This window comes from Daucus carota, chromosome 1 (genome assembly GCF_001625215.2).
Source record: "Daucus carota subsp. sativus chromosome 1, DH1 v3.0, whole genome shotgun sequence".
In the NCBI taxonomy this organism is placed as follows: Eukaryota; Viridiplantae; Streptophyta; class Magnoliopsida; order Apiales; family Apiaceae; genus Daucus; species Daucus carota.
The window spans coordinates 26470208-26611723 of record NC_030381.2 but is presented as its reverse complement, the minus strand read 5'-3'; the positions used below and the strand labels follow the sequence as shown (position 1 = coordinate 26611723).

Genomic DNA, 141516 nt, shown 5'->3' with positions numbered 1-141516 from the left:
ATTTAACTCGTGATTTTGTAACACGGGCGCAGAGCGTTCTATATTATTATTTTTATTTATAATTTTTAATTAAACTACACATATAATAATATATTTTTGGAAATTTAGCAAATATACTATTTTAAATAAAAAAAACTTGTCTTTTAAAAATAACTAGCTGAGAAGCCGCGCGTTGCGGCGATCTATAAAATTTATATTAATGATTCAATATTAATATTTTTAGAGTAAAATAATTTTGTGGTTGTATATGAAAAGTATATTAATGTTTCAAAATTAATATTTGTAGGATAAAATAAATTTTATATTATAAAAATCTTGATGTAATACCAATACTAATATATAAAATTCTAAAATTGGACTATAATTCATGGTGAAAAAAAGAAAATAAATTTATACACGTAATTAACATTTTAAAGCACGACGAATCTTAATTTTATTTGTGTTTTTTTTAAAAATAATCATGTTCTTACATTGCCACCTTACTCCAATTTTTTCGGATTGATTGTGCACAAAAACATCTAACTTAAATCCGTGAGATGACGGTCTATAACTACTCTTGCTTGTAACAACATAATACTGTATAAACAGCCTTCACTTAAAAGTTGCTTGAACGGAGCAAACAGATCATGCATGAATAATTTTTTTTCATCTATACAAAGTAAATCATATAAAAATTAAAAACAACAAACATGTCCGAAGAACAAAACAAATATTACAAAATAATAACCAACAAACATATATCACCAACAGTTAATTTATTGATATCATCCATCAATATCATGTCAAGACTATATTCTTTTCATGTGTTTGGATTTGTCGAATCCAACATAGCGGTCTATAATTACCTTTGCTTGCAACAACCTTTATTTTTTTTAACTGTATTAACAGCTTTCACTTATCGTTGCAGAAGAACGGCACCACCGAGTTAGAAATCGAGCAAGAAGACTATCACGAGAGAGGGCTAGGGTTATGGTATTGAGAGAGAGGAGGTTGTGTTTAGATGATCCAAAACCCTACAATCTATATGGGTATTTATAGTGCAGAGAGACTTGTGTGCTACTCTTTCCCATAATTAAATAATCCGAAACAAAACCAGATTAAAACTTTCAAACTACTATATTCCATAAATAATCTGAAACAAAATCAGAATCTGAAACTTGCTTCTAATATACCCGAAACTAAAAAAGGTAGTTCTAATTTTTGACATTTTTCATCCAAAAATTCCAGAAAATTTGAAAAATAAAACGGAGCGATGTGAGAGGCGCCACCTACACGCCCCTCGTTTCTCCTTTATATAAGTATATTGATTGTAAATTTAATGTAAAACATTCTGCAACTTCAATATTATTATACAAAGAATAATATTGAAGTTGCAAAATCCAAACAATCTCAAACCCACAAAATCCCAACCCACAAAATTCTTAATCACAAAATCTCAACCCGCAAAATTCTCGATTTTCAAATACTCAATATCCATATTCGTTTTTAAATCCTTATTTTCCATATGTCCAAAATCCAAATTCTCAAATTCCATTTCAAAATCCGTACTTTATGTACCCTCACAATTCTCAATTTCCTTCTACCAAAATTTTCAAAATATTCCTCTACAAATTGGAACTCAACAAATGCCTACTAGCAATGAAAATTCTCCTCACTCACAAGCTTCTGCTTTAGATTCCACAAATATTATCGATCTTAATGATGATGTTGACGAAGTCGAAGATGTACCTTCTCAGTGGAAATGGAGGAAGATAAACTCTTAATTAGTGCATGGCTGAATGTGTCGACTGATCCTATAATTGGTGCTGATAAAAAATGTGAAGCATTTCTGGATCGAATACATCAATATTATGAAGAAAGTGACCCCGGGCTTATCAAAAGAGCAGTTACAGCTATGAAAAAAAATGGCAACGAATAAACGAAGGGGCTCAACGATATGGGTCATATTATGAACAAGATGAACGAAGAGTGGGAAGTGGTTCAAATCTGGACAACATAATTGAAGCAGCTCATGATCTCCACAAAACTATATATAAAAAGAAGTCGAATTTTGAATTGCATTGGAGCGAGCTTCGAAGACAGCCTAAGTGAGGAACTCCAACGTCAAGTTATGAAAGTGGAATGAGAACCAAATTAAGTGACTCTAGGGAGTATCAACATCGCTGAATGATGAAACACGTGAGAATGTTGTGGAATCTCCTGTTCGTCCTAACTAAGAAGGGAAAGGGAAAGGCAAAAGCAACAAAAAAATTGGAGGATGAGTATGAACAGTTGAAAGCTGATACGAAGAGAAAATTAAATCTAATAGAGAAATTTAATGTTATTCGAAAGAAGGATATTAATACACGTATCTTAATGGCCGACACAACTATAATGAATGATAAGCAATGGGAGATTCACGCTAAAATACTTGATTAAATGAAATCAAGAATGATGTAGGTGTTTGTCTTTTTCTTCTTTTAATGTAGTCGTTGGAAGCTAGCATTTGTTTTTTATATTTGTAATGTGACCGTTGGAGGCTAGTGATTATCTTGTTTTTCTTGTACTAGCCGTCAGAATCTATTCCTTTTATTCTCTATATAACATATCGATTCTAGCATCATTTTATAACTCGTTTTCTTCATTCACAATCACCACTAAAGTATATATATGGATTACGATTGTGTAGAGACTGAAGAAATAATAGAAGAATTGTTACTAGACAATTCAATGGAAGAACGCCGTCTACAACTCTATAATCAATTTTATGAAGAAGGCTCATCAACAACGCAACGAAGAAGGGTGATATGCAGAGACCGTGAAGCAGCCCACGATCGTTTAGTGAAGGATTATTTATCAGAAAATCAGGTATATCCTCTTGAGACATTTCGAAGAAGGTATCGAATATGAGACATATATTTCTTCATATTGTAGATGCTCTTTCAAATTTTGAGCCATATTTTCAGTAAAGAGTTGATGCCCTAGGAAGAAAAGGTCTATCACCTTTACAAAAATGTACAACAGCCATGCGGATGTTGGCATATGAAATATCTGCAGATGTTGTTGATGATTATGTGCGTATTGGTGAGTCAACTACGATTGAATGCTTAAAAAGATTTGTCACTGATGTTGTTGTGATATTTGAGAATGAATACTTGCGAAAGCCAAACTCGAATGATGTACAACGCTTACTAAAGATGGGTGATGATCGTGGAGTTCCTGGTATGATGGGCAGTATTGATTGCATGCATTGGTAATGAAAAAATTGTCCTAAAACATCGAAAGAGAATGTTCATGAGTGGCCATGAAAGGGTTCCGATTAATTTTGCTTGAAGTTGTTGCCTCATCGGACCAATGGATATGGCATACAATTTTCAGAGTTGCTGGATCTAACAATGATATACATGTGTTAGATCGGTCGCCGGTATTGATGAATTGCTAGAAGGTCGTGCTCCAGAAGTTAATGACAACATTAATGGTAATGACTATAATACAGGTTACTACTTAACTGATGGAATATATCCTGAATGGGCAACCTTTGTTAAAATGATTCCACGTCCTCACGGTGATAAGAGGAGACTATTTTCAAAATATCAAAAAGGCCAACAAAAAGATATAAAACGAGTTTTTGGTGTGTTATAGTCACGATTCACAATTATACGTGGTTTAACACGATTTTGGAACAAAATGGATCTAACTAAAATTATGAGGGTGTGTATCATATTACATAATATAATTGTTGAAGATGAGAGAGACACATATGCCACTCCATTTGATCCACTACAAACTTATGATGATGCAACAAATGGTTTATCACAATCAAATTTAGAGGAAGAACCTTTTGTCCCTAATAAACGGTATATTTTCGAATTCGTGACAGACAGAAGTATCACCAACCACAAGCTGACTTGATTGAGCGTATCACACAATTTCATAATAATCGTTAATTAATTTATTTAATATGTAATGTATTATTATTTATTTTTCGTATTCTTGTAATGTTTTTTTTTAATTATGTAGTTCAATTTGATTTTGAGCCTTTTCAATTATATACTATTAATTTTGAAGTAATTGTTTGCTACACCAAATTTTTATTTATAGGAATATAACTAAATGAAATGGGGTTAGCTGGGCTTGATTTCGGTGCCTGCGTTGGAGCTAGGGGAGAGCATGGGCCGATTTGGCTCGGTTTCGGGATAAAACTGGAATCGCAACCATATATCCACGGTTTTTAAAATCGAAAACTGTAACCGCCGGTTCGGATTCAGATTCGGTTTGAAAAGAACCAGTTCGGTTATAATCGGCCCGGTTTCGGTTACAAAACTGACAAATATAAAATTGAAAAATAATATGGCGGCATTAGAGCAATCAAAACCTTATAATGACTTGACAAAAATGCTCAGATTCATCTAAGAAATAATCATTCACTCTGCGATTCAATATATAAACGTGTTTAACATATATTACTCCTGGTAGATAAACATAAAGAAGTTCCTGCTGGTCCTGCCTAACAGTAGTAGTTGAAGTTTCCAAAACAAAACTTTCAATTCACATGTAAAGTGAATTTCCACACTAAAATATTTTCATAACTTATAAATCAATGTAACAACAATTTGGCTCGTTCTTTGCTTACTGAAAGGCAGGCACGTGGGCGGTTCTCACGGCTCAGGCTCTAGCAAGCTGCAGGATAATCAATTTTAAGAAATGAAGGACTAAAAAAGAGTAGACATATCATTGTCCATAATATATTTTATTTAATATTTAATAATTATTTTAATAACCGGTTCGGTTTGATTTTTACCAGTTTGGTTGGGAGACAAAACCTGAACCAAACTATTTAAATCGGATTGGTTTTTAATTTTTTGATTTCGATTTTGGATCGGTTTTATCTGGTTTTTCTTGATTTCGGTTTGAAATCGGTTTTTTCTGACCCCTAGTAGGGGCATCTAGCCAGTTTTTATGTAAAAATCAGCTGGTGCCTGTTTGGCTTCTTGGTGGTTCCCAAAATAGTTAGCCAACAGACTCGTCCGAGCCCGAGGAAGTGGGCTGAGCCCACCTGACACCTCCACATTACTTTTCAGCTTTTATGAACGTTTGTTCATGCATTTGCTTTTATTCATGTTTTTATAATATTTTATTTTATTATTTTTAGTGTTTTTTAATTATATAATATATTTTGATTGTAAATTAAATACAATATTTTTGTTTAAATTATATTTAAATATTTATTTATTTAAATTAAGTATAAATATATAATCATAAGATATTTATAATTTTATTATAAATTCGAATAAATATTAAAGATAAGATTTGATGAGACCTACTTGTAAGTGGAAGTGGGCTTGTGCATTGGAGTGAAGTGATCACATTTTTCTAATGTCCACTTAATGCTTATGTGGCATTAAAAAGGACCCGTGTGTAAGTGGACTTGGGCTCCCCATTGGGGATGCTCACAGCGCGGGGTTATTTTTCATCTTGGGACACGCAAAAGGACTTGTCCAGCACATGGTGGCACTCAACTATGTTGTAGTAAATAGGTTGAATTGGTCCAGTGCCTCTTCCCTGGGCCTGGACACTTTACTTCTATATTATTATTTTGATTCACTTTTTTAAAAGCCGCGCACATGCTTTTCCTCAAATTATAATTAAAATAGCCGTTGATATGTAAACGTTAAGAAATATTAACGTATACTTATAAACGGTAATATTTTTCTTCCCTATAAACACCAATCCCCAAGCCCTTATTATTTACACTCCTTAATTCTAAAAAAATTTATATTAGCAAAAGATGAATCCAAATAATCCCTCATCTTCGAATCAAAATTCAAAATTTTTAAATCTAAACTCTCAATTTCTATATCCATACCCAAATTCCTATTTTCCCGATCCACAAAACTTACCCTTTAATTCTCAAAATTCAAATTCTCAATACCAATTTCCATATCCTCAAAATTCTCAATTTCCATTTTCAGATCCTCAAAATTCTCCATATATTCCATTTCCTCCATTTTCAAACCCACAATTTGAAAACCAACAAACACCTATCAATTTTCAAAATTCTCAGGAAACGCAAGTCCCGGCCTTTGGTCATTTAAACATTATTGATCTAAATAATGATTTGTGAGGAAACCGGAGATATATGAGTAGCTATTGGTCAGTGGACATGGGTTGAAGATAAACTTCTAATAAGTGCATGGTTGAATGTGTCAATCGATCCACTAATCGGTACTAATCAAAAAGCCGACGCAGCTCTCCCTCATTTGCGGTACATTTTTGGAGCAGAGACTTATTAAGACGCATTTTATGCCCGCTTCAAGGCATTTTGGGATCGAATTCGTCAATATTATGAAGAAGATAATCCTGATGTTATTAAGAGAGGAGTTATGGCAATGAAAAAAAGGTGGCAACGAATAAATGAAGGTGCTCAGAAATTTGGATCGTGTCATGACGAGGCTCAACGAATAGTCGGGAGCGGTTCAAACTTGGATGACATGATTGAGAAGCTCATGCACTTCATTTAAAATATTACAAGGAAAAGTCGGACTTTAACAATCATTGTCGTGAGCTTCGTAGACAACCCAAGTGGAGAACTCCTACAACTAGTGAAAGTTCTAAAAGAACTAAATTAAGTAGTTCTGAAGCTTACTCATCGGAGGGAAATAATGATACACCAACATCTTACGAATTCGAACCGATTCATCCTAGAGGTACAAAAGCAGCTAAAAGGAAAGGAACAAGCAAGGCAACAGTTGCCGAAGTTGAAGAATACGAAGCTTTCGAAGCTAATGACTTGATGAAAATGACTATAATGGAAACCGTGAATGAAATTCGTCAAAAAGACATTGAGACTCGACAAAGGGAGCTTGAGGCGAAGCAAGCTGAATTGGATTTACAAGTCATTTTGGCAGATACTGGAAAAATGAATGATGCTCAGAGGAAGGCCCATGCAAAATTGCTTGAGAAAATTATGGCAAGAAACTAGTTGTTGTAAACTAGCCGTTGGAAGCTAGTGCTTGTTTTTATTCCTTTGTAAACTAGCCTTTGGAAGCTAGTGCTTATTTTTATTCCTTTGTAAACTAGCCGTTGGAAGCTAGTACTTGTTTTTATTTATTTGTAAACTAGCCGTTGGAAGCTAGTCCTTGTTTTTATTTATTTGTAAACTAGCCGTTGGAAAAATGAATGATGCTCAGAGGAAGGCCCATGCAAAATTGCTTGAGAAAATTATGGCAAGAAACTAGTTGTTGTAAACTAGCCGTTGGAAGCTAGTGCTTGTTTTTATTCCTTTGTAAACTAGCCTTTGGAAGCTAGTGCTTATTTTTATTCCTTTATAAACTAGCCGTTGGAAGCTAGTACTTGTTTTTATTTATTTGTAAACTAGCCGTTGGAAGCTAGTCCTTGTTTTTATTTATTTGTAAACTAGCCGTTGGAAAAATGAATGATGCTCAGAGGAAGGCCCATGCAAAATTGCTTGAGAAAATTATGGCAAGAAACTAGTTGTTGTAAACTAGCCGTTGGAAGCTAGTGCTTGTTTTTATTCCTTTGTAAACTAGCCTTTGGAAGCTAGTGCTTATTTTTATTCCTTTGTAAACTAGCCGTTGGAAGCTAGTGCTTGTTTTTATTTGTTTGTAAACTAGCCGTTAGAATATATTCATTTTGACCTTCTATGTAAACTTGATGCATCATCTCTTTCAATTCACATCAACATGAATCAAAAATTAATTGAAGAATTTGAAGAAGAGTTTTTCGATGAGACTAAAAGAAATCGTCAACTCGAGCTCTTTCATAAAATACATGGACAGAGCTCAACATCCACACCTCGAAGAAATATATACAAAGATCGTGAAGGAGGTCATCACCATCTAGTGAATGATCATTTTTCACCGAATCCTGTGTATCCAGAAAATATATTTCGATGAAGATTCCGTATGGGAAGACATGTCTTTCTTCGTATTGTGGATGTTGTTTCAAATTGTGATCCATACTTCCAACAGAGGATTGATGCAGTGGAAAGAAAAGGTTTATCACTTTTACAGAAATGTACTGCGGCAATGCGTATGTTGGCATATGATGTATCTGCTTACGCTGTTGATGATAACGTTCGTATTAGAAAGAGTACTGCGGTTGAAGGCTTGAAAAAAATTATCTCAATTGTAGTTACAATATTTGAAGGTGAATACCTACGAAAGCCGAACTCGAATGACATACAACGTCCACTGCAGATGGGTGAGGCTCGTGGCTTTCCTGGTATGATGGGCAGCATTGATTGCATGCATTGGCAATGGAAAAAATGTCCAAAAGCATGGAAGAGATTGTTCATGAGTGGTCATAGAGAAGTTGCAATAATTATACTTGAAGCGGTTGCTTCATCCAATCTTTGGATATGGCATGCATTTTTTGGAGTTTCTGGATCAAATAATGACATAAATGTTTTAGATCGGTAACTAGTATTTGATGATGTCCTACAAGGTCGTGCTCCAGAGATAAATTATACTATCAATGGAAACAATTATAATATGGGATATTACTTAACGAATGTAATATATCCTGAGTTGACAACGTTTGTTAAAACTATACCACGTCCACCAGGTGAGAAGAGAAAATTGTTTTCAAAATATCAAGAAAGCCAAAGAAAAGACGTTGAACGCGCGTTTGGTGTGTTACAGTCCTGTTTTGCAATTATGCATGGTCTAGCACGCTTTTGGGACAAAGAAGATCTTGGGAGAATCATGAGAGCATGCATCATACTTCATAATATGATTGTTGAAGACGAAATGGATACATATGCCACTCAATTTGGTCAATTACCAACTTATGATGATGCAACAAATGGTTTATCAGAACCAAATTTAGGCAGAGAACCTTCAGTCCCGTATGAAACGTATATTCAAAACAGTATGCAGATGCGTGATAGACGGGCACATCGTCAGCTACAAAATGGCTTGATTGAGCATATCTCGCAGTTCCACGAGAATCGTTAATTTTTTTATTGTAACATTTAAAATTTAATGTTTTCTTGTGTACTGTTTTTTATTCCATGGTTTTTAATAATATGATATGATGCATTTTAATTATTGGGACATGTTTTTTTAATTTAATAATATTTTTAATATTTTTAATTACTTTAATTTAATTATTACAATTTTAACATTAATAAAATAAATTTAGAATCAAATTATAAAATCGTATACTAAAAATACATTATAATAATAATATTAGAGACCCTAAAAAATATAAAAAGTGGGCTTTGCATTGGATGGCTCAGGGTCAATTTTTCACGAGGCCACCTCTAGCTGAGGTGTCACGGACTTGTCAGTGGGGAGCAGGGGAAATGACCCCCTGCGTTGTGCATGCTCTATGAGCAGCTGCAATGCAGGCCGCTTGGTGTCTTGGGACACTCAAAATGGTCACTGGCTTCAACTATTCACCTGACACAGCATTGGAGCATTTGAAAAAAAAAGATGGCGTGACCTCTGTACTGGCCACGACCATTTGCTCACTTTTTAATATTTTATTAATATATTTTTGTCAAAACTAAAAAAAGTTGATATGTACATAAAAGTAGTATAACGTTCATAAAAGTAGTCTAACGTTATAAATTGTAACGTTAATATTTTGTAACGTAAATATTAGTAACTGTAATATTTGTACCACTTATAAATATAAATTTTCACACTATTATGATTCATACTCTCTATTTCTCCAAAAAATTAGATTAAAAGATGAATCCAAACAACACTCCTCCTACTAATTCTCAAAATTCAAACCCTCAATTTCCATATCCATATCCAAATTTCCACATCCATATTCAAACACTCCCGGCGTTTCACAATTGTACATGGTCCTGCAAGTTTTTGGAACAAAGCAGATCTTGGAAAAATGATGAGAGCATGCATTATAATGCATAATATGATTGTTGAAGAGGAGAGAGACACTTATGCCACGCAATTTGGTCCTTTACCAATTTATGATGATGCAACAAATGGTTTATCTCTACCAAATTTAGGTGAAGAACCATTTATCCCGTATGAAAAGGTATATTCAAAATAAGTTCCAAATACGTGATAAATGGACATATCGTCAGCTACAAAATGACTTGGTTGAGGACATCTCGCAGTTCCATAATAGTCGTTAATTTCTTATTGTACTATTTTTAATAATTTGTTTCCTCGTGTAATGTTTTTAATTTATTGTTTTTAATTCTGTTAGATGTATTAGCTTTTAATATTAATTTTCTTAAGAATTAATCATTTTAATTTAAATAATTACAATTTAAATATTATTTAATAAATTAAAATAATAATACAAACCACTAGTTAACTTGAACCATAATATAATATGAGAAAGAAGGGTCCCGCAAAATGTGGCAAGTGGGCACATGCGTCGGAGGAGTTTGCCCAAATGTTTTATCTTGCCCTGTCTTTCCGCGTGGACGGAATGATTTGACATAAAAAAAGGAAAGGGGGCATGCAACATTGTAGCTGCTGTAAGAGCAAGTGCAGCGCGAGCCTGACTATCTGATGTGGCGGAGAGAGAAACGCAGTCAGGCCTTGCACATGCGTTGGAGTGAAATTAGAAAGTTGGTCGAGGCCCGCCTACTTGGGCTTGGCCAACTCTTGCCTGTAAATTGCTTTTTTATTTTTTAATTATATTTTATCTTTTCTCTATTATAAACTTGGCTATGCAGAACATACAGAACGTTAATATTAACGCTATAAACCTGAAAAAGTAACAAGCTGTTGTAAATTTCATCAACAGTTATAATTTTTTCACTATAAATATGTAAATTTCATGTACATTTTTTTACACTTCTGGGATAGAGCAGATCTCGCTAAAATAATGAGAGCATGTATTATACTACATAATATGCTTGTTGAAGATGAACGAGACACATATGGCACTCTCTTCGGTCCTTTACCATCTTACGATGATGCAACAAATGGCTTGCCACCTCCAAATTTAGGCTGAGAAAATTTAGCTTCTTATGAAATGTATATTGAGAGAAATATTCAACTTCGCGACAAACAGAAACATCATCAACTACAATCCGACATGGTTGAGCATATCTCAAGAATTTATAATAGTGGCTAACTTATTTAAATGTAATGTTTTAAATTAAATTGATCTTGTAATGTTTTTATTTTAAAATATATTTCGTAATGTTTTAAATTCAATTGTTCTTGTAGTGTTTTTTCTTTTAAAATATGTAATGCAATTTAATTAGTGTTTTAATTTTAATTTTGTTTATATTAAAAATTTTAAGTTCTTAATTATTTAAATCATTTTACTAAAAATAAAGAGACAATTTTTATTATATTACTACTAATTAAATATAATAATAATATGCTTAGTAAATAAAAGGAAATGTAACGTATCATAAAATATAATTAAAATGTGTAAACATGACCTACACAAAACTAAAACTTGGGCTTTGCATAGGAATAATATGACCAACTTTTTTGTTGAGCCCGCTGCTGCTTATGTGGCACACAAAATACAGAATTTGGCAGAGGACTTGGTTTTATGCACTGCACATGCTCTATAGGGTTAAAAATGGGGTGGGGAAAATGGGGAACCCGCCTTAACCCGCCCCAACCCATCCCGAACGAGGCATATCCCCCCGCTAAAATGGGGAATGGGATAGTGACGGGGAATAATTTTCTGCCCCGCCAAAATATGGGGAGAGTATGGTATATGTTGAATCCCCGCGGGGATTAGAAATATATCCCCGCGGGGAATGGGGCGGGGACGGGGCAGTAAAAATATATATGGGGTGGGGCTGGAAAATGAAGTCCCCGTCCCGAACCCGACACATTTTTAACCTTAATGCTAAGAGCAGCTCTAATGCTGGCCAATTGGGTGCATGGAACCACGTGAAAACAAAATTGGTTAGCCTATTTCTACATCTACGCGCTGGACAAAAATTGAAAAAGTGGACACGGCCAGTAAAGTGGCCACGGCCATTCACTCAAGTTTTGTTTTTTTATTATTACTTTCCTGACATGCACTGTATTAATGCTCCATCGACTTTAGCATATGAACGTTTGAAAACAGGTAACGTATATATTTGTAACGGTTACTTTTTTAATCCTATATATAATCATCCTATTATACATATTTTCTACTTCATAAAATTTTTAATTTTTCTCTCTCAAAAAAATGAATCCAAATAACCCTCCTCCAAATTCTCAAAATCCAAACTCTCAATTTCCATATCCATATCCAAATTCTTATTTTCCAAACCCTCAAAATTTTAATTTAATTCTCAAATACCAAATTTTCAAACACCCATTTCCACATTCTCAAGCTTCTCAATTTCCGTTTCCATATCCTCAAAATTCTCCTTATCCATTCTCATTTCCTCACTTTTCAAATTCACAATTTGAAACCCAACAATCACCTGTCAATGGGCCTGTTTGTTTACCGGAATCAGCTCCTGCTTCTGCCTTCTGCTTTTCTTGATCCGTTTGTGTAAAAAAGCAGAAGCACTTTTAAGAAGCTGAGAATCCTAATTTCTCTCTCACAGCTTCTGCTTCTTTTCCAAACACTTTATTCACTTATTTACTTTTCACTTCTGCTCCACTCTTTTAATTTAAGCAAGAAGTCACTTCTTTTAAGCTTGTCCAAACGGCCCCAATATCCAAAATTCTCCAGATTCGCAAGTGTCGGCCTTTGTTAACATAAATTTTGTTGATCTAAATGATGATTATGAGGAAACCAAAGATGTACGTGAAAATACTGGTCAGTGGACGTGCGTTGAAGATAAGCTCTTGATAAGTGCATGGTTGAACGTGTCAATTGATCCACTTATAGGTACTGATCAAAAAGCCGAAGCCTTTTGGGACAAAATTAAGCGATATTATGAAGAAGACAATCCCGGCGTCATCAAAAGAGGAGTTGTGGCTATGAGAAAAAGGTGGTAACGAATAAATGAAAGTGCTCAGAAATTTGGGTCATGTTATGATGAGGCTCAACGAATTATTGGGAGTGGTTCAAACTTGGATAACATAAGTGAGAAAGCTCATGATGAACTCCATTTGGCTCAATACAAGAAAAAGATGAATTTTGATAATCATTGGCGTGAGCTTCGTAGACATCCTAAGTGGAGAACTCCTACATCTAGTGCAAGTTCTAAAAGAACTAAATTAAGTAGCCTAGAGCTTACTCATCAGAGGGAAATAACGATACACCAACATCTGATAAATTTGAACTGGTTCGTCCAAAAGATACAAAGGCTGCTAAAAGAAAGGGAAAGGTAACAACTGCGAAAATTGAAGAATATGAAGCTATTCAAGTTAATGACTTGAGAAAAATGAACATAATGGATACAATAAATGAAATGAAGCAAAAAGAAATTGAGACTCGACAAAGAGAGCTCGAGACGAAGCAAACTGAGCTCGATTTACAAGTCAATCTAGCGGATACTACTAAAATGAATGATGCTCAAAAGAGGATTCATGCAAAAATGCTTGAGAAAATTGAGGCAAGAAATTAACCGTGGGAAACTAGTGCTTGTCTTTTCTTGTTCGTAAACTAGTCGTTGGAAGATAGTGCTTGTCTTTTCTTGTTTGTTTTTATTTATTTGTAAACTAGCCGTTGGAAGCTAGTGCTTGTCTTTTCTTGTTTGTTTTTATTTATTTGTAAACTAGCCGTTGGAAGCTAGTGCTTGTCTTTTCTTGTTTGTTTTTATTTGTTTGTAAACTAGCCGTTGGGAGCTAGTACTTATTTTTATTTTCTTGTAAACTAGTCGTTGGAAGCTAGAATATATTCGTTTTTACCTTCTATATAAACTAGATGTATCAGTTCTTTCAATTCACATCAAAATGAATCAAACACCCACAACAGAAAGCTTCACTGAACAATTCACTCAAGAATTTATTGAAGAATTTTGTGATGACACTAAAAACAATCGTCAACCAGAGCTCTTTTAGAAAATATATGGGCAGAGCTTAACATCCACGTCTCGAAGATGTATTTACAGAGATCGTGAAGCAGGTCATCAACGTCTAGTGAATGATTATTTTTCATCGAATCTAGTATATCCGGAAAATATATTTCGACGAAGATTCCGTATGGGAAGACATGTCTTTCTTCGTATTGTTGATGCTGTCTCAAATTTTGATCCATACTTTCAACAAAGAAATGATGCAGTGGGAAAAAAAGGTTTATCACCTTTACAAAAATGCACGACGGCAATGAGTCTGTTGGCATATGGTATATCTGCTGATGCTATTGATGATTACGTTCGTATTGGAGAAAGTACTGCGGTTGAAACCTTAAAACAATTTGTCTCCAATATAATTACGTTATTTGAAAGTGAATACTTACGAAAGCCGAACTCAAATGACGTGCAACGTCTACTACAAATGGGCGAGGTTCGTGGCAATTCATGGAAGGGACAATTCATGAGTGGTCTCAAAAGAGTTGCAACAATTATACTAGAAGCGGTTGCTTCATCTGATCTATGGATATGGCTTGCATTTTTTGGAGTTGCTGGATCAAACAATGACATAGATGTTTTAGATCGATCACCAATATTTGATGATGTGCTACAGGGTCGTGCTCCAGAGGAAAATTATACTATCAATGGAAATAATTATAATGTGATATATAACTTAACAGATGGAATATATCCTGAATGGGCAACATTTGTTAAAACGATACCACGTCCACAAGGTGAGAAAAGAAAATTATTTTAAAAATATCAAGAAAGTCAGCGAAAAGACGTTGAACGAGCATTCAGTGTGTTACAGTCCTGTTTCGCAATTGTACGTGGTCTGGCACGCTTTTGGGACAAAGCCGATCTTGGGAGAATCATGAGAAAATGCATTATAATACATAATATGATTGTTGAAGACGAGAGAGACATACGCCACTCAATTTGGTCCCCTGCCAAGTTATGATGATGCAACAAATGGCTTATCGCAACCAAATTTAGACGAAGAATTTTTTGTCGCGTATGAAACGTATATTCAAAACACTATACAGATGCGTGATAAACAGACACATCGTCAGCTACAAAATGACTTGGTTGAGCATATTTCGCAATTTCATGTTAATCGTTAATTTTTTTTAATTGTAATGTTTTAAATTCAATGCTTTCTTGTGTCCTTTATTTAATATAATATTTTTCCTTGAAATTGTTTTTTAATAATATGATTAACTATGTGCATATTTTTATACTATAAACAATCATGTTATTATAAATGTAATAAAATAAGAACGTAATAGTACCTGTAAAGTTGGTATATGGGCTATACCATTGGACCAACTTAGCCAAAAAAATTTCACCGCCCAGCTGTGTACATGTGTCCAGCAGTGGGGTCACGGAGGTGTGGCAAATGGCCACAAGCGCTGTGGCTGCTCTAAGAGCAGCTTCAACGCTGCCCATTTGAGTGTCTCGATCCACGAGAAAGCAAAGATGGCATGGCCATATTCAAAAATAAGCGTTGGAACAAAATAAAGAAAGTGGGTGTGCCCACTAAGCTGACCACGACCAGTTACTCTACTTTGATTAATTTATTATTACTTTTTATTTCTTTTCACTGTTGCCTGCGCTATCGGTCATATGAACGTTATTATTCGAACGTTACTTATAAAAAGGTAATGTATATATTTTTAACAGCTATATTTTTACTCCTATATATAATCACCTCATTATTCATATTTTCAACTTCACAAAATTTAAAAATTTTCTCTTTGAAAAAATGCATCCAAATAATCACCCTCCTCCAAATTCTCAAAATCCAAACCGTTAATTTCCATATATATATCCAAATTCTTATTTTTCAAATCCACAAAATTCTAATTTTACTACTCAAAACCAAATTCTCAACCTCCATTTTCACATTCTCAAGCTTCTCAATTTCCATTTATGTATCCTCAAAATTCTCCTTATCCATTCTCATTTCCTCCATTTTCAAATTCACAATTTGAAACTCAACAATCAACTATCAATATCCAAAATTCTCCAGATTCGCAAGTGCCAGCCTTTGGTAACACAAAACTTTGTTGATCTAAATGATGATTATGAGGAAACAGAAGATGTACGTGAAAATACTAGCCACTGGACGTGGATACAAGATAAGCTCTTAATAAGTGCATGGTCGAATGTGTCAATTGATCCACTAATCGGTACTGATCAAAAAGCCGAAGCATTTTGGGACAGAATTAAGCAATATTGTGAAGAGGACAATCCCAGCATCATCAAAAGAGGAGTTGTTGCTATGAGAAAACGGTGGCAACGAATAAATGAAGGTGCACAGAACTGAATGGGCAACATTCGTTAAAATGATACCACGTCCACAAGGTGATAAAAGAACATTATTTTCAAAATATCAAGAAAGCTAGCGAAAAGATGTTAAACGAGCATTCAGTGTGTTACAGTCTCGTTTCGCAATTGTATGTGGTCTGGCACGCTTCTGGTACAAAGACGATCTTGGGAGAATCTTGAGAGCATGCATCATAATACATAATATGATTGTTGAAGACGAGAGAGACACGTATGCCACTCAATTTGGTCCCCTGCCAAGTTATGATGATGCAACAAAATGGTTTATCGCAACCAAACTTAGGCGAAGAACCTTTTTGTCGCGTATGAAACGTATATTCAAAACACTATACAGATGCGTTATAAACGAGCACATCGTCAGCTACAAAATGACTTGGTTGAGCATATCTCGCAATTTCATATTAATCGTTAATTTTTTTATTGTGATGTTTTTATCTCAACGCTTTCTCGTGTCTTTTTTTAATGTAATATTTTTCCTTGTATTTGTCTTTTTAATAATATGATTGATTATGGTGCATATTTTTTATTTTATAAATTACCATTCTATTATTAATATAATATAATAACGAAATAATGAGTCCAGCATAATTGGTAAATGGGCGTAGCGTTGCACAGACATGGCCAATTTCCTTTCAGGGCCTGGTTTAGTGTATGTGGCATATAAGTGGGGTCGGGGAAAATGGGCAGGGGGCGCTGGGGGTGCTCTAAAAGCAACTCTAACGCAGGCCTAACTCCTGCGTTGGACCCCGTGAAATGGGTTCTCAGCACATATTTAGGGGTGGAGCAGGTGTGACAAAGCAGTCCGATCCCGCTTCGCTGGGCCTCGTCCATTTTTGCAACCTTGTCTTTTATATCATATTTTATTCTATTCAAACACTTTAGTTTGATTCAAGCGATTAATTACATAATATTATATAGGATAAAATAACATTGACAATACTTCTGCTACAATTATGCATTGGAGCTGAAGGGTGTATTGGATTGGGATTTTAATGGGGGTGTATTCGATTGGGATTTTAATAGATTGTTTTTAGTCTATGGATTTTAATGGATTGTATGGGATTTTGATTTTGTGTGGATTTTTGATAAAATCTCGCAGAGTTTATAGGATTTAGGTACAATGCTTCAAAATCCCATTGATTTTGGTGGGATTTCAAAAAACTTAAAATATACTGAAGAATGCCACAAAATCCATCATTTTATGAAATGAAAAAAAATCCATCAGCATTTGAATACCATCAGATTTTAATGGATTTTAAACAATCCCAATTGAATACCATCGGATTTTAAAGCATAATTTAAAATCCCAATTGAATATCACCAGATTTTATAGCATAATTTAAAATCCCAATCGAATACCTCAAGATTTTAATGGATTTCAAACAATCCCAATCGAATACCCTCGGATTTCATGAATGCAAAAAAATGTTTTAAAATTTCAATCCAATACACCCCTCTAAAGCATTTTTAACGTATAACCCGCCCAACCCGACCGGCGGGCACCCCTGCACCCCGTAAATCACCCATGTCCCTGTTTTGCTTATGTGGCAATATAATGGGACCCAAATATAAGAGACTTGGGCCCGGGTTAAGACAGTTGAGGGTTGTATCACGTGGACATCCGCACGTGCAGGTTGAATCTCACCATTGCATTTGCCTCGACAGATACATACACATACATACAACTGTCATCATCTCTACTAATCTAAACCTATAAATAAATGCGCACACAGTAGCAGCTCATATCTCACAAACATGTCTGACCACAGATCCGCCAAAGACAAGAACAAAGCCAAGGTTTCCGATTCACGCCGCTGGATTTATCAAGATGATGATGAAGCGGATCATCAAAACGACGCCGATTTCGATGAGTATGATGAGGATTTGCCTCCGCAACACGTGTTGGACTCGGATGAAGATGATAATGTTGATTATAAATTGATTCGAACCGAGCCGAAGATTGATTCCTTCGATGTCGAAGCTCTCGAGATTCCCGGTTTTCAGCGGAATGATTATAAGGTCTGTTGTCTTTGTATATTTCTGTTTTACTCATTCCAGGTATTGCTATTTGTTTAACCGTCAAATTATGTGGAAATTAGCTCCTCATACCAATGTTTTCGTGGTTGTTTGTAGTGCTTGGTGTTTAGTAATTTAACGTGTCTGTGGATTAAATGATACGGAAAATATTTAACAGAATTATCTTATGAAATTAAGCCTAGGTCTGATATCATAAGGTTGTTAAAATCGAATCGGGGTCAGTTTAGGCAGGTTCGAGTCCCACTACCCTCTTGGTATAATATACTACCCATCAATAATAGGGCAGTTACATAAATTTACAAGAACAGGCAGATATACTGGCTATGTCTTCTGTTCAGGGTTGGTAGATGAGCCAGATACTTATAAATTCGTATGTTCTCTTGCTTTAGTACGCTATGTTTACTAATCGACTAACTCCATATCTTGATTAAATTGTAAATAAACTTTAGAATGGCTTATAAATGATTATGAAATCAGCTAAATACTATAAATTATCTACCTATTAAATAAATTTGTAAATTTTTTGATCCATAAATTATTCGGAAAAGTAGTTTTATGAATGCTCCTCACCTTAGTTTTATGTGATATAAATACATCTATCGATCTTATGTTGTCCCACTTGTTTTAGTAGTTTACTGATTGGTCGGATCTGAATATTGCTTGATCCAGGAATGAATTTTAAATTGTAGCCCATAGATGCTTATGGAATTAGTTACATACGAATTCATGTACATGAAGTTGAAACAGTAGTATTTTAGGAAAATGTTAGTTTGAAAGAGACCATACCAAGGTAAAATTTTGCAATTTTTGTTATAGAAAAGTGAGGTACAAAGGCAACCAAGTGCAATGATGCTTAAGTCGCTTTTCTTTATTTGGTAATGGAATTAGGGAATACTGTAAAGATAGGGAAGGTAGATAGATAAGTAGTCAATATGGACTGAAGACCTGCACAGTGTTCATCCAAGAAGAGAAATTTTAAGAGCATCTCCAAAAACATCATAGTGGGTTCCCTATATATAAAAAACATAAAATGAATTTTTAGTGGGTTAGGACATATATTGAATGACGACTCCAACAACTACCCCTCTTTGTGTCTCCTATTATCATTATAGTATTAAATTCAAAATCTATTAGGAAATAAATTATGTTAAAAAGGTGGGAAAGAGTGTGATAAAAGAGGGAAGATAATATTTTGTTTTTTAAAATAAATTGAGAAAAGGTTAGCCATTACCTGAAATTGAGGAATGAAAGGAGGATCCTGACATTTTAGGTAATGGCTAGGACTCTACTGGATTGATGTTTTGCACCATATTCCTCAAAAGTATTATTGAGGACATCCTATAGCTAATCTTTTGGAGATGCTCTAAGAAACAGGAAATTAGTACTAATCTAATTAGTCTCCCACTCAGACAAGCCCCCAGGTTGGATACATGGCAACACCTGGATTCAGTTTCCCAGTATGTTGTTGAAAGCAACCATTAGCTAGGGTTGACTTATTAGTATAACAATCGGAAGCAAAAATCTGGAAATAACGATTGCTACTTTCTATCTAAACATAGATATGTAATGACAGGATGTCACTATGGGGAAAAGTATTATGATGGCTCTTCAGATGCTTGGGGTTGTGTTTGGTGATGTTGGAACAAGTCCGCTATATACCTTCAGTGTGATGTTCAGTAAGGCACCAGTAAACGGAGATGAGGATGTCATTGGGGCGCTGTCGCTTGTTCTGTATACATTAATTTTGATCCCATCATTTAAGTATGTTCTAATTGTGCTCTTGGCCAACGACGATGGTGAAGGTATAAAGCATTCCATTTTTAGTCTTTATTCCTTACAAGCAACTATTAAGATGAGAATCATCCGGAAACAGTGGGAAAAAAAATAGGTTAAAGGAGATAAAGCAACAAAGAACTTAATTAACCTAACCAGAAATACAAAATTAGCTGGTGGAAGAGATGATAAACCCAAGTACATGTAATTTGCAGGTGGCACATTTGCTCTGTACTCGTTAATATGTAGGCATGCTAATGTTAGTCTTCTTCCAAATCAACAACCATCTGATACAAGATTATCAAGCTTCAGGCTGAAGGTGCCATCTCCAGAACTTGAGAGGTCATTAAAGATTAAAGAATGTCTTGAAGCTTCTCTGGCTCTGAAAAAGCTTCTTTTGATTCTGGTTCTTGCTGGTACCTCCATGGTTATTGCTGATGGGGTTGTTACACCAGCAATGTCAGGTCTTTATGTTCTGTTCATTATGCTAATTATAGTACTATTAACTTGAGATTGAAGTAATAGACGAAATTATCTGTAACATTACATCCGTAATACTTTTGAAACCAACATTAATGGTAATGTTGACCATCTCATTTCATTCCTCAAATGCAGTGATGTCTGCAGTTGGCGGTTTAAAACTTGGAGCAACAGGAATCAAGCAAGGTGAAAGATCTACTAATAGCCTTTAGAAAAGGGAATTTATGAGAAAGTAGTACTTGATTATATCTTTTTAACAGCAGGGGGAAAGAGAACAACGGAAAGCTTGTGCAAAATACTTGCAACACTTATTGTTTAAGCTAGTCCTGGTAAAATGATATTAAGTGACTTGAACCTGGCAGACATAAGAAGAGGAAAATGAAATTTTTATGCATTACAATAACTATAAATGACATCCTTTAAAGTAATGAGCATGCAACCAACGGCGCAATGTACAATCTATTAATGCGACTTTTATGTAATAATTTCAAATGATATTGTTTGCCAAAGATTTGTCTCTGCTGTTGATTAAGAGGTTCCGCCTTCTTAGTGATCGAAAACAACTGAAGAAAATGTTAGATTAAATCCACTTTCTGGTAGCTAAGCAGGCAGGTAGCATCCTCCTAGTTACCTAACCCTGTATACTTCCTCTATTGGCATCAAAGTCTTCTGCTACTGTTACATCACATGTCAAAATCATGACAATCTCTCCCCAGGGGACTTCACACAATCAAAATCAGGAGTCAGGACTTGAATTAACTAGCATGTACAGTTTTCCCTTTGTTTTTCTATTTATCTATATATATTTCTCATTCTGGTATTGGTCAATCCCGGAATAATTATTACGCACCTACCACCTCTGTGGTTCAAACCCTCGACGTCTTATTACCAAAGAGACGAATATTACTAGACTGCAATGCTAGGGATGGTTTTCTGGTTGTTGGTTCCCAACAAATTTAGCCCGCGTAACAGGTACGGTTATCCTTAAAAACGTTCTAAAGCCACCTTTACTTTAATCCCCAATCCCATAACATATATCTCAGCCATTTTCATTCTTGTGACAGATCTTCAAGCATCATGGAATTTCCATCATTAGTACACTATGGTTCTCTAATGAGACAGTCCCTGACACTGTTGCAAGTGTGTTTCATCAATTTTAAGCACTGGCACCCTCTTTCGTTGACAGTTTAATTCCCTTTTTCATTGTCTTGCCAACACCCTTTGGCTCAGTCTAACTATATTAGTTAATATCATTTTGAATTTATCTTGATTTTTTAGACCTTGCAATTGTTATTCATCGATGCAGAAAGTAAAAACTGTTACCTAAAGCAACTCATATCCCAGGATAGAACGTTTTTATGCTAGTTATAAAGCAGCCTGTTTAATTTTGTCTGATTTCTTCTTTACAGTATTACTCAATAAAGTTTTTATGAAGGAAGTTTCCATTAGTGAGAATAACGGCTCTTATTTTACACAATTCCTATATGCTAGTCTTGCTCCTCTTCTAACATATACAAAGCTTTTGCATGTGTAGTTGCAGATCTAGATACACTAGGTTTGTGTATTAATTAATTTCCTGTTTTTAATGCAGATCAAGTGGTGATGATATCAGTTGCATTTCTGGTGGTTTTATTTAGTGTACAGAGATATGCCACAAGTAAAGTGGGGATTGTTATCGGTCCTGCTTTACTAATATGGTTTTTCTTACTTGGGACTATTGGAGTCTACAATCTTATAAAATATGATAGCAGTGTCTTAAAGGCATTCAATCCTGTTCATATCTACTATTTTTTCGTGAGGAATTCTACTAAGGCTTGGTACTCCCTTGGAGGCTGTCTTCTATGTGCAACTGGTATTCCATTGAATTTCATCACTATAAATTTCAACTTGCCTTTGTTTATAAATGTGGAGTGTTTTCTACGCGCACCTGGTAAATCTTCAATTTCATACTTACAAAATTAAAACTTACCTATTTAGCAAAATAATGATAAATAAATATAACTTACCTATTAGGATTGTGTTTGTGATTTTTTGATTTTTAGGGATTTTTAAAAAAAAGATAAAATTAAGGTGAAAAATTAAAATAATGGGGACTTACAGGGGTGTTTTAAAAGATGGAATTTTAGATTGTTTAGAGTAAGCTACTGTCTTTTATCAAGGGTCAGATTTTTATTCACTTCATTTGGGGTTGTCGTATGTGGATATATAAAGAATTTGTCATTTCTTTCTCTCACCACAGCTAAAAAAAAAGGGTGTGTCACACCGATCCACTAAGCTAAATTTTCTATTTGTTTAGTTATATAGTTCTCCTTTAAGTGAATACCCCCTTCATCCTCCCGACGCATGCTTACTGCTTAACTTCATTGCAATGTAACAATTACAAATGTCAATTGACAGGTGATTATTAAGTTTAAATGTTTCCATAAAATTTGGCTATAATTAATAGGTTAACAGATTATGACACAGGTCCAGAGTAATGCAATCTCTTATCCAGAACATTGCATTGACCACCGTGTTGTACATTCTTTTGGGACTTCTTTCCTGGGTAAAGCTTGAGAGTACTCTAGCCAACCTTAAGTGGAAGTCGAGAGTTTTCTTCATCTAAGTGTTCCTCTGGGTTTCTTTAGTCTCATGTCAGTCCCATCACAGTGACTCAAGTTCTTCCAATTACGACCTGCATTTGTATGTGAGTGTAGTCAGTTTTGCAATTTCAATGCAGAAGTTGTAATAATTTTTGGGACTGTAGGCGCATAAACTAAATTCAATATGATTTATGAAAATACATAGTTTCAATAAAATTCCATAGCACAAATACTGTGCATAACTGTTCATGCTCATACTTCATAAACTTATCTTCTAAACCAAGCCTAAGTAATGGCTTGAATCATATCTCAGGTTCTGAGGCTATGTTTGCTGATCTTTGCCATTTTTCCGTTCGATCAGTTCAGGTAAATTAAAATGTGATTATGAGCTCTCTTCCTGATATATGTATTAATTTTACTATATGTTTGCTTCTCCTTCCCTTATCAGTTCCTTTCATTTTGTGTACAGTTTACTTTTGCATTTCTTGTACTACCTTGCCTTCTATTGGGGTATCTGGGCCAGGCTGCATACCTCATGAGTAACCACGCTGATACCACTCAGGCTTTCTTTGCTTCTACTCCAAGTAAATCTCGTACCTAGCATCTTTTGTTTTATTGTCTGATCTTTATTTCAAACCCTTCTTAACTATTCTAATGCTATATTATTGGGTTTAGGTTTTTGCTTCATTTATTTATTTGTCTACAGGTTGGGCTTTCTGGCCTGTCTTGCTCATTGCCAATATTGCTGCACTGATAGCTAGTCGAACGATGACAACTGCCACTTTCTCTTGTATTAAACAGTCAACAGCTCTTGGTTGTTTCCCTCGCCTTAAAATCATTCATACATCTCGGAAATACATGGGGAAGATATATATCCCGGTCCTAAATTGGTTTCTACTGGCATGCTGTCTGGTGTTGGTCTGCTCTATATCAAACATTTATGAAATCGGGAATGCTTATGGTAATGATTTTTCACTCTTTTGATTTGGCTAATTGTACCGATATAGGTCATCTACAATCTATGTAATGATATAGATATTATTATTCATAATTGCATCCCTTAGATGAGAACACACATAACTACTCTAGGATACTGATAAATTAATACTTAGTATAGATTTAATATACATGCACATATACAGTTGTATTGTCTGTATTTAGTCTTAGCTGGCAGTGTGGCATCAACCTCAGCAGAATTTGTAAGTGTAGTTCGGATCTGGGTTCTGCCATTTCCAAAGCCCGCAATTATTAAGCATTACTAAATACTATCTATATACTCTTGAGTCTTGGCTGCCTCATAAATTCTCAGCACCATGTTCCAGCTTCAGTTATAGAGAAGACATTATTTGTGAGACGGTAGAATCATTAGAGAAATGTCAGAGTTACTTTATTTTTACCAAGGTTTTTAATGCTTTTTCTTGCAATACATGATGTATGCATTTTTATATTAAAGTTGTTTGATGCTGTTTCTTGCAAAACACATTTGAGAAGAAACAAGAAAATCCTTGATAATCTTAGCGTTTAGAAATACTAATTTGGGAGCAGTTTTATGCATCTTACTTATTGATGTGGCTTTACTAATGATGCAGCTTCATTAAAAACTTAGTTGAAGTTTATGTTATTTTGATCTGTTTACAGGCATTGCTGAGGTTGGAGTGATGATGGTGACAACAATTCTAGTGACTTTAGTTATGCTCCTCATATGGCAGATTAAGGTTGAATTTGTGGTGAGTTTTGCTATAATATTCCTAGGAATGGAACTAACATTCTTCTCATCTGTTTTATGGAGTGTATGGGATGGAAGTTGGATCATATTGGTGTTTGCAGTTATTATGTTTTTAGTAATGTTCATCTGGAACTATGGTAGCAAGCTCAAGTATGAAAGTGAAGTCAAGGAAAAAATTTCAATAGATCTAATGCGGCAATTGGGTAGCAATCTTGGAACAGTGAGAGCTCCTGGCATTGGTTTGCTTTATAATGAGCTTGTGAAGGGAGTACCTGCAATATTCGGACAGTTCTTGACAACTCTTCCTGCTGTCCATTCTATGATTATATTTGTGTGCATAAAGTATATTCCTGTTCCTCTAGTACCCCAAGATGAAAGGTTTTTGTTCAGGCGGGTCTGCCCCAGAAGTTACCACATATTTCGATGCATTGCCAGGTACACTCCTCCCCCCTATATAGTCTTACATTACTATAGTGTTCTGCCAGGTAAGCTACCTGAGGAAAATGTACCTTGCCGTCAACTCTTTAAGCCACATCCTCTTCCAAATGCTTCCAGCTTTCGCTTCTGAGAAGACTGCTATGATAATTTTACATTTTAAATTAGCAAAACTTGTTGAATTACAAAATTATCTTTGCTCATGTTTACATAATTCATTCTTTCAATCTTGTTGATTCATTAAAGGCAACGTATCTCAGTCCAGTTACCACTTCCAACAGATATGGCTACAAGGACGTCCGGAAAGAAAATAATTTAATTTTTGAGAAGCTTTTAATTGAGAGCCTTGAGAAGTTTATTCGCAGAGAGGCTCAGGAACGGTCATTGGCGAGTGATGGAGAGGAGGATTCGGATTATGAAGATGACTATGCTAGCTCACAAGTTCTCGTTGCTCCCAATGGCAGTGCCTACTCACTTGCCATTCCTCTCCTCTCTGCATATATGGACACAAGACAGCCACTTGTGGATGCATACACTCCAAAGGACATAAAGTCGGAAGATCCAAGTACAAGTAGAACTGATCCAAAACAAAGTCTTGAGCAGGAGCTGTCTTTTCTAAAGAAAGCTAAAGAATCTGGGTTGGTCTATCTTCTTGGTCATGGTGACATTAGGGCAAGGAAAGATTCATGGTTTATTAAGAAGTTAGCAATAAATTACTTTTATGCTTTTTTGAGAAAGAACTCCAGGCGAGGGATAGCCAATTTTACCGTGCCTCACCAGCAGCTAATCCAGGTCAGCATGACTTATATGGTCTGATTTCACTTCTGTGTCCTAATGATCCGAAATGATTATAACACTCCTGGGATTGATTCAAAGTGTCAAGTGCTGGTCTGAACCTCAGTTCTTGCTGGTCTGAACCTCAGTTTATTACAGGCATACAGCAATTCATCTACATTTCTTGTGCTGCTGTTTGCCAACAATTTGATTGCTCCAGTTTTGTACTTCCACTTTCGATGTTTACAAGTTCGACCGAATGATGGGCAATTTAGTGTACCTCTCCGTAACAGTAATGTTTCAACTTTCAAGTCAGAGAGGTAGTAGAACTTAAAAGGGTTGATTTGTAATTACTGTTGTAGGTTTGACTCTTTTTTGATAAGTAAAGAGGAAGAAAACAAATACAAAGTACAGTCAGATTAGTTGATTATAAACATGGATTGTCATAAATGTTGCTTCTAATGCTGCATCTCTCTTCTATATGAATGGCATTTTTGTTCTTAACATTACTGGGACCAATTTCATCATTTATTTGCAAGTAAATGTGATATTGGATAAATATAAGCTAAATAGTTATAAGCATGTTATATCTACCTACAATTTGTTTTTCTTATATGGAAATGCCCGTGTCATGAAAGAAAATTAGATCCTTGGCTTCAGCTTTGGTTAGTCAGAAATTGCTCCTTCAGTCTTCACATCTCGAGTTTCAGGTGGTTTTCTTTATTCTACAGATCTCAACTTCCAGCTTATAACCTCTGGGACTCATTTACGATTCCCAGGTTTCAAGCTTCAGCTTGTCGCGTTATATGGGTACTTTGATTTGTCTTCTGGCTCCAGTACTTGAGAATTCGGGAGAGTTTTTGTCATCTTTGGCATTTCTCCACCAAGTTTTCTATGTTTTGACATGAATTTCAATCTCAAGAGCAATGAGTTGGTGGTAACTCCTACTGAACTCAAACCCATAAGAGCTCCTGCAATGGATGGAGTAAGCATGGTCCCACTGACAGGCAGCAGCACGCCTGCTGCAATTGGAATTCCAACCTGAAGACGATAAAAATGAGTTTTTGGATAATTAATGGCTGAGGGCTGAAGTACAACTATCTTACTCCCTCCGTCCCATTTTAACCGCTTTTGACTTTTTTACACATGTTTTAAGGTGTTAAGAAAATCACATCTAAACATAATTATTCTCTATAAAATTTATATCAAATAAAAGCTCAGAATCTAAACTTTTATTTGATATAAGAATTGAATTTTTTCATTGTGTACATATTATTTTTTTACATCTTAATATACGTGTCAAAAAGTCAAACATCAGTTAAAATGGGATAGAGAGAGTACTATGTACCATAAGAAAATAAATAAGATGGACGCCTGACGCAAACACTAACAACCAATCCCATAACTTGCATCCAAGTAATGGAGGTCCAAGACTCCAAGTAGATCGAACACAGAATTGACATTACAAAATTAGGACCAGGTTAAACAAAGTTTAGTTTTACATGTGATCATGACAACCTAATGCATCAGTAGGCTACAAGTGTTTTAAAACTCTGGTATCTGCACCAATCCGAATAGTTCTAACTTCTAACGGCATATAAACAATATTTTCATATATATAAACATATTCTCATCAAAAGATAAAATCTTAGTAAAATTTCCTCATAAACACAGGGATTATAACTTGTTCAAATGCAGCTCTAGATGAACATGTCGGGTGGTAAAGTTATAACAGTTCAATTAATTGGCTTTTAGTATACCGAAAAAATGGCAGATGGTAAAGTTATAACAGCTCACTTAACTGGCTTTTAGTGTGCGGGAGGTACTACTAATCCGACAAAGTTGTTATGTGCCAATACAAGGGAGTTATATAACATGACTATGGTGAAGTTGCTGGACAACAGAAATATAAATATGGCTCGGAAGAAAAAACAGCTTTATTAATTGGCAAGTTAAAAATAGGAATCCTTTATTACAGTATTAGAATATTCAGAACAGGATTGACAATGTCTTTTGTAGGTTATAGAGCTGATAAAAGGCTATAGAATTATGTGAAACTGATATATATTTTGTTGATTCAGCTCATAATTTACACGGCAACAACTACGTAGAGATAAACTAGGAGTATATCCTGGAAGAAATGCAAAAACTAAACTGATCTCATCATAAACTCTGAATGCAACTTACTCCTATATTCTAGGCCTGTTATTGACTAAATTCAAGTTTAGTCTTGAAACAGCATTTATTTGTATACTTCAACATTTAAAAAGCAAATCCAATCTTACCTCAAAAAGCAAATAAATACATACAGTCACGTCTCAAGAAAGTATTTAAGTAATATTCCACTCTTAATCCTGTGGAATCCATTCTACAGTGCAAATAAACTAGAAGAACTTACTATGTTGTAAGCGAATGCCCACCACAAGTTCTGCTTCACGGTCTTCATAGTCAGTCTGCTAAGCTCCAAAGCATCAAGCAACTGCATCCAAACGATCTGGGTTAATTGTTGAAGTAAAAATATAAAAGCACGAGTTCTGAAAAGTACTTCCATATCTTAGCACAGTATTGTCTACTGAGATTAGTATAAAATAACTGCGAAGTTTAGATAAACTGCAATGATGAAGTTTAATTTTGTAAAGAGACCTTTTTTTTCCTGTATACTTTATCTATCTGATGGCCTTATACTTAATTTAGCATTAAAGTCGAATCATTCAACTGAAGACTGGTAATCTATAGATGAGCTTTCAATGCATTTTCTCAATGGTAATTATATCACTTTCCCCGTTATTAGCTCACTGGCCAGTTCCAACCACTTAGTTCATGTTGCAGTAATAATTGTGAGCAACAGACCACCTGAACCAGCTACAAAGAATCAAAGTAGGTATCCCGTAAATGATAGCTTATTGTTCTATTACACAATTACAGATGCCCGAAACATTGTAATAAGGGTAAAAACAGTACTCAGCTTTGTTGGAAACATTAAGTCCACTTTAAGAGCATATGAGATGGCTCATGTAGTAGTTGCTTTTAGTTCATTTTATGCATCCGCCTGGTCAAGGTTAATTTAGAAAAACAGGTAAATTTACACACTACGTATTAGCTATATAGGCCTACTTTTCCAGCCGTTAACACTTCTTCAATGTTGCCATGCTAGTAGGCAAGGTAGCGGAGCTAACCACCATCTCAAACCAGAGTTTATAATTATCTTCATGTTTGTACAGTTGCATGTAGCTTCTTCATGTCTTTTTGAATTGTTAAAGGAAGGAGGAATGCAACGATGACTTTTGTTATCAGGGAGAACCTCCAAGGACACATAGAATTTTGAGTTAAAACTGATAGCTATGCACTACTGCTGGTATGTTAAGAAAAAGCTTTCAATACATGCTGTGAGGACAAATATTTGCCTTGCATCCAAAAGCTTTAATTACTTCGCTTCTAAACAAGAAATACAAGCTTATAAACTGCACATTTCACAGATCTTTATAAAAAAAATTATTCAATATTGATGGCAACACCTATTTTCAGGATTTGTTTAATTATTACATTCAGTTACTGTATAGGTATTTGACAAAAACCGAACCCTTAACATCTCTTGTTAAATGTAATTTTTTTAATAGAGTTAGTGAACCCGATTAACCCCTGGACATTTCATTAATATTAAGTTATTTTTTGTTGGCAACAACTGAACCAAGATCTTCCAAAATAAGCTCCATAATAACGTCTACACTACCAGTTTATAAGACATCCATCTTAATATACAGGGTCTTAATCACTTCAGAACCACCTTAGCGTGGGAACTAAGAACTCATGGAGACTCCACTTTATATTGTGTTATGCAACATTTGATGTCAGAATATTCATCAATGTTATATTCTTATAAACAAATATAATTTTGATGAAAATTTTGAGATCAAATTTGCAGAACAACGTGTATTGAAAAAGTGAAAACTACTGATTCTGTAAAGTTGTTATTAAAATTGTCGCCAAAATTGTAACTTTGTCTTCACAATATAATTTCAATGAATATTTTGGAATCAAATATTGCAGAATACAATGTAAAATGAGTGCAGAACAAATGGTTCTCACAAGTTCTTAGGCTAAGGGGGTTTTCCACCGAATCTGATTATATCTACATAGGATAATATAATGTCCAGATAGTTATATTTATGTAATTATATTTATTTTATTTTCTTTATTTGAATGTATGGTCTACTAATACATGATAACATCTTATGCCTACTGCTTTTGTGCTTACTTTTACTGGAAGATGAGCATTAAAGCATATGCATAGCAAGTTTACATGTTGAGTAAAAAAGGCTCAGATCTTATCTTAGGTTGCGTTTGGTAACAAGTATTTCATTTCAAATTTTGGATTTTAAATGACATGATTTGAGTTGTCATTTCAAATTCCCAGCTGTATACTAGGATTTGAATGTTTTGGATTTCAAATGAAATCTAAATCCAACTATTTTCTGTATATCCAAACATGTCACTATATCAAATCCAAAATTTTAAATGAAATTCATGTTCCCAAAGAGGCCATTGATTTACTTGTGATATCCTAATATACCAGAAGATGGGCTTGCAAGTTGCAACAGATAACAATATAGGACTAAAGCCGCTGACTAAGAGTAACAAAATAACCTGAGACAGTCTGTTTCCCATCAGCACAATTGAAGAAACTTCGCTTGCAGCTCCAGCCCCTTCACCCATTGCAACTCCAACATGTGACGAAGCTAGGGCAGCTGTATCATTTATACCATCACCTACCATGGCTACAATTTTTTGATCCTTTTGGAGTCCACTCACAAACTTTTTCTTTTCGTCCGGCTTGACGCCATACAACACCTACCAGATGTAGAATATATTAATGAGGTATATCACTTACCTTAACCCTTCATGATCATAAGAAGTTTACATTACTATAGGATAAAAAAACTAGGAGACATGTCATGAGACCTAAAAAAGAAAAACCACTTGCTTGTGTAACTAACATGAAAAGACCTTTCGAGTTATGATGGCTTACAGAAGTAGAAGCCTAGTAAATAGATCCACCCAATTAGATAGGAAGTATATAGAGGTCTTCAATTTACCTTATCCTTTGAAATCCCAACAACAGATGCAACATATTCGGCTGAACTCTTTTTATCCCCAGATAGCAGGTATACATCTATCCCTTGTTTCGACAAAGCGTTAACAACATGTGCAGCATCTTCTCTAATTTGATCCTCAACATAGATGAGACCCGCAAGAGATCCATTTACTCCAACATAAACAACTGATTGATTCTTAAACTCGTCTAGTTCTTCAAATGAATTCTTATTTACTCCATGCCTGCATAGAATAAAGTTAGACAGAAAAAAAAAACATGAGACGATTTGTTGTCCAAAATACATGGCCTCAATGTGTGATGTGTTGCATATATGGCCAGTGGCCTCAAACATAAGAGACTTCAATATATGTATTTTGTGTGTGTTGATCAAGTGTAGAGAGTGTTTAAGAACAGACCTAACATACTACAAGGTAGACAAGATAATAATACAGAAAAGTCAAGATTTGTAGCCAATGTTGGGAGGTTATGAAATTTATTCTCTGCATTGTTCTTCATGTAGAACTGATATCAATGACTAGACAAGATCTTTTGACTAGCTTAACTTGTTAGAAGCTAGAACTTATTCCTAAAATCAAGCGTCCGAAAATATATCTAGAAAGACATAGTTGACCAATTATTCAAATCTCAACAGTCACTGGGAATTCTAAAACTCAACAGAGTTATTGGGATTCCAAATTAAATTCGTACAGAATATTGTGTATCAGTGTTTATGAAACTTAAACTCACTTTCTTTCGAAGAGTTCCTTTCATACTGTAAGAAATTAAATATGTATTAGCAATTTCAGTACTCTTATGCCGATTAGAATGCAATTTAACTTGTACATAAGAGCTCATGAGTTGTGACATTGAACTCAAGTCCTCCGATACAATTTCCAGAGAACGAATTAAATGTGTCAAAGTTGTTAAAAAAAAATAAAAAAATTGCCCTATTATATACAATAAAACCCTGTGACATTTTTACCTTTGAACCCAGTCTAGTGAGCCAACGGCTACCTTCTTAGTCTCAATAGTTGCCACTGCACCTGATCCAGGTTCCTCCATGAATGTGCCATCTGTAATCTACATAAATTTCTTAAATGAGTATGTACCAGATACCGGATCAATGATAACCACATGAAGATACAGTAAAAAAGGAAAGACATAATTCGATGAATTACTAAATGTGCAAAAATCGAATAAACACATGCACACTCACATTTACAACTGAAAAAGACATCATAAATAGATAATAAATACCAGTCTACACCAAGAGCATGGCAAAAGAACATATATTGGATGTCATGGCAGTTTGTACACTTCTCAAAAATCTACTCAGACAGCAATCTTTAAACGGTCTATCTAAAGAGTCTAGGCAGCTAGCACAGAAATATATTTAAACAAGAGCATGCAGCATAAAAAACGAAAAATTTAAATGTAAAGCCATATGCAACCATTGTGCAATTGTAACGGGTTATTAACATTATATAGACAGAAGGCATAGCATACAATCAATAAATGGCTACAGCCCACAGGCCCCGCAATGGCCATTGCCAGTTATGCTGAAATCAATTCAAAAGGTGATCTAATAATAAAATGTCGCATCCTGCTACTTTAGATTAATAAAGAACTGAACACAAATTTCTGGCCATTGATGCTGATACCAGACGCAATTAACAGATTGAATGACAGCGGCATGTCCAAGCTATATCTATTTCATAAAAACCCTTTACACAAAACAATCAGATTGAAGCTGGAAAACTACCTTTGCAGAGGGAGCATTCACAGCCCGAGCAGCTGCTACAATTGCTTTTCCAATTGGATGTATGGTATTTGATTCAACCGCAGCAGCTAGCTTTAGAATATCAAGTTCAGACCAATCACAATCTAAATGTAGTCTGCACAAAAAATTTGCTTAATTTTTATATTACTAAAGTGCACAATCTTGTGTACACATTCAGAACCACCAAAGTGTTTGACTTCCACTATGTCATAAAAATATCACGTATAATACCAGTTCTTTTATAAATTTAACAGATTTATAACTTTAGTTGCATCAATAGGCTAGCCTCATCTATTCAATAATAATTTTACTCGAGGTGGAACACGGTGAAGGAATATTATGAAGCATAACACTAGATTATACATGTCAAATGCACTAATTGATCACTGAAAGAATACGAAAGCACACATGAAGTAGAAAAACTGAATACTTGGATACGGAAATTAGTCTCATATTCTATAAGTATGAGAATGGGCGGAAAACATAGTATCCCGCTAACCATAAACCTCGGTTAAAGATGGACAATATTTAGCAAATTCGCTTTTTTATAATTTATTGACTAAAGACGATAGATATTAACAAGTACTACCAAACTTGACCACTATAACATTAAAATAACAAAAAATCAGAGCTTTTTGTCATTACTTAACTGTGAATCTATATTTTCTTCCCGTGCATGAGTCATGACCTTAGTCACAACTGGTCTGCCTATTGTTAGTGTCCCAGTTTTATCAAACACTATCGTATCCACCATTGAAAATTTCTCTAAAATATTTCCGCCTCTTAAGAGTAATCCTTTCGTAGCACCCAAGGAAGTTCCAACCTGGAAGTTCCAATAGAGACCAACAAGCATGAGGATCTAGCTTACGAACCATATCAGCAAATAGTGAGAAACTTCTTATGTCAACAAATTTTACCAGCACAGCAGTAGGTGTTGCTAAACCAAGAGCACATGGACAGGCAACAACCTGCATAGTTATAGGGGTAGTCAAACACCTCACCAAAATTAGAAAAGGGCATAATCAGCACAAACAACAGACTCTAAACCATGCGAACTATGAAAAGACTTTCACTCTATGTAAAGTGGTGATTTGACTTCACATAGTTTCAGGAAAGGTAAAATAATTGCTTTATCTCATTACAGGGGATAAGTAATAGCCTTTTACCAATGATGAATTCATATGATTAAGGAGTTTGCTTCAGTAAATTCCTACATGGATTAGATGTAGCACAATATACATTCTTTAATCAACACGTGGTCAAGTTATTGTTAACGTTTTTAACTGGTATTTAAATTGCAATCTGTATGCACCCACAATATATAATAATAACTTTTCCATATAATGGCATTTGACAAGTCCTATGCAAACATGCAGCTGACATAAATTTGATTTTATTTATGCGTTAAGCTTTTAACTCATCACAAAAATCTGTTCGGAGATAATTTTGAGTGAGGGAGAATCGAACCCAAGACTGGGATGACAAAGGATAAGCCTTTACCGGTAGGCTATCCCATCACCCTGTACATTGATTGCTTGGAGATTTCATTACCAAAAAAATTACTTAACTATAGCTTGTTTTTAACAGGATATTATGGGTAGTTAAATCAGAAACTTGCGAAGAACTGCTCTCATAGACGTTTAACAATCCTTAAATGCAACTCTGTAATTCGAAATTGCCACTTATCATACCAAAACACTACAAGAGAGCTGCAGTGCCAAAGAAACTGCGCTTCCATGGTTTAGAGTGGCTGGTAAGATTTGTGCACCAAAAAGATTCCAAAACATAAATGTGGCAGCAGAAATTGCCATAACTCCGTAAGTGAAATGCCCTGCGACCTAGCTCAACAATAAAAGAAATTTCTATTACAGATCAAACTATGTGCATGGATAATAAAATTAACCACAGTTAATGTACGTAAATAGTATCACATGACTAGAGGTTAGTATGTCCATTTGTCATTATAAGTTTAACACAAAAGTAAGACCTTGTCAGCCAAGCGTTGTACTGGAGCTTCTCTACTTTGTGCTTCTTCCACCAAACGAACTATATCTCCCATAGAGGTCTCTCCACCTGGTCTTTGCACTTCGACTGTGAGAATTCCATTAAGATTTACAGTTCCTGCTGCAACCTTTGCCTAGTAGTACAAAGAAAGAAGAGAGAATGATAACAAGGAAAAGAGCTACACTATGAGTAGTGCATAATTGCTCCCAGTAACTTTTTCATAATATCTACGTAAATTTGTAATACTAGTTTTAATACTTTGTTTGGTGCGCCCTGATTTCAGTCAATAGGACATACAATTGTAAAACTTATTTTACTTATCTCTGTCCTCATGATCTTTTCATTGGATCGGTGGATAAATATTTGTGTTCAAGCCTCTAAGAAAAAAATTTGTGTCAAATTTCTGCAACATGTTGTTTTTGAGTTGAATGATTTTGGAATTCGGTTTCTATTTTAATTTTTGCCTTTCTTGTGGTTTTTGCCACTCACTAAGCTGAATTCCTAGATCCATCTCTGATGACAACCCCATCATTAAACAAATTTATAACCATCATAACCAAGTAACAATCACCATGTAAAACAGCATCGCGTTATATATCCAATCAGAGACCTTAACTATCTAATTCCAACAAATAACACAAAGAAAGTTTAAAAATGACAGAGGAAATTCTTGAAAGAATCACGAAGGACACAGAAGATTTTCAGGGCCTGAGCATTCATATAAAAAATCATTACCCCAGGTAACTTGGTAACTGGCAGTGGCTCTCCTGTAAAACTTGACTCATCAATGGTACTTCTACCAGCTCTGACAATTCCATCAGCTGGAACACGGTCCTGGAAATAAGAGAGCAAAACTTAGCGAATTCAATTCCTAGCGAAATGATACACCAACATATTTCCTTTTGACTTGAGATATATAATCTTGATGACTCTTTCTCTCTCATATTTTAATAATATTGACATTAAATTTGCTATGCTTGTAAGCAAAAATTACTAATCTATTCTCGGAGGATCCTACGAAAATAAATGAAGTCGACTTTAAGCAAATACCATAAGCATAAGAGTAAAGCTTATCAGTCACTCCCCCCGAGAGGAAATGTATAATATGCATAATAACCAAGTACACTTTTCTTACACCAGGAAGTACAATAATCTGATCCCCCACAGAGAGACTGCTACAGGGAACATCAACTGTCGAGCTCAGCTCTTCTTCATCACTGTTAATTAAAAGACGAGCTTTGGCTGGCAGTATATTTAAAAGGCCTGTCATATCACTTGCTGCCTTTATTTTAGCTCTCTGTTCAAGATTCTTCCCTAATAAAACAAACGCTATTAACATAATTGGCTCCTCAAAGAACGCTTTCCAACCCTGCATCCAATCACCAAACCAATTTCAAATATTAGTTGCACATATATGTTATTAATTAGGCATTCCGTCTGCCTTGCCATGATGTAATGTTCATAAAGCTCCTCTTAGCAGAGACAAACACAACTAAAGACTGCTTCACAATTAGACTGAAATGACATAGCTGTGTAGGCCAGGCATTTAGGTAAATCATTTTGCATTATCATGGATGTTTTATTGTTTCCCTTTTATTTTGGTAGAACAGAACAGTAGAAGTAGTCAAAACAGGGGGAAAAGGATTTTATCTGATATCCTGCAAAGTGCACATAGAGGGGAGGTAAATGCTGAAGGGAAATTAAATTGATGGGAACCTTTAGATTAATTTTCTATATTTCACTGAGATGCTACTTATACTCCAAGGTTCGAATCCCGTCAACAACATATTGAAATAAATTATTAATTTAAATACATGTAAAAATATTATTAACTATTAAAATACACCCGTGCATTGCACGGGTTATAGCCTAGTAGTAAATAAAAGAGAAATCACTATATATAATTAGTTGATTATCATGAAGAATAATATAATTTTTATAATCTTTTTCGGCAGATGATCCACTAGTCCACTACCATGATCCACTAGTCTACTATCCCCGTAATTCTAAATATCCACATTGTGCACAGAAGTGGGAGCTTAATCATGATTTGACAATTATGGCCCTGAATGCAAATAACACCTTAAAATAGGGCCTACGAATATATCTACAATGTTTCCAAACATAGATAACTTGGTGTCCAAACCTGTCTAAATAAAGTTTCTTTTCCTATCCACTAGTTCTCTCAAAGAGAGACTAAATGTAATATTAAGAATGGCAAGAAAACAGAGACGCCGTATATAAAACAGAAATTGTCTTAATCAAAGTTTCCTAAGCTATGGGGATCAGATGACTACCCACGTGGATATAAATCCTAGAGGATAATGTATAGTTCCCCATTTAAAAATAAATTCCTTCATCCTAATTTTATTTTACATGTTTCCACTTACCTGTCTTTGGTAAGCCTGCCTATCCTGACTGTTCCTTTCAGTCAGAAGATTATTGTTGGTCACTTGGATTCTATCTTTTTATTACACATAAATTAGCAATTATACATCCATACCACTTATAAGGTTCAGCATTTTCAGATGAAACCGTGAAGACTTGAAAGTTGAAACAATGAGTACCAATACGACCTTGAAAAAGAGCATGCCACGAAAAAGAGCATGCCACGTGTTAAAGTTATTCCAGTATACTTAAATTAAAGCAGGACTGCTCAACATTTGCACAAAATTTTCAAAAAGTTCAAGCTATTACGAGGAAAATATGTTGGGGTTGCAAGGAAGGTAGATAGGCCAAATTGTTGACATAGCTCTTTAGAAGTGATTTGCTCTGAATACATATAGTACTTGGACATATATTCTGTATAGGACATAATTAGTTATAGTCGACATTAGTTTGCTCAACTTGGCACCAGTTGTCTATTATCATATATATATAGTTAGCGTACAGCTTGGAAGTTGCACTCCGTATGGATTATGACCTTAAATTAGTTCAAGTGCAAATAGAATGACTTGCCAGTTTTGGTACTAAAGCAGCCAGTGTACTGACACCAAATGACGATAAAGCACCAAGACCAACTAGAGTATTCATGTTGGGAGCCCCTCTGATAAGGCTTTTTAGGCCATCAACAATAAGTTGGCGCCCTGGACCCAGCAATGTAAATAAAGACAAAGACAGATGGAATCCCGTGGAATGAAAGGCATGTAGCCACAAAGCCTTAGTCCCAAAGAAATGAGAAAGATGACCACATAGGCATACAGCGCACAATGCCCAAGAAATAGCAAGCCCGCGACCTGCAAAATGGTGGATCATTAATGTAAGCCCTCTATGATACCCATAACAGATATATTACAGTAAAAGCTACAGATATATTAAAAAAAGCTAAAAAGAATATAAAACAGAAACAATCCAGAATAACAAAACACTCACCACTCTCTTTCAGCTGCTTGCGTTTTTGATCCATCTTCCTTTCAAACACTTCAAAGAAATTTTCTCCCCTTGAATCTGTATAAAAGTAATTATATCTATCTGTTTTAGAATGCAATGAACAATACAAGATTGAAAAGTAAGAAATTGTGAACAAGGAAAAACAGCGCAATAAAGATATGTATGCACTAAAGTAGATACCTTCATATGAGCAAAGAGAACTACGAAGAATTATGCAGGTAACAAATTAATACCGAAATGTAATGTTCCAGACCACATAGTAATATGACATAATAATAACTTAATGCATAATATTATGCAGTGAGGAGGTTGTCATTCAAATTAAAAGCCACACGAGCATCTGAGAAGTGACAACAAAATTCCACTGACATTCAAAGAAAGAAAAAAATAACAGCCCTTACAGAAAAACTCCTTTACATATTAAATATGATGATAATAAACAATACTAGTAAAGACGAAGCTGAAGCCCACGAACAACAACAACAGCAGCAGCAGCAACAGCAACAGTAACAATAACAATAACAATAACAATAACAATAACAATAATAATAAAATAAGAAAAAAGTAGCCTTACAACACAAAAAGATGGATCTGATTAGAACCAAACAAGCAAGCTAAGGTATTCATGAATTGACCAGCTCTTCACCGACTCGTGATTATTGAGCAAGATAACTAGATGTCACTTTCACTTTCTCTTGCATACAGATAAGCCTGCCTACCGAAAGCCAAAACTCCAAATACCTAATATGTAAACTCTCTCTATATAAATAAATACACATATATGTATACATCTATATTCCTTCTAATGTCGATATCTAGCCATCCATTTACTGATCAGTACTTCATAAATATATCCAAAAACACATTACTTGAAATATGCAAATGAAGAACACCCTCGTAGCTCGTAGTAGACACAAACTTCATATTATCTGAACACCATATATTGTATACAATTATATATAATATCGTCATACGATGTCAAACAAAACCGGCCATCTCAGATTTAATTAATTTTTGACCAGTTCTTCTCTGATCTCCAATAAGGAGTAACAGTTATCTTTAGTTTGCTCTGAAAACACACTAGATTAGAACATTTCTCAAAATGTATTCATTCCCATCTACAGATAACAAGGCTTTAGCATTATACTAACTCAGATAGAACAAAATAGACAGAATACTAATTGTTAAATGCATAGACAGAAAACAAAGACATCAATTCAGCATTGTTCGAAAAGCTGTTGCTTTTCAAGTCTCAATTATTAAAACTTTGATACAATGAGCTTCTCTGGAAGTATTCTAATTGTCATTGACATTGTTATTCAAACGAAGGAAGTGTGCAATAGTAAACTATCCCAAATGCACACGCTGCTTAGTGATAATATTGCAATTCTCCAGAAAATCCACCAACTGTGCTGCTCACCTAATTAATGGAGAAATTGTCTCATTAATCATGACACTCACACCTATGTATCTGAAGTCTGAAAACTCAAAAACTAAGGGTCACAAGGTCATACCATGTAGTAAATGCGCTCCTCACAGCAGCAGATCCTTTGCATCTCTATGATGGAATGTCTCCAGTAGTGGATCTCTCACCTGCCAATCACCCACCAACCCCACATAAGTTACACCAGTGCCTAATGTGAGGACATGCCTCCTCCCGGTGACAACTTAGAAAATGTACGGAAGGGATCGTAAGGAAAGCCAAGAATTATCTCCTTTAACTTCCAGTTATTTTTGTCTTCCTGACTAAAACAAGTAGCAGAAGAGGTTTGTTCTCAAACAAATATGAGGTCATTCCATTTGTGTAAAGACCTTGTCCTGACATCAATATTCTCTTCTTTTGCTAGAAACTATTAAATTTGATAGCAAATTATCTTGTAGACCACATTCTAGGTATCTTTTCATAGGTAAAAAAACAAAAATTACCGTTTCTACATTAAATTTTTGAATTGTTTAAAGTCTCTCTCCTCCCTTTTCTTCCTTGAGAGAATCTGTATACCAATATTTGCAATAATATCAACATGATACAGAGTAAATGAAAGTAAGTAGATTAATCCCCAGACTATTAAAGAGGTACCTCTACGGTTAATCGAGGCAAGAATATTGTATAATCAGAATTAGATATTTGAAGTTGTACCATATATTACATATTAATGAACTTGAAATTAGTGTTTGACACGGCGCTAGTGTAGGTAAGTGAAGCCAGGAAGTCAAGGCCACATGGCATTTATCATATAGGTTTACAAACATATACATATAATATTTTAGGGTCATGTTCCGCTTAGAACCCTTAGCCTAAGAACCCTTAGAATCATTAGCCTTATTTCAGTATGAAATAAGGTTCCATAACAGAACTGCACATGCAAAAAATGTCGTCTTTATGTATTATATTTTGAAATTAACACACACAACGATGCAAAAAAACATGTATTTAGATTTAGATCCTGAAAATCTATTTAAAATTAAGGGTTCTGCACCAGAACCTTAATGGTTCTAAGTTCTATTTCAAGGATGGGTTCTCTCTTAAGCGCGACCCTATATAATTATACATATACATTTACCTTCAAATTGGCAATCACATTATGTGCAACTACTGCAGAAGTTACATAGCTTAAATGTTATCTTTGTTTTAGTAAAGCATATATGCAGGGTACTGTCATAATATCCTAATAACCTACAATAAATGATATATTATTTTTAATGGCTTGATCATGTAACTAAAATTGATAGAATATAAGTATATGCTAACACTACAGATTATATTATACTAGCTTATGACCCGTGCCAAGCACGGGTTTAAATAATTTTTTAACATTTAAAATTTATCATGATCATAATGTTTTTTTTCCGATTACATTATCATATTCTTAATATACTTATATACACTATCGTTTTAGATATAAAACATTTCATATATTGACATTTGATCTTATTTTAATTTTTTTTCTCAAATACATGTTATGTTATGATATGAATTAATTTCAGAATGATATGTTTTATTTTAGCAAAATCATTATGTTCTTTATGATTTCTAAAGAGCTGAGGAAAAAAATTGTGCAATTGGCTTGTAAGGTCTTTAATCTTTGGTGAAATTCAAATTTTTTAATTTATAATTGTTTAAGAAGTCTAAAAGTTAAATTTAATGTGCAATGCTAGTTGGAGTTCTTCTAAGCCTAGAAGTGGTAGTTGTCTCAATAGTAGTTTGACAAATTAGTATAAAAGTCCCACATGCTTTTAAGTTAAATACCTTCTAATGCTATAAATCAAGTATATATAAGGTTAGTATTATCAAAAAATTAACATATATATGACTCATTACGAAACTATGAGTTTATAACTTCTAATCGAATATTCCAACTATTTAACACTCGTCCAGGTTCTACAAACCCAAAACAAGCTTTTTGATCATCATCCCGAGAGTATTTTCTCAAAAAACCATGTGAAAAAATGGTGTGTTAGATGTTTAGAGATGGATATGAGCACTTATAAAATCCAAAGATAAGAACTTAAAATTTGAGAGCAATATCCCGTAGAATTATCTAGCAAAATCAAAACTTCTTCATCCTCTTTTTCATTGATCAAATGCTGGGAGTGGCAACGGTATCGAAGGCTCCTTATAGATCGGTCGGCACATGTTCAGATAAAAGATAGTCACTCCATTACAAGCATTACTAGAGAATTATTAGTGGAAGGTATCATAAGACCTAACGTGTCAGGGAGTGCACCACCGCCCATAGGTATCGAAGAACACATGTTACGATGAAAGATGAAAGAGTTAATCACTCAATTACAACAATTATTAGGAAAAATTAGCAAAAAAATAATTATTAGAAAAAGGTATTAGAAGACCCAACGTGTCAGCATGCGGAGTGCACATGTTGTTCATTAAGAAAAAGGATGGTTGCGACTATGCATAGGTTATTTTAACAATTAAGAATACTTCTAGTTTTCGCAATTCTAGCAATGAGATCATTTCAACTAGATTGGCTTCAAAGGAACTCCCACATTGCTACTTATCTTTTCCCAAAAAGTTGGTATACCCTCTAGTATCTAGCACTTCGTTAAATTTTATGGGACACCACAACCCAATGATACCCCTACCTAACATGATATCATTTCCTATCGCCTTTGCTTTTATGCCATTACCCATCCACCGATCACCGATATACGACCATATCCTTTGTGATTTTTACGACCATTACGACTTACGAGAGATAATGCCTTTACGAGAGATTATGATACAGCACAGGGTCATGGAGCTATATTAAGCGGTACCTTAGATATAGTATTGGGTATGTTAGGAGTGTTTAGACAGAGTTGAAGACCCCACATGATTTGATGGATAGGTTGGCAAAGGTGTGTCGACAATGTCCTGATATGATTCTTCGAGCAATGGGGTGCTAAACTATGGATCAGTCCAGTCCAGGCACTTTTTGAAGAGTCCATGATTGAGAAGCGAGCTATATTCAAGGTATGGTCTTGTTGTTACATGACTGCCTAGATCTAAACATATAATTATATTTTTGGATTGTTCCATGACAGCCTGGGTCCCTAACCCAGATCCTCCCCGCATCTGGGACGTTACAACTTTTGTCTCCACCTTAGAAGATTAGCCAATCAACTATGCCGTATCTCAGCTTCAATCTACCACTAGAGATATGGTTTCCCCTGTCCAACTATAAGCAACATCAAAGTGCTCAATCACTCGGACACACTTTTTCTTTTTATTTATGACCCTCGGAGACTTAAGTAACTGTCTTAGTAGCAAGCCACATACATATCCCGAAAGGAAGCCATATATGACTTTCTCAAGATATCATAATCCCTAGTACTTAAGAAAATGATCCTTCTACTCAAAGAGGTGTGCTAGAAGTTTCTAAAAGAATTACATAGTGAAACGTAATCAAGTTATTATCTATAGTTTAAAGGTAGACAATAGATGCATAATGTACCCATTCACATAAAAATCAACCAATAGATGCCACATATGATTCAAGATCATAAAAGTATTTAATGTTAGCACAACAACATTCAAAGCTTAATAGTTGGTTTGACCCCAGACTATAAAAGCAATGTCAAGCTATAACATTAGTGAGATCATCAATCTGATTGAAATAGTAAAGACAAGGGTAGTGATTACACATAAAGAACAATTAAATAACAATGCGCTCAAAAAAATAACTTACCACGAAGGTTAGACTGAAACCCGCAACTAGTTAAATGCTTCGCGAGTTCAGTTCCTACAGTTTTTTGCCAGTCTGGTATAGATTTGGCATCAGAGACGGGCCACACAACTGCTGTCTCGGTTGTAAGATTGACACTCGCAGAAGACACTTGTGGCTGTCCATACATATAATAGATGGAGACAACCATATTAATACGTTACTAGGAAAATCTAGCACGACTCAATAAAATAATAAAACATGAAACAAATGAAAAATATTATTGATATATTTTTAAAGACCATATCCATATTCACTACCATGACACCTAGTCTAATTCTCAAAAAGCAATTTGTACTAGTGGGTGTTCGATAGTGGGCGTTCGACAGTAAGGGAGCTGTGACTTCTCTGTATTATAAGTAGTAGTCAACTTATGTCTAGTGTTTGGATAAAGAAGTCGGGAGAGCTTTTTCTAACTGATGAGCTCAAAAACTAGAAGCCAACCAACCTAAATTTTTTCATATGCTTTTAGCACTGTTTCTTTTTTTTTTTACTTTTTTTGTCGGTGGATTTTAGCACTATTTTTATAAAAACAATCAACTTAATTTTCCAAAAATAATATATTTTTTCCTATTTTCAGCAAACAATACAAGTAGCTTCAATACAAATTTAAATATCATCAATTTTTCTAAGCAATATTTATAGATTCAAATTTACCAAATATCTCATTAACTTATCAACTTAAATTTCACATTATCCAAACACTTTAATAACTCATCAGTCGCGTTATCCAAAACTTTAATAACTTAGACATCTCCGTTGGGGATCTTAAATTATTCTTTAAAATATAATAAAATATGTAGCTCCTAATGAGTTAAGACATTGAAAAAAATGACAACTCCAACGCTCCTCTTTATAGTTGCTCTCGATTTATATTTTATTCATACAAATAAGAGAGAAAAGTGAAAAGAGAGAGAAGGTTGGATGTAAAGTTGGAGGGGAAATTAATATAAATTCATGAATAAAAAGTTAAGAGCTACTAGATGCTTTTTAAAAGAGAGGAGAGATGATAAGCTCTTAAATATTTAAAGAGCTTGTTGGAGCACTATTTTTTGATTTGCTCTTTAAATTTAAGGATAAGAGCTTGTTTAAGATCCCTGTTGGAGATGCTCTTATAAGTTCCATCTTACTTATCACTTATAATCTACTTCTCTACTTTAATCAATAAGTAACTTATTTTAAGTTTAGCCAAACGGCCCCTACATTTCATTGTAGCAAATAGTAAACAGAAAAGAAGATGACTTACAATTGTGAATGACTGCTACATAGTTCTATACAATGATTACACGAAATATAACTTCACTAAGCCAAAGATAAACGAATCATAAACTATTTCATTCCCAGGAATTGTCACAATGTTTCTTTGTATGATTACATGCTTACATATTCTGATATTCCTAATGTAAACAAAAATCTGATTTGAGCATTTTAACCCTAAATATCCAATTTGGTTAGAAGGAATGGAATGGTAATTCGAATGGAACTGAAGGGGGAAGGATGGAAGAAAGAGTGGGATATTTTATGATAGGTTCTTCTAGTAATACGTGTAAAAAGTAGGAATGAACACTTAGTTAGCATGATTCTATCAATGATATAATGACATAGGAATAAGAGCTATAAACACTAAACAGACACCTCTGATCTATGAAATAGTTCAAATTTCATTTCGTTGTTAACTTATTATCACTCCATTTCATTGCCTACAACTTCAGCATTCAAAATAAATAACATAATAACCAATTTGCTCAACAACAAAACAAAATTAACATACACAAATACTCACCTGACTTTCCAAAATTCTCTTGACACTAGCCGCGCATCCTCCACATGACATTCCCTGATAAAAAAACAATAATTACACAAAACATCAACCTAATACACCACAATCACATCGCACAAAACTCACTCCAACATCGAGAATAATAACATCATTCAACGACTCGGAACCGTCAGCCACGTCAGCAACCGCTTTCACCTTCTCCTCTCCACCACCGCCTCCGCCGCCACCGCCACCACCACTCCCGCCCCCAAATCCACCGCCACCAGCCCCAAACGACGCCGCAGAACTCGAAACACACTGTAACCTAGCTCCGCACGGCCGACTCACCGCCGTCGACAAAGTCCTGACCGTATTAGAAGTAATCGAAGTGAATTTATGCAGCGAGTGAAGCTCGCCGCTGAATATTTGGCGGCTGAGGTGAGTTTGAATCGGACGAGTGGCGCAGAATCGGCGACTCAGTTGAAGCGTCTTAGTTAGGGTTAGCAACGTCGTTGCGGGAGCTATAGATAACGCCGACTCCATTGATTATGTGAAAATGAGCCTCAAGCTCTGTGTAAAATGTGCAAGTATAGATACAGAAGTGTGAGTGTGTGTAGCAGCAGAGTGGGAATGGATATGGCAGACGGGCAGTCTGTTGTTGATTCTTGAATGAGCACGTGTGTTCTGCAAATGTGATTAAAAAGACCACCTACCAATTTCTTTCGTACAAGTAAAAACCACCTACCCTTCACCGGAAATTTGTATATCAAGATTAAAATTTTGATTTCATAATAGACATGTTCGATAGTCTTTTGAAATTGAGCGTTGGCCTCAGTCACACATTATCACAGTTTATATCCAGAATATTATTATTTCAGTAAAAATATCCTGCATACAAATTACTAACGACGGATCATATACTCAGTCTTAACGCAAAACACTGCATCATCTAGCGTTTTGAAATTTAACACGATATTTTAAAATTTTATTTTTCAGAAAAATACTACATCGTCTAGTGTTTAACTGTTTTTGATTATTTTTATTCAGATCATAAAAACACGACATCGTGCAACATTTTCCACTTTTTAATATATTTTTTAAAAAAATTAAGATGTCACACGATGCAACGTTTCAACTTAAAACGAAAGATGATATATCGTTTTAAAGCTAAAATGCTACATAATGTAGCCTTTTCCATTGAAAACGCTACATTGCCTTTCGTTTTAACCAGTAACTACAGCCCTTGTTTTTGGCAGAAACCATCTCCTCCTATAAAAAAAACAAATAGACATTACAAAAATCAAGTACACCAACAACATAAAATCACCAAAAAATAGTAAATACCAATACTTAGCAGTGGCTAATAGAACTTCTCCTTGATTGTTAGATCCGCTACAACTTGAGATTTAATTGCCCCAACAATCTCCACGGATATCAAGTTCAGATGATCTCATGCAATATTGCTCATACAAATATGTGGTCCCACACTCTCCGTGATCTGAAATTTCCCGGGTGAACTCCTCTTCCTAGTTTTCAACTTTCATATGCAACCATCATTTTTGTACTTGCGTGCTACATACCAATTCATCAAATCTGATCGGCTGACTACAATATCTTGATGATTGCGAATATGAAATTGCTTCACCACATGTATCAACTCCTCTTTCGTTCCAATTAACCTCGCATACATCAACTCGAAGGGTACCTCGTTAGTTGCGGGAACGCTATTTCCGTCCTGATCGCCGAATTCAATCTCGATCCCGATCATGAATCCTGAATTTGGAGACTTTTTTCCTCTCCGATCTTCACGGCAATTCACGGAATTTATTGAACTCCACATTCAAAAAAAGCCTTATATTTGGACGTATCGACTGACATCAAACTCTCAACAGCCTCGTAATCATGCCTAAATCGACTACTACCCGAATCTAGCCCACTATTCCTTTATCCCACACTCGAACTACTCAACAAATTTCCATTATTTGATACATTCTCCACATAAATTTCAATAAATAATGACATCCTTTTTGATACCAAAACCCCATACATCAATTTCAATATCATCATCTTCTTCAATAAATTACAAATTATCGTAATTCATAGTAGAATTTAGCCTAACATGCTTCGAAATAGGCTTATCATAAATGAAACCTTTTCATTGAGATTGGAGTACGTTACCATCAATATATATCCTTGATATTGGATTGTTTAGGGCAGATGTGTGAGTTTATTTGCTAGGCAGTGCTGGACAGTAGATACACACAAACAAATTGAACCAAAATTCAGTTAAGGGGGTTGAGTTCAAGTTCAAAACGCTAGACGAAAAAGCGTTTAAGCACAAAATGCTACTTCTCGTCTAGCATTTATCATGTTTTATTTTTTTTATTAAGTTTTCAACAAAACAAAGGATCGTTTTGCTTTTTGGCTTTAAATGCTACTTTAAATAACATTTTACTGTTAAGACGCTTTATCGTCTAGCGTTTTCAAAGTAGAACATTGTTTCAAGTAGCATTTTCTATCTGTTAAGATTTCACCATTAAGTGATTTTGTAAATAAAGTTGAATTAATTTTACCACTTACAGAATCATCCTTAATTAAGAACTAATTGAGTATTTTGCACCATTATCTTGGAGTTTGTTTCACCCATAAAACGTTTCTTCAACTTGTAAACATAATCTAGAAACTGTTCATGTTAAAACTAAGTAGTTGTTTTACATAAGCTACTTCTTCCAGCAGGCTATTTAGGAATGCGCGTTTGACATCCATCTAAAACAACTTGATCTTTTTATAGCATGCATACGTCAGGAGCATTCAGATAGATTCCAAGCGAGCGATCGGAGCATATGTCTGATCAAAATCAATTCCGTCTTGTTGGTTGTATCCTTGAGCCACAAGCCTTGTCTTAATTCTAGTGACAATACCTTCGTCATCAAGTTTGTTCTTGAAAATCCACTTTGTTCCAATTATAGATGCATACTCGGGTGGCTTGACCAATTCTCAAACATCATATCGTTTGAACTGGTTCAGTTCTTCTTACATAGTCAAAGTCCAATTTTCATCTTCAAGAGCTTCTCGGACAGACTTTGGTTCTTCTTGAGCTAGAAAGATAGAAAATGCACAAAAGTTTGCCTTTCCACTTCTTGTTTTTATGCCATCGAAAGTATCATCAATAACCGATTCGGGAGGATGGTTCTTGACTGTTCTTGTAGACTTGGGCATATTGTGTTGAGAAAATTCTTCGTGAGAGAATCTGACCCGCTTTTTAGGAAAATATGTCTCATCATTGTCATAGATATATTGTCTCTTAATTTTTGCAAGAGTATATGACCTATCCACTACGAAAATCAAACCGAAAGTCACAAGTGAATATTACGAGTGCGTCGAACAATACAAACATGTCGATAGGATTCGACAATTGAATTCTAGGATATACTATTAGTATCAGAGAATAATTACATAACTTTCATGTAAATAAAAATTCTAATAACTAGATTAACATATGAAATTAATATTTTCACAATTCAATCCTCCATTTTGATCAAAAATGTCATATTTTTCAGTTTCTAATCAAAAATCAAATAAATTTATTTAGAATAATATAATATGTTAGATATAATTGATGATTACTAATGTTCTTAAAGTTTGTTTTAGAACAGGAATCATCAGAGTTTAATCTGGAAGCTGATCAGAGTTTAGTAAAGTCTGACAGAGTTTGATAAAGTCTGATCAGAGTTTACATAGTCAAGACTCGTCAGAGTTTACACGTGGAAAGAGCTCAGAAGCGGATATACTTCAAGGAAGGATAGAAGCTGAAGAGTGATTTGCTGACTATGGAAACTAAACAGAAAACTGGAGCAATCTTTGATTGATAGATTTATTAGCTGATTTATAGGATATCAAATCAGAGATTGATTTAGTAACTGTGTCTATATAAACACAGATTAGGGTTACTCTATATGAGTTGAGTTATCGAGTACATTGTTTAGAACCCTAGCAGCTCTTAGTGATACAATATAAATCACTGAGAGAGTTTTTGTAACCATCAAAGCTTTGTGAATATAACAGTTTACTGCTTTCAATCTCTCATATTGTCTTACCGTGTTACAGATTGTGATCACTATATCATATTATATAGTGAGTTTATAGGACCTAAAAAGTGGTATCAGAGCCAGCTCTGTTAAGATTACTACAGTGAGATCTTAAACACAATCATGTCTGAAAAATCACAAGCTTCATCCTTTAGAGTTCCAATCCTTAAGGCATCTGAATATCCAGTCTGGAAAGAAAGAATGATCATATTCTTAGACTCTGTTGATCCAGAATACCTTGACAGGATTTATGATGGACCACACATGCCCACCAAGCTCTCTGTTGGGATTGCAGATGAACCTCAAAAGATGGTTCCAAAAGAAAAGAAAGATTATACTCCAGAGGACATCTCATCTATCAGTAAAGATGCAAAGGTGAAGCATCTGTTGCATAGTGCCCTTGATAATGCAATGTCTAATAGGGTGATTGGGTGCAAAACTGCCAAACAAATCTGGGATGCTCTGGAAACCAGATGTCAAGGAACTCAAGCCATTAAGAAAAACAGAAAAACAATCCTTACACAGGAGTATGAGCACTTTGACTCAAAATCTGGTGAGTCTCTGACAGATCTGTATGACAGATTTGTCAAACTGTTGAATGACTTATCTCTGGTGGACAAGGAATATGATCTTGAAGACTCAAACCTCAAATTCCTTCTAGCTCTTCCTGAAAAATGGGATTTGAAAGTCACTACAATAAGAGACAATCTTGATCTTGGAGAAATGTCTCTTGATGATGTTTATGGAAGACTAAAGACTCATGAACTTGAAATGGAGCAAAGGAGCAAACGACATGGAGGAAAATCAAAGTCTGTTGCTCTGAAAGTTCAAGAGGAAGCTGCTAAGAGCAAGGGAAAAGCTCATGTCACAAAGTCTGAAATTGAGTCATCAAACTCTGATGACTCAAACTCTGATGTTCCCTCAGACTCTGAAGAAAGTGATGATGAGATGATGCAGCTAGCAGCATTGATGGTGAAAAGCTTCAAGAAGTTGGCCTACAAAAAGTTCAACAAAGGCAAAAGTTTTTCAAGGAAAGACAGAAACTCTGACAGAGTTTATGACAAGAAGAACTTTAAGAAGAATGAGGGCAAAGAAGGGAAAGCTGGAAAAGCTGACAAGTATACCTGTTTCAACTGTGGTGAAAAGGGACACTTTGCATCTGAATGCAAGAAAGCCAAGAAGGAAAAAGAAAAAGCCTTTATCACCAAGAAAGGAAACTGGACAGATACATCCGATTCAGAAGAAGAAGTCAATTATGCTCTGATGGCAAACACTGACAACAACTCTGAATCTCCTGCTAAGGTACCTCATTCTACTCTTGCCTTTGATACTGAAGATATAACTGAGTTAAGATTGTTTCTTAAAACTTTACATATCAGCTTTAGAGATCAGACTTTAGAGAATGAAAGATTAAAATCTGAAACTCTGAGTGTAAAGAAAAGGAATGATTTTCTAGAAAAAGAATTAGTTCAGATGTTGGAAGTTCAAAAAGAAAGAGATGATGCTGTCATTGTCAAAGATGAATTATCAAAGAGGTATGCATCTCTTCAATCAGAACTTGCCAAGGAAAGGGAGATCATTAAAACATGGACTAATTCAGGCAAAACCACTCAGGATATCTTAGGTAGTGGAAATTGGAAGAAGGGACTAGGTTACACTGATAACTCTGAAGCTGAGTCATCAAAAACAGAGTTTGTCAAAACTCAAAAACCTAAGGTTAAACCTGTCAAATTTGTTGTTGAATCCTCTAAGTCTAAACAGAGTAGACCAAAATCAGAGATTAACAACAATTTAAAATCTGATAAGCCCAAACAGGTTAACATAGGACTGATGACTCAGAAACAGCTTAAACATAAGCTTAAAGAAGTAAAGTCTGATGACAAAAACAAGGAGCCTAGGAAAAATAGAAATGGCAAGATTGGTATAGACAAGAGTAATAACTACATGCCTGTTCCAAATGCACCTAGGAAGACATGCCATAACTGTGGTAATACTAATCATCTTGCTAATTTTTGCAGGAAGAACAAGGACATTAACTCTTTACCTACAAAGTCTGGAGTTAGAAAACGTAGTATTAGATATATACCACAAGATCCATGTTTTCATTGTGGTAGTTTATGGCATTCTATCTATACTTGCAAAGAATATCATAGTTTGTATTATGATTATTATCAATTGAAACCTTCTTTAAAGGTTAATAAAAGCTCTGCAAGTACAAACTCTGTTTCTAGTACAAATTCTGTTACAAAGTCTGTTAGCTCAAACTCTGATAATAATAATAATTCCGCTGCAAAAGCTAACAAACTTAATAAGGCCAAGGGATCCAAGCAAGTCTGGGTCCTTAAAACTAACAATTAGTGGTCTTTGTGATTGCAGGGCAACAGGAAGAATATTCTAGTCTTGGACAGTGGATGTTCAGGACACATGACTGGAAATAAGGCCCTGCTGTCAGAGTTTGTGGAGAAGGCTGGCCCAAGTGTTTCTTATGGAGATGGCAACATAGGAAGGACTCTGGGATATGGCAACATCAATCTTGGAAATGTCATCATATCAAATGTAGCTCTTGTTCAAGGGCTGAAACACAATTTACTCTCTGTCAGTCAGATCTGTGACAGAGGATATCATGTTGATTTCTATGAAGAACACAGTGAGATAGTAAGCAAGTCAACAGGCAAAGTGGCAGTGACTGCTCACAGACATGGGAATATTTATGAAATCCACTTGCCTACAAACTCTGAAGGAAAAGCAATTTGCTTGTCTACAAGGATCTCTGCAGAAGAAAGTTGGAAATGGCACAAGAAGCTCTCACACCTGAATTTCAACTCCATAAATGAGCTTATAAATAAAAAGCTTGTGAGAGGACTCCCTGAATCACTACTTACATCTGATGGATTATGTGATTCATGTCAAAAAGCCAAGCAGAGAAAGACATCTTTCAAGAGTAAGACTGAATTCTCAATAAACAAACCATATCATCTTCTACATGTTGATCTATCTGGACCAGTCAATGTACCATCCATTGCAAGGAAGAAATATGCTCTTGTCATTGTTGATGAGTATACCAGATACACTTGGGTATATTTTCTTCACTCTAAAGATGAAACAGTCTTGCATCTGATGGATCATGTGAAACAACTGGATCATGGATCTGAAGACAAAGTGAAGATCATTAGAAGTGATAATGGAACTGAGTTCAAAAATTCAACAATGGAAGAGTTCTGCAAAGAAAGAGGTGTAGTGCAACAATTCTCTGCACCTGGTACACCACAGCAAAATGGTGTAGTTGAAAGGAAAAACAGGACTCTTATAGAAGCTGCCAGAACTATGCTTGATGAGGCTAAATTGCCTACTTATTTCTGGGCAGAAGCTGTTCAAACAGCTTGTTTTACTCAAAATGCAACCTTGATTAATAAGCATGGCAAGACCCCATATGAGATGGTGAAGAAAAAGAAGCCAAATCTGAAATACTTTCATATATTTGGGTGCAAATGCTTTGTATTAAAGACTCATCCAGAACAGCTTACCAAGTTTGATTTAAAAGCTGATGAAGGTATTTTTGTAGGTTATCCCTTGATAACAAAGGCCTTCAGAGTCTATAATCTGAGAACCAAGGTGATCATGGAATCCATACATGTGTCATTTGATGACAAAAGAATTATGGGCTTAGCAGATATGGATGATCATGAAGAACTGCATTTTGAAAATGAAGAAATATTCTCTGATTCAACAAACTCTGATGAACAGTCAAACTCTGACTGTGACCAAAATACAACAAACTCTGGTGAAACTTTACGAGTTAATAATGAAGCAACTGCTGAGGGGGAGCATCAGAATGTTTCAGGCTCTACCCAAGATTCATCAGAGAATGCTGACTCAAACTCATCAGAGAATACTGATTCAAACTCTGATAGCACAAATTTAGGGGGAGCTACAGAGAATAATCAACAGAATCAAGAGAGCATGGATCAAGGGGGAGGATCCAATGATGAAAATGGTCAACTTCCACATGCTAGGAAGTGGACAAAATCTCACACACCTGATTTAATAATTGGCAATCCAGAAGCAGGTGTGCAAACAAGGACAGCTACAGCAAATGAGTGTTTACATCATTGCTTTCTGTCACAAACTGAACCAAAGAAAGTGGAGGAAGCTCTTCAAGATGCTGACTGGATACAAGCAATGCAAGAAGAGCTGAATGAGTTTGAGAGAAACAAAGTATGGACCCTAGTACCAAGACCTAAAGATAGATCCATAGTTGGTGCAAAATGGGTGTTCAGAAACAAAACTGACAGTGAGGGTATCATCACAAGGAATAAAGCAAGGCTTGTAGCAAAAGGGTATTCACAACAGGAAGGTATTGATTATGATGAGACATTTGCTCCAGTTGCAAGATTGGAGGCAATCAGAATCTTTCTGGCCTATGCTGCTCACAAGAAATTCAAGGTATTTCAGATGGATGTCAAAAGTGCTTTTCTAAATGGGAAACTGGATGAGGAAGTATATGTTGAACAACCTCCAGGATTTGTGGATCCAAAACATCCAGACTATGTCTACAGGTTGGACAAAGCACTTTATGGACTAAAGCAGGCTCCAAGGGCATGGTATGAAACTCTGGCTCAATTTCTTCTTGAAAGTGGATTTACTAGAGGTACCATAGATAAAACCCTGTTTTATTTGAATCATGGTAATGATCTGCTTTTAGTTCAAATCTATGTTGATGATATTATTTTTGGCTCCACTAATGCTAAACTCTGTCAAAGATTTGCCAAGCTCATGCAGTCTAGGTACCAAATGAGCATGATGGGGGAACTCAGCTATTTTCTGGGTTTACAAGTTAAACAGACTGAAGATGGGATTTTTATAAATCAAGCCAAGTACACTAGAAATCTTTTGAAGAAATTTGGTATGCAAGACAGTTCAGCTGCAACTACCCCTATGGCAACAGCAACCAAACTAGACAAAGACACTGGTGCATCAGTGGATATCACAAACTATAGAGGAATGATTGGATCCTTGCTTTATCTAACTGCAAGTAGGCCAGACATCATGTATGCCACATGTCTATGTGCAAGATTTCAGGCAGATCCAAGAGAACCTCATCTGATTGCAGTAAAGAGGATATTCAGATATCTCAAAGGAACCACATCATTAGGATTATGGTATCCTAGAGAATCAAATTTTAGTCTAATTGGATACTCTGATGCAGATTTTGCAGGTTGCAAAATTGACAGGAAAAGCACAAGTGGGAGTTGTCAATTTCTGGGTGGAAGACTTGTCTCTTGGTATAGCAAGAAACAAAAGTCAATCTCAACATCAACAGCAGAATCAGAGTATATAGCTGCAGGCAGCTGCTGTGCTCAAATTCTTTGGATGAAGAATCAACTGTTGGACTATGGGTTATCCTTTTCTAAAATTCCTATTTATTGTGATAACCAAAGCGCTATTGCTATGACAGGAAACCCAGTTCAACATTCTCTGACAAATATAAGGGAGCATGTGGAGGAAGGAACCATTGAACTTCACTTTGTTCCTACTGATCAGCAGCTAGCAGATATATTCACCAAACCACTAAGTGAAGCAACCTTTACTAGGCTGGTGAATGAGCTAGGAATGATATCAGGAACTGAGTAAACATACTGGTCAGATCTTTCAAATTTCAATTGTCAAATTACCATATGTATTGCTCATAAAAAAAAATTTTGCCTTGACATACTCTGATTGTTAAACTCTGATGACATTCTCTGATGATATACTCTGTGTGCTATACTCTGACGATATTCTCGGATGTTTGTATACTCTGAATCTTGATTGATAATCTCATTTTTATTTCTCTGAGAAAACTAACCTGTGAAGATACTATGAAGCATGATATGAATTAGTAATCATGAATCTCAGTTCAGTTCTTTCATCCTGATCTCAATTTTGTGCTACTACTTTACAATATATGCATGTTGATATCATTGAGACTCTATTACTTCACATATCTTAATTATAAGTGAGACTGACTAATTTGCATTCTCTCTCAGAAAATTAGACAGTGTCTATAAACTCTGATGCTATATAAATACCCCTGCAAACAAGCATAGTACTCCTTTGAGATCTTAGATGTCTATATGACAGTGACTGGAAAGACCCAAACTCTTACTGGTATTAAGTAATTGCCAAGATTTTATAATCTATGGTGACCAGTCGCAATCTCTGATTACTGGAGAAATACTGTTGCAAAATAATATTTAAAGGTCGTGATTCATTTACACTGAAAAGCGTCCTTGAAAAAGAAAAAAAAAAGGGGGGGGGGGGTTCGGTTATTTCATATATTTCTTCATCAGAGTATGCCAATTGTCTATGTCTTGAGAGTTTAAATAAATTATTTCTGTCTACCTTATAATTACGAAATTGTGAAATTCTCTAGTCTCTGTTTTAATATGTTAAATCACACACATTATTGCACAAGCACATTATTGAGCTATGGATTTTATGACAAACTCTGATTTACTGATGAATATTCTGACAATTATGTCTTTATTCTGAGGTATTTAGAATTTACTCTATTTAATGTAAATCTCAGAGTTTAAAATTTGAGGAATTTGATCTTGATTTTCTAAACTCTTATACATTTCAGGAGTACAAAAATATTCAGAGAATATGAAAGGAGTATTACAAACGAGTGTATTGTTAGTGGGTTTACATGAAAAACATTTTAATAGGAGAACGTGTAATCAGCATTAATAACTGCACTGTTTTACTGCGCTCATAATGATTACTTTCTCTTCTCCATGCCACTAACTCTTATCCACCAGTTAAAATCTGACAGGTGTCCAAGTGAACAAAGAACCATGCGTGTACAACTACACAAAATCTGAAGGGTTTATCACATCAGATTTTAATTCTTATCATTCACTTATACACTTATTCACTTATACTCCTACACAAAACTCTCACAACAAACTCTTGCTCTCTTCTCTCTGATATTCAAATTTTCTCACACACACTTCCTCAAACACCTTCCTTCTTAAACTCTGTTCAAATGGCCACTACAGCATTCATCTTTGCAGGTGTGGAATTTGTCACCAATAACCATGCTGCTATCCTAAACACTGCCGACGCTCCAAGGGATTATCATCCTATGCAGCAATTTCTGGCACAGAGTGCCATTGCTACCGCTCTCACAGCTCCTGCCAGACTCTCAGGAAGCCAGATCATAAACTTCTGGAGGACGGGTAAGTATGACAATGGTGGTGAAGAGGGATCACCATCGATTGTGTTTTCATATGAAGGGGAGGAGTATTTTGTTACTCCAGCCACAGTCAGAACTGCTTTCAATCTGCCAGAGCTCGACACTGCTTATATTACAAATGGAGATGCAAATCTGAGAACAATGATGACTGATTTGGGTTACAGTGAATCACTAGACAAATTGGGACAACTAAAGCGCCCAGGGCTCAGAAGAGAATGGAGTTTCTTCTTCGACTGCATCACCAGGGCTTTTCAAAAGAAGTCTACAAACTGGGATGCCATTCCAATGGACATGCTGCAGATTGGGTATTCTCTGATCTACTCTACTAATTTTGATTTTGGTAGATTAGTTCTTAGAAATATTGGTGAAAGAATGCATGAGAATAAACAAGTCATATATTTCTCACGATTCTGTCAATTATTGTTCAATGCTACTGTTGGTGAGGTAGATTTTGGTGTTGATGATGAGATCAAGCCATTTAAGCTTCACAAAAGAGTGTTTAAGGACCTCATCTCCAAGGATGAGAAGTATCAAATTCAGCGACCTCTTCTGATTCCAGCTCAAGTTAGAGCTAGGATGAACATGCCCCCAGTACAACCTCAACCTCAACAACCTCAACCTTCAGCCTCTCCTACAATACCCAAACAACCCAGAACTTCTGCATCCAAGTCCAAGAGGGCTGCAAAGTCTGATGCAGCCCCGTCCACTGCCAAAAGAACAAGAACCTCTGTTGCTACACAAGTTCTGAAAGCAAACTCTGAAGTACGGACAAACACTGATGAGCCAGTAAACTCTGAGGCTCCAAACTCTGATGTTCCAGTAAACACTGACGCTGCTTCTCCTCAAAAGCAGAAGAAAAGAAGAAGACTTGTTGCAGCATATGAATATGATGATCTTGAACCTGCACAAGATGTAAACTCTGAACCTATTCCTACACCAGCCTCTGAACCTGTTCAAGCCAGTCCTCAGAAGTTAGCCAGATTCAAATTAAGGGCTCAAAAGCCTGCAAGGGCAAAAGTCCCAGTCACTGACATAACAGACTTCACAGTTGAGGAAGAGCAAACACCATCAACTCAAGTTGCTGAACAGTCTCAAGCTCTGATGGTGCTTCCCATCCAAGCTGTTCCTCTGACATCTCCTACAGCATCTTCTACCTCATCTGAAGTAGATGAAGAAATTATTTGTAAGGAGCAAGCTACAGCTGAAACTGAAGCTGGAGCAAATATGTCTGATCCTCATACTCCAGTATCTGATCATGGACCCTCCACTCAAATTCCTACTTCTCCAATGAAAATTCCAGAGGGTGCCATAGTTCATGATACAGCTCCAGAAAACTACAGGGTTGATGCAGTTGATGAATCTGACAGAGTAGCTATGGAAGCTCTACAGTCTCTTGCTCAGACTGGTGAAGAGCCTATCAAATCACAGTCTGAAGCTCAAGAAAAATCTGCTCAAGATACTGTGGAGAAAGTTGCTGATCCTGTTCCTGAAACTGACAAAGCAAACTCTGATGCTGATACTGATGATGATGACAGTTCAGATACTGACAAGGATGAAGATGATGGAGTCCCTCTGACACAACAAAAGTGGGAGTCTACTAGCCAGTATAATGCCAGGCTACAAACTCTGAATACAGACTCTGAGCCACTTCCCAGGGATCTTCAGGTTGATCCTCCAAATGAAGTATGGGATAAACTCTGGCTGAGCCACCAGCATTCCCTAGAGACACCTAAAGCTGAAGAATTCTTATCTATGGCAGAGAATAAAATTTCAAACTCTGATGTACTGTCAAGCCTCAAAGGCACAATTCTCTATCTGAAGACATTTCATCCTGCTCATGCCCAGACATCTAAATCAATAGATGGTCTAAGAACAGAGGTGGCAAAAGTCAAGGAGACAAATGATCTGGAAAAGAAAAGGACCATGCTACCTCTGAAAGAAAATGTACAGAAGCTGGTAACTGCCAATGAATCTCTGGACAAGAGGATGACCATGATTGAATCTACTCAAGAAAAGATGTCCAAACAGCTTGAAGCCATTCAATCATCACTTTCTCTGATCACATCCATACTGATTCCTGATGAGGATGATGTCAAAAAGGGGGAGAGAGTAGCTCAAGTCAAATGCAAGTCTACTACTCAAACTCTGAAGAGAAAGAAGAAGGATGATGATGATGATGCTGATGATTTCACAAAGCACAAGAGATTTCAAGCAGGGACTGGTGGAAGAGTTTCAAACTCTGACAGTCAAAAACAATCTAAGCAAAGCACAAAGTCTGCTCCAACACATAATGTCACATCTGGATCAAAGCACAGACCAGTGGCTGGATCAGATAAACCATTGACTGATGAAGAGCTTGCTAGATTGATTTTTGAACAAGAAAATCCAGAAGCAAATTTGGATTTGGAGTTGATTGCTGCAGAGGAAGCTGAGCTGAAAAAGGAACATATTGAAGCCATAAACTCTGGAAAGATCCAAAAGCCTGCAAAGTCAACTACCAAGCCAAAAGAAAAAGGAATACTGATCAAGGAAGCTACTGTTGCTGATCAGAGTTTACCAGTCAAAAAGGTATACTCTGAAGATGAATTCACCTCCAAGGGTAAAAGCAAAGTAGATGAACATCTGGAGAAAGGCTGGGATAAGAAGAAATATACAACCTCTGACAAGGATCAAGTTGTAAAGGAAAAGAAGACAGAAGCTGCAATCTCTGACAAAGCTCATGTTGCAGAATCCCAAAAAGAAATATTAACCTCTGACAAAGCTCAAGTTAATAAGGATGCAAAGACAGACACAACCTCTGACAAAGCTCAAGCTGTGTTCAAACCAACAACAACTCCACTGGCTGGATTTGCAAGGCCTACTCTGATGACTGAGATAAGCTTTGAAAAGGGCTCAATTCAACCAATCTCTCATCGTAAGGCAGGAAGAGATAAAGGAGGGCTGGGATCCAAATATGAAAAGTTTGATCAGAGTATAGGATCAAGACCAGATGACCCCTCATCTCTCTGTGCTCCCAAGACTGGAGTATTGCAAGACAAAATGGACAAACTTGATTCAGTCCAGTTGGTGAAGAATGACAGAGGAGATAATATTCTTATCTACTTCATGTCTGATGGAACAGTGTTTAGAGTACTCGAAGCAGATCTTTATGCTAAACACTGGGAGGAATTGAGATATGTATCACACATATTTCAAGTGAAAAACAAGTCATGCCAACACATCTCCAACCTGCTGAAAGATCAAATCAAAAGAAAGATGGGTATTACAGGAAACAAAAATGCTGGACCTTTTATTCCAAAATACTTCAACAGTCAAGGACAGCTGGTTGAGATGAAGAAAAATTCAGCCAAAATAGAGACATTAGCTGGAGTCAGTGCTCTGAGTTTCAATGAAGAATCTGACAAAGGCCACATTATGCTGAATAAGGACTTAATGAAGAAGAACAAAATCTATGATCTCAGAGCTGCAATTTATCAAACTGGAGTTTCAAATCCAGAACTAAGAGATGTAAAGAGACAGATGATAGCAGCTCTTGAAGAAGCAGAAAAAGAACTCCTCAGAGGATACTTGAAGACTGCTCATGGTGTCTATGAAGTTAGGGAGTAAAGTTTCTGTAAGTGTTAAAAGTTTTCTGTTATATAGTTAAACTCTGTTGCATTTGACTTAACTGTTTTGACATCATCAATTATCTGTTAACTTGCACATAACATATTTATGCACAAGTTGGGGGAGATTGTTAGATATAATTGATGATTACTAATGTTCTTAAAGTTTGTTTTAGAACAGGAATCATCAGAGTTTAATCTGGAAGCTGATCAGAGTTTAGTAAAGTCTGACAGAGTTTGATAAAGTCTGATCAGAGTTTACATAGTCAAGACTCGTCAGAGTTTACACGTGGAAAGAGCTCAGAAGCGGATATACTTCAAGGAAGGATAGAAGCTGAAGAGTGATTTGCTGACTATGGAAACTAAACAGAAAACTGGAGCAATCTTTGATTGATAGATTTATTAGCTGATTTATAGGATATCAAATCAGAGATTGATTTAGTAACTGTGTCTATATAAACACAGATTAGGGTTACTATATATGAGTTGAGTTATCGAGTACATTGTTTAGAACCCTAGCAGCTCTTAGTGATACAATATAAATCACTGAGAGAGTTTTTGTAACCATCAAAGCTTTGTGAATATAACAGTTTACTGCTTTCAATCTCTCATATTGTCTTACTGTGTTACAGATTGTGATCACTATATCATATTATATAGTGAGTTTATAGGACCTAAAATAATATTTCAACTTTTTTATAATTATATCGCCCGTTTGTTTAAGAGAAACTGAAGTTGTTTCTTATTTTTCCTTAACCCGTTTGTATAAATAAGTAGAAGCAGTTTTAAAAAATTGAGCATGCTAACTTTTTTATTAGAGTTTCTATCTCTTTTCCAAATAATTTATTAATTTATTCCCTTATCATTTTTAATCCATTTTTTAACTTTAATTGTGAAGTCATTTTTTTTAAACCTGCAAAAAAACGTTATAAAAGTCAAGTCGAGTCAATTTTATGAAAAAAATAACCCCAACTCGCGCGTTCACGTACAAGAAAGAAAAGGACTAGTACTACTAAAGAGGCAATAAAGACAAGAAAGTCAACAAGGGAAGGCCAAAGCCTCGACCTCAGCCTTTTGGCAGCCATTTCTTTGCCTCCTGCAAGTCAAGACCATCCTCTGCAATTATTTCCGTTGTGTGTGTATATATAATACTGCTTGTATATATATTACTTATAATTACAGACCATACAGCCAGCTGCCTGCATATTTTGTTCATACTAAATCTTCAATTTTTTGTGTTTTCTTGGAGTTGTAGATCGGTAAGCGATCAAAACTAAATCTTGGATGATGGGTTTGTTTTGTAACTTGATTTTGATGTGTGTTTAGATTGTTTTGAATTTTCTTGATGATAAACAGGTTTAAAGATTCAAGATTTTGGTCTCAGTAGATGTAGTGGAGCTCTGATTATGGATAAATTATGTTGCTTTAGTTCTCAGGTGAGATTTTTAACAAGCTGTCTTGGTTGATATCAATGAATCTATGTTTGTGTTGTGTCATATGTTTTAAATTGTAGTATTTTATTGTTAAATGCAGTATGATGTCAGTGCTGATGCAGACTATGGTCTTGTTTGGCAATTACTAGCTGTTATTTGTTAGGAGTAGCAAATTGAATTAGCTGTTTCCAACTGGCTGATTGAATTATCAGTGTTGACTTTGTCAATGAAATTTTTGAATTAGTTTTCCCGTGTTTTAAGTAGACACGTGAAAATCCTATAATTGAAAAAGATGCTCCAAGTAGCTTTTCGAAAATTAATCCTCTAACTACCAAACACCAATATTAGATGACTCGTCTAGCCAAACCTCTAATTTGGCCCAAACCTCTGGTTTTTTTCTTAAACTTTTAACTTCCAAACAAAGCCTATAATTTTCATGAACTTAATTTACAAGTACGTTACGCCCTATCTGATATTTAGAAATCGAACTGGGCATACAGTTGTGAGCTATTAGTTCAAGAAATTTGAATTGTGTGATAATAATTGTTGTATATGTCATATGTGTAGATATTAGACTGCTGATAAGAATCTGTGATTGTTGGCAGGGGTCGAGGCAAGTTATTAATGACCTGCAGATGTGGTGTACCTTTTTAAAAAATATTGGTTATAATAATAGGATGGTCGTAAAACTAGCAGCTGTTAATTACATTTAAGGTAGAGGAGAGTTTGACGTTTTTGTCTTCATTCAGTGACTAAACTATGAAATTTTAATTATTTTTTTAAAGTATAAGTTGTTACTGGCGGGGTTCAGGAATAGTGTTGTTAAGATTGACAAGAATAAACCTTCTTGGTTCAGTGATGATTGCTTCATCAAATTATAAATGACCTAACAGATTTTATATACCTCGGTAAATGATACAAGTTAGAAGTTTGGTTTGCAAATTACTAATTCCTTCACGTTATACCTTGAATGTTGCGCAACTTGCATTTCCATATGCACCCTGAATCACTGAAATCTATGTAAGCGCTATCTTAAGCTTTAGTATAAAAAATTGACCTCTTTATCATTTGTTCAGTGCTTAAAAAGTTGCAAGGACTCTTGATTGCATACTCTGCTCATATTTTTCACCCTTTTGCATGAGTGCTCTTACCAGTATATAATTTAACAAAGAGCGTGGCCATAGAGCAAGAATTAGAATATACTGCAAAGATTTAATTTCAGGCTAATATGTTACCCTGCTTTGCTTGTATGCCAAAAATATAACATACGTCATAGCAAAGGTAATCTGGGGAAACTCATTACTTAAGCTTAATTATAAAATGTCTTCCTTCCACTTTAGGCTTCAGAAGGCCATTCCACACATGGAACTGGCAAGAAAAGAGGTGGCAGGGGAACTATAAAGTTCGGATTCCACCTGGTTAAGGGGAAAGCAAGCCATCCCATGGAGGATTACCATGTAGCTAAATTTGTTCGTCACCAGGGACACGTGCTTGGACTTTTTGCTATTTATGATGGACATCTTGGAGATGGTGTACCTGCTTATCTGCAAAAGCACCTATTTAATAATATTCTAAAGGAGGTTAGTTGTAAATTGAAATAGATATTCTTACTTTGTTGATTATTGCACTACCCTTTTCTTTTTCTCCATGGATAAGCTGCTATTATCTTATTATTATTGAGAGAAGTTTTTATGGTCATGCTGTAGAACTAAACATGAATTATCATGTTATGTATATGGGTCATGTTCCACATAGAAGTTGGGGTTCTGCAGTAGAACTGCACATGAAAAAAATGTCTTCTTTATGTATTATATTTTGAAATTACTTTTGAAGACACACAACGATGCTAAAAAAACATGTATTTAGATTTGGATCCGGAAAATCTATGTAAAATATAGGGTTCTGCAGTAGAACTTCAGTGGTTCTATGGTTCTATTTTAAGCATTGGTTCTCTCTTGAGCGCGACCCTATATGGGTGAGGTTGAAATTAGAACCAGTTTTAAACTTAGGACTCATATGAAGTTATTAGATTAAAACTAATGGTCAAGATCAAATAATGCATTTAAAATTGGTTGTATACTATCTTTTCATACTTGATTGTAGGTAATTAATGGATGCATTAAGTTCAGTAATTATATGTAGTAAAATCATATATTACCTTCTATAATTAAATGACTTGTTCTATTAATTAATGTTATACTTTCAACGTTCCAAATTAGTATCGGTATAATTATTAAATTATTTTAAGTATAATACTTAACGTACTATAATAGTATTCATATTTTCTTACAAATATATTACATTATAAAATCACCTTTTTTATATTAGTATAAGTTCTGCAACGGTATCACGTAAAGTTGTTATATATTTACATGTATAAAATTAAATCACGTGAATTTGTCATGCATGTACATATGTTTATCACTGTTATACTGATTTATATTCTTGAAATTTGAGAATTATATTAATCATGGAAGTAATAAATTTTGTTATAATTAGTATTCTACATCAGAATCAGAATTTATGTATGTATAACTATGACTACTTCTAAATTATTAATGAGATTTTAAAATAAAACCAAATGGTTCCCCATGAGACTCTATATAAGATGTTTATATATATACGGGTTGCACTCCACACAAAACATTTTATAAAAAGAACAACACTGAACACAATCACAACACTTTATTTTTCATAAAAAATGATTTTTTAAGATTATAATTACATAGTTAAACATCAATTAAATTTAACATATGAAATCTAACATCCAAGCTCATCCAAATTATTAATATGAAATATTATAGAATCCAGAACAGAATCATATATATATATATATATATATATATATATATATATATATATATATATATATATATATATATTGCACGATTAATATTACATTACATAAAATCATGTTGTTTTTTATCCATAATTATTGTTAACCATGTTAGATACTGTTATTATTTATAAAAAAGGTTAATTAGCTTAATATTAGAATTTAATTCAAGTTTTAGATGTGATTATATATTCGATTCTAAAGTGTTCTTCTTTGTTCTTCTTTTAAGGGTGTTTTTTTTAAGCAATGCCCTATATATGTATATTCTGCCAAACTTATATCTGTAGTTATGAATTGATGAGAATATATAGGTTTAACTATGGGTTGATTAGCAATCATGTTCTTTTAGTTGCGTGCTTACAATCAGCTTCTAGAGAGAGAATACATCTTGATGTTATATAATTAAAAAATAATCTTCTGAGATATATATTATTATTATTATTGCAGAAAGAGTTCTGGACTGATCCAAACAGATCGATTTCTAGAGCCTATGAAAGAACAGACCAGGCTATTCTTACCCACAATCCGGAGCTAGGAAAAGGTGGGTCAACTGCGGTTACCGCAATTCTTATAGATGGTCAAAGTTTGTGGGTTGCCAATGTTGGGGATTCACGCGCAGTTCTTTCAAGAAGAGGGCAAGCAATACAGATGAGTATAGATCATGAACCTAACACTGAGCGAGGAAGCATTGAAAACAAAGGTGGCTTTGTCTCAAACATGCCAGGTGCTTTGACAAATCCTTTCCGACATTTTGTCCTGTTTTTGACCGGAAACTTGAATATCATATAATTTTTGCACCACTTCATCCCTGGTCATATTGCATGATTAGTCAATCCAGACTCCAGTATCTATATTTGTTATCTAGTGTTCTACTGAATCCATTAGGAAAATACTAGTCTTGAGAAGTTTTGAATAATACTTTAACTTTAGAAAGGTGGTCCAACCAAATTTATCTCCAGCCCTTAGGAATCAAAATAGCCTTTCATACCGGATTCTGACAAATAAAAGAATAATTGAGTCGGAGTCTTAAGGCATGACTCTTTGATACATAGTAGATGTCAGTATATGTAATTAGTACACGGAATACCCACTCATATGCAATCTAAATTGAGCAATGCGAGAGGTGAGACTTTCCAAAATTTTAAGATAAGCGAATTAATCTAAATGAATGTTTATAATTGTAGAAGTCCGGGTTACTAACATTTGAAGAAATTCTTTGAATTGGTGTATATTTACATACTACAAACCTTACAGATATTGATAACTGTTAGCGCCTAGCAGGTATCTATAGCTACTTAAATTCTTTTATAGTAACACAGCCATTGCTATCTTATGCAGGGGATGTCGCAAGAGTAAATGGCCAGTTGGCTGTTTCTCGTGCTTTTGGAGACAAGAACTTGAAAAATCACCTAAGGTCTGATCCAGATGTTAAAGATGCTATCGTTGACGAGGATGCAGATCTCCTTATCCTTGCGAGTGATGGTCTGTGGAAGGTACCTCTTGCTTATTGGAGACAGCTGACAAGAATATAAACCTAATTATCCTCTCTAGTTATTTGAGACAATTATCTGATGCGGATTTAACCAAGTTAACTTAATGTTTTTGGTTTATCCAGGTCATGTCTAATCAAGAAGCGGTTGACATTGCTTTAAAGATCAAGAACCCGCAGAAAGCAGCAAAACAGCTATCAGTTGAAGCATTGCGCCGAGATAGTAAAGACGATATATCTTGCATTGTCGTGCAGTTTAAGGGGTGACTCCGATTACTATTTTTTCCAGAAGAAGCATTACATGTACATTTGAGTGGGTTTCCGTTGCGCAGGAGGCAATATTTAGACAATACAAGTTTAAAATTCACACAAAAATCTGGCGTGCTTATCGAAATGATAATGGGAACAGTTCTTATGATTCCTTTTCCTTCCTCTCACTATGTTATATATCGTCCTTTGTTATTAGTGTTTGTTTCTATGCTTGATCAATAGAATCATATTTCCAAATCTTTGTAATGCTCCGTGAATTTGAAGTTGGGTTGTTGATAACCAGGTTTGAGTATAATAATATGGCATTATATTTTTGGCTAGAATTATTAACAATAGTCTCAACCCCACAAATTGGGGTATGATAAGTCATTCTAGCCCAATTGGGGTACTCATACATTTAGCAAATTTCTACGAAGCTTGGAGTAGTGTAGAATTCTTTCATCTGAAATCATTTTGATTTCAGCATTGATAATACTGCACATAATAGGTTTGCTGAACAAGTAAATTGATTGCATATGTGATTGCCACACCCGAGAGGCCTGTAAAACATTTACCCTGGTAATTATTTGTGCTTGGCTTGTCTGTTTCCTAAAAGAGAAGGAATTAAAAATAAAAGTTTATGAACTTTGTGAATTAACATTCAGCTTACTCTCTTTTTTTTTTTGTTGAAAGCTAGAAATTTCATTGCATAAGAAACAGGAGTTCTTACAAGAACCAAAAGAGGTGACCCAGCACCATAAAACTAATGTGTTCGCGTGCTAGAAAAAACTAACACCATGCAAGAAAACTGAGACCAGAAACCTACTACCTAAACCCAAAAACTACCTTGAACATAAGATAATACATAAAACTCCTGTTCCACCTTCAGCTTACTTGGATAAGTCAGAAACTTGAGAAGTTGGTAAGATGTATCTTTTGAATAATTTATATTATATTTTGTGATTTTTTAATAAAAGTTAATTTAATCACTCATATAAATAACCTCTCAAATTTACTTTTATTATTATATTTGTAATAATTCATAAGTCATGTGTAATATAAAATTATCAAACTATCAATTTAATTTACTAACTTGTCATATTAAGTCAAAATAAGTCATAAATTATTATTTTAAACCTACGCAAACCGGCTTTCTAGGAAAGAGTCAGCAGCAAAACCAATGAGAATGCAAATATAAAATTGTATGACTTATTCGGGGAAAAAAAAATATATAATAGTATAACTTATTCAATTGCAAGGAAGCCACTATAAGTCTTAAATGATTATTTTAATCCTACCCAAAAGGAAGAGTCAGCGGCAAAACCAATGAGAAGACAAATATAAAATTGCAGTAGAACTTATTCAATTGCAAGGAAGCCACTCCATAGCCGCGTAAAAATGAAACCATAATCTTGAGTGGTTGTCAACAAGGCCAAGGTTTGCAAAAATTGAAGGGGGATTTTTAGCCGAAATCACAAACTGTTGCAAGTGATTCTGCCAAGTGGTGCAGTATAGGAGCTCTTTCTACCCCTGCCAAGCTTGCTAATTCGAATGTCTTCTGAAATTACAAGCGAATACATTACTCTACATACAGTGTGCCAATCATCATGATTAAGTTTGTTTTGTTTTCTTCACCGCCACAATTACTACACCTGCTCCTATTCTTGACGTTACTGCTTTTGTTTTCATGATGAAATCTAGAGATCAAGTGCCTTTGACTCCCAAACCAATTTATTTCACCCTCATCTGCTGTGCAAACATTAATTTTAACAGTTTGGACAGTGATAACAGAAGATAGGCACCAAAATGCGAGTTTTATATGATGCAAATTTGATAAAATTAGATTAAATCTGGGATCAGAGCTGTTAAGGTACTTGATATATTGTGAATCAGCACAACTGGGAAAACTAATAGGACTATGAAAGGTGTTCAACATGTGGCAATTTTTTGTCCTGAAAGAAACAAGTTAAAAGTACTATTACAACATGTTTTTCTCCAAACTAGATACCGGGAACACCAGATTTGCAACAGAACTAGTAATGTAAACCACTTACGACTTGCGATAATTATTCTTCATTTAAGCAAATCATACTGGTTTGGTTTGAACAAACTAATACCCCCTCCGTCTTCTGAATTATATATCGAGAGAGGGATAAGCGGCAGACATTTTAATGCTCGTTTAAAATATAATTATATATTTTTTAAATTTTTTATGAATAGAAATTTAAGCATAAGTTATACAACTATAGTATATACTTTTGACATAAGTTATAAACAACTATACATACCCCCCGTCTCAATTTAAATGTCTTGTTTGACTTTTTATAGTCAAAATGACTAAACTTTGACTTAAATTTACATATCTAAAATAATTAGAAAAAATTATAAAAAATATATTACTAGAATTTACATCTATTCTATTTTAAAATGTATTTTTTCGCTTTTCAATATCATATAAGAATAATTACTAATTATCAGTCAAAATTTGGTCAATTTGACCAGAAAAAGTTAAACAATACAGATAAATTGGGACGGAGGGAATATTTTACAGGGGCGTTAAAATATGTGCCAAGAACTGAATTTTTTTTTATAGAAACAAGTGGAAAGGAGGGAGTATTAACGTTAGAATGCGTGCTGAGAAGTGAAAACAATGTATAAAAATGAGTGAGAAGAGTATTAACTTTCTCGCAAACATATTGATTATCAAATCTCTCTTCGTTTTTAGTTCATAATATAAGACGCTTAATTTTATTCACACTTCAAATATTTTGATCATATATTTGAAATAAAAACTTTTAAAATTAAATTTTTGAACAAAAATATAAGGCATATTATAATTCATGAATATATATTTTAATGAATTGTTTTAAATACTCAATTAAAATACATTTCAATATTCAAATGAGCCGGCGTCATGTATCGGAGTAGAAGGAAAGAAGTAAGAGCATCTCCAGCAGCATCTTAGCCCATTCCTTAAATATAATATAAAATATTGGATCCTAGTAACTTAAGATAATAATAGCTATTCTCACCTCCAACAATATTCCTTATATTCATTCCTTATATACTATTTTATTATTAAAAGTTACCATTATTGCAATAGGTGAAGAGAGAGAACATGTTTGTATTCAAAATTTATTATAAAATAAGATTTAGGAGAGGAGAGAGGTTCCCTAAAGATAAGGCATGGCTAGTGGATCTTAGTGATTTAGAGAATCACTAAGATACTGTTGGAGTGAATTATTTTCCCATATTCCTCATATTTTGGTTTAAGACTCCAAATAGGGAAGCTGCTGGATATGCTCTAACATATGTCTTCGCGTCAGATAATACCCGATATGTGTTATTAGGGTTTTGGTTTTTGATGTATATTTTTTAGTAGATTGATAGCATATTAAAATTTATTAATTTTTGTGAGAAAAAAATATTAATTTTAATTGAATTTTTTGTGAATTAAAACTTTAATTATATATTTTTACTTTAAATTTTTATTTAAACATAATAATTTTTACCCACTCAAAATACTAAAAATATGTATAAAAATTTTTTTATATAAAAGAATAGAATCCTATTGTATATTCTCTTCGTTCCAATTTACATGTATTATTTGATTTTTTGTGATCAAATTGAACAAATTTTGACGGAAATTTACATATATAAAATAATTAGAATGAAAAATATATATTACTATAATCTACGTCTATTTTACTTTGAAATGTATTTTTTCAATTTTCAATATTATGTTAGAACTTTTACTAATTATTAGTAAAAATATGATCAATTTGATCAAAAAATCAAATAAAACAGATAAATTGGTGAAAAAAAGACGAGGGGATATATATGTGAGCATATTCGTCTTAGAAGTCCAATCACACTTTTTACGAGGCCACAAAGCACGCGCAATTGACAATACACACACACACACACACGAAACCAAAATATTGCAGGAGACAAAAAACCACACCTAATTTAATGGAAGGTCCTCCGGCCACCATGCCGGCGCCGCTACTGCTCCTCAGAAACATCGTCACCTCCTTCTTTTTATACGCCGATAAATCTCTCCTTAATCTCGAACACCGCTACAAATTTCTCGCTTCCCTCCGTTACATCCTTATCTCCGCCTTCTTTTTCTTGCTGAATATCTTTTCTCATGAATATTCGAAAAATGTTTCGAAAACGAGTAAAAATATACCGGCCGCCCGGACGTATCCGGGCGACACGGGTATTTCACGGGCACTCACACAGTTGCTGTCTATAATGAACGATGTTCCGGTGAGTTCTAGAAAGTACGAGATTGTTCGGACGTTGTCGGAGAAAGTACTTGATGGAAATATGTCAGAATGTCACGCGCCTCTCGAGGAAATTAATGTTGTTGTACTTTCGGCGGCGTTTTCGAGGACGTTATTACAGCTGGAAAGTAGGGTTGCGGTAATCGAGGATGATTCTGAAATAATTGAGGGGGCAAAAGGTAATTTTAGTAAGTTGAGCCGTGTGGCGCGAGCCGTGTGGTATTGTTTGGAGGCGGCTTGGAGCCGGATGGGGATGAGCGAAGTGAATAAGGGGGGAAAGTCGGCGGAGAAGCTGGCGGCTGAGGTGCTTTGGCTGGCTCAGAAGCTGGCTCAGTGTGGGAATGTTGAGGAAGCTGTGGAGCGGTGGGGTTCGGCTAATAAGTTGGCTTGGCTCGCTTTGTCGGCTGAGCCGAGGTTACAGGGTTCTCTTGTCAAAGTTTCAGGTATGCACGTTTTACTTTGACTTGGATCAAGTACTGGCTTTTAGCTACATGTTTGTAGAATATGACTTGTGTGAATGAATGATGTTCCGTGGTGCTTGTTGTTTCGGCTTTTAATTTTACATTTTTTAACTTATAAGCTACTATTAAGTTAAGGAGACAATGGGGCCGTTTGGCCGAGCTTAAAATAAGTGCTTCTTGCTTAAAGTAAAGAAGTCAAGTAAAAACTTATAAGTGATTAAAGTGTTTGGGAAAGAAGTAGAAGTCGTGGAACAAAAGCTAGCATTCCTAGCTTTTTATAAGTGCTTCTTGACTTTTTACACAAACGCTGTAACTAAGTGCTTGTAACTTATAAATCCAGAAGCCGGGCTTTTAAGCCCGGCCAAACACCCCCAATGATCTTTCTGGGATTGGAATATCGTTCTGTGGTTAGAAGTTCAGGTTCAAGGGTTGGTAATACTTTTTGAATTTGGACCACTAAGAAGATTACTTTTCAATATAGATATGAGGTGAGTACAAATTACTTGTCTTATATGTTTATCTAGAAAGGATGCTGAACAAAGAAAATGACACTTTAGGAGAATACTTGAGAGTTGATATTCACCCAACAAACAGCAGATATTAACAAAAACTGGGAACAAAAACGAATTTGATACGCTACGATAGTGGATAACATCTCTGGGAAGACGATGGTTCAGAGACGTCTTTCTTGATATATTCTGCCTTGGGTTATTTCTGGTCTCTCTAAGAATTCTTATCACATGTGGTCATTAGGGTAAATAGTAAAAAATAAGAGATCAAAAGCAACAAGTACTACTTATATTGATGCCAGAAACAATAGATGAGTAAAATGGATACTCTAAGAAGTTTCTTAAAGATGATGAAGTTTTAAGCTTTAATCTTTAGTTTTGTTTGTAATGTTCTTTCTCAGACATGCTAAAGATTAATTACAATAGTTGTGCAAGGTGCACCTTACATATTGGAATTCGTTGTTTTCTAAAAAACATGTATATACTATGCATGGTCTTCTAGAAAATAGTAAAAAGGAAGAGTTAATAGCCAGAGGACCTTGTGTGTTGATTCTAAAGAGTTAGTAGGAGAGTTCATAGGGTTCTATAGGATTATTACACTAATTTTTCTGAAGATGTAGTTCTAATTTTGTTTAATTTGTGCTATTGTAGTGTTTTTACTTAAACAAGCGAAAGATATCGGAAACGACAAAGAAGATGATGAAGGAAACAGAGAGAGACACAAGCAAACAAAGATAAAGTTGTTGATGTCCTGGCTACCATTGTTATGTAGAGCTACCAATGGCACAGATACCCCGTTGTTGAGCTTTAGTGAGAAAGGTGAGATAGAAAGAGTCTTGGAGGTGATCATAGAAGCTTTAAATAACGAAGAACAAGAAAAGATATTGTCTCTTTGGCTACATCATTATATCCACTGTCCCACCTCCGACTGGCCTAACCTCCAGGATTGCTATTCACGGTGGTGCAACAGTTCAAGGAGACTCTTAATCCTTCAGTAATGGTAATGCATCCATAACTAGTTAGCCAGAAGATACCACGGAATGTCTTAAATGTGCCCTACGTTTTATGAATTGAAGGAAAACCAGAATATTAATATATAATCTCTATGAAGGGAATGATCAACATCTTGAACTTCATCTTGATTACTTTATAAGGATTAGCCTTTTTAAATATACCAAAATTATGAAATTGCTTGGCACAAGTATGCATACATTGAAATTTGGCTGATCTGACATGGTTAGTTCTTGGTATCTGTAGAAATATTGCTAAAACCTGATCACAAGATCAAAGGCTATACCTTTCCTCTTTAGTAAATCAAAAATCTGTAGAATTAGGTCTCTGTAGTAAAATTATCTTGATTTGTGGGTGAGATTTCATGTATTAGCAGATTTGGAAGTCCGGAATTACAGGGAGAGCATCTAAATATATGCCTAACACACATAGTATCTCATCGACTGATTTGAGATGTTAAATTCTTATGGTAACTCCACTTCATAACAGTAAGACTGTTTTTTCTTGTTCCTGAACTGAACGTATACTGGCTAGAGGCTGATGGTGTATTAACCTGATGTAGTATTTGACGATTACTTTTAAGCTAATGTTCGCACAGTTTTGCTATTGAGTCACTTCTGCAACTTGGGTTCTAAATTCCATAAGCTGTCTTTTCTGTCAGGAGTTCTCAACAAATTGTATTATTTCACCCAAACAGAACAATAATATAAATCAGAAAAAAAAGAGAGTAAGATATCAAAACAGGTATAACTGAATATGAATTTGATCTACATGCAGGTCATTACAAATTGAACAATATTTAAACGAGAAATATTCAAAAAACAAAAATAATTTTGGTAGGGTTCTTAAACATTTGTGTTATAAGCATCTGACCCTCATTGATAATATGATGGCTCAGTACAATAAGCGATTATTCTTCGAATGGATTTCATATTAGATATTAGGCTTACCGTCATTGAGGACCAATTCAAAGTCGCTGCCAATAACCGTGTGTATCCTGTGAGCTATTGTGACAATGGTCCGGTCTTTAAATTCTTGGCTAATAATTTATGGAGGCTGTTGCGAAGAATGCTTGTTCTCTTAAGCAATGCTCTTGAGACAGAAGAACTGTCTTTGCCCAACACTCCAGTTGTCCATATTTTCAACTGCCGCAAAACCTCATGATAAAGTTTCGATAATCAAGTGTGAATCTATACCATAAATGATATGAAGATGATGTATCTGTCCGTAGACTCCAGCTTCTCTTTGTTTTCGCCAACTATATCACCGTTTGTGCGAACATAATTTTAACAATCTAACCTGATTCCTTTCAACCGGATTTCTTCTGAGTTGTGATACATGTTTACGAACAAGAATTTACAGAAAGCCATCAATGTAGTTTGTGTTATGGGCATCCTGAAATATTCAATGATCTTCCTTGATTCAGGAAGTTATTAGATTATCTTTACGTGTATATATTCCATCCTCAGATGATTTCAGATCATATTGAAACCAGAGTCTCAGGAATCAAGCGATGCATAGCTGATAACAGTACAGAATTTAATCTAATTCAACACATCTACTTGAATCGTCGACAGGCCTCCACTATTAATGTTGATTACCTGATTGAATTCTCTTATAATGACAGCAATAATCTATGCCAACTTGGAAAGAATCAGTACGCTTGGCAGGGGTAGAAACAACTCCTCAACAATAACCTTCACAATAGGAATTACCGTAAATATATTATTAGTATGAAATTAATAATCACCCTGAGCACTCGTTTTTCCAAAAATACTTTAAATATGTTAATATAAAATTAATAGTCGATTGAGTCCTGGTTCGGAATAATCTCCGATTTTTGGAATACTCTTCCGAAACTAGATAAGGATTACTAAATTCCCGACTTTTCCCACCTTTCCGCACCGCACAAGCATTCAAAAACGAAAAACAATTTCCGAACAGTCTTAACACCCTACTGTGTTTTTTGTGGAGGCATATTATCCGATTAATGTCTATCAGAAACGCTTCTTTCAAATTACTGCCATTATTTTCTTCTTCTTTATTTTCCCCTCTAGTTCTTCATTTCCATTCTATTATTTATAGCAATAATAATATCAATACTAATAAGAATGATCACATTCCCCATTCCAATCCAACTCAACCACATTTACAACAATTTCTCCTCGAGAAATCGCAGCTAGGTTTTGATAAACTCGAAGATGCTCTTAACCTGTTTGTTGAAATGCTCCACATGAGACCTTTGCTGCCGGTCATGAAATTCAATCAGCTGTTAGCTGGTCTCGTTAAAATGAAACAATATTCTCTTGCTGTCTCGCTCTTCTCCGATATGTGTTATTTCTCGATTCCGGTTGACGTATCCACTCTTAATACTGTCATCAACTGTTTTTGTCGCTTGTATAGAGTCGACTATGGCTTCTCATTGTTGGCTGTGATATTTAAGCGCGGTTTTGTGCCTACTGTTGTCACTTACAACACGCTTGTCAGTGGTCTGGTTTTACGAGATCAGGTTGTTGAGGCGGAGCGTTTGTTTAGGATGCTGATCATGTTTGGCGAAGTTGAGCCGAGTGTAGTTACTTATAACATTATTGTTAGTGGCTTGAGGAAGACTGGTCAGACTTTTGAGGCGGTTAATTTGTTAAAATCTATGGAGAAACGCGGTTGTGAACCTGATTCTGTAACTTATAACACAGTTATTGATTGTTTATGCAAAGAGAAGTTGGTTGATCATGCTTTAGATCTTCTTGGTGAAATGTGTAACAGAGGCATACTGCCGGATGTAATGACCTACACTTCGTTAATTCAGGGTTTTTGCAACTTGAATAGATTGGGAGATGTAGCGCGGTTGTTAAGAGAGATGGATGTAAGGAATATTCTTCCAGATGTGTATATTTGTAGTGTAATTGTTGATGCATATTGCAGAGAAGGGATGCCGGAAGCAGGAGAGTGCGTGGTCAAAACAATGATTCAGAGAGGTGTATATCCACCTGCAATCACCTACACGAAACTCATGGACGGATATTGTTTCAGAGGTGAAGTGGACAGGGCAGTAGCGGTGCTATATATCATGAGGAGCACGGGTCTGGCGCCTGATTCTTATGTCTATAACATTTTGATAGATGGGTTTTGTAGGATGCACAAAGTAGACAAAGCCATAGAGCTCTCTAGAAAAATGTCCGCTGAAGGGTTGAAACCTGCAATTGAAACTTACAACACCATTATACATGGTCTATTTCAGATGGGTAGAACTGTTGAGGCACAAAAACTTTTCTATCTAATGGTAAATGAAGGTAATAAACCAAATACTGCATCATGTAGAATCCTATTAGATGGCCTCCTTAAGAAGCAATATATTGATGAAGGGATCTCTGGAATACATGACATATCATAAAGCTCATACATTAACAGAAAAGATGCATGTGCGCGGTTACTTGATTCATCATTCTCTCCGTTTTCTTCATGAATGATTTATGCACTAGATACTAGAATCTATTGGCTTGAATATGGAAGTCATCAGCCTCTAGCATTACTGGGGTCTCAAACCTAATGTCAGGGACGTAGAGAAAGGTAATGGTGTACTTGGAACTGAAATCCCATATATTTACTTCGTATATCTACTAAGAATACTTAGTTGTTGAAGCAAAGGGACTACTTGTTGAAATGGAAGTTACAGATTCTGTGGAATGATCTCACAACAGCATTATTCACAGCGGATGTTTAGAATGAGAAGATAGAAAGTTGATATGTATGTGAACTTGGTACAGAGGAATGGTATAGTACAGAGGAATGGTTTAGTAAATTGTTGCAACCCTTGCCAGCAGGGGCGGATCCAGAAAGCCATTCCGCGCTGCCCTAGCAGAGGCGTGGTTATATTCCGGGTGTGCCAAGCTAATTTTTTTGAATATACCTTTATATTTTTAAACTTCATGGAGGCATACTCTTATTTTCTGAAATTTATAATGATAAAATAATATTACATTTTTTCAAGAGGACACATGTTCCCGTGTCCCTTAACCCTTCTCTCATTTTCTAAAATTTTTAATGGTGAAAAACTATTAATTTTTTTAGGGGCACACATGCTCCCGGATCTTTTACTAGGCCCGTTCCCTTAAGTTACTCAGTTATCCACTTACTCAGAATGGAATTAGAGCCTCTTCTCCTTCTTTTATACATCTAAACTTTATTGAAGTTGCTATAACTATTTGATAGTCTCGTTATAATATTCTGAATTTTATTACTTAAGCAGAATGATCATGTTTAGAAACCTCGCAGGTTTATTCATGCTTGGACTGTTCAATTTTTTTTTTATGTTATCGACATATTAGTGCTACATGATCATTGTTTACTTTCGATTAGCAGTTTGTTACTGTGCGCCACAGCTCCTGGGTTAGCAGCAGAGAAGGATCCTTATAAATTATAATAGTTGCTCCTCCTACGCTACTCGCCTGTGCTGAATTACATGCCTCTCTTTGGTACTTGACGGACCAATTTGATCTGTAACAGGTTTTATACTGTTCACGTCTCAGTCTCAGCTCAACAATTTGATTTGCATAGTTCTGGATTCCGGTAGATTTTTGACAATACATCCATTGATATGGTTAGTTTTACAGATACATTTTTAAAGACTGTTGGCCAACCAGAAATCTGATATAGTAACTAATTTATAACCATTTGCTTAGCTCGGAGTTGATGGAATGACTGGGTCTGGGTTCCCTTGGGTTCGAAAACTGTAACTTTATGTCTTCTAGGATCAGTATTTTAACAATATATCCGGGAAATCCGATATTGCTATTAGCAGCATTATTCTATTTGATGTTCAGTGAATTTTGGAAGTCCATGTTGTCATATTGGTCTCTTGAAGTTGCATCGTGTGGCTGCTCTATGCCACTGTAAAACGCCTGGATATCTATGATACTGTGAAACGCCCGGGATACCCATTTGACTTATCTTATTTTTAGAAATTAAGTTCCTTATTCCTAAAACGGGTTGTTTAACCTGTGCCCTCATGGCCCAGCCAGGTTAATGTGTATTTAATACACATGGGTGGTTGCTGACATTTTTAATTTTTCTCTTCTTCCCCACCTTTCAACACTTTCATGTTTATTTTTCTAATTTTTATTTTTTAACCATCACATTTAATTTTATTTATATTTATAAAAAAACATGTTGAATAAAATATTTATTTTAATATAATAATATATACTCCATCCTTGCATTTTTTACAAACTAGAAGAATAACATGAGCTCTTAAATTTTCCCATTCACAAAACCCTAAATTTCTCTCACCTTGAAGTAGCCGCCGTCTCTTTTATCCGAGGGGCTTCCATCGGATTTCACCGGTGGAAAGCCCCAATATTGTCTTCTTTTCTTACTATTAGTTAATCTCTTGTTTTCTTCAATAAGTTCCCAATTTATTTGGGTTTTGTTTGGTCTCTCCTTCTGTGAGAGTTTGATTTTTGTTTGGGTTTTGTGTGTTCATCATGTCCGGGATTACAGATCTGCGGGATTTTCATGATGCTGATTCAATGATAAAGGTTTGTATGGTGATGCATTTATGGTCGATTGCTCAAAACAATATTGAGAGTATTACAGCATGTATATATCTCTTCAAAAAATCGCTTGGTTGCCTACCGAAGAAGGAAGGAAGGATTCAACGGCGATATGATTCTGCGTTTGTTCAATTTCGATTATATCTGTAGATGCCGTATGGCTTTTCATTATTGAATTATTTTCCTTTTTCAAAAAAAAAAAACATGTATCTATATAAAAATTATAAACTATGATTTCATCCCACAAATAATAGCGAGGCCCCTGCATCCACACTAATTTTCTAATTAAAATTGGTCTTCTAACTAAAATCAGTCAATTTGATATTTGATAATAATTTTATTTTTTATTATTTTAATAATATTAAAAATATAAATGATATAATTCTAATGATTTATATTTTTTTAATTTAATTTTTAGTTAGAAAATTAGTGGGCATGCAAAGAGGCCTCGTTATTATTTGTGGAATGAAATCAATTTTTATTTTTTTATACACATACTTGTTACTTTTCTAGTTATAAAAAATGTAAGGATTGGGTATATATTATTATATTAAAATAAATCTTTTATTCAACATGCTTTTTTATAAAAATAAATAAAATTAAATGTCATGGTTAAAAAATAAAAATTAGAAACATAAACATGAAAGTGTTGAAAAGTGAAGAAAAAGAGAAAAATTAAAAAACTGGTAAAAAAAGGTGAAAGCAGCAAGTGTATTCATTCATGAGTTGTCAACAACCAATTAAATACACTCTTAACCTGTGCCCCGAGGGCACAGGTTAAACAACCCGTTTTACGAAATAAAGGGAGGCAAACACTAGCAATTGTCTTTTTGGTGAATACTAAAATTTTCTATTTTCCTTTCTGAATTCTAATAACCTCCATATGAATGATCTTCAGGTATCTGCTTTCGACCTGTGCCAAAACGCTTAAAACTTGTGAGTTATGACAGATTTATCTCATTCTGACGTGCTCAAGAATTATCACTTATCAGTGATGTATAAATCAAAAATGCTAACATGCCAGACAGAGATAATTTTTAATGATGGTTTCAACTATCATTCAATACTATCTCTGTTAAGTTCAATACTATCAGACAGAGATCACAAATTTACATTTCCCAGTTAAGTTCCCTTCAATACTTGCATCTCCGCTTAACTGATTGGCATGAGATGTCAAGACAATAGAAGCGGAAAACATCAGAATGGTGACAACGTACAAGACACATAAAGAAAATTTTAGCGTGTCACTGTTTCTCAACATCTATGTGCAAAACAGTAGGGAAGATCTACATGAATCAACAAATATAATCAGTAGATATAAATAATAGATTCTTACCAGCTTAAGGATTCAGGACAGCTCACTTTGCAGATGTCAATGGGTCATCCCCACTTAAACTCTCTACGAAGAAAGTGTCTGCCTTACAAGGCTGAGTATTGCCTATTCGCTTATAAAATACAAAAGACTTATATTGGACACTCTTAAGATTACACGAAAGCACATGGAGATATGTTCCCTAAATAATTTGACGCCGTTAGAAGTTCTCTGCCCTTTGTAATACTCGACGGCTGCCCAAATTTGTGAAGCACAACTCTAAAACGAATAGTGGACACAATACCATCTTCATGGCTAATTAGCTATACCCAACAAAGCCCGTGGAGCATTCCAATAAAGTCAATTGAGTGTTCACATGCGCAGACAGAAAGTGAAGCCCCAAACTTCATTACTCAAATATCCACAATTTCTCCCAAGGAATAACAAACAGTGCGGTATTTTGTGTAATTCATCTGACTTGTGTGTTGCTTATGTTGATAAAATCAAGTATGACTACCCTTCACATTACATTAAAGATCATATCTTAATTCTTAACTGTATGTCAGTAACTATAATCTAAAAAGAAATTCCATATAATGGTAAATATGAGTTCTCAACTATTCCCACATTCGTGCAATGTTAATAGAACTCCGAAAATAAATGTTGATAAATTTCCTAAAGCATACCATATTATCTTTATTAGCCAGGCACTTCAATAAACACAAAGGCACTGGATATGCAAAAACAGAAAATGGAAACTACCCAGATGAAGACTTCATGCTGCTCCACGGGAACTTCACTTGCCCCCTACTTCCCGCACCTCCCTGGATAGCCCCACGATCTCTACCACCACCCGGATGGCTACCACTATCCCTACCACGCCAGCGTCCCCCACGCACTTCAGGCTTCCCATTCCCTTCCAGCCAATGCGACTTCTTCTTAGCCTCATCACCCTCCACAAAACTAGACTTGGATTGCTTATTCAAATTCTTTTTATCCTCCTCAATCAACCGAATCGGGAACAAATCAGGGGAAATTGACAATGGATTCCTTAACGTAACATAAGCCTTTTTGTAGTCAGGTTTAGCAATTAAAATCCCACCCCTCTTCTTCTTTTTTCCATCCATATTCAAAGTTTGAACCTTTTCCACTTCAAAGCCATACAGTGACTCCAAAACCCTTTTAATCTCAATCTTCATATCCAATTAAACATAAAAAGTAAATATCTTTATCACATTATTATTATTATTAGTCAGTCTCTCTGTGCCTGTGTGTGTGGGGAGAGACAGGGAGAGAGGGAGTGAGTGAGAAAGAGAGAGAGAGAGAGAGGACCTTAGACGCCGAAGGGATGGTTTTGAGAGCAATTTCAGTGATGTTAGAGAAAGAAGTGGGCATTAATAACTTGATGGGTATGTTTGCAAAGTTCACAACTCTTCTTCCCAATCTGCTTCCCATCTTTCTTCTTCTTCTTCTTGCAATATCAATTTTACACTTTCTGTGTTCTTGATTCTGAGTGTGATTCTTTAAACAGGCTGCAGGGTTTATGATTTCAATGGGCTTAATAGATGGACAGGCCCATTCTAATCTTGTTTGCAGGCCCATAATATCTTTATAACATTTCTCATGTTGTCATATAGAATTATGAAATGTAATAAGTATACCTCATCTTAAACCCAAACTGAACTACAGGAATTTCCAAGAAATTTCTTAAATCTGTAGCTCAAATTCAAGGTTTCTTGTTTTAATTCTTTTTTAGTACTTGATTTTCCTCTGCAACTGTTAAAGTTCTATTCTTTATGTATCCATATGTATGCATTTAAGCCTCACTTTTGATGATTTTATTTAGTTCTTGTTTATTGTTAATTTGTTCTGGGTGGGATTTTTTATGTTTTATGATTTGGTTTTTTCTCTTTTTGTGAGTTATGAACTCAGGAAAGTGGAAATGTTGAAGACTTGAGGCACATTTTTGATAATATGTTTGTAGTGTATGTTGAACTGAAACTTGCCTAAGTTCAGAATAGTTTTGAGGTTTCATTTCATAATTCCTTTTTGAAATTATCATAACTCTTCCGAAAAACCCCGAATTGATATTTTAGTGGTTGCTGAGACATATACTCTATTAATTTAAGCAGTAGTAGGCTAGTAGCCCATGCTTCTGATTATTAATGTTGTAGTTAGATAATGTTTTGCTTGTTATTCTTGGTGTGGTGGTGAATCGGAAAGTTTGACCCTTTTCTGGTTGCTATCATACAGAAAACTGGATGGCGGTTTTACCTTGTGGAAGTGCATGGGTGGGTCGGTGTGGAGTTAAACCTCAAATAGTTATAGGAGGTTCTTGTACAAACAATTTATCAATGCATTTGCTTCGGTGAGCTTGTTTACATTGTTTATTTAGGCAGGATCTATGGTTTCATTACTATTATTATGATTGTTGAGGATTAGTAGTTTCTGTTCAGTGATGCTTTGTTTGCACTGGTTATCTAAAGTAAATGTTGTTTTCAATAAGATATATTGTCCATGTCGTGCAGTTTTTCCAAGATTCGAGCATTGACATCACGTAATTCGACCATGTTTTCTCAAGATTTGTTGCTCACACTATTTAACAATGGACCGTCTAAGTGTCCATGTCCACCTAAGGGAACTCGTCTCGTTGTTAGAGCTAAAACTGTAAGTTATCTATGTGAACTCTTGATTTGTGGTCTCGGTCTTTTGGTATAGAAACATCAACTCTATATCCACTAGTGCATTGTGCATTTTTATCATGTTCGTTCTTAGCTCTGTCAATTTACATGTACAGGACTACTATGATGTTATCGGTGTGTCAAAAAACTCCAGCAAATCAGAAATTAAGAGTGGTGAGTAAACTATCGTTTAGTTTTCTAATTAGTCGACTTCATCTTAAAGGTTACTTCATGTGGATATTAAAATTTGATCTGCAAAGGGTAAATATATATATATATATATTGCTGAACTACTTGTCAATACATTAAGAGTTGATATGATGTTTCCTCTTATATAAGATATAATATTTTTCTGGTCTGTATTATCTTTACTTGCAAATTTCATCATTAGACTATTGATGTAGTTTGTATGAGCCATTCATATATATAATATATATATATATAAATCAGAGTTTGCTGAACTGAAATATAGATTTTCACTTATCTATATTCATGTTATTCTAAAAACTATAACCATAATACTGCTACAGTTTAAGTATATAAGAGATTAGAAATATAAGGTGACGAAGCATAGGTGCCTCTCTTGTTTACTGAATGAGACATTATTCTCATCCTGCATACTTACAGCTGGTAAGATTCAACCACAGATCTTGCAGATATATTCACGGATAACTGCCTACCAGCTACCAGAGTATCACAGGGACAACCTATTTGTCATATCTACATATCTAAGAGTATACTTGTACGTAGAGCATTATATTTCATGAAGCTGTTTCAGTGCAAAATCAACCATGAAAGTCACTAGAGAGTACAAAGTCACCTGCCATATAAACTACACCTTATGCTGGTGCCTCACTTTTGCTACCACATGATATAAGATTATCTACCTGTAGAAAATAGAATTATGGAAGAAAGAGAGAAGAGTTATACTTCTAGTGGGCCCATACAGACATTGTAAATGTAAATCCAATCGCAACTAAACCACATATCCAAATATAGTTTGATCCCTTCTTTCACCAGTATAAATTCATATGTTAATTTGGTTCTGCTTACAGTCTATCTGTACACTCCTATGAGTGGGGAAAGGCGTTGATGGTTGCCGTCTGTTTGTCCACTTGTCTGATTGGAAAATTCTTGACTACTATTCCCATTGAAGTCTCCTTTTAACATGTTAAGGTTTTCGGATAGCTGGTTATTTAGTTTGTACGATTACTTGACTCATATGATTTGATTCATAAAAGGCTTATGATGCCCACCCCATGTGTGAGCTATCCTGAAAAAAGTACATCTTTAGAAACATATGACAACCTACGTCTCGTCATCGTCTGATTATGGTTCTGACATAATCGTTCTTCATTTCTGAGTCTGCTTAATGCTAAATTTTATGTTTTTATAAGAGGCCAACTACCTTCTTATGTTGGAATCTGTCAGAGAGCTTGTTTATGTTAGATTTAATTATGACACTTATACCTTTGGGAGCTTAAAGAGTCCATGTACGTAGGTGCACTTAGAATTGAAATGAAGTAAATTTGTAATGTTTATTTGTTTACCTTTCCTGCATCACATTCTATGCATATGTTCTTGCATATCTTTGAAGTGGTTTTTACCTTCTCAAGATATTCAAGGAAATTTAAGCATACATCATCCAAGGATTTTAATTTTGTGTAAACAAGTAAATCTTTAATTGAAATATATGGTTTTGCTATCCACGGATTCCTCTTATTATATACTAACATGTATTAGTCTTCTCATCAAATCTCAATTGCTTATCCATTTATAAGCTATGTGCACCGACTGAAAAATGTTTTGACCTGCTATCATCCAGTTGACTGACTGTTTTGGTTTTTTAGCTTACCGGAAGCTTGCCAGGAGTTACCACCCTGATGTAAACAAGTATGTGAAGTGCTTCTTTTGCTTTCTGAGTTATCATTTTTTTTATTGGTCGTGAGACATCCCAAATTGATCTGGAGAAGCTAAGCATGTTTATGTTGGTTTTAAATTTTTTCTAGACCATATTAAAATTTTGAACTTCTTGTAGTATTTATCATCCATTCTGAACTAAAATTTTATCCCACAGAGAGGATAGTGCTGAAGCGAAATTCAAGGAAATAAGCAATGCCTATGAGGTGAACTTCACAAGTCCTATTTTGATGTCATCCTCAGAATTCATGTTGCAGCTTTATTCTGTGAATTGTGCTTGCATTAAACTTCCCACTACTTTTTGTACTGCAGGTTCTATCAGACGATGAGAAGCGCTCCATATATGATAGGTATGGGGAAGCTGGACTTAAAGGTTCTGGGATGGACACTGGGGTGAGTACTTGTAAAAATTAATGTAATCAACTACAGTAGCTTTTAATTAAGCAGTCCTAATCTATGTACTTGTGCTTAAACGATTGAGTATTTTTTTTATACAGGATTATGGAAGTCCCTTTGACATCTTTGAGTCGTTATTTGATGGAATGGGTGGTATGGGAGGAAGAGGCTCACGCAGTAGGGCAACTGAAGGGGAAGACCTGATTTATAATCTGGTCTTAAATTTTAAGGAAGCTGTTTTTGGGATTGAAAAAGAAATTGAAATAAATCGACTTGAGAAATGTGGCAAGTGCAAAGGGTCAGGCTCAAAGCCAGGTAGTATTCCATCAAGATGTAGAACTTGTGGTGGGCAAGGACAAGTTGTCCAATCCGCTAGAACCCCACTGGGTGTCTTCCAGCAGGTGATGACTTGCTCTTCTTGTGGTGGGACTGGGGAAATTTCTAGTCCTTGCAACACATGTAGCGGAGATGGACGAGTGATGAAGTCAAAAAAGATTAGCCTTAAAGTCCCTGCTGGTGTGGATGGTGGTAGTCGTCTGAGAGTCCGGTCTGAAGGTAACGCAGGAAACAATGGTGGACCTCGTGGAGACCTCTTTGTGCTCATTGATGTAATCCCGGATCCAGTATTAATACGTGATGACACAAATATACTCTACACTAGCAAGATTACCTACACCGATGCAATTTTAGGAACAACAGTTAAGGTTCCCACATTAGATGGAATGGTAGATCTGAAGGTTCCTGCAGGCACTCAACCAGGGACGACATTGGTGATGGCCAAGAAAGGTGTACCTTTTCTAAACAAAAAGAACAGGAGGGGTGATCAATTGGTGAGAGTTCAAGTAGTGCTACCAAAACGGTTGAGTGTGGAAGAGAAGAAACTAATTGAACAGCTTTCCAACCTTAAAAACGCAAATGCTCCTACTGACAGTACGACGATGTATAACCATGGGTTATCCTTCTGATTCTACATTACAGCATGACTTCATTGCTGAAGAGCATTGCACCAGTAAGTTACTACGACGCTCTTGGTCTCGATGCATCTACCTTAAGGGCAAGTTTTGGATAGATCAGTAGATTTTACAATGTACTATACTTGAAAATGTACCATGAGATAGAAATAGAGAAACAGGCTTGCTTCCTATACTATATTTTTCAATGTACTCCAATCATACAAGCGACAAGCCAGACTTTCATTTTTTTTTAAATGGTTACCACAGATATCAGCATTAAGCATATTACTCCTGTACTTTAATTATCCCATAAAAGCATATAATAATCAATAAATGAATAATCTTTTTGATTAAATAAACTTTTTGCGGTTCGGGCAATTAACCTTTGGGGCAAGTTAATCATTGACAATACAATATTATGTAAATTATTGACTAATCACCTTTGTGGATGCTTTTGTCTGGCAAATCTTACCATTCACACGCTAAAGTATTGTTTTATATGGTGATGGAAACTCTTCCCACTTGAATCATGCCAAGTACAAAGAAAAGATATCAGATTCAGCAGGGTTGACTTGCATGTTCTGAGGCATATAGGACTTGTAGAGTTGAGAGCTCTAGGGAAGATTAAGCAACCAGAAATGGAGTTTCCTGCATCAGAAAATCGAAAGCCTCACGCAGTGTGCATACCATTTCCAGCTCAGGGTCATATAAATCCTATGCTAAAACTCGCGATGCTTCTTCACCATAAGGGCTTTCACATAACGTTTGTCAACACCGAGTTCAACCATAGGCGCTTGCTCAGATCAAGAGGCCTCAACTCACTTGATGGCCTGCCTGATTTCTGCTTCGAAACAATCCCTGATGGTCTGCCTCCCTCTGACGAAAATGTCACACAATCTGCCCTTTCCTTGTTCTTGTCAACACCTAAAAATTGCTTATCCCCATTACGCCAGTTGCTGGTGAAGCTCAACTCTACATCTACTTCTGGACCACCAGTCAGTTGCATAATACCAGATTCGATCATGAGCTTCGCTGTCATAGCTGCCAAAGAGATCGGTGTCCCTTGTGCGTGTTTTTCAACTTCACCTGCTGCTATCTTCTTGCTGAGCTTAAGCTACAGACAACTTGAAGAAAAAGGCCTTTTACCACTGAAAGGTATGATTTTTCTAAAGCTTGCCCAGTTCTACCGTAAAAATAACTTATCATACCTATACTAAAACAAATCTTGCACATTCTATTAGTATTGAATACCAAATCTTGTCATTTTCTGCTGAACTGTTACTGTACAGTATTTGGTTCACACGCATTCTATTAGTTAATTGTCGATGTCTGGCTTGATTATGTCAGGAGATGGAAGTTCTTTGAATGATCAGATGAGCACCACTATCAATTGGATTCCAGGAATAAAGCATATCCAAATTAAAGATTTTCCAGGTTTCTTCCATACAACTGATTCCAATGATCCGATGCTTCAGTTCCTCGTTACTGAAGTAGAAAGATGCACGACAGCCTCAGCAATAATCTCCCACTCTTTTAATGCTCTAGAGTCCGATGTTCTAAGTGCCCTCTCATCTATTTGTCCACCAATCCATGCCATAGGCCCTCTTCAGTTGCTCGTCGACCAACTTCCAGAAAATAATTTGAAGTCAATTGGATCCAACTTATGGAAAGAAGATGCAGAATGTCTAAAGTGGCTTGATACGAAGGAAACAGATTCGGTTATTTATGTCAGTTATGGAAGCATCACAGTAATGACACCTGAAAAGCTAGTAGAATTTGCATGGGGGCTTGCTAGTAGCAACCAAAACTTCTTGTGGATCATTAGGCCTGATTTGGTAGTTGGTGAGGCTGCAGTATTGCCTGCTGAATTCCTCGAGGAAACCAAAGACCGAGGTCTCATAGCAGAATGGTGTTCACAAGAACAAGTTCTTAATCATCGAGCTGTTGGTGGTTTTTTGACACATTGTGGATGGAATTCCATGTTTGAAAGCCTATACAGCGGCGTCCCCATGCTCTGTTGGCCATTTTTCGCTGATCAAACGACTAACTGCAAGCTGGCTTGCAATGACTGGGGTGTCGGTATAGAGCTTGATAAAAATGTTACAAGAAATGCAGTGGAGTTGCATGTCAGGGAACTGATGCAAGGAGAGAAAGGCAAGGCAATGAGGATCAAGGCGACGGAGTGGAAGAAAAAGGCAGAGGAGGCAGTTGCATCAGATGGTTCGTCGTCCTCTGATCTCGAAAAATTAGTGAATAAGGTCTTATTGTCCAAACCCTGAAGCCATTTTGATTTGAAAAGACAACAATGCATGAGTAATTCAAATCAGACCTTCTGTTATTCGGTATCAATCTCTGTTTTCCCGGAATAATACCTTCTAAGGATTTGAATTTTAGTTGACAGAAGTGTAACAAATTTCACAAATTTTAAAAATCAGACAATACTAACAAGAAATGTGCTTCACCGAAAATCCAGTCGATGTAGCGTTTTTGGTAAACAACCAAAACTTAACACGACCTAGCCTTGCAAATTAATAAGTACATCTACAAACTTTATTAAATTCGGATTTTCTAGAGTGTGACCATTGACACACATTAACAACCACTTTTTAGTTAGGTGCTGAATTTGTATGGGGTTCCCATCTCATTAATAATGATTGGCACAAAAATTCTCACCAATAAAAATCTTCCACCTAATTAAAAAATAGTAGTATTTGTTAGTGTGCATCATGGACACAACTCTCTTAAATTGATGAAACTGAAAGATATATATGTTAAGGGTTTGTCTAGTGTGTGCCCATGAGCACATGCTAAGCACGGAAACTCATAAATTTGGTGTATTTTGATTGCTGTGGTTGGTGTGAACGCAGGGGGCCATCATTATTGAAGGAGTGTAAGTCAATCAAAACATAAAAAAACTATCAAATTTTGTGCTTATTGTGTCCACAAGCACATACCAGAAAAACCTACATGTTAATTAACAAAATCTTTTCCTATCGCTGATACCTGTCTTCTTGTAATTATTTTGGCAGTAGTTTCAACTTTCAAGTAAAGCACAGGTTGCCAAATTTGACCAACTTAGCTGTCTATTAGTACAATATTACATCTCTTTAGTTTGTTTTTGATCGTTGATTTTTTTTTATATTTATTATAATTAAATATTATAAATCTTAATTGAATTCCCTTAAATTTCAACTATTCAAAATAAATTCAGTAAAGGTGGTACGTTCGACTGATTTTTTTAAAAGATTATTTTTAATCTATGAAATTTAATGGGTTGTATGTGAATATGATATTGTGCGGATTCTTGATAAAATGTTGTAGAGTTGATATAGATTTTTTTAGGATTTAACCACAATCCTTCAAAATTTCATGAATTTTGGTGAAACTCCAAAAAGTTTAAAATATACACAATAGTTCTACAAAATCCATCATTTCATGAATGTCAAAAAATTTCATCAGCATTTGAATTTCATTAGATTTTAATGAATATTAAATAATCTCAATTGAATATCATCAAATTTTTAAATATAATTTAAAATATACCATCATATTTTTTAGCATAATTTAAAATCTAAATTGAATATCTCAAAACTCTTGGACAGTTTTTAAAATCCAAATTGAATATCCCAAAAATATCCTTTAAATTCTAGTCGAATACACCCGGAGAATCTAAATATCAAATTCGAAGAATTCTCAATACATTTAAACCCAAAAATCTATTAAGATCCGATTTGAATACATGCCACAAATCAGTCCAGATTCGGAGAATCTGGTCGGGTTTGATTCGGAAAATAGCTTATAAGTTATAACAAACCGATCCCGAGTCCCGACCCTGACTTTTAGCTTTTGTGCCTTATAAGTTGAGAGGCTAACCGGAGTTGTCACAAGAGATGGAGTTCTCAACACCAGACAACAAAAAACCTCATGCAGTGTGCATCCCATTTCCTGCTCAGGGTCACATAAATCCTATGCTCAAACTAGCTACTCTGCTTCACCACAAAGGCTTTCACGTAACATTTGTCAACACTGAGTTCAACCAAAAACGCCTGTTAAACTCAAGAGGCCCTCACTCTCTTGATGGCTTGCCTGACTTTTGCTTCGAAGCAATCCCTGATGGCCTATCTCCATTCGATGAAAATGAAAATGCCACACAGTCGCCCGAAGCCTTGTTCTCATCGATACCAAAGAGTTGCTTATCCCCATTGCGCCAGCTGCTGGAGAAGCTGAATGGGAAATCGGGTTCTAGGCCGCCAGTGAGTTGTGTGATAGCGGATGCCATCATGAGCTTTGCTACCATAGCCGCCAGAGAGATTGGCGTTCCTTGTGTGTGTTTTAGGACATCGCCTGGTATGGTTTACTTGTTGACTCTGCACTACAGGAAACTTGTGGAAAAAGGCCTTTTACCAATGAAAGGTATGTATACCAACCCAATTTTGTGGAAAACTTTAAAGAATGACACTTTATATACCAGAACATAATTTGTTTATGGTATGCTATTCAATAGAATACATCAGTTTTTTTAATTGATTTTGTTGATCTCTATAGTGTCGTCAAAAGGTGCTTATGATAATCTTGAATGTCTACAAATACTAGGAGATGAAACACTTCTTGGTTACCTGCTATTGTAAGAACATTTAGGATACTATTGCTCAACCTTTAAAACCTTTGAGAAAATATGAATATATATGTTGAATAATATACTATAAGAACTTGTAGGGGTCTTCCTCTGACATCTTGAGGTTTTAAATGAGTTGGTTACTCTAACATGGTATCAAAGACTTGCTGGAGAGAGGGCTCTCGTTGTTTGCTGTTTGTCTGTCTGTTGGATCGATTGAAGGGGAATGTTGAATGATTAAAGTTTTAGATGAGTTGGTTACCTAACACTATATTTATCAGTATTAATCGAGTTGTACTCTTTCTCTTGTCAGGAGATGGAAGTTCTTTGAATGATCAGCTGAACACCACTATAAATTGGATTCCTGGAATAAAAGGCATTCAAATAAAAGATTTTCCGAGTTTCCTCCAGACAGCTGATTCCAATGATCACATGCTTCAGTTTGTCATTAGTGAAGCAGAAAGATGCAAGACAACAGCCTCAGCAATAATCATCAACTCGTTCGATACCCTGGAGTCTGATGTTTTATGTGCCCTTTCATCTATCTGTCCACCAATTTATACCATTGGCCCTCTTCAGTTGCTAATCAACAAACTTCCAGAAAATAAGTTAAAGTCCATTGGATCAAACTTATGGAAAGAAAATGCAGAATGTCTGAAGTGGCTTGATACGAAGCAAACAAATTCTGTAATTTATGTAAGTTATGGGAGCATCACAGTGATGACACCTGAAAAGCTAGTGGAATTTGCATGGGGGCTTGCTAGTAGCCACCAAAACTTCTTGTGGATCGTGAGGCCTGATCTGGTTGTTGGCGAGGGTGCAATATTGCCTGCTGAATTTCTTGAGGAAACTAAAGACCGAGGGCTTATAGCCGGATGGTGTCCACAAGAACAAGTTCTTGAACACCGAGCTGTTGGAGGATTTTTGACACATTGTGGATGGAATTCAATGTTGGAAAGCCTATGTAGTGGCGTCCCGATGCTTTGTTGGCCATATTTTGCTGATCAAACGACTAACTGCAAGCTGGCTTGCAGTGAATGGGGCGTTGGCATAGAGATTGATAAGAATGTCACTAGGGAGGAAGTGGCCATGCAAGTAAGGGAACTGATACAAGGAGAGAAAGGCAAGGAACTGAGAAAAAACGCAACGATGTGGAAGGAAAAGGCAGAGGAGGCAGTTGGATTAGATGGTTCATCAACCTCCAATCTGGAAAAATTAGTGAAAGAGGTTTTATTTTCTGATCCCTGAAGGTGAAGGTGTGCATGAACCTTGATTGTCCAGGAAAATGTCACTTGCAGCTCCTGAGGGCTATTGGATTAACCAAGGCACTCCATATGGGATACTCTGAAAGTCTTTATTTCATATCAGTCTTTAATTCATTCGGATATTTAGATATTTGTACAATTTTTATCATAATCTCTGTTCCTTTTTATTAATTAACATGATGAGTTAGATTAAATCGATGACAGAAAAGGTCTATATTAAATCAATGTCACAGACATGTAGCATTTTTCTGCTGGATGATATAATATTAGTCAACTAAATTTGATTATCAAGTAGTAAAGACCAAAACCATTACGTCTATGTATAAAATTTTGAATTTCTAAGTCCCCTTTGTAAAAGCAGTCGCCAGATTTGACTGGGAACATGAACTGCAGTGACATAATATGTAAAGTTATCTGTTTGCTGCAAATTATATGTTATTATCAAATATTTGGGGGAGAAAAGAACTGCAGAGAGTTGAGAAATGGAGTTTTCAGCATCAGATGATCAAATTCAGAAGCCTCATGCAGTGTGCATACCTTTCCCAGCTCAAGGTCATGTGAGCCCTATGCTTAAACTAGCCATGCTTCTTCACCATAAAGGTTTTCACATAACATTTGTCAACACTGAGTTTAACCACAGACGCTTGCTCAAGTCTAGAGGTTCTGACTCTCTTGATGGCCTGCCTGGCTTTTGCTTCGAAACCATCCCTGATGGTCTGCCTCCCTCGGACGAAAATGCCACTCAGGATCCCCTGTCCTTGTGCATGTCAACACAGAGAAATTGCTTAGTCCCGTTGCTTGAGTTACTAGAAAAGCTCAATTGTTCGTCTAGTTCTAGGCCACCAGTCAGTTGTGTAATACAAGATGGAATCATGAGCTTTGCTATTGAGGCTGCGGAAAAGATTGGTGTTCCTTCTGTGTGTTTTCGGACTTCACCAGCTACTATCTTGTTGTTGAATAAGCACTACAGACAACTTGAAGAAAAAGGCCTTCTACCATCAAAAGGTAACTACTTCAAGAACTTTTGTTATACTATTATGGCACAGATAGCTGTTACTAATATGTGTGTGAACTAGAAATTCTGTAGAAACTTGAGGTTATTTTTCAAATAGTTTTGTCTGATTGATTATGCAAGCAGATGGAAGTTCTTTAAAGGATCAGATGAACAACACAATAAACTGGATTCCCGGAATTAAGAGTATCCAGATAAAAGATATTCCAAGTTTTTTTCACACAACTGATCCCAATGATCAAATGGTTGAGTTTGAAATAACTGAAACAGAAAGATGCACCGCGGCCTCAGCTATAATCTTCAATTCTTATGATAGTCTGGAGTCGGATGTTCTACGTGCCCTCTCGCCAATTTGTCCTCCAATCTATACCATAGGCCCTCTTCAGTTGCTAGTCAACCAACTTCCACGAAGCCCCTTGAAGTCCCTCGGATCAAACCTGTGGAAAGAAGATGCAGATTGTCTAAAGTGGCTTGACACCAGGCAAGCAGATTCTGTAATCTATGTGAATTATGGCAGTGTCACAGTTATGACACCTGAAAATCTAGTCGAATTTGCATGGGGGCTTGCTAGTAGCAACCAAAACTTCTTGTTTGTCATTAGGCCTGATTTGGTTGTTGGCAATACTGCAATATTGCCTAAAGAATTTCTTGAGGAAACCAAAGATCGAGGGCTTATAACCGGATGGTGTCCACAAGGACAAGTTCTCAGTCACCGAGCTGTTGGTGGATTTTTGACACACTGCGGATGGAATTCCATGACAGAAAGCCTAATCAATGGAGTCCCTTTGCTCTGTTGGCCATTTTTTGCTGATCAACCTACTAACTGCAAGCTGGCTTGCAACGACTGGGGCGTTGGCGTCGAGATTGAAAAGACTGTCAGGAGAAATGAAGTGGCCATGCATGTTAGGGAATTGATGCAAGGAGAGAAAGGCAAGGTCATGAGGAAGAATGCAATGGAGTGGAAGAGAAAAGCAGAGGAGGCTGTGGGATTAGATGGTTCTTCGACCACAAATCTGGAAAAATTAGTGAAAGAGGTCTTACTGTCAAACCATAAAAATTTGTAATTTATAAATCTTAGAGAAATGCATCAAAATATTATTCACAGCCTAGTAGGCTTTTGTCGGTAACATTCTGAAAGATGGATGATTCAAGAAGAAGAAAGAAAGTCCAATAATTAAAATATATCACTTCCTAAATCACTTTACAATTTGTCTAATGAACTCATGATTTCAGTAGAAGGATCCTTACATGCATGTTTCCTATGAAATCCGATAACCATGCATTTTACTATAATTAATTAATTAGCATGGCTCTTTGCAGTAATTGTGAAAAACATGCATGACAGAAAGTCCAGACTCCAGAGATTAGACGATTCATCACGAACCCTTCCTTTTAGCGACAAATGTTTTACGATCCCCTCTATAAATAGGCTCCATATATGGACTATAGACTAAACCTTAAACACCAGCACTTCAATTTTTCTAAAGAGTTACCAAATGAAGGTTCAAATCCATTCTAAGAAATTAGTTAAACCATTTACTCCAACTCCCTCCAATCTGAACCATCACAACCTATCTTTCATTGATGAGTTAGCTCCAAAAATGTATGCCCCTGTTATTCTGTATTATCCATGTCCTGAAAATGTTACCGACAAGGATCTCTTTTCTTCGACATGTTTGCTCGAGCTAGAGACATCGTTGAGCAAGACTCTGGTTCAGTTCTATCCACTAGCAGGGAGGTATAACAAACACCTTCAGTTGGTTGATTGCAATGACAAAGGAGTTGAGTTTGTCGAAGCCACTGTGGACTGTCATCTCCACGAGGTTTTACCTCACGGGGAAAGATCAGATCCTCAGTTTCTCAACAAGTTTATTCCCTGTGAAGTTCTGATTACTGATGAAGCCATGCATCCATTGCTTGCCATTCAGGTTACCGTGTTTAAGTGTGGTGGATTCGCGATTGGCGTTTGCATTTCACACAGGATTGCTGATGCCGCCACGCTGAGCATGTTCCTTCAAGCATGGGGAACCACAGCAAAGTTAAACAAGAATGGAAATCAACAAGAGAGTATTCAGAAAATTTTTCCATGTTTTGATGCGGCTGTGTACTTTCCAAAAAGAGGGCTACCACACCTTAATTTCGGAATATTCACAAGTTCTGGCTGCAAGATCGTCACAAGAAGGTTCTCATTCGACAACAAGGCAATATCAACCCTAAGAGCCAATATTCTACCTGGAACCGGGCAAACTAGTAAGTTGCAGATGGTGATTGCAGTCATATGGAAGGCATTACTTGGTGCAGAGAAGTTGAAAGATGAACACGCGAGGGCTACTCATATCATGCAGCCCGTCAACCTGAGGGATAAGCTTACCACTCCGTTTCTACATAAACATTTCTTTGGAAATCTATGCATTCTTGCATCGGTGCCAATGATGGCAGCAGAGAACCGGGAGATTCCTGACTTAGCCATTCAACTGAGCAGTTCTGTGAAGGGCAGTATCGAGGGATGGGCAAAGATGATGTCTCTAGGCAAGGATGATCCGCTTCTAAAGAATATGATAAGCAGTACGGTCAATTACTACATGATTAGTAGCTGGAGTAGGTTTCCATTTTACGAAACTGATTTTGGCTGGGGGAAGCCTGTTTGGGCAAGTAGTGTATACTTCCCTTGTAAGAATATGGTCCTCCTGATGGATAATAAGAAGGGTGATGGCTTCGAAGCATGGGTGAGCTTGGACGAAGCAGACATGAACATCTTCGAACAGGATTTCAACATCAAAGCGTTCTCTACCTAGTGGATCATCAGAGGGATATAGGCCAAATGAAATATGATTGTACAAGTAAACAATGCATGATTTGTGTTCTGTTGTAAACTTTACTTGCCTGTTGATTCTAGTGCCATAGCCATATATGTAATGTAATGCATTCAACCTAATCAAGAGTATAAGGATTCCTTCTTACACTAAAAATTACAGATTTACAGTGACCAAGCTAGAAAAAGAGAATATGTAAGCATCTCATTAATACAGGATAGGGACCAGAGTAATTACGCAGTTTCTTTTCAGAGAAAATTGATTCAAGTAAGTTATTATGTTAAAGCTTTCACTGCAAGGAAAATTTATGAAGCATTTTATGAAAATCTGTAAGTTATTATGTTAAAGCTTTCTCTGCAAGGAAAACTTATGAAGCATATTATGAAAATCTGTGCTGTCGCGAGTTAGTAGCTAGTAAAAGAAAAGACAGATCTGTGGAGTATGGCCCTTAATCCTTTACATATAGGAGTGAGTAAAGTGAGTACAGATCCTACCTGTATAATATATGGGAGAAGCAAGTGCAACTGATCAAGAGCAACCTTGGAGAAACAAAAACATTTCAATTATTAGAATATCCAGGGGTAGACACATTTTATTCTTAATAGAAAGTACATGACACACCGAATTTAGCAAGTTCTTTCCTGTTCCACAATATCAGCAATTATCATCATCAGACAAGCAACTGCGCCGCAAGGGTAAGCTAGATTGGCACTCCATTAAGTGTCCACTATTTTCAACTTCCGTTATCTAGCTGCTGTTGTATCAGAATTTGAGCTGCTTTAACAATTCTTGGTATAACTTCACCTGCAGGAAGAATCTCCTTGATGAGACCTACGCCTTGACCAGCATACATCACCATGCTCTCAATGTCTCCAGTTGTTGTCACATTCGGAACTGTCCCGGCAAAACGACGGATTTCTTTTTCCTGTCGAAGGAAAAAAAGTTGTCGGATGATATTTGAAGAGCCTAGTTGTCTTCCATTTCAGTAAAATCTAACAAGTGCATCTATATGCATAGAGGTCAAGCACATATTTTGTACAAAGATGTGTGCTTGGGAACTAATTCGCAAGGCAGTTTAGAGGTGAGATATAAGATATAATTTTAGGACAACTAAAGAATCCTAGAGAAAAGAAAATCAAGCTGGGGGCAGCATGGTGTTTACAAGAAGAAAAAAAAAACTTACGATGCCATGAATTGTCGAACGTCCAATGATTGGTTGATTGCTTTCATTTTCGTTGCTTGGAAGATCTCTCCAGTCCATGAAGAAAGGGGTCTTTAGGACACGTTGAGGTGCTCCTGGCCACCTTGCACGACCAAACACTTCCGTATATTCTGTTGCTTCAAGTTCAACCAATTTCCTCTTGTATGTTGGATGAGCAAAGCTTTCCTCCGTTGCGAGAAATCTGAATACGAAGTGCATCAGAAATTTTTGGACAGTTACTAATGATTCGAAATTTACATATTCACCCTAAAATGTAAAGGCCTAAACCATTATACCATAAAGTTAGACTGGAAGGCAATGAGATATTTGCTTCAACTGTGATTTATCACTCACCACAGCCATTGAATAGGAAGAACAACATCCAAACAATATTCACCTCAATACTAATACACCTATATAATTCAATACTTCGAATTTCTTTAAAGCTTTATATTAGAAACTTATGCATCTATCTATATCATGAAAGAACGGAACGTTAACCTCTTGAGCAGATGAGCATCATCGCAATATTTACATATTTAGAGATAACAAGGTCTACCAAAAACAAACCCGACAAAACATATATCAACATTGACACATTTATACCAGAAAACAATCACATAACACAAATTCGGAGGAGTGGGATATTTCACAAATTGGAAACATGAGATTTAAGTTCCAAATTTTTTCTTGCAGAATGTGAATCTTCTAGCTAAGTCATAGAACATCTAATTCATCAAGAAATTAATGTTGCAAACAGCTATTCAGCATAAAGTAATTATAAATCCTCAAGTATACAGTCTAAACTTTTCACAAATAAATTCTCTTTCCAGTTGATACAGTATATTCCAGGTTGTGACGAGGGTTGTAGCTAGAGATTGGTTTAAGTGGGATTATAAGTGTAAAATATTCAAAAATATTAGTAGTTAGGGTTGTCGCAAGATATGGTTTTAGTTTCATTATGCCAAAATTATAATTGTGTATAAAACATGATTAAATTATTCTTAATGTAACAAAATTGTACATATAATTAGGATAATAAAAGTTCAGTCGGGGTCAAATGACCCTACTGTCCCAACAGTGGCGGGTGGCCACACCCAGGTTGTGCCATAATTATGTCCCAAATATGTCAAACGACACATGTGATGTCATCTTTCTTCCTATAACCTAGTAGTCAGATCATCAACCTAATATAGACATTTCTCGCTGATTTATAAATATGCAGGAAAATTTCTGTTAGAGCCTCAATAAGAAGATATTGTTTACCTAGTGCCGAGGCACACACCTTGAGCTCCGAGGGCCAGCGCAGCAACATAACCACGCGCATCAACAATACCACCAGCAGCAATTATGGGTATATCTTTACCATGAACTAGATCAACTACTCTTGGAACTAATGAAATTAGGGAATCCTGAAAGCAAGAAACCAACAAAGGAAGTGTTTTATTCTCAGTACATATATTTGAATACAGGGTGAGGAAAATCAACAAAGACAGGCATAGTTAAGTAGTATTTGTGATAAAAATGCCTCAGGAGTGATAAATTTTTTAAAGTTTGCACATGTATGGTGACAGCTCAATCCTACTAAATATCTACTGGTAAAAATGAAATACAATGTTCAAAATGTTAAAAAGACTTCAGATCCCATAATTACTTGCAATGCTATATATTAGCTAGTGACGTTGTTCAGTTAAATAACTGACAAAATCAATTATTCCTGTTCTCCCATTGTAAACTAAATTTACAGAAAACAAGAGCAACTGCAACAGTATATTAAAATAGTTAAAAGTACTTGCTAAAAGACAGAGCAGAAATTCTACTTACTTGGCCCATGACATGCCCCCCTGCTTCCCGTCCTTGGACGATTATTGCATCCACACCCACAGCAGCAGCTTTTTTTGCCTCTTCAAAGCTCCCAACCTTCTCGGCATACATGTATTGTTAATCAGCATTTCATAAGATATAAGAACCAAAAGTAAATAGTGAGTCTAATAACAACCTCATGCAGATAACAATCAAAATCATTATGTTTCCGCTGACAGTTTACTATTCTTCATTGTTTACCGGAATGCTGAATTAAATACATATTTGGGTCGAAGTGATTATCTATATCGTGATGTAGTGCCCACATTGATGAATAAAGTAAAATATAACAGAGCGGAATGCAACAAGTAGTCATCAGAAAGATCTTGAGTCATTCATGTAGGCATGCCCATTAACATTCAGAAGTTAACATGAATGACAACTGTGTGAAATGTGACATAGCAAATATTGCATCAAAAACTATAACAAGCTGAAAACACGTACCTGAGGAACAACCTTAACCCCTGCCTGATGCGCTTCAAGAACTAAATCCTCAGAGCATTCACCCCAGTAAAGTTGCAAGACTGCAACCTTTTCATCCAAAATAGCTTTTATATTTTCTTTGTGAGGAAATGCCAGAACCACACCAACACCAAACGGTTTGTTAGTCAAGGTCTTTGTCTTTCTTATCAGTTCCCTCACATAGTCTGGTGATTCCTGTTATTAATCGAAAATTATATGATATGGAACAACCACTATATATGAATGATATGATGACAACTTGCACATGTATATATAAATATTTTAGGCATAAAATATCAACATGATCATAATGAAGGAAATATCTAAGATTGGTGTAGTTTCTTGTAAAATTGAGGATGAAACACATAAATAAAACCTAACTGATCGGGTTTATTAAATTATTTATGAATTAAGTCAATATTTTATGAAACATGGTGTATAAGTCTCTTCCTTCTCTAAAGAAGGGATATGCCTGTTAGAATGACCTAATATATATTCCAATGGCATAATAATTCACACATGATCACCTGCTTTTGTTCTGTAATCAGTATTCTTTAGTAATTTCTTCCTAAGTTAATGTACATCGAATGTGTACCACTTGTTATGTAATTTTACAAGCCAGATATATTTGAACTTAAAAATATATCACCTTCATTGATACTCATTCTAAGTAGCGAGTGGATGAGGCACAACAATTTATACAATAAATTTTTGCAAACATTTATCTGAAATTTTCGCTTTCAAACACACTTTTAAGTATACACTACTTTCCTCTTCTGCTCATCCATGCCCTGTTGTACTACTAACTTATTTGCATCAACATGATCTCATATCCAAATGATAAAGGGCTTTAGTACTTGTGATGCATATATATAAAAATGATCTAACTAATGATCTTCTTTTAAACGAATTGTATCATGTTAGGAATAATCTGTCAAATTGCAAAATTTTAGAAGATTATAGAAGTCATCAATAAAACCCTAAAAAACTTGCCAATGATTGTAAAGGACCGAACATTTTCATAATCTCAGCATTTCATTCAAATGCCTTCTATATAGATCACAATATGCATATCTAAGAACATTATATATGTCTGGGAGAACATTACAGAGTGACTTGAGGCTTGGAATACAACACCTTTTGTGACTTGTAGCTTGAAATACAACCTCCTTTCAAAGGAATGTGATTCATTGGTATTATACATGCTAACATGGCATCCAGTTTTAATACTAAACCCTGCAAATGTGTCTTGTTGATTTCTAACACCTTAAACACCGTTGATAAGCTTCGTAGCAATTTCTGGAGTTCATTTGACATTTTCTTAAAGATATACGGACCAAGAGTTTGTAGCCTTCAAATTGGCTTTTAACGAAGCAAAATGACAGTTAAGTATTTCCTCTGTTCAATTACTACAAAATCAGCACAAACAATATACATATACGCTAAATATAATATGGTCCAATTACGGCCTCCTCCGTATATCATAGTGTTTTATCATTGCTTACAGATCTCGGGTTCAAGCCCTTCCACCAGCACTATTTAATCTATTTGTGGTGCTAGTACTCTAGTATGATGTATGTTTGTCCACACATTCGAGTGAAAAAGAGTGTTCTAAAGCTTTTCCCTAATATTTAAGCTTAAAGGAGAGGATGTTACTTAAAAATTCAATTCTCATCTTTAAAACCTCAACGCATTGTTTTCTAAGATAGAACTGCAAATGATTATTAATTTTCTAAATGAATTAACACAATAACTGGTGCTTCTAGCATCAGAATACTGTCTTAAATTAATTTCTTTTGACCAATTATATTTAGGATGAATTATAGTCAGTACTCACATACATGTCAGTTGTCACTTGCCACTTCGCAAATGACAGGACCTTCCTCAATCCCCTTCAACTTTACTGGAAGTTTCATAGGGGCTTACCCCTTTTACTGAGAATCAAGCTTACATTGTCTTGTCAATGCCCGGGTAATTGATCTTTTTAGTGGCTGTTTGTTTTCTTCTAGAAACATCAAAAGCTTCTCCGAAACACACCTTCATGATTATCCTGGCCCTGAATCGAAAAATTATTAATGGCTATTCAGCCAAGTGGTTTCTTTAGGTGTCACGCCTAATCCCCCAAATTAAGTGGCAGAAGCCCTGCACCTTTCTACATACAATTCTACCAATTCATCTTCAACAGAAAGCTTGAGAAGTTATTAAAAATTCTGAGGCAGGGTTGTTGGTGATGAAAATTTTCCAATGGGATACTTTAAAATGCTTATTTACAAGGCTTAGCCTAGAGGAACATAACGAAACAGGCCTTCACACAGATCTACCTAAAATCCTAAATATCTCTGTATCAACTACAAGTACATATAATTATATATGATCTTGTCAGTGCCTCCCGACACTATCAACTGTTTACTTAACATGGTATCAGAGCTACAACCTCCCGACACTATCAACCGATTACTTAACATGGTATCCGAGCTATAACCTCCTGACACAATCAACCGTTTATTTAACATGGTATCAGAGCTACAACGTAAAGTGAAATAAACACAGGTATATAGTAAGAAAAGTGAAATGCAAAGTGATGAATGAAGAGAGAGTTATAGAGTTGAGGAGATGGAGTCACCCAGTCAGGAGCTCTGAGAAGACCAAGACCGCCAGCATTAGCCACAGCAGCCACAAGTTGGGGGCCAGATATATCAGGTCCCAATGGTGCACAAACGATTCCATATTCAAATCCCAGTATCCCCCTCCACCCCATTTTTTCAATTTCTTATTTCTCAAAGGAAACTACAATCTTCGTATATAACTACTATCCATTTTGAGTCTTTGACAGAAGTTATATACTCCCGCTCTCATTTATTTTTAGTTTTTTCATTACCTGCACTCATTTTAAGATGCGTATTAAATTTAATTTTAGATTTTTTTTAAAAAAAAACTCTTTTATATAATAAATAAATTTTATTTTTAAAAAAAACAATATATAAAATTACATTTTTATTATAGTTTTTAAAATATTATTTGAAGTATATTAGTATGAAAATGGAGTGAAGATTGGTTATGAGCGTGGGTCAAAGTTATTTGGTTGTATTGTGTGTATTGCGTCAGGGCCAACGTTTTCTTGACACAGTGGAGCCCTGCATGTAGGCTGTAGCCGCCGCCCAACCTTTGATCATTGTTTTTATCACGTGGTTGTTTGGTAAAGATTTATAAGTTCAGTTTCTGGATTATAAATTATGAGCATTTATTTGTATCATTTTTGTAATAAGTCAAGAAGCATTTATAAAAAACTAGGAATGCTAATTTTTATTTCAGGCTTCTACTTATTTCACAAACACTTTAATCACTTATAAATCTTATCTTGCTTCTAACTTCTACTCCACTTATTTATTTTAAGCAAGAAGCACTTATTTTAATCTCACTCGACCTTGTACCTCTCGGGTGTCACTCCTTCATGTATCATGATAGACATGATATTCACTTTTATTAATTTTTTATATAGGTTGTCTAGTGTGCTCATGGCTCATGCGCACATGTTAAGCACTGAGCTTTATAGGTGGGGACCAGGGGTGTAAAAAAACCAAACTGTTCGTGTGAGCTACTCGAACTCGGCTCATAAAATGTTCGAGTTTGATTCGGTAATAATCGAGCCAAGCTCGAGCTCTAACTATTTGGAAGTTTTACCGAGCCGAGCTCGAGCTTCAAATTACTCGGCTCGTAAGGTTTGCGAGCCTTATCGAGGCTCTACTATTTTTTAATTTTTTATTATAAATATTTTTTTATAAATATGTTTAATATATTATTTAAAATTTATATATTTAAATCGAATCGAACTCGAGCCAAATCGGTCATATTTCGAGTTTTTGTCAATATTTGGTGACTCGATTCGAACTTTCGAGCCGAGCTTGAGCTTATCGAACGGTTTACGAATCAAGGTTCGAACTTGAAATTAAAGACTCGATCGAACTCGAACTCGAGCCTCGAGCTTTTCAGTCAAGCTCGAGCCGAGCCTGGCAGTGTTCGACTCGGCTCGATTACACCCATAGTTAGGACATTTTGAATGGTGTGGTTATTATACATGCAGAGGGTCCATCATTATTAAGAAAAACAACGAATCAAAATGAGTCAAACGTGTGAAATTTAGTTCTCAGCATGTGCACATAGGCACACACTTGGAAAACCGTTTTTATATTTATATTCTTGCCATTTGTCCGTGTGTGCATCATATGCTAAGTGTTAAATTCTACTCCCTCCGCCCCCTGAGTAGTATACATTGGGGGACGGGGACGCGGCACGGACTTTAATGCTCCTATAAAGTATAGTTGTGTAATTTATTTTTAAATTTTTTTTTTCTGAATTAAAATTTGGATGTTATATTTTTATTCAGAAAAAGAAAATCTCAAAAATAAGTTACGGAACTATATTTTATAAGAGCATTGAAATGCGTGTCGAACAGTTGAAAAGAAACGTATACAATTAAATGGGACAGAGGGAGTATCTACTTTTTAATTGTTACAGTTTTTGTGCATGTATGACATCCATCATTATTAACAAATATGAGCCAATCAAAATGAGTTAAATATATGGAATTTAAGTTTAACATGTGCTCATACACATCATAAAAAAATCGATGTTCGTGGTGCGAAAATTAAAATTTGTATCGCTGATGAAGGTGTAATATATCCCCTCAAAATTTATAATTTATTCAATTGTAATAAATAATTTCTAATAAATAAATTCCAATAATACTAAAGTTTTGTATGACTCTCAAAGATAACAAAATTATCATATTATCGTGAACATCGTTTTCAGAAAGAGGAATAAATAAAGAAAATCACAAAACATGTGCCGAGGTAGTATGTTCGGAGTAGGGGTGTACACGGTTCGGGTTGGGCGGGTTAACGGAATTTATTGACTCAACCCAATTAAATCGGGTTTTCAAAATTTCAACTCAACTCGAACCGTATAAATTTGTAACCCAAACCAATTTGTAGTACTTCGGTTTGGATCGGTTATAATCGCCGATGTCGAATGGGTCTTCAACATCAAATTTTTTACACTAAAAATTACTTTAACAATCTTGTCAAAGACATAAAATTGAATTTAGTTAAAAAAAATAAGTAGTAACAAATAATAAACAAATATATTCATAAATTTAATCTCATATTCTCACTCATAAATTTATTCTCATATATTTTTAAAAAGCAAACAAAAAATAATATATTAAATTTAGGGCAAACAAATACAATAAAACTAATTGGATTAAGCTAATATGTGATGAGATGGATAAATTCAATATGTTCTCATATTTTTCAATCGGGTTGGGTTGGATCGGCTTATAAAACTGAAACCCATGTCCAACCCAATTAAATCGGTTTAATACTATTTCAATCCAATTACTAATCGGGTTATAAAATTTCGGATTGGATCGGCCGAAATATGATCGGTTTGGATCAGGTTGGTCGGTTTCGCCAACCCGTGTACACCCTTAGTTCGGAGTGTATTCGATCGGGAGGTTTTTTATTTATGAATTTTAATAGATTCTATGCGATTTTGATTTTGTGCGAATTCTTGATAAAATGTCGTAAAGTTGATATAGATTCATTAGGATTTAAGCACAATACTTCAAAATCTTATGGATTTTTGTGAAATTTTAAAAAACTTAAAATACACTGGAAAATCCCATGAAAACCGTTTGAATATCATCAGATTTTAATGGATTTTAAACAATCTCAATTGAATTCAAAAAATTGAATTCCATCGGATTTTAAAATTTAAAATCATAATTGAATACCACCTGATTTTGTAGCATAATTTAAAATCTCAATTGAATACCTTAAGATTTTAATGGATTTCAAACAATCTCAACCGAATACCCTCGGATTTCATAAATGAAAAAAAAATACTTTAAAATCACAATCGAATAAACCCTCGCTATATATTTAAAATTGATGTAAATTCGATAATATTGGAGTTAATCAATTAGTTTTTCTAATTAACTTCGAAATAACCAATTACCCGCGAGAATGTACCGACCCAGTATTAATAAGTTTTTTTTACTTCTGCCTAATTGCTTATCATAGTAGGCTCCAAGACGAGGCCCAATCCAACACATACCATCCCAAGCCCATTTGAATATCCAATATTATCTGCGGTCCACTCGATTTTCAGTTCTAACTACCATAGTCGGTGATAGTCCCTCGTTTTTGAGTTACTACAATCACTTGTCAATTTGAGTTACTTCTTATACTACAATCACTTGTCAATTTTTAGACATTATAGACACACTTTATGTTTCGTAAATAAAATATTATAAACTATAAAATATTTTATTATATAAATATATAAAACTGATTTCTATCAAAATCAGCTTTTTTCATTGAAAAGGAGCAAAAAGTGGTTCTAAAATTGCATTGTTAGCAAAACACTATGAAATCCATCATTAAGTAAAACATATTTTATTTCTTGTTCATATACAAATTGTCAGTGTATTTCATATTATATATATAATATAAAATTATATTTATATAATATATACCCGTATATTTAAGAAATCCATATCTATCTAAGAAAATTCATGTATAACTATAAATTATCATATACTTTTGTGATCATATATTTCCATATTTTGTATATCAAAAGATTAGATCAGATCATCAATGTCAATCGAGAAACTTGTTTGGGGGCATAAGTGATGTTCTGAGATATAAGTTTGACCTGGCACGATTAGCAGGAGCATTGATTTAATTATATAGAATGAATAACTTAATAATCCAAAGATCTGTTTAGATTTATTCGTACAACAATTAATTTTATCAAACGAGTAAAGTGCACTTTGTGTATTTACACTTTAGTCAAGACACAACTTGCAATACTGTAATCCAAAATCGAGCACTTGCAATATCAATTTTTGCATTTTATTATATTTTGTTGCATTCCGTTAATCTGGGTTAACTCCGTTAATAATTTAGATAGTAAAGCGCACTTTGTGTACTCACACTTTACTTAAAGTTCATTTTGTGTACTCGCACTTTACTGTAAATTTTCAACTAGAGTATTGCAAATGTTGTTTTTTAGTAAAGTGCGAGTACACAAAATGCACTTTACTCCTTAAATTATTAACGGAGTTAATCCAAATTAACGGAATACAACAAAGTATAATGAAATACAGAGATTGATATTGCAAGTGCTCGATTTTGAACTATAATATTATAAATGATATCTTAAATAAAGTAGGAGTACACAAACTGCACTTTACTCTTATCAAATTAATACAATAATAAACTACACTCAGAATTATTTAATGTATTATTGCATATTTAGTATTGTGGATAACAATCTAAATGGAGTAGGACGTGATGCGGTTTTGATTCTGAAGAAGCACGCCCTTGACAATTTGCTATAAATAATTAAAAACAATGACATATCCAATGAGGCTGCTAATATGTCCATTAATATAATGACAAGCTAGATATTTCTCTAGTCGATCGTAAATTCGTAATTAGCTAGCCAGGCTGTAGATCTTGTGCTTTGTCTTTCGTCCGTGGTCAAACACACACGCACGTATACGTATTTTTTATATAAACTAGCATATCTTGCCCGTGCTTCGCACACGGGTAATTTTATGTTGCTTTCATATTTTTATAAGTGTTAACTTATCTGTTCATATCTAATAATCTCATGTTCACTGTATTTTGTTACGCGTCCTTTTCGCTAACTCCTTGATTCCACAATTTTACGAAACGTAAACACCATAGTTGTGTTATTATAATGGTATCTAAATCCTTTTAGTAATGAAGCGAAAAAACTCTATCTCAGTAACTATTTGCTTGAATTAAAGGAGACAGTGGTCCACACAGAAAAGAAAAGAGCTATTAACTTGCTTTGCTGCTGAAAAGAAATTTCCCTGGCTTCCACCAAGAATGGTTGTGGCTGTGTAGGAAAAAAATTGAAATTACTCATTGGACTCAATTTCTCATAATGGATCCGCAAGACGGTAGTTGTTGAATATGATTAAGCATCTGAAAACACAAATATGTGGTGCCTTAGTTGAAAGATTGAGGCCATCTGTTCCATTAGTAGATCGAGACCAAGTATATCGTGTAATATTGGGACCTACAATCTCGGTTGATGCATCACCGTAATAGTATTAGTATAAAATTCTTTATTAACCTGATGATCAAGAAAAAGGTAATGACATGCAGCGCTATTAGATCAAATGTTTACACAATGCGCGTCTGCGATTTATGATTAAAGTGAGGAAAAGTGATTAAAGTGAGAAATTGTTTATCCAGATACAAAAGTGAACGTTGTGCACACTTTGTTCACTTTGAGCTGCCAAGAATGAGAGGTAAAATCCCATAATAAAATTAGAACAGAAGCTCGGATAATTGTTAAGGTACTAATCACTAAAAGCTCCAAATACAAAGCACTAATCTTAAAAATCTGAGTTTTCACCTGATATCTGGGTAGGTTGTAATGGCATTTGGCCCGAGTTATGAGCAAGATCAGGAGTTCAAGACCGTGAACTTGAATTAAAAATGTTATAGATTGTATTAGTATAGAAGTCTTTATCAACCTGATGATTGAGAAGAAGGTAATGGCCTCCAGCATTATTAGATCACTTCTTTCTAATGGAGAAAGCTATATCTCGTAAAAACATTGTATACAAAGACTTATTGCAAATGGAACTTATTAATAATAATAGAATTCCTTAGGCAAACACCAATAAGTAATAGAAATCCACAGAGAAACATCAAAAAAAAAAATAGAAATCCTTAGACAAACACAACTAAGTTTAACAATATCCATTGAGCAGAGAATAATAATAGAAACTGGATAGCAGCAACGAAATGGGAGGATCCAAGTGAGAGCTTCTCATGCAAAGCGTGGGACGCAGCAAACGGATCTACCTTTTATTAGCAGCAGTGGAACTCACAGTTCCTGCAATTTTACATAGTGTAGGTATTCGGTTAGGCTTTAAACACAAATACATGCGTGTAATGAAAGAATGAATATTAGGCATCAAGAAAAAACCAACCACTTTCACCCTCTTGGTAGAAGATTTTGAGGTTGATGGTGTCTCAGTCTCTTCTAAATGTTTCACGGCAGAACTCTGCAAGTAAAGATTTTGTCCCAGGAAATCACTTTATGTCTTTTATGAAGCTTTATTAATATGAAAATGAAAAATGCTCCCTCCAGTTTATTAAAAGTACTTACATTGGTAATAGAGGACGTTGTGCTCGATGTACCCGACACCGAGGAAATAGCAGAGACAGGAGCATCTGCATCAACGGCGTCCACAGCAAAAAACAGTCTGCTATTCACCTTAACATTATCTTCACTGATAAGCAACTTAAGCCTGAGCTCTTTTCCTGTTATAACTCTAATTTCTTCAGGAAACTCGGTACTTGTTTGATTCTGTCAACAATGTTATAAGACAAAGTATAACTTATACTCACGAATGCATGTAGAAAAGAAGACTGAACTTTAGTTTGTAAACAAACCTTGAGCTTGTTTGAGATCATCTTAGTGGCTGAAATTCCAACCATCCTCTTCACACCTCGATCCATAAGAACAAAATTGAACGCTTCTGTAGAGTCCTCTCCGAGAATGACCACTCTGTACCTGAATAACGTCAATAATACATTTTTAAGATGAATACTGTGATATTGAAGTGTTATAGTGTGTTTTAAAGATTAAATAATTAAAAACAATGACATATCCAATGAGGCTGCTAATATGTCCATTAATATAATGACAAGCTAGATATTTCTCTAGTCGATCGTAAATTCGTAATTAGCTAGCCAGGCTGTAGATCTTGTGCTTTGTCTTTCGTCCGTGGTCAAACACACACGCACGTATACGTATTTTTTATATAAATTTGTGGAAAAGACAGCTTAGGAAAAGAATTATAAAATGTATATTGTATGATTCATAATTTATGAGACATTTTATTTTGTATTCGTTACCGGAGTATAAGAGAAGATTGCTAGTTATAAAAAGTTTAAAACTTAATAAATATTCATCTATATTTCAATTTATTTTTTTTTGAGTAGCTGGATATACATCTCGCATGATTTTAAAAATAAATAGAAAATATAATAAATGGATATGACGTCTCGTATGATTTTAAAAATTAATAATAATTGTAAAATTTTAATATTTTGTGTTATTGGTTAAAACTTATTCACCGGTTAAGTGGCTGGTGTCGCAGACTTGAACAACAAATATGTTAAATAAAGAGTTTTTCGCTAATTTTGCAAAATCCAACGTGCCAAAACAACAAATAATTCTCTTGCCAAGACATTTCGCATCAAAAATCACGAGACTCCCTCTTCCATATATTCTTTCGGTGATTTCCCAGCATGTCCACCAAAAGCTTTCGTGCTTTTGGGGACTCACATTCGCAGCTAAGCTACATTTTTAATTTAAATTTGAAAAAAGAAAGTACACGCTTTTGGACCACGGATATCTCCCATCTCAGTATCTTTGACTGGCCCAAGGTTAAGTCGTGTTTTTTGTATGCCGACCTTTAATCTCTGAAGTGTGACTTACGGTCTCCATTAACCACAAAATGATAAGCAGAATATTGAAAAAAAAAAATTGTTCGGAATAACTTTTCACATATTTAGCCATCGGTGTTATTGTGTATTCAAGAGAAATAATTAGCGGCAATCTAATAAGTTATAAAATTATAAAATTTACACATATTTTAAAGTATGATAAAAAATGTCTCGTTAAATATTCAAAAGACGTTTTAAAATATACTTAACTGTTTAAATGAATTTATAATATGAAGCTGACATCCTGTCTAGACTTGGTATAATTACACTACGCCGAGCCGGAGCCAACTCTACTTTACCTTCAAAGATGCGATATTAAAAACACATGTTACCTGCAATCTGTTCTCAATCCAAAAATCATTATTTTTTAAAATTTTGTACAATCATTATATAGGCATGAGCACTGTACGATTTTTCGTAATTATTCGATTTCTAAAGTCAGAAATCAAAATCAAACTATACATAATAGCACGGTTTGATTTTTAAAATTTGATTTCGATTTTAAATTATGCATTTCGGCTTTAAAATCAAGTATATAAAATATTTAATAATATTTATTTGTCTAATTTTAGCAAACAATATCTGACCAACCAGATGTAAATGCTAACTGATAACTCGAGATCCCGTTTCAGCCTTTCTCCGTCGTGCTCCGTCGTCTTATAAGGGAGTGAGGGGCAAATGATATAGTGTAATCCGGACCAGGTACACGCGCAAGGCACGGGGTTCGGATAACATCTCAGTCCAGAGAATTCTCTCTCATCTCAGCCCGGAGAATTCTCCTACATCTCAGCCTGGAGAATTCTCCCCACAAAAAGCAAGAATGGACCTCAATCACAAGACGTCAATCCAGATTGATACGTAAAGAGGAGCACGATCCATATCTCACGGGTAGAAGACCCATATCCCGCATCCAAACCAGACTTCTTCTTTGTCATGTGGTAGGATCCCAGGGTTTTCAAAGCCGCAACCAACGCACCAGGAGACATCTCCCAAAGCTCTCTGCAAAAATAGGGCAAGCTTGAAACAAAAAACAAGAAAAGTCAAAAATCATGGCCAGAGCATTCCCACACCTGTGTAAGAAGAACTGAAAAGAAACAACTACAACCACAACTGCAATATGAAAGTATAGAGGAGCAATCACATAAGAAGAATAGACATAAAACAACTACAACTCGGACTTACACCCCCACTTATGTAACTTGGGCTGCTGCATGAAGGTATCCCGGGTGAACTATTGCCCAAAAAAGTTGCAGAAATGAAAGACCTGTTGCAAATCGTCGTCTTTTAAAGCGGGTGGAAAGAAGTCCGTCTCCACCCCCTCGGTCGCAATATAAGGCACAAACCCCAGATCAAGACCCTTCAAAAGAATTACCTCGTGATCTCAATGCCTCAACGAAGCCTGTATAACCATTGGTCTCGCAAGACCCGGACCGTACCCGCAGCCCGGAATCTCAACTCATACAAAGGTTCCTTGGTGGATTTAACTAGGAGAAAGACCTGGTGAAACAACTTAAAAGTAGGCTGAAGCTCTATCTTGTTACAGGTGGCTAGGAACCAAGTCATCCACTTGATTCCATTCGGCGTTATCTGCATTGGTGAACACTTATACACATATTTACATAAGTGTTTGAAGAAGAGATGCCACCGGGGGTTCCACCCGGACCTAAGATGTTCTAACCAAACAGGAACGAACCCATCAGCTGGCCTACGATAAATTCTTTCCCCCGGTTCGGGCCACCTCCACTCTATCTCCGGACCTAGCTGGAAAGTAGACGTCACTACGGTGTCCATCTCCACCTTAGACAAGGAGGCGAGACTCTCCTTCAGAGGATAGAAGTCCCGGGCCATATAGAACTCTACAAACCTGGAATCAACCTCCTCCTTATCGTATGGACCAGGAGCCCCATCCTCATGCTTATTACGATACAAGCTACTCAAATTCCAGAAATATTGGATCTCGAAAACATCCGGAGCCTTCTTTACAAAGTAATATTTACTCTCTATCCAATAACTGTCCAGAGTAATCAACATATGTCTATTTGAAACCTCCTTCACAGGAAGCCTCTTTGAAAAACAGCAGCCCGGGGCATGGTAGTAGAAGGACCCGGATCACCCCCTTCCGAACTTTCGCTATCAGGAAAGAAGGCAGTAAAAGGTCTCTTAACCGACTCCTTGGTTCGGACCATACACCTACATATAACAATCCAGGTTAGTTTTATACATAGAGAATTCTCCGCAAGAAACTAACTTATTCCTATTTGGTTTCTATATTTCTTTTAATGGTCCGGACCTCAAACCTAGACCTATATGTGAAACCCCCTATCCAACAAAAAACACACAAATCGAGACTGATAAAGCATTCAGCCTCGGACCTCGAACCCAACCCGGACTTCGGGACACCACAAACAACCCACAAAATTTTTCAAACCACAGCATAATATCGAAACCAAAAAACTCAAAACCCACCTACACACCTATACACACATATGACCAAAAACAACAGCCACAAGTTTGGAGCCCAATCCCATAAGTCAGTCTACTAACTCTCCCAAAACCAAAACAAAAGGACAAGCAATCACCCTGACCTGGGCCAGACTCACAACACAAACATAAATCAATAGACAAACAAGCCACAGAAAACCAATAAACACGAATAACACATACACAGCATAGCAGACCCGGACTCGATACACATAATCCAGAATTCAGCAACTACGGGTACTCAAGCACACAACGACAAGAAGCGAAAAACAAACATAACACCCGCTCCTGGACCGGACTACAACTATTTTCCTACTCCCTCATACAGGAAACCTATATCAGGGAGTGGGGGGCAAATGATATCGTGTAATCCGGACCAAGTACACGCGCAAGGCACGGGATTCGGATAACATCTCATTCTGGAGAATTCTCGCACATCTCAGCCCAGATAATTCTCGCACATCTCAACCCAGAGAATTCTCCTACATCTCAGCCCGGAGAATTCTCCCCACAAAAGGCGAGAATGGACCACAATCACAAGACGTCAATCCAGATTGACACATAAAGAGGAACACGATCCTAGAACTCGACTCGGTCTCACAACAGTTAAGGGAGTCCCGCTCTTCGATAGGCCGAATGATATCAGTGTGTCCACGACGAATGGAAGCCCCATGTGATAGGGACAAAACATGAACAGTCAACTACTGTCAAGAAACGACAAGTTCCTAAACATTCCAAACTACTGTTCCACCGCCGACAGATGGACACGTGTAGGGAGTTCAAGGCATGCAGGTGTATGGCTAAGATTCAGGTTTTTCTACCCTTAAACCCTAATCTTTGGCCTATAAATAAACCAAGGGCAAGAGCTTAAGGGATTCTCTTCTCCACACATTCATATTTCACACACACATATGCACTCAGCAAATATAAACACTTAAGCAACCACCATACACACACCCTCTACATTGATAGGTAGCTCATTTTCCGTCCGACTACTTTCAAGCCCGCTCTTACTCTCACGCCGGAGGCGCCTCGGGGTCCAAACCCTCCTCTGGCGTTGTTTTGTAGGCAAATTGACGACAATATGACATAAGAGGATCTTACAACTATTCTATTTTACTCCCTCCGTCCCATAATACTTTTCTTACTTTCCTTTTAAAGTAATTCAAAATACTTTTCCCGTTTCTATTTTGGGTTACTGAATATATACATACATATGAACAACTTTACGCGGCTGTTAATAAAACAAAAGAACTTACCATCACCCCCACCCATCCCATTAATCTATGCATGGATAATCTTGATATCTGATTGGTGGTTCAAATTTGTTCTTGTATTGGTTGGCAGCAAAGTGGTGCATTATACAAATGTATTAGCTACTGTTGGTACTCTGTTAGCATATCTGTAATTAATGCTGGGTAGTAGAAGTCAATACAATTAGTGCAAAGTTACTCACACTGTGATCATCCTTAAAACCCGTGCCATTCATGTAATGAGAAAATTATAAAGGATCAGAGGGAGTATAATACTAGTACAACCATAGCTATACAAGAAATAATAGAAACAAGAAAGGAAATTAGAAAGTTCAGAATTAAAAATACAAGAAATATAAGAAACAAGAAAAGAAAGTAGAAATGCTAGATTTGTAAATTTTTTTAAATTACATTTGCAACATACAATAGTAGATGCGATTGAAAATATCCATTAACATCGTATTAACATGATATTGATCATTCGATCAAACTTAACGAATATATTTTGGTTTCTTCCTAAAATATATGGTATTTATGAATATTAACGAAGTTGTTTAATTACCAATACTAATATATATTAGCGATAATTATTTTCATCTTTAGAGCATCTCTAATGGGAGGTGCTAACTAAATTTGCTTAAAATGACAAATCATCAAAAATATTATTATTTTATTCTTTCTCTCTTTGGGCAACTTTTACATAAAAATTTACTCCAATGGTTGGCACCCCAAGTTACCACGTATTTGTGCAAGTATAATTATAACAAGATTGAAAACTAAATGATTTTAGGGTGATTTATACATTTTTTTTTTCTATTTTTGGAGGGTGCCAAAAGTTGGCAACTTTGCTTGGCACTCCTTCCACTCCAATGGAGAGCCAACAAGAGTGTCATGCCACATCATGACACATGCATTTTAGCACTCTTTTTGGCATCCCATTGGAGTTGCTTTTATGAGGTGGAATTTCGTTGACACTAATTTTAATAACAATATATGTGAAAATAGTAAGACGTGTAATAAATCAGTAACAAAACTTTTTATAAACTTCTGAGACGGATGAAACAACACCCTCACAATATATTATTATTAAAGATGAGGATTATTATTAAAGAGGAGGTAACAAATACATTTCATTTAATAAATAGGACATAATGTTGACGTGCCTTATTTTCTTCAAACAAAAGATTACAAATCCTACATATGATAAAACAAATAACAAAATTTAGGAAAATTAGGATATAGACCTAAAGAACAGTCTGTCTTGCACTGGTGATTGGTGAATATGAATAATGGGTTTGTCTAGTGTGTGCCCATGGGCACATGCTAAGCACCAAATTTTATAAGTTTGGTGGGTTTTGATTGGTGTGGTTGGTGAATTTGCAGGGGGGTCCACTATTATAAAGAAGTGGTGGCCAATCAAAATCACTCAAACTTGTGAATTTTAGTGCTTAACATGTGCCCATGGGCACACACTAGAAAAACCGATGAATAATAAGGAATTAGAGATGCAGGACAGCTAGTAAACAAGTGTGTGGGGATTAAGAGAGAAGAGTAGAAAGGAAAGCAACAAAATTTAGGGGGCACCGACCGGCTTGGTGGTGTGAGGTTCATATCGAAACTTGGGCGTGCCAAAGCACTTTCCGTCCATTTAGGGCATTGAAATTTGCACTCTCCACCACACCATAGGCGGATCTTAGAAGGGGCAAGAGGGGGCAACTGACCCCCCTTAATTTTTTTGTTTGTTAATATTATACATATTTTTAGGTTGTAAAAGTGAAATTGACCCCCCTTAATTTTTTTGTGACCCCTTTTAATTTTTTTTTACAAAAAATTGACCCCCCTTAACTTCATAGTCAGATCCGCCACTGCACCACACCTCCCATTTTCATTCTTTTGTTCATGTAGTAGTATATTTCATAGACTATACACGTTAATGCGGTTCAGTACTCATATAGATAAATAACATTATCTATTACTAACATATTCCGCTGTATAGATAAATAACTCAAGTGGAGTTTTTTTTTTGTCACTAATTTTGAAAAATAGCGATTTGAGAAAAAATTAGAGATCTGATAGATTATGGGAAATAATAATAAATTATTTTATATTAAACCGTCTGATAACAAGTAGATTAAATTAATAATGATTTGAACTCGAAATGTTATTTCTATAAGATTAGCATGAATCTAGTTAAAGTAAAAATAATTTTCAAATAAACATAAAATCGGGTTAGTGAAAATTGTTGTATGGGTGAACATTTCATTTTCTTCTTATTTTAACCGCTTTGTACATACTTCTTGAGATATCAAGCAGTTTCACTGGAATTTCCTTGTTTTCAACTTTTCAGCCAACTCATTAATTAAGATCATTTTTGGAATCGGCCAATTCATTAGTCGGGAAGACATTTAAGAATATTTTTGGAACGTAGCATTCGTCCTGCTAAAATCACCGAGTTTGATTTCGGAAAAATCCTCACAAGGAGCTAGCTAGGTCACATCTATCTTAGCACTTGATGTTCCTCTTTAGTCTTTATTCATACAATAATTCCTTCTTGTGACTTCACCCCATAGCTGGATACACAAAACTTAGCCTAAATTTAAACAATCATAAAAAGAAAAGGCTGATGCTTTGAATTCAATGCTTGCCCATGATATAGTAGTCGTATTAATTAAAGTAAAGCTTGTTGATAACTATGATTACAGGACTATAATTATCCAAGTTATAAAACTTAGGGACTTGGAAGGTAGTACTGGTGAGATCACTTTCTGTGGGAGACTCCAGCAACTAGCATATAAAATTGGGCAGTACTTGTATCGTGGGAGATTAATTAGCTATTTATTAGTTGTTAAATCTAACAACAAGATAAGCCATTTTATAAAGTTGAGACTGTGCAAGTTGAAATAATTGTGATCCATGCTTTAAGTTTAGCGGAAAGTTCTTTCCTCTCTTCTTTGGCCAGGTCTCATCTTTTATAGGTGATTATCGAATCATTCTTCGGCCAAAGAATAAGAGTCGTAAATATGAATAGATCAAGAATATCATGTTTATTTTTTGAAATTTTGATTGAATTTTTTCAAATTATTTTTTGATAGGATTTTTATATTCATTACACATTATCCATTGGTGATTAATTATAATTAATTTCTGAATTTTAAAATATTAATCAATGAATATCAATATATATACTTTCTTATTTGATATTTGTTTATCCCATTTTGCAATTGGTTTATTCTGGAGCAGCAAATGCTTTCTTATTTGATATTTGTAATCCGTTTTGGAAATAAAGAGCTCAGTTATCTACCATATATATTAGTAGCATTAAGTATATCAAGGATATGATAATAAAATTATAAAAATAGTAAATATTTCTTTTGTTCAACGAAATTTTTGCAGCTAAAAGTAGTTAACTTTTTAATACTAATCATACTTGTCCGTAAAATTTAATATTTTATAAATAACTACTTGAAACGATGATAAAATACTATCTTCAAAATATATTTAATAATTATATTTATTTTTGTTAAATACAAAATCTTACAAAATAATCATTATATATTATTTTAATCAATAATATGACAGATATTCAAAGCTCATCTTTCACAAACAATATAGAATTGTTGAAGAAAACAAGAGCAACTTCAGACCATTCTATAATTTCATAAATAAATTCGAAAAAAATTCAATCCTCACTACATAAAAGAAACTCCACGTCACTATAAAATTTAAAAAAATGTCCCGCGTGGACCGCCCACATCATCAAAAAACAAGCAACCAGGCTGTCACCTCTGGAGCACCACCACTTGTTCGTGTTAGTCAGCTGTTCCCTTTCCACCAAACCCATCTTCTCACTCTCCTTCCTTTCCCTCTCGCCCCCCTATTTAAACACTCTCTCCTCTCCTCATTCCCATCAAACACACTCCCACAATGGCTTTCACTAATACTAAAACACTCCTCCTCATCGCCCTCGTCATCGTCCTCGCTCAAACTTCATTTGCCACTCGAAAGCTCACGGCTCTCGTGGTCGAAAAACCGGTCCCAATGAAGTACCACAACGGGCCGCTACTCAAAGGCAATATTACAGTTAATTTGATTTGGTACGGGAAGTTTACGCCATCCCAAAGGTCTATTATTGTGGATTATATAAATTCTCTTAGCTCGGGTCGGAAAGTGCTATCCCCGTCTGTTTCGGCGTGGTGGAAAATAACCGAAAAATATAAATACGGGCGTGGCGCGGGTGCGAGTGTTTCCGTCGGGAAACAGATACTAGACGAGAAATATTCCCTCGGAAAGTCGCTTAAAAATGCTCATATTATGTTGCTTGCTTCGCAAGCTTCGAAAGTTCGTTCGGTCAACGTGGTGTTGACCGCTAAAGATGTTACTGTGGAGGGATTCTGCATGAGCCGGTGCGGGTCTCACGGGTCGACCCGGGGGAAGGCCCGGCTCAGTTATGCATGGGTGGGTAATTCCGGGACGCTATGTCCGGGTCAATGCGCGTGGCCGTTTCATCAACCGATTTACGGCCCGCAAACGCCTCCGTTAGTCGCGCCTAACGGAGACGTTGGAATAGACGGAATGATCATAAACTTGGCCACGGTTCTGGCCGGAGCCGTGACGAATCCGTTCAATAACGGGTATTTTCAGGGTTCCGTCACGGCGCCGTTAGAAGCGGTGACGGCGTGCACGGGAGTATTCGGGTCGGGTGCGTACCCGGGGTATCCGGGTAATGTGTTGGTGGATAAGAGTAGTGGGGCGAGTTATAATACCCATGGTTTGAATGGGAGGAAGTACTTGGTTCCGGCTATATGGGACCCGAACACTTCTACATGCTCAACACTTGTTTGATGATGTACACGTGTATATACAGAATATTGTGTTGTATTTGAGTATTATTATATGTACATATATGCCTGTGTTTTTGCTTCATCTCAAATTAAGTACTGTAATAAGAATTCATGCAAGGAGAGACTCTGGAAAGTAATAAATTGTAGCATATCAATTCATATACTGTATGATCTGCTGGTTTGATCACATGATTATCAGGCGATGTTGTTAAAAATTGTTTTGCTGTCAGGAAAAATATTGATTAAAAAATTAATGTTGTTGATTTGGTTTAATAATAAATTTACGACAGCTTCCCATAAAATCTGAAAATATTTTTTTGCAAAATATGGAAGTACCTTTTTTTTACAATTAATTTTTAAACTAAACACTGTTATTAAGCAAAATTATTTTCAAATTTATCAAATAATTTCGTCTGCAAAAGAAATTGCTCTTACAATCTACTGTACAACAATAACACAAAACGCTGCCTAAAGTAAGCACAGAACGGTAGCGCACGCTAAGATTTTGGTTTAAACTTTGTGACGGTAAATCCGTAAATGAATTAATTTTCAAAATGGCGACCGAGTACACGGAACCGAATGAAATCATGGCTCTGCAATACTTTACTTCTTTCATCATAGCAATGGACCACCTGAATCCTGATCTTGCATTTCAGGAGAGAGGACAATATTATGTGTAGGTGACGCAACTACCGAAAACTAATTCAAGTTAAATCAAAACTAAATCTGGAAATAATATTTTTATAAATTTTTGGCCATGTTCTGTTCTTGGATTATTTTTTCATCACAGTCTCTTTAATTTCGAGTAACAAATAAAGAGTAGTAATAATTTAAAAATCTTAATTACGAGTATTTCCCTCTGTTCTAAAAGTCGGTGATTAATCACGATTAATCACCGATTAATCCCTGTTCCGTATCTCGTCGAACTGATTAAATATCCGATTAATCCCTGATTAGTCCGATTAATCCCCGATCAACTCAATTAATCTCCGATTAATCCTTGTTCCGTGACTTCACCGATTAAGTCCGATTCCCGCTTTTTACAACACTGGTATTTCCGAATCCTGACTCCGTCATAAATAAATGTACACATAAGTGCAATGAAGCAGTGTTGTGGAGTGCAGAGTTGCAGGGATATGCATGATGAGTTTGTGCTAGGGGATAGAGACATGATGACACCAGGTACTCCACCATTGAAAATCAATACACAACATAAATGTGTGCTTGCTTTTTCCGCCATTTTTGGATGTAAGATTCGTTGCTGCAATGGGCACCTTCCACTTCACATTGATGCACCATCGATGCAAGAAAAACTTTTGGTAAATAATTCGATTCGTTTACCCCAAAAATCGATCATTTGAGTTGTCGTAAAACCGAGGACAGCAAATCTAAAATTGTACCAGATCGTTATAAAAACCATGTAAACTAAATTCGATTTCAGATTAAGTAACAAGTCCGATAATTCAATACCACTTCCACCAAGCACTTGATAATATTAAGATTAGATATTTTTTTTTTTTTTTTTTTTGACAAATATGGCTTATAGCCTTACAAATGAGTATCTGTTCTACGAAACTCTCGGGGTGAGCCAGGATCGAACCCAGGACCTGGGACGACAGAGGATAAGCTCTTTACCACTGAGCTATCCAACCGTGCTCAGATTAGATATTTAGATGCACTCAAGTTTGTTTATACTTCACAACTGCTCTAGTCATGTATAATTATTTGAATATGAATTTAAATAAATAGGCATGTGGGAGAGGTTCCGAAATTTTTACCCCTATCATGATGCAACTGGACCACCTGATCCTGTATTCAAGGAGAGCGTTAAAATAAAGTTTATAACACCCAGTGCATTGAACAATTAATCAACTGAATCAGATTCATGAATCGTGTGCTGCAGTCATTTGCATCCATGCCTTTCCAGAAGAAGATGCACACATCAAACTTTTTTTTCTTAATTTCATTATAGTAATTTCGATTATCCATAAACAAACATGTATCGATAAGGAACATCTTTTCCTCTGTTTCTTAGCTCTGGTTTAGTAGCTCCTGCCCAATATATTTCTCAAAAGTAACGTCAAGAATAGCGGGACAGAGGAAGTAGTTAACTAGCTCTTTAGTCATCTCAAAAATAGTTTATATATTTCAAATCAAAATAATACTGTACTAAATAAAAGTTTTAATAATAAAAAATAAACATAAATATCATGGATCAGGTCCGGAAAATCGGTTCTGTCCGATTCAAAGACAGTATACAACTGAACTGGTCTCTGGTCTATGAATTCTTAAGATTCCGGTCTTCGGTCATGTTTAGTTTTGGACCCTTCGTAAAACCCTAAACCCAAACTAACAGTGTTAGCTACAGCCAACTTTCACAATTGCCGGTTATGGTGTAAGTAGATCAATCCAGACTCTTCTGTTTATAAAAAGAAACTTCAGCCATCAGTAGTAGCGAATATATTTTTTCAGAAACAATTTCTGCTTGAGAATTTAACTGGGATAACTTTGAAAGCAGATTAAAGATCAGTTAGCAAACAAGTATGCCAGACATGTTTAACTGAAGCAAGGCTTAAAGCATCTCCAAAGGACAATAACGAAAATGGTCAGCTAAAATATATAAAATGATTATATAAAATTTTACCTAAACAGAGGTATAATCCAACAAACCTTTATGTATAATAGGTAAAGGTTCAGAACAATCCATTATAAGCAACATACTTTCACCGGAAAAACCGTTAGATGGGAAAAATCATAGGACGAGTGATCATTTTTGCTAAAACTTATAATACCCCTACTTTTTCATTAAAAATCCAGGATTAATACCTCATACGCATGTCAGGGACCCATAACCATGTATATATAAACTTATATAAAATTATATCCAAAATGTTGGATATAATTTTATTATTTAAACAAATATAACCGATCCTAGAAAACACGAAATATCATCAACAGAACATGATTAGCTGCAGGGAGTAAGAAAAATACAGTAGAAGGTTGGTGCTACACATTTATATATTCTCTAAAAAGTGCTGCATATTCTCTAAAAAGATAGGGGAATTTAGTCAAGGGTCTTTACCTTTTACCTTGGAAATGCTCTTGCTACTTCAAGTGCACAACAATATCCATATTCCTCCTGAACTAATTTGAAAATGAAATGTTTGCTGTTTAAAATGTATAACTGTTATATCCATATTTTTCTAAACAGTTAATTCATTTCATACTATAATCCCGAAAATTAAAGAGGAGATATGCCCTGGCAAGGTTCAGCACAGAAGACAAAAGGTTCAAGCTTTGAAACAAAAGGGACATATCACTAAAATGACCACATATCTAACTCACTGAGATTATGAACCCAAGAGCAACACCTTGATTATATAAAGATTAAATTAATAAGCAAATTCTGTACGAGATGTGACCAAAGGACTAAAAAGGGCACAGGCAATGCGAACATCAACTCATCCCTTTGTTCGCATGATTGTTATGCAGCCCTTTCCGCCTTCAGTGTGAATTTTAGTCTGACCGACAACAGGCTTCCCAGAAAACGCTGAAGTTGGATAAATAGCAGCAGGGTCTTCTTCTTTTGGCTTTGGCTTTGGTGGAGTGCAAATCCGCTGGTTTATGTCTCTCAGAGTCACATCTCCATGAACACCACATGGTTTAATAAAACCAAATGGGTAGGCGACAGAAGATGTCCCCTTAACTGGAGTCTGTGTGTATGACTTTTTACCTGAGAACAAAACTTTTTGTTAGCAAGTCATATTAAGATCTCTAAATGCAACTTCACAAACATATATGTACAAATATGTTAATGATCACACAGTTGTAGATACGACCAATCCAGGACCCTTGAATTTATTGGTGCAAGATTGCCACTTGCACAGTAGCCACAAACAATTCTCAGTTCATAGGTTTTGAGCTATTTATACTTCTCAAAAAACAAAAGTCTGGGAAGGAACCTTTGAGAACAACATTTTTACGAGGTCGAGGGCGACACTTCTGAGCTCTCCTAGTCTCATGTTCACGATGGATGTCAGACAAACCTACAAGAATATATATTATTAAATGTTAATATACAAATTGAACAAGACAACAAAAATATACCCCCTCTGTTTTTATTATTTGAAGCTTTGAATTTTGGAACATACTTTTAAGTGTTTTGACGGGTAGTTGAAAATATTATTTTTGATTGATTTTTTTTGTGAATTAAAATTTTGATTATATATTTTTATTCAGAAAAAAAATTAAAAATTAATATTTTTAACTATCCGGTCAAATGACTTAAAAGTGTGTGCCAAAAGTCAAAGCGTCAAATAATAAAAAACAGAGGGAGTACTAAACTTGGAATTTGGGAAAATAAAATAATCCCCCCACAGTTGTCCACTTTAACTTTCACTGCAGTGTAGTTCATTATTAATATTTTCAAGATCAACTTTATATCACATCTTTCTAATATATATTTTCAAGATCAACTATATTCCACATATTATTATATTTGGTCAATGCAATAAACATGATAACAAAAGACAGTTTTTCATGAAAGTTAAGTTTTCTTAATATGCGTGATTCTCTTAAAAGTGGACATGTAATTTGAAACAGAGAAAGTACAAAATACGAAAATCAGATAACAAGTCAACACAATGGTATTTTATGACACTGTAAAATTATATTACAAAGTACCAGCATTTTGAACTTCAGCCGCACCAGAACTATTCCTGTGTAAACACAACCGGTAAAGTTATATCCTGATATGTTAATTACCACAAGTCTCTACTGTTTTATTACAAGTTTAAGTGTCCAAGTCATGAGAAACTTACAAATCATTAGAGCTAAGTTGAATCTCAGCATTAGTCAAGCAATTAGCTACCCATACTTCAGATGATTGATCCAGGCCCTCATAGCCTGATGATGATGTATCTTCTGATGAACATAATAATTGTAACTTTAGATTCTGAAACATCACTAATCTGATAATTAATACTGTAATTCAAGGGACAAACCTCCAGAAACCCATTGTGACATATTGGAAAAAGCCTCTTCAAGAGTGTCTGCCCTATCCTATACACAGAACACAACCAGAATCTTAACACTAATCATGTACCATAAACATAATGCATTAAACACCAACCAACGTAATTGTGTAACACTTTAGCTAACAGCCAGAGACGTCACAAGTTCAGTAACAACTAAAATAATCAACGATAAGTGGATCAACTTAGCAGTTAGCACCTTCAAGGAAGCTATTACATCTACATTGGCAAATTTTAATGGTTCAGTTATATTAGGAATTATGAACGAAACCATAACAAATAACATGGAAACCTTAAAACAGATCTTCTTGATTGATCCTCATCATTTAAACATGACAGAGCCACTTATAAGACAAGGGATACAGTCTAAGTTACCCGGACACGGGTATGGGTATTGGACACGGGTACAGATCCAAGAGTCAGATTCGTAGTTTTAGGATAATTAGGATTCGTGGACGTGGATCCGGAATTAGACTCGGGTACGGGGACTTGGCACTTAAGCTCCACGCAAGTCAAACTTTATATACCCTGATTTATGGTACATTCATTAAAATAGTGTCTACTGCACATAAATCACATACGCTAAAAATTGAAGCATAAAATTAAAAGAACAACATAGAAACAAGTCATTCATGGATCTTGATCTATGTAAACAAGTTGAAACAAGACCTAAGTTTTCATTTTGACCTGGGATGTTACAAGGTGAGGTGTCCGGTTGTAATAAGAAAGATCTGACACAGATCCCATACCCACACCCATGTCATGTCCGGTGGACACGGGTATAGGCACAAAAATGGAGAGTCCGGGTAACATAGGATACAGTTGCATAATAATCTTCTAACTAGTATAGTAAAAGTTACTGACTACCCATTTAAGCCAATGTCATTAAAGTTGTTTTGTTTAGAATCCAAACTGTAAAGCCATCCCTGCCGGCTACAGGTAAACCTCATCATGTTCATTACAAGACAGAACCAAACAAGTTTCAACATAATACCCACTTAATCAACATTCTACAATACAGTTAATCTATGAAAAAGTCATAAGTTGAATATGACTTATTTATCAGGATTATATGCCAAAAATATATATATGTACAGTGAGACATACCTTTTCTTTTAAGAATGCCGGGGGCATGTCTTCGTTGCAGTCAAGAATAGGTATAGCCTCAGAGTCAAATTGTAACATCCGGCGCCTCTTTACATGTGAAGAATTGGACTTGCACTTTTCCCTGTCCTGTGTATTATCTGCAGTTTCTTTCCTGGACTCAGACATTTCCCCTGCAAATTGCATGTATGATTCAAAAGTATAAGCACTAATGCGTCTGGTTTGTTCCTTGGTATACTTTAATATAAGTTTGAAAAGAACCTACCATTGTTTGTATTGGGGCAATCCACATCTCCACAGGCTTTTACTGGAGTTATTTCATCAAACACACAGGATAGATTTTCCTCATTCGGGACTAAATCATTCCATAGGCTCTGAGGTACATCTAGTTACCCAATCAAAAAGAAAAAATAATTGTCAGCAATTAGCATTAACTTAGATAGCTCCAGTAGTTGGTGGGAAAAAAAAGACTCACCTAGATTGGTTACTTCATCGAGAACGAACTCGTCATCATGCCATTCCCACATTTTCCTGTTACCATGCACACATAAAAAGGATTAAAAATTTAAAATGCTATATTACACCTTGCAAGATGACAAGTAACGTTTTTAATAAGGTTTAATAGCATACAAGGAATAAATGTTAGAGTGTAAAAGATCAAAATTCAAATACTTATATAGCACATCCAAATCAGTTTGAGACTAGATATACGTATTAAGTATTTCAATAATATATATTTGGTTGATCATGAAAGGAACTAAGGAAGACCCAGTACTGGCAAGAGAAAATATAAACAACACACAGTAACCAAATGGCAAAAACACGATGGAGCCTTGCATTAGGACTTTGGCAAAAGAAAAAACATTAATATCAAGCACGCACAGATATCTTCTACTTCATTTGGGCAAGTCACAAGTGTGCAATGAATTTTAATTTTATGTCTATAAATATGAATAACATACTCATTTGCAGATCAAGAAACTACTAAAAAGGAATTGGCACTTCCAAATCACAGGGAGTAGCAGATTGTAACAAATCAAGATTCAGACTCACAGTTCACATAACAGGGTGTAAAAAATAGATAGTGAAAGACTATTCATAACACATACTACAATATTACTTTGAAACCATCTCTTTGGTGTCAGGATTATCAGATTCCAATTTGACTTTAGGCCCTACTACAATATGGATATAATGCCTAGAGTATCTTAATAAGATGTATAAGGTTAATTGTTCAAATAAGTCTCAATAGTCGGTGTTAGCCAAAAAAAGGATAGAAACAGCATAAACCAATACAGGAAAGAAAATAAAGAGCAACTCAAAATGGCATAAGAAACTACACTAAGCCCATTCAAATAACTTAAAAGTTTAAATGTAAGCTACTTCATTTAGCGCAAGTAATGCAATAGCATTATTTAAACACATATAAATCAAAAGAGAGATACATATCTATCTAATGCTACATATCTATCTAATGAAGTCGCATATAGATATCACAATTGTTTGCGGATCAGGAAAACACTAAATAATATTCCAATGCTAGCACAACACATAACGATCATCAATTAAAAAAAAGGAAAAAATGCCTCCAAAAGCCCGAAAGCAACAAAGAGAGTTGTACATTGTGTTAAATCAGTAATTCCACTCAATTTACAAAACCCCAACAACAAATCCCCAATAATTACACTAATCTAGCATTCGATAACAAGCATATACTAATTTACCACTAAAAAACATCAAACAAAGACACACAAACTAAAGCACATTTATCGACTCAAAAAGCAAAATGAGCATGACCCAGATGAGAAAATCGAACACAAACACGATAATCGCAAAAGGTACATCCTCAGATCTCAAAATCAGTAAGAAACATACAAAAAATAGTGAAATGATGGTTAAAAAAAAAAAAGCAGGATAAACATGGTACAGTAAGATAGATGAGATATAGATTGTTACTTGAAGAGAGGGGTTGATAGAGCCTTGACTGTGTGTTGATTTTAATGAAAATGTAAGAAACTAGCAGTGGCTGCTGGCCTGCTGCTCCGAATGTGGGGAGAGTGAGAGAGAGGGAGATTATATGGGGAAGATGTCACGTAGACTATGGATATACAAGCCCAATAGTGAGAGCTTTTCTTTGCATATTATGGCTTCATGGGCTTGTAAATTTTGACATTTTTGTGAAGGAGCTTAATTTCGCATTTCAATAATTAATAAATTAGTTTGGTAACCAAGCCAGATATTATAGATATAAATGGATCTATATAGAGTCTTATTAACTACAAACTTCATTAATCTAAAAATTAAAAATCTAATTGAAATCACTAAATCCTAAAGAAAAAATCACTAAAATTTTCGCCAACCCCCCCCCCCCCCCCCAAAAAAAAAAACATTTCTCCCTTGCCTCCAACTTCACCTCTATCATACCCTCGTCATTTTAAACTCCACTTCTGCCATACACCCATATGCCATACCTCCACCACAATCGTCACCGCCATCTCTATCATCACAACCTCCGCCCCCGCCGAATCTACGAATTGTGCCTCCCGTTGGCCACTATGTCCAAAGCGAGACATCTTCATCCCCACCTCTTCCATATCTTTCCACCTTCATGTCTACCACTTCCATTTCCACCTTCATTATCTCCACCACCAACAACAAGGACATATTTGAAAGTTTTCACTAAATTTTGGAGGTTTTCACTAATTTAAGTTATATGAATCACTATTTTCTAAAGTGAATATCACTAAACTGCACTCGTTTTTAGTTATATTTAAGGAATGGTTTGTATTTGATCACTATCTCTCTCTCTCTCATACAAACACATATATATAGACTAGTGATCATACACAAACCAAATTTTAACTACAAACTAAAACCATGTTATAAAATCGCTATTTACAACTACATAAATCACTAGTTTATAATGCATTAATCACTGTTTATACAGTAAAATCTACAATTTTTATTTTTCATAATTGAGAAAATCACTAGTGCAATAGTCTTTTGTAGAGCCGAAGTGCAGTAGTCTTTTGTAGAGCCATACTTTTGGCTTCAGATGATCTTCCATCGTATATAATGTTCCTCTATTCGAGCTCCATCTCAAACGTCTCCAGCTTTCCAAACAACCTCTCCAGAGTCATGGTTATGAAGTCGCTTCTTTCCCGGATAGTCTCAGTCTTTACAACCAGATGGGGTGGCATCACAAATGAGAACTTTCTGTCAATCTCTTTTTGTGGATATGCCTTTCCATGCAGAGTGAGTTCATTTAATAACAACATGAACCTCTCGTAGATTTGAGAAATGTTCTCTCTAGGTATTGCCTTGAATGCTTCATATCTGGCAATCAACAGAACGTATATGTTTTCCCTAACTTCTTTGGATCCCTCCATCAATGCCTTAACAACATCCCACATCTGCTTTGATGATTTAAGACTAAGTATCAGGTGGGTCATTGTTTTGTTCATTGCTTCGACAATGATGAGTTATAGATTATGGTCATGAGCAATGTACCCCTTGTAAGTCTATGTGAATTCTCTTTTATATTTAGGAACATATTTATGTGGAATGCGAACTTCATTTTCAACAGACTCAGGAATAATCTTCATTGGCAGATGTGGTCCATTTTCTAGAACCCCAATGTACAAGGGATTAGTGGCTCGGATGTATAACAATATTTTCATTTTCCAGTTTTTATACCCATCCTTGTTGAATGGAGGTACCTTGATTCCTAACTTGTTATCAGATGAAATTATGATTGAGTGATCATCTAGCTTCTTGATTTGGTAACAGATTTCAGATCTGTATATCGATCAGCAAGCTCTGATACCAATTGTTAGGTCTAATTAGACGGAGAAGGGGGGTTGAATATGTCTTATACCAATTTGTCATTTTAAATCAATTGAGGAATAATTCAGTTTAGTTCGTATGTCAATCGTAAAATAACTCCAGCAAGTTCGGGGAATATTCATGTATTAGAAATAATCCCCGGGTGTCACAAATTCCAACATAAAGGTCAGCTACAGAGATCACAAATCAAACTTTACACAAACTCTAGTGATAACAGATATTCTATCCTCGCTCCTGAGTATGTTTATAGTGTGTGCACTTTACAAAGTGTGTAGTTGTTTTCAAATGAAACACAAGGCTCTATTAATAGGCTTCAACATCTAACCATGGTTAGCTGAGTTATCCCAATTTTGAGTAGTGATCCTGGTTCTATAGCTTTAACTAAGGGTGGTTAGCATTCCAAGTGATCCCGGTTCCCTAGCAATTAACCAGGGCTAGTTAATTCAATGAAAGTAGCGCTAGTCAATATATATAACATCAAGTGGCGCCAGATTCCTTCATTATATGCACCATGAGTGACTTGCCTTAGAAATATTCTCCGTAAAATCAAGTGGCGCCTGGAAGGACTCTGTGTGCACCCTTATCACTCCTCTGACCAGGAGCTGACCCCAAGTGGCGCTTCACATGGAGTTAGTGGCGCCACTCCACTTCTTTACTTAGAAAATATTCAACTCAACTTCTAGTGGCGCCAGTTTCTCCTATGTATGCACCATTGTCAATCCTTTGACCCAGACTCTGACTTCAAGTGACGCTAGGCACACTATGTATACTAGTGTGGCACTACTTGACTTTCTGTCTTAGCCAATTTTGCATTCCTCCTTCAAGTGGCGCCAGTTTGAAGACTATATATATATATATATATATATATATACTCTGTTACTTGGTTAATTCTTGAATTAATTAAATTTATGTGGCGCCAAAGAACATTATATATATATATGTATAAATAATTTGAATTTGTAGCTTTGGCGCCGCTTTTCGATTTGACGTAAATCAAAAGTGTTTGACTTCTCTTTGACCCGAGAACAGCTCAATGGTGACTTGATCTATTATTAATTAATTGATTGCATTGAACAACTTCGTACGTACTTACATCCTGTGCACTGGTCTGGTTCACGAATGACTAATACTGAAGTATTTTTTACTTGATGAAATACTTGACCAGTCAATCCGGGTTTGATGTTGCTTTAGTAAAGTTGATTACGAATAATCTTAATAGATATACTGGAATATTCTAGTTCTTGAAACTTGATCGTCAGGTAATCTTTGATAGAAGAAACTACTTGAACTTTATTCTTCACTGAAGTTTGAACATATTAATGAACTTCTTTCAGTGGACGAATGTTCGTATCTGATATCTTGATTGTCTCTGTCTATTGGTATCGGATCTCCAACATGTTGATTCATGTATCATACTTACGTATTGTTTCCTATTCTTTTGTAGTGTTGAGTTATGGCTATTACATTATGTTACATTATGCTTTACAGTTGTCTCTGATAGTAGTAGCTTTCAAATCCCATTTCTCGGGGAATGCCAACAGGGTTTCAGATTGGAGTCTTCAAGATCGTACTCCTTATCAACTAATGACAAATCATTTAGCAATTTCAGAAATCTGTCATACAGATTTGTTAGAGAATCATCAAGCTTTGAGTCAAAGGGCTCATACTCATGTGTGAGTATGGTTTTCTTATTTTTCTTGATGGCTTTGGTTCCACGACATCTGACTTCCAAAGCATCCTAGATTTCCTTTGCATTTTTGCATCAAATGACTCTGTTAGACATAACATTGTCAAGAGCACTATGTAATAAATGTCTTACCTTGGCATCCTTGCTAATAGAGGAGATATCCTCAGGGGTGTAAATTTTTTTCTCCTTTGGGATCATTGTCTACTACTCATCACCAACTGCAACAGAGAGCTTAATAGGCTTGTTCAAGGTATTCTGGATCCGTAGCCTCCATAAACATAGCCATCTTAACCTTCCAAGTTGGATACTCAAATGCCTTGAGTATTGGAACCCTAATTGATTCATATCTACTGGTTGTTGGAGTTTGTGTTTCTCTATAATGATTATATAGTTTTTGGATCTTAAACTGTTTGTATGTAACAGATTGACTCTAATACCAATTGTTATGCCTGGAACCACTGTAGAAGGGGGGGTTGATATGGTAGAATATAATCAATTCGAAAAACACAGTGTATAAAATAAAACTACATCTTTTATTGATATATAAAAACTGATACAGTGAATGTGAACACTCTCTCAGAGATGTAACAATATCACTGAGAGCTGCTAGGTTACAAAAAAATAATATTATTGATATGAGAAGCGACACCAATAGTGTAAACCTAAGCTGTGTTTATATAACACACAGTTACAAGATATCTTCTGATTGATATGATGTTAATATGCTTCACAAAAGATATCAATAAGAGATTCCTATACTAATCTTCCTAAAGTTGTGAGTTGTCGTATCTCCATAAAATATACCCGCTTTCATTAATCCAGACCCGCTCTTGAAAACCAGGCGGTGCAAACTCTAAAGAATATCTATCTCGAGTAAATTCTGATATCTTTTTTGTCTTAGAAAACTCTGATCTTCAGCTAAACTTTGATATACACAGTCTGAAACTAATCAAAATAGTTAAGTTTGATATCATTAAATATGTAACAGATATTATTTGGCTTCCAATTGAGTGAAATTATGAAATGCACTACCGTATGCAAATGTTGATTTAATTTTGATAGTCTACTCATTGATCAAGAAAAATAAATATTAAATTATTAAATGGGTGACACAAACCATGTCTCGAATTTGATCTATAATTTCAAGGTTATAAGGATTAAATTACATGGAACATTAGTCACAGAATGTTGAATAAAATCACTGATTTATTATTATTATTATTATTATTATTATTATTATTATTATTATTATTATTATTATTATTATTATTATTATTATTATTTCAACAATCATATATTAGTAGATGCCTCTAATATATGAAAATATTATAAATGTAATAGATAATAATATATAACCTATCGGGTCACATATGATGAAAACTTAAAAGGGAATTACTTTAAACTAGGAAATTTAATTAAATGTGTTATTCAAATTTATTTATGATATTAATTAAGTGGGACTTCATTGATTAAATGAAATTCATAATTACTTTTTTGAGCAAAAATGAAATTCATAATTACTTAAAACTAATTGTAAAATTCAAATATTAGTGAATTAAATAAAATAAAATTTAATAATGATTAGGGATTTCAGATTAGTATTAACACTAATATGATTAGTGTCAATGAGATACATTTTTCTACCTCTATTTAAATTAAACCAACTTAAAAGCTCATCTAAGGTTGAACATGTTTAGCAAAACCATGGCTGATTAAAGAGAAAACAAAGACATGAGGGAGGGAGGGAGAGAGAGACTTGTTCCTGGTGGGTCTGGTACCTCCCTACTAATTCAATCAATTGATGTTCAGGCGTTCGTGTGGATGCCAATAGTGGCTTACATCACGAAAGCGGGATATATGGGTAATTGCAACAGCTAGGATCTCTTCTTATCATCCATTCTTAAAAGTTTCACAAGGCGAAATCATCTAAACTCCGAATTAAATATAATGTTTTTTTATGAAGTCTAGTCAGTAGAGGATCTAGAAAGTTTTGACAAGGAAAGGCGATATACACTAATTTTTCCCATTTAACATGTAATAACATATGACAAACATGTTTTGTTGTATCTAGTAGTGCAACACAATGATAATATCATTTTTTTTCATGATTTTCGTTTTAGTTCCGGGCTCTAGCCCTTACTTTTTTTTATGTTCAATTACTCTATTTCATACCTAGTTTCTCATTTTCGTCCAACATTAAAATCACTAGGTGTTTCAATTTTAAACTTAGCTAATGCTTGTTCGTCTATCTCATGTATATTTCATGTTAACTTCTGACTAAAGTTGGGCTGGACTAAAATTTCTACATGGGCCAAAACAGTGGGGTGAGGGGTGTAATCAAACATAGGTTATTCAAAAATATTAGGGGGCCTACAATTTTAAACATGGGCCAAAAATACTCTCAACCAATTGTAGGTCTGCCACTAATTCTAGATTGGATTTTGATTTTGATTATTTGATTATCGTTTATCCAAGGCGTTTGATGCTCAAAATTCGAGATATGTAACTTGGAGTTTATGAGTGTCAAATATGTTGCAAGATTCCTAATCGATCAAAAAATTGAAAACACTTTATTTAAGTAAAAAATCATTTTAATTTGGTGTATACGACCTTTACTTCATAAAGCACAAGTATATAAAAAGCGTGAGCGAGTACATGCAAATACCGACGAAAGAAGGATATGCGTGTCATGATTAATGAACATCAGTTTCATTTAATGTGATGTATTTGCATTTCATCAATGTCTACGTGTCTTCTATTTCTTATCAATAATAACAGAATTCCGTGTTTATTATGTACACCTCTTGCTATATATACCAATGCATAAACTCGACTTCATTTTCATAGATCATAATATCAATAGTAGTAAATAAAATACCTGATAGATTGAAATAACAATGGCAGCAACAACAAAGGCCGCAACAAGAATGGCAACTGTAGAAGAACGAAAGGAACTTGACGCTAGGGCCAAGAGAGGAGAAACGGTTGTTCCGGGAGGCAAAGGGGGGAAAAGTCTTTTAGCTCAAGAAAAACTTGCTGAAGGTTTGTGATCACACAATATACTTTAATAATTTAGATTATAATAATCACTAACTACATGAGTCTATTACTATAAATCAATAACCATTACGACTAGTTATTACTCTCAGCTAGTACATGGAATCAATGATCACTAGTGTGTATAAATCATAATATAAATTCACTATCACTCATTTTCATGCATTTATGATCTAGTTTGTAACTCTTACTAATTGTGAGAAGAAATATTAACTATTTTCCATCCTGGTTCAGGTCGGATGAAAGGTGGAAAGACAAGAAGGGAGCAACTAGGAATAAATGGCTACAAGATGATGGGGAAAAAGGGTGGCCAGACAAGAAAGGAACAACTCGGAACCGAAGGTTTTAGAAAATTAGGCCGTCTTGGTGGGCTCTCCAACATTGCAATGAAATCTGGATCAACATCAGCTTCCACATCTCCAGACCCCGCACCTGGATCAACATCAACTTCTACATCCCCAGACGCCGTGTCTACACCTGCACTCCCATTAAACCGTGCTTCTGATGAAAATTAGATAACTCCGAGCGATAATTTTACATGAAGAAAATGAGATGAAGGTTCTTACTTCTGGTAATAGGGTTATGTCTCAATATCATACACCTAGATTCCCCAATCCCTAATAAATTTCGCAATAGTTCTTCACATGCTTAATATATATGTACTGTTCAGATTTCATCCATATCAATAAAATATAGTATGTGCCTTCAAAGTTAATAAAAACTCAACTATATCACATTTATATAAATTTATCCATCATGAAAATTTGTTTGATATTAGTTTCCCTATTTAGACTAAAATTAAACCAAAACAAAAAACAAAATGCTCGCTATTAAGTATCTAGAATAATACGACGTCTCTTCATAATTCTTGTCATAATTACGTAAATTTTCAAAATTTAAGATTTATAAAAAAACATACTTTTTTTTGTAAATTATAAAAAAACATACTTGCGTATGATAGAATTGAAAAATAAAAATTTTAAAGTATTACATATAAATATTAGTTTTAATGGCATTAATATAATGGAAAGTTAAAATGAATAAAGTTATAGGACAAAGAAGTATAATGTATATAATGCGTGCACTTGTATTACATACATATTATTACTGCATTATGAGATGGACGGAATAAACGGGTGCTTGAGTATATATGAAGCGTGCGACTGCGCAGCACCCTCCAATCTAGGAGGGCACGTTTTTCTTGATACATGTGTGTGTGTGTATTAATAAAAAAAATATATATTTAAATTAGGAAAATTAAAAATCGTGGAAAGAAAATTTACAAAAAGTTTAAAAATGTAAATAGTTCCAACCATACTTCATTGTATCCCAAATACAGGTCATTGAAGTATATGACCTGCGAATCCAACTAATATTATATTTTTCCAATAATGTTTTAAAAAGAATTACACAATTTTTTGAAAGTAAAATGCACTTACTATTCAATTTTTCTTTAAAAAAAGTAAAAATATGTTGTTGTTTTTATTGATCTCTACCCAAAAAATATTAACGATGACAAGGATATAATAATATATTGAACATGATGGTTGTTAAATGCATTTGATAATATCAGATTTTCTTATTAGTATTTAGAATAAGGATTTGCTATTAGAGTTTGTCAGATACTGAAGATATCAGAGTTTATCAACAGAGAATATTTTTCAGAGTTTGTCAAAGCTAGTTTTCAGGAGTGGATTGGTCCCAAATATGGAAGATACACACTATGGATTCACAGCTGAGGACTTTAATAGATTGATACTGAATCACTAATTGATATATTTTATGTAGCTGATTTATAGAATATCAATTAGATGATTATTTTAACTGTGCAGTATATATTGACTGTGTGAACGTAAAAGTAATTCTGGTATTATACATGGTGTATACAAATTGTTCTCAAATTTAACCATGTTACAAATGTTAATTCAATGATTGTCAAGATCCGATAAGACTGATCAAGAGATCTGATAACATGACACCATTAGTATTTTATATGGTCGTCGGGATCTGACGTTAGTTAGGATTTGCAGCTGGTCAATACTTGAGTAATCAAGATTGGAAGAATATTAGTATCTTATTAGATATCTGTTATTACTGGAAACCAGGGTAGAGATTGATTTGTTTATTGATGATTTATTAGATCGTAACTATCAGTTTAGATATGTAAAAAAAACATATCATATTTGACAGAGCATACCTTGTAATTGATAGAGTAGATGTGTGATATATAAAAATAATTATAGGTTTAAACAATGGTAATCGCTTACTCAAGTAATGCTTGTAATCTAGCAGCTCTCAAGAACATCAAAATTTTTTGAGAGAGTTCTGTAACAGTTTTTATAAAGAAATCAGTGGAACCTATTTGTTTTTCATATTTATGTTTATTATTTTATTCAAAGTCGAGAATCTTATACAATTTTATTCAACCCCCCTTCTGCAATTGATTATTACTTGGGCAATGATTGGTATCAGAGCGGGCTGATTACTGAAAATCAAAAAATATTAAGAAAATGTCGACAAACAAGTATGAAAGCATTAAGATCCCTATTATGAAGAAGGGTGGGTACTCCAAATGGAAGGCGGAAATACTGATTTATCTTGAGGCATTAGACCCTAACTATCTTGACAGGATCTATGATCGACCATACATCCTAAAGAAACTAGTTTCATAAACTGATGGAGTTCCTGAACACGATGTTAGGAAAAAAAGAAAAGGCTAAGTTGACTCCATAAGAAAAGAATTAATTGCTAAAGGATGCAAAGGTAAAGAACATTCTTTACAATAGTCTAGACACATGGAGTGATAGCTTGTAAGATAGCTAAGGAGATTTGGGATACACTAGAGCCTCAATGTCAAGGAACAGATTCAATTAAGAATAACGGAAGGGCTATCTTAATTCAAGAATATGAGAAATTTGTGGCTAAAGCTGATGAAAGTCTCACAGATGTATATGACAGGTTCCTTACTTTACTCAACAACTTATCTTTATTTAAAAAAGAATATGATGCTGAAGATTCTAATATTAAGTTTTTGAGAGCCTTACTTGGGGAATGGATACACAATCTTCAATCATTAGATATAAGTATGATCTTGATACTATGTCTTTTGATGAACTCTATGGGATGTTACGAACCTATGATCTTGAGGTTTAACAGAGGAAGAACAAGAAAAACGGCAAGGCAAAATCTACTACCTTGAAGGTTGATAGTAAACAACCAAATAAAATGCTATGAAGATCTCTAGAAGGAAAGCTGTGAAAGTAAAATCAAATACTAATGACTCACCATCGGATACTGATCCAAATCCTGATGCGGATATTGATGAAGTTAGTGATAATGCTGACATTCGAGAAATGGATATTATGCTAGTCAAATGGTTCAAAAAGATGAAGTTTAGAAGAGCTCAAAGACAAGGAAATTTTCATAACAGATCCGCAGATAATGGTATGGAGAAATAAAATAAAAAGGATGACAATATTGATGACAAGACGGGCAAGAATGACTCATCCAAAGTTAAATGCTACAAGTGTAAGAAGATGGGGCGTTTTGCTACATATTGCAAGAAATCCAATAAATAATAAAGGGAAAAACAAGGAACTCATTTCCACCAGAAAGGATTGAATGTATTCATCTGACTCTGAGGATACAGAAGGTGAACTATGCTCTCGTAGCTACTACTGATGACCATGTGACACTAGCTATGAAGTACCTACTTTTAATTCTAATACTAATAATGTTAGAAAATTTGTGATGCTTGATGATACAAAATTGTTTTATTCTTGATTAGAATAAAACTAAAATGTAGCTGATCAATGGATAGCATGCTAAGGCAGTAGCCATTGATCAGATTCACCCATCAACGGATGATGAGGTACTGTAACAAAGCTGAAGCATCTTAGCAGTTGATGTATTCATATTGTATACTCTTAGCAGTTGATCTATCAATGGATAAGTAGATAGGGTGACATAATTGTATATATGTGAAGTCATGTAATCTATTTAAGTGAAGTGAAGATCGATCGCTAGTCATGAAGTATCAATGGCTAAACAATAAGCCTATTAATCGCTACTTCAACTCATCAATGGCTAATCATGGGAAGCTATCAATCGCTAGTTCAATGATGGTATCAATCGATAGTTCAAAGATGCTATCAATTGATAAAGTTTGCAGTTGATGCCTAGCAGTTGAAAACTACAAGTCAAGTAAAAGACAAGAAGCACATGGGTTGATGTGACAGATGTTGCACCAGTTTTGGAAGCTAAACCAAAAGCAGTTTAGCAAATATTGAGAAACTCGAAGCCTACCATTTATGGCAAAGCAACAAGAATTTCGAGCTGCCAAATGTTCAATCAAGTCCAAGAAATTCTATATTTGTAATAGCTAAAAACTGAGTAGAAAATACTTTTACAGACTAGTTTTGTTTGTAGTAATATATATTCACTTTGTAATTTACATTTCAAAGTATTCAAACACTGAGAACTGAAGAGTAAAGATAGTGAGCAAAAAATTGTAAGCTTCCGCTCTTCATTCTTTTGTAAGCAGCCAAGTAGTTTGTTACTTGGAAGGCTCTTGATATAAAAATCTCTCAGGTGGATCAAACAATCCACCTGAAGTTTTTAAGATCCTTGTTCTTTAAATTTCTGTTTTAGTTTTAATTGTCTCTTGCAACTTGAATATAATCTGTTAAACAAAAATTAGTTGAATTTTTTGTAGATTGTATTCAACCCCCCTTCTACAATCTAATTTATTGTTTGCATTGTCTGAATAACAAATAATATATCTGATTTAAAATCTTTTCTGAAGTCTTTACATGTTAGCTTTAGAAGTCAATCCTTTGAAAACACGAGACTTTTAACTGAGATATCAAACTTGAAGAAAGGAATGACTGTTGAATCTGAGTTAATACTTATGTTAAAAGTCAAGAAAGAACGTGAAAAAGCTAAGTGTAATGAAGCTCAAATAAGAAAGACATGTACCAATCTTGAACTTGAGTTAAAAGCCAAAAAAGATAAAATTAGAACATGAACTGACTCTGGAAGAAAAGTTCAAGAGATTCTCTATGATAAAACCTGAAAGGAAGGTCTAGGATACAAAGCTAACAAAGCTAAATCTTATTCTTACGAAAAAATCATTAAGAACAATGGATCTAAGAACACTCATATCAAGTTTGTTTTTACTACAAAAGCTAATTACAACTTTTGAAAAGGGATCAACATCTAAGACATATACAAATACTGATGTCAAGAATAAGTCAATACTGAAAAAAAAGGAGTAAAAAGAACATAGGATGTTGTTTAAAGGATTACTTAAAAAGAAAATCAGTGAGGCTGAGGCAACTGGGAAGCCTCTAGCTAAAAGTCCTAAAAGAAATAAAATTGGAAAACAAGACATCAACAAGAAAGATCACTATGAATATATTCCATTTGATCTAAAGAAAACTTGCATACTTGTGATAACTCTAATTATCTTACTACTGATTACAACAAGAGTAAAAAGAAGGCTGTTATGATACCTAAATATATACTAGTGGTAGCTTAATATTTTATAAACCACAAAATCCTTATTTTCATTATGATAGTATTTGACATTTTATATATATATATATATATATATATATATACATGTTTTGAATATTAAAGTTTGTATCGTAACTTTTATGATCCATTGCCATAATTCAATAGAAGTACAAATATTAATAAAACTTCTATTGATAAGGTTAGAGGTGTACACAGGTTGTTAAATCGACCAACCCGATCCAAACCAAATTTTTTTAAACCGAAACGTATTTGGGTTGAAAAATGATAAACCTGATTTAATTGGGTTGTATATGGATTTCGATTTTTTTTAACCGAACCAACCCAACCCGATCATAAATTAGCTAATGTGCTTTTGTGTTGGTATGGAACTGAATGTGCCTGTTGATAAGTATCTTCATGCTTATCTTAGTGATTGGGGTGATAATGTGAATCAGATTTCTCGAATGTTTAGGGTTACAGGAGCTGTTAACACGAGTGTTTTGCAAGCTAATGAGCTCACTGGTGATAGCATTATTTTTGCCTGAACTGTTTATTAGGCTTGTAAACCTGATCATACAAGCTGCAACAATAAAAACAATCAAAATTTCAAAACTTCATATGTTACATGAACTTTAAAACTTCATATACTTGTGGTGTCATGATGAGTAAACAGTAATCATTTCAAAACTTATACCTTTTAATAAACCGACTAACCGATCCAAACCGAAACATTACAAATTGGTTTGGTTTTAAGGTTTACACGGTTCGGGTTGGTTTGAAATTTTGAAAACCCAATTTAATTGGATTGGGTTGTTAGATTCCGGTAAACCGACCAACCCGAACCGTGTACACTCAGATAAGGTTAATCATGCATGTTATACTACTAATACTGATAAGGCCCCTGATGGACAAAATCTTGACAGGAATGGCTTTGCTTGTGTTATAAAATAAAGTTGACCGACTAATATAGTAAACCTCAATACCAAAAGTGTATTTTAATCGAAACTAAAAATGATAAACGGCCGTTAATTTGGAGGCGAAACAAGAAACCCAAATGAAAACGGCAACAAATGGGAGCTCCCATTAACCAGGGTCTCTGCATTACAACAAAGAGCTTTAAATCATTAAAACAAAAGGCATATAAATCATTTCTTCTCCGATAATTACAGGTAGAAAAGCAAAAAAAAACAGGACAAGCATGTGGGTTTTTTACATTTTCTCGCTGCCATTAACAATGGCAATGGTGATGTTAACGTTGAAATATTTTGCTGGGCCAGAAGTGCCACGTTACGTTCTTTTTCTCGTGGGTTACACTTGGTTTTCTTCTATCTCTATCATCATCCTTGTCCCGGTTGACATTTGGTGTGTATGTTCCTTTCTTTTCTGTTTTTTGCTTGTAAGCTCGTGTGTGTTGCATAATGCATTGTTGTGCATGTTCTATTATGAGACGGGCGTGTTTTTTTATAATTAAACACACTCACCTTGTCTTTGACGAGATTCGAACCTCCGACCTCTGGTAAGCAGAAAGAGGGAGATATCATCTGATCAAGAGGTCATTGATACTTGGGGTACGAGAAAGATACCATATGACCAAGAGGTCATTGATATAGGGGCGTGTTGTATTATCGTTTATAAGGCATATATGTTTTTCTAGCAAATTAACTTGATTTGGAGGTTAATGATAAACTGATAGTATTATTTCCTATCAAATTTTTGTCATTTTTGTTCTGTTCTACTGATGCACATATATTGTTTGTGCTTTCGCCTTCATGCAGGCTATCATTGGAGAAGATTTGCGAGAATTATCGTTCTTCTGGAGTCTTTCATATTGGAGCACATTTATGCTTACTTGGTACTAATCCCACGTCCTCTACGATCAATTCTTATGATTTAACTTCTGCTTGGGCTCATTAGTAGTTGCTGCCTGATCTTGAAATTACAATTGTGCTCATAAATATGATTTTCATCCTCCTCTGTTTAGATCATGCCTATGTTTATTAAATTACGTTCACAAGGGTGATTATAGTTGCTTCTTCTGAACTTGCATTGCCAAAATAACCGCGGTCTCAAGAAGGACTTGCAGTATCAAACAGCTCGAATATATAGCCTTAGAGGACAGTCTAGACTCAGGGGTGTTAAATTTTGAGTTATGTTGATTAAAATTTTTAATTTAAGTGAATTTATTTGTTTGGCACTTTGATGACTTGTCTGTGTTTGCAGCATAAATATGCACTTGTTCAAATAGATTTATATGTAACTATTTGTCTAAGCAGGGCTGTGGTGCCTATAATTCAGGGTTATGAAGATGCTGGGGACTTCACACTAACAGAAAGATTGAAGACCAGTCTGCACGCTAATTTATTCTTCCACATGTGTGTCGCCTCTATTGCGCTTTGTGGTCTTATACTGCTCTTTATTCTGCGCGCAAACTGGTTTGTTTACCTTCTAGCAGTTATCTTACATAATACCATTCCTAGTACTATATATAAAATGTGAACTAAGTGAGCACAAAACTGAGTCAGAATCAAAATTTTGGAGTCAGCATGTCACTATTCTGGGAAATTCACAATGTTTACGTAGTTGTATCTGATGCCACCAAAGGAAAGCATCCCACCTTGGAATGCCCTAATGAGTTCACATAGAACTACCTTAATCATAGCTGAACATATAGCCTCGGCCCTAACCAAATTGTGCAAGAACGTTTATTGTTCTATTCTAAATTTAGACAATTCAGAATTAACTGCACGTAGGTGTGTTTATCGTTTTCATTCATTCTTATATAAGTTGTGAACATGTAGGAGTGGTGGTATTCTTGGTTTTGCCATGGCTTGCTCGAATACTTTTGGACTCGTGACCGGTGCGTTTCTGCTCGGCTTTGGTTTGAGTGAAATTCCAAAGGGCCTATGGCGAAATGCTGAATGGATCAATCGCCAAAAGGCTCTATCTCATAAAGTAGCTAGGATGGCTGTGAAACTTGATGGTGCTCATCAGGATTTTTCAAACGCTATAGTGGTAAGACCCTTATAAATTGAAAAATACCGATTTTTACAAATAGGAGCATTTGTCAGGCATACTCTGTCAAGATCTGTTTGCAGGGCAAATGCAGTCATATATACACCCTGCTAGTATACTACGGAGCTAATAGAGATTTGTTCGTCCCTTAAAGTCCTTACGCATTTGAAATCTGTTCGTATATGCATTGTTTAACATAACATTATTTGGCAAATTCTTTGCTGAAATAGGTTACTCAAGCAACATCAAAGCAGATGTCCAGGCGTGATCCTTTAAGACCTTACATGAATATCATTGACAAGTTACTGCAACAGATGGTAATTATGCATGTAGTCTTGTGATCCCTTTTCTGTGCATAAAATTTCTTCTACGAGCCAGATGCATATGCACTCATTCCAGTGCTATATATTCAGCTTAATGAAGATCCCACTTTCAAACCCCAAGGTGGAAATTTAGGTGAAAATGACATGGATTATGATACAAACGACAAAAGTATGGCACAGTTGAGACGTCATTTAAGGAGAGCACGAGAAAGATACTATCGATACAGAAG

At 35.2% G+C, this 141516-nt stretch overlaps 19 protein-coding genes and 1 pseudogene across 22 annotated transcripts in view; 14 read left to right on the top strand and 6 right to left on the bottom strand.

Annotated features, from left to right (window-relative positions):
• The window catches only part of LOC108205373 (serine/arginine-rich splicing factor SC35), a 4409-nt gene extending 4403 nt beyond the window's left edge, over nucleotides 1–6 (bottom strand). The window contains exon 1 of the mRNA XM_064094260.1: nucleotides 1–6. This exon is cut by the window's left edge and continues 229 nt beyond it. The gene's annotated coding sequence lies outside the window, so the exon portion shown is untranslated.
• Nucleotides 7–7904: 7898 nt separating this feature from the next.
• Nucleotides 7905–8420, top strand: LOC108220087 (uncharacterized). Its single transcript, XM_017393754.1, has one exon. The coding sequence runs from the start codon at nucleotides 7905–7907 to the stop codon at nucleotides 8418–8420; it is 516 nt and encodes a 171-aa protein (XP_017249243.1).
• Nucleotides 8421–8492: 72 nt separating this feature from the next.
• On the top strand, nucleotides 8493–8957 carry LOC108220084 (uncharacterized). Its single transcript, XM_017393740.1, has one exon. The coding sequence runs from the start codon at nucleotides 8493–8495 to the stop codon at nucleotides 8955–8957; it is 465 nt and encodes a 154-aa protein (XP_017249229.1).
• A 919-nt stretch (nucleotides 8958–9876) lies between these two features.
• Nucleotides 9877–15042, top strand: LOC108220075 (uncharacterized; annotated as a pseudogene).
• A 2886-nt stretch (nucleotides 15043–17928) lies between these two features.
• LOC108201360 (potassium transporter 7) lies at nucleotides 17929–26578 on the top strand. Of its 2 annotated transcripts, none has more exons than XM_017369657.2 (10): nucleotides 17929–18286; nucleotides 19878–20106; nucleotides 20293–20541; nucleotides 20693–20743; nucleotides 22149–22409; nucleotides 23453–23505; nucleotides 23609–23723; nucleotides 23846–24100; nucleotides 24778–25300; nucleotides 25547–25756. In XM_017369657.2, the coding sequence occupies exons 1-10, from the start codon at nucleotides 18023–18025 to the stop codon at nucleotides 25617–25619; spliced, it is 2073 nt and encodes a 690-aa protein (XP_017225146.1). In that variant the 5' UTR covers nucleotides 17929–18022; the 3' UTR covers nucleotides 25620–25756. The 2 variants fall into 2 exon arrangements, with proteins under 2 accessions (XP_017225146.1, XP_017225142.1); XM_017369653.2 differs by having other exon boundaries at nucleotides 17931–18286; nucleotides 25582–26578.
• On the bottom strand, nucleotides 26475–46005 carry LOC108201351 (copper-transporting ATPase PAA1, chloroplastic). Its single transcript, XM_017369647.2, has 17 exons — nucleotides 45469–46005; nucleotides 45346–45399; nucleotides 43527–43680; nucleotides 38323–38397; nucleotides 37909–38186; nucleotides 36086–36319; nucleotides 35686–35784; nucleotides 34934–35083; nucleotides 34638–34784; nucleotides 33864–33914; nucleotides 33597–33769; nucleotides 32929–33061; nucleotides 32149–32246; nucleotides 31168–31408; nucleotides 30719–30922; nucleotides 28473–28553; nucleotides 26475–27115 (listed from the first exon to the last, which is right to left on the bottom strand). Exons 1-17 carry the CDS (start codon nucleotides 45862–45864, stop codon nucleotides 26864–26866), a joined length of 2820 nt encoding a protein of 939 aa, XP_017225136.1. The 5' UTR covers nucleotides 45865–46005; the 3' UTR covers nucleotides 26475–26863.
• A 15243-nt stretch (nucleotides 46006–61248) lies between these two features.
• On the top strand, nucleotides 61249–66602 carry LOC108205444 (probable protein phosphatase 2C 10). Of its 2 annotated transcripts, XM_017375407.2 has the most exons (6): nucleotides 61249–61510; nucleotides 61608–61687; nucleotides 63025–63264; nucleotides 64968–65244; nucleotides 65859–66013; nucleotides 66136–66602. In XM_017375407.2, the coding sequence occupies exons 2-6, from the start codon at nucleotides 61658–61660 to the stop codon at nucleotides 66274–66276; spliced, it is 843 nt and encodes a 280-aa protein (XP_017230896.1). In that variant the 5' UTR covers nucleotides 61249–61510; nucleotides 61608–61657; the 3' UTR covers nucleotides 66277–66602. The 2 variants fall into 2 exon arrangements, with proteins under 2 accessions (XP_017230896.1, XP_063950311.1); XM_064094241.1 differs by lacking the exon at nucleotides 61249–61510 and having other exon boundaries at nucleotides 61585–61687.
• Nucleotides 66603–70126: 3524 nt separating this feature from the next.
• LOC108204536 (uncharacterized) lies at nucleotides 70127–72670 on the top strand. Its single transcript, XM_017374030.2, has 2 exons — nucleotides 70127–70990; nucleotides 72169–72670. The coding sequence occupies exons 1-2, from the start codon at nucleotides 70231–70233 to the stop codon at nucleotides 72513–72515; spliced, it is 1107 nt and encodes a 368-aa protein (XP_017229519.1). The 5' UTR covers nucleotides 70127–70230; the 3' UTR covers nucleotides 72516–72670.
• A 1707-nt stretch (nucleotides 72671–74377) lies between these two features.
• LOC108220069 (pentatricopeptide repeat-containing protein At1g12775, mitochondrial-like) lies at nucleotides 74378–76070 on the top strand. The gene has a single exon (XM_017393719.2). The coding sequence runs from the start codon at nucleotides 74519–74521 to the stop codon at nucleotides 75917–75919; it is 1401 nt and encodes a 466-aa protein (XP_017249208.2). The 5' UTR covers nucleotides 74378–74518; the 3' UTR covers nucleotides 75920–76070.
• A 2691-nt stretch (nucleotides 76071–78761) lies between these two features.
• On the bottom strand, nucleotides 78762–80914 carry LOC108221158 (uncharacterized). The gene is made up of 3 exons (XM_017395089.2): nucleotides 80722–80914; nucleotides 80152–80582; nucleotides 78762–78990 (listed from the first exon to the last, which is right to left on the bottom strand). Exons 1-3 carry the CDS (start codon nucleotides 80842–80844, stop codon nucleotides 78972–78974), a joined length of 573 nt encoding a protein of 190 aa, XP_017250578.1. The 5' UTR covers nucleotides 80845–80914; the 3' UTR covers nucleotides 78762–78971.
• An 85-nt stretch (nucleotides 80915–80999) lies between these two features.
• On the top strand, nucleotides 81000–85635 carry LOC108221001 (chaperone protein dnaJ A6, chloroplastic). 2 transcript variants are annotated; one of them, XM_017394934.2, is made up of 8 exons: nucleotides 81000–81120; nucleotides 81643–81757; nucleotides 81918–82056; nucleotides 82187–82244; nucleotides 83921–83963; nucleotides 84148–84196; nucleotides 84303–84383; nucleotides 84488–85635. In XM_017394934.2, the coding sequence occupies exons 2-8, from the start codon at nucleotides 81651–81653 to the stop codon at nucleotides 85349–85351; spliced, it is 1341 nt and encodes a 446-aa protein (XP_017250423.1). In that variant the 5' UTR covers nucleotides 81000–81120; nucleotides 81643–81650; the 3' UTR covers nucleotides 85352–85635. The 2 variants fall into 2 exon arrangements, with proteins under 2 accessions (XP_017250423.1, XP_017250487.1); XM_017394998.2 differs by lacking the exon at nucleotides 81000–81120 and adding an exon at nucleotides 81138–81197.
• Nucleotides 85636–85820: 185 nt separating this feature from the next.
• On the top strand, nucleotides 85821–87765 carry LOC108196300 (7-deoxyloganetin glucosyltransferase-like). The gene is made up of 2 exons (XM_017363533.2): nucleotides 85821–86494; nucleotides 86687–87765. Exons 1-2 carry the CDS (start codon nucleotides 85978–85980, stop codon nucleotides 87616–87618), a joined length of 1449 nt encoding a protein of 482 aa, XP_017219022.1. The 5' UTR covers nucleotides 85821–85977; the 3' UTR covers nucleotides 87619–87765.
• A 1249-nt stretch (nucleotides 87766–89014) lies between these two features.
• On the top strand, nucleotides 89015–91444 carry LOC108203792 (7-deoxyloganetin glucosyltransferase). Its single transcript, XM_017372973.2, has 2 exons — nucleotides 89015–89752; nucleotides 90268–91444. The coding sequence occupies exons 1-2, from the start codon at nucleotides 89230–89232 to the stop codon at nucleotides 91200–91202; spliced, it is 1458 nt and encodes a 485-aa protein (XP_017228462.1). The 5' UTR covers nucleotides 89015–89229; the 3' UTR covers nucleotides 91203–91444.
• Nucleotides 91445–91574: 130 nt separating this feature from the next.
• Nucleotides 91575–93335, top strand: LOC108203790 (7-deoxyloganetin glucosyltransferase). Its single transcript, XM_017372963.2, has 2 exons — nucleotides 91575–92224; nucleotides 92358–93335. Exons 1-2 carry the CDS (start codon nucleotides 91702–91704, stop codon nucleotides 93293–93295), a joined length of 1461 nt encoding a protein of 486 aa, XP_017228452.1. The 5' UTR covers nucleotides 91575–91701; the 3' UTR covers nucleotides 93296–93335.
• A 139-nt stretch (nucleotides 93336–93474) lies between these two features.
• LOC108220061 (stemmadenine O-acetyltransferase) lies at nucleotides 93475–95178 on the top strand. The gene has a single exon (XM_017393707.2). It carries the CDS (start codon nucleotides 93728–93730, stop codon nucleotides 95024–95026), a length of 1299 nt encoding a protein of 432 aa, XP_017249196.1. The 5' UTR covers nucleotides 93475–93727; the 3' UTR covers nucleotides 95027–95178.
• Nucleotides 95179–95584: 406 nt separating this feature from the next.
• Nucleotides 95585–101390, bottom strand: LOC108203799 (uncharacterized). The gene is made up of 6 exons (XM_017372982.2): nucleotides 101194–101390; nucleotides 98553–98765; nucleotides 98070–98165; nucleotides 97512–97657; nucleotides 96228–96447; nucleotides 95585–95969 (listed from the first exon to the last, which is right to left on the bottom strand). Exons 1-6 carry the CDS (start codon nucleotides 101326–101328, stop codon nucleotides 95778–95780), a joined length of 1002 nt encoding a protein of 333 aa, XP_017228471.1. The 5' UTR covers nucleotides 101329–101390; the 3' UTR covers nucleotides 95585–95777.
• Nucleotides 101391–107242: 5852 nt separating this feature from the next.
• On the bottom strand, nucleotides 107243–108272 carry LOC108197001 (uncharacterized). The gene is made up of 4 exons (XM_017364464.2): nucleotides 108074–108272; nucleotides 107787–107987; nucleotides 107608–107682; nucleotides 107243–107510 (listed from the first exon to the last, which is right to left on the bottom strand). Exons 1-4 carry the CDS (start codon nucleotides 108137–108139, stop codon nucleotides 107502–107504), a joined length of 351 nt encoding a protein of 116 aa, XP_017219953.1. The 5' UTR covers nucleotides 108140–108272; the 3' UTR covers nucleotides 107243–107501.
• An 8464-nt stretch (nucleotides 108273–116736) lies between these two features.
• Nucleotides 116737–117789, top strand: LOC108207266 (protein EXORDIUM-like 2). The gene has a single exon (XM_017377727.2). It carries the CDS (start codon nucleotides 116791–116793, stop codon nucleotides 117706–117708), a length of 918 nt encoding a protein of 305 aa, XP_017233216.1. The 5' UTR covers nucleotides 116737–116790; the 3' UTR covers nucleotides 117709–117789.
• A 3116-nt stretch (nucleotides 117790–120905) lies between these two features.
• On the bottom strand, nucleotides 120906–125960 carry LOC108209346 (protein XRI1). The gene is made up of 9 exons (XM_017380199.2): nucleotides 125801–125960; nucleotides 124320–124375; nucleotides 124110–124229; nucleotides 123848–124017; nucleotides 122711–122768; nucleotides 122528–122630; nucleotides 122391–122425; nucleotides 121670–121753; nucleotides 120906–121440 (listed from the first exon to the last, which is right to left on the bottom strand). Exons 2-9 carry the CDS (start codon nucleotides 124369–124371, stop codon nucleotides 121169–121171), a joined length of 894 nt encoding a protein of 297 aa, XP_017235688.1. The 5' UTR covers nucleotides 124372–124375; nucleotides 125801–125960; the 3' UTR covers nucleotides 120906–121168.
• A 6344-nt stretch (nucleotides 125961–132304) lies between these two features.
• Nucleotides 132305–132949, top strand: LOC108220050 (late seed maturation protein P8B6). Its single transcript, XM_017393696.2, has 2 exons — nucleotides 132305–132419; nucleotides 132669–132949. The coding sequence occupies exons 1-2, from the start codon at nucleotides 132305–132307 to the stop codon at nucleotides 132947–132949; spliced, it is 396 nt and encodes a 131-aa protein (XP_017249185.2).
• Nucleotides 132950–141516: the final 8567 nt, after the last annotated feature.

What these genes read in the sequence shown, in the direction of transcription:
- LOC108205444 (XM_017375407.2), top strand. Translation starts at nt 61,658, where the DNA reads ATGGATAAATTATGTTGCTTTAGTTCTCAG. An exon ending in TATGTTGCTTTAGTTCTCAG is followed by an intron (nt 61,688 to 63,024) that starts GTGAGATTTTTA and finishes CTTCCACTTTAG; the next exon opens with GCTTCAGAAGGCCATTCCAC. An exon ending in TTAATAATATTCTAAAGGAG is followed by an intron (nt 63,265 to 64,967) that starts GTTAGTTGTAAA and finishes TTATTATTGCAG; the next exon opens with AAAGAGTTCTGGACTGATCC.
- LOC108204536 (XM_017374030.2), top strand. Translation starts at nt 70,231, where the DNA reads ATGGAAGGTCCTCCGGCCACCATGCCGGCGCCGCTACTGCTCCTCAGA. An exon ending in TTCTCTTGTCAAAGTTTCAG is followed by an intron (nt 70,991 to 72,168) that starts GTATGCACGTTT and finishes GTGCTATTGTAG; the next exon opens with TGTTTTTACTTAAACAAGCG.
- LOC108197001 (XM_017364464.2), bottom strand. Translation starts at nt 108,139, where the DNA reads ATGGATCGAGGTGTGAAGAGGATGGTTGGAATTTCAGCCACTAAGATG. An exon ending in TGATCTCAAACAAGCTCAAG is followed by an intron (nt 107,988 to 108,073) that starts GTTTGTTTACAA and finishes CATTGTTGACAG; the next exon opens with AATCAAACAAGTACCGAGTT. An exon ending in CAACGTCCTCTATTACCAAT is followed by an intron (nt 107,683 to 107,786) that starts GTAAGTACTTTT and finishes CTTTACTTGCAG; the next exon opens with AGTTCTGCCGTGAAACATTT.
- LOC108207266 (XM_017377727.2), top strand. Translation starts at nt 116,791, where the DNA reads ATGGCTTTCACTAATACTAAAACACTCCTCCTCATCGCCCTCGTCATC.
- LOC108220061 (XM_017393707.2), top strand. Translation starts at nt 93,728, where the DNA reads ATGAAGGTTCAAATCCATTCTAAGAAATTAGTTAAACCATTTACTCCA.
- LOC108203792 (XM_017372973.2), top strand. Translation starts at nt 89,230, where the DNA reads ATGGAGTTCTCAACACCAGACAACAAAAAACCTCATGCAGTGTGCATC. An exon ending in AGGCCTTTTACCAATGAAAG is followed by an intron (nt 89,753 to 90,267) that starts GTATGTATACCA and finishes TTCTCTTGTCAG; the next exon opens with GAGATGGAAGTTCTTTGAAT.
- LOC108203790 (XM_017372963.2), top strand. Translation starts at nt 91,702, where the DNA reads ATGGAGTTTTCAGCATCAGATGATCAAATTCAGAAGCCTCATGCAGTG. An exon ending in AGGCCTTCTACCATCAAAAG is followed by an intron (nt 92,225 to 92,357) that starts GTAACTACTTCA and finishes TTATGCAAGCAG; the next exon opens with ATGGAAGTTCTTTAAAGGAT.
- LOC108209346 (XM_017380199.2), bottom strand. Translation starts at nt 124,371, where the DNA reads ATGTGGGAATGGCATGATGACGAGTTCGTTCTCGATGAAGTAACCAAT. An exon ending in TTGCCCCAATACAAACAATG is followed by an intron (nt 124,018 to 124,109) that starts GTAGGTTCTTTT and finishes TGCAATTTGCAG; the next exon opens with GGGAAATGTCTGAGTCCAGG. An exon ending in GGCTGAAGTTCAAAATGCTG is followed by an intron (nt 121,754 to 122,390) that starts GTACTTTGTAAT and finishes ATATTCTTGTAG; the next exon opens with GTTTGTCTGACATCCATCGT.
- LOC108201360 (XM_017369653.2), top strand. Translation starts at nt 18,023, where the DNA reads ATGTCTGACCACAGATCCGCCAAAGACAAGAACAAAGCCAAGGTTTCC. An exon ending in TGTTACACCAGCAATGTCAG is followed by an intron (nt 20,542 to 20,692) that starts GTCTTTATGTTC and finishes CCTCAAATGCAG; the next exon opens with TGATGTCTGCAGTTGGCGGT. An exon ending in CTGTCTTCTATGTGCAACTG is followed by an intron (nt 22,410 to 23,452) that starts GTATTCCATTGA and finishes ATCATATCTCAG; the next exon opens with GTTCTGAGGCTATGTTTGCT.
- LOC108220087 (XM_017393754.1), top strand. Translation starts at nt 7,905, where the DNA reads ATGGGAAGACATGTCTTTCTTCGTATTGTGGATGTTGTTTCAAATTGT.
- LOC108203799 (XM_017372982.2), bottom strand. Translation starts at nt 101,328, where the DNA reads ATGGGGTGGAGGGGGATACTGGGATTTGAATATGGAATCGTTTGTGCA. An exon ending in GGGTTAAGGTTGTTCCTCAG is followed by an intron (nt 98,166 to 98,552) that starts GTACGTGTTTTC and finishes TATGCCGAGAAG; the next exon opens with GTTGGGAGCTTTGAAGAGGC. An exon ending in GTTCGACAATTCATGGCATC is followed by an intron (nt 95,970 to 96,227) that starts GTAAGTTTTTTT and finishes TTCCTTCGACAG; the next exon opens with GAAAAAGAAATCCGTCGTTT.
- LOC108201351 (XM_017369647.2), bottom strand. Translation starts at nt 45,864, where the DNA reads ATGGAGTCGGCGTTATCTATAGCTCCCGCAACGACGTTGCTAACCCTA. An exon ending in TTATTATTCTCGATGTTGGA is followed by an intron (nt 45,400 to 45,468) that starts GTGAGTTTTGTG and finishes TTTTTTTATCAG; the next exon opens with GGAATGTCATGTGGAGGATG. An exon ending in GAAGAAAATATAGATTCACA is followed by an intron (nt 33,062 to 33,596) that starts GTTAAGTAATGA and finishes TTTTTTGTGCAG; the next exon opens with ACTACATTTAGATTGTGATT.
- LOC108220050 (XM_017393696.2), top strand. Translation starts at nt 132,305, where the DNA reads ATGGCAACTGTAGAAGAACGAAAGGAACTTGACGCTAGGGCCAAGAGA. An exon ending in TCAAGAAAAACTTGCTGAAG is followed by an intron (nt 132,420 to 132,668) that starts GTTTGTGATCAC and finishes ATCCTGGTTCAG; the next exon opens with GTCGGATGAAAGGTGGAAAG.
- LOC108196300 (XM_017363533.2), top strand. Translation starts at nt 85,978, where the DNA reads ATGGAGTTTCCTGCATCAGAAAATCGAAAGCCTCACGCAGTGTGCATA. An exon ending in AGGCCTTTTACCACTGAAAG is followed by an intron (nt 86,495 to 86,686) that starts GTATGATTTTTC and finishes TGATTATGTCAG; the next exon opens with GAGATGGAAGTTCTTTGAAT.
- LOC108221158 (XM_017395089.2), bottom strand. Translation starts at nt 80,844, where the DNA reads ATGGGAAGCAGATTGGGAAGAAGAGTTGTGAACTTTGCAAACATACCC. An exon ending in CCATCCCTTCGGCGTCTAAG is followed by an intron (nt 80,583 to 80,721) that starts GTCCTCTCTCTC and finishes TTGGATATGAAG; the next exon opens with ATTGAGATTAAAAGGGTTTT.
- LOC108220084 (XM_017393740.1), top strand. Translation starts at nt 8,493, where the DNA reads ATGGGATATTACTTAACGAATGTAATATATCCTGAGTTGACAACGTTT.
- LOC108220069 (XM_017393719.2), top strand. Translation starts at nt 74,519, where the DNA reads ATGTCTATCAGAAACGCTTCTTTCAAATTACTGCCATTATTTTCTTCT.
- LOC108221001 (XM_017394934.2), top strand. Translation starts at nt 81,651, where the DNA reads ATGGCGGTTTTACCTTGTGGAAGTGCATGGGTGGGTCGGTGTGGAGTT. An exon ending in CAAATCAGAAATTAAGAGTG is followed by an intron (nt 82,245 to 83,920) that starts GTGAGTAAACTA and finishes TTGGTTTTTTAG; the next exon opens with CTTACCGGAAGCTTGCCAGG. An exon ending in TACCACCCTGATGTAAACAA is followed by an intron (nt 83,964 to 84,147) that starts GTATGTGAAGTG and finishes TTTATCCCACAG; the next exon opens with AGAGGATAGTGCTGAAGCGA.